Genomic DNA, 144,179 nt, shown 5'->3' with positions numbered 1-144,179 from the left:
ATTAATCTATTAACGCTTTAACTTTGACAGCCCTAATACATACATACATTTATATATATATATCCATCCATCCATTTTCTTGACCGCTTATTCCTCACAAGGGTCGCGGGGGCTGCTGGCGCCTATCTCAGCTGGCTCTGGGCAGTAGGCGGGGGACACCCTGGACTGGTTGCCAACCAATCGCAGGGCACACAGAGACAAACAACCATCCACACTCACACGCACACGCACACCTAGGGACAATTCGGAGCGCCCAATTAACCTGCCATGCATGTCTTTGGAATGTGGGAGGAGACCGGAGTACCCGGAGAAGACCCACACGGGCACGGGGAGAACATGCAAACTCCACCCAGGAAGGTCCGAGCCTGGACTCGAACCGGAGACTATATATATATATATATGTATATATATATATATATATATATATATATATATATATATATATATATATATATATATATATATATATATATATATATATATATTCTCTCCTCCTCCTTCCTCCGTTCGCTAAAAGCTAGTTCACGTGCATGTTTGTTTGATCACGTGGGCTCTGCACGCTCTATGCCGACGCTTCTGGCTCATCGAAAAGCAGGAGCGGATAATGGAACGGACTGCTTGTATATGAGTGCAAATATCGGAAATTTTTGGACATGGACAGAAAAATTCCGATACTGGTTTTATGGCTGATATCGGACACAGATCCGATATCAGTATCGGATCGGGACACCCCTACTGCTCAGGCCCTAATAATAATCCGAATGAAAAACTAGAGGGACCTCGCAGCGGAAGCTGCTCGGGCCCTAATAATAATTCGAACGAAAAACAATAGGGACCTCACAGCGGTCGCTGCTCGGGCCCTAATAATTTGAACGAAAAACAATAGGAACCTTGCAGCGATCGCTGCTCAGGCCCTAATAATTCGAACGAAAAACAATAGGGACCTTGCAGCGGTCACTGCTCGGGCCCAAATAATTCGAATGAAAAACAATAGGGCCCCGCAGCGGTCGCTGCTCAGGCCCTAATAAAAGAATGTTTGCTCGTATTTACATTGTTTTGAGAAGACTTACTCACACTGATCCAACAAAGTTAAGTAAAAAAATTAGGGCTGTCAAAGTTAAAGCGTTAATACATTAATTAATCATAGAAAATTGTCGCATTAACTCTTTGACCGCCATAAACGTTTAAAAACGTTCAGTATAATCCTAGGATAGGCCGCCATAGACGTTAATTGACGTCTACTATGTTTTTTTATGGAAACGGGTGGAGGAAAGCCTTGGGCAGCTGTGCTCCAAGTATCAAGCCGATCGGGTTACTATAATGAGTATTCCTGGCCACTAGATGGCTGTGATGAGTCTTTTGGACAAGATCGGGTAGGAGACATCAGTAGAAGGAGAGAGGCTGAGCTAGAGTGTTGAGGGGGAGAGAATGGCTAACTTGGCTAAGGGAGTCAAAAAGGCTACAGATGGTAATCAGCTCACGCTTGATCCTTATTTTCAAAGCTCAAAAGCATCGACCAGTGCTCAAGAGCACAGTGATGACGGGGTTAAGTCATAGTTGAAGCGGTGACGCGGCCGTTTCGACCACGTCCTAAGGCCCCACCGGCTAGCGATGCTAATAACGTCCTAAGGCCCCACCGGCTAGCGATGCTAATAACGTCCTAAGGCCCCACCGGCTAGCGATGCTAACACCGGAGAAAAGTGGTGCACAACCGAGCACGTCTGCACAGATGACGTTTCATCGGACGATCACGACTACTATGGGTCCGATGCAAGACAGTCTTGGACAGTCTTTCGTCCAAAGAACGTGAAGGTAAGCGCTAACATGCTAAGAGATTGCTAGTAAGATTACTTTACTAACTTTTCGGGCGATCTGCTAGCAGCGTGTGTAAATGTGCTGATATACACTAAAACATCTATTACCTATACAAACGTGAATGTATATTTTATAGATCGTGCTCACAGCAACGTCCGACCGCTGGTTCTATGACAAAGAAAGGTAAAAAAAAAAAAATGTTTTCAATACACCGCAACAATAAAAGGAAAGTCTTTCGGTAGTATTGTAATTGTATATGTTTCTTTCAGCTCCTACTCAAAGTGACCCTTCTCACAGTGAGCAGAACAAAGGTAAAAAGAAAAAAAAAAGATTCTCCACAGCACTAATAAAATATTTGATGGTAAACATCTTCTATAATTTACAGAATGTGCATTAACCAATACATCCAAGAAAAAAAGGTAAACATGCACACACACACACACACACACATTGCATCACAGTGCTCTAAAATAATATATGATATTGAAATGTATATTTGCAGATCCCAAAGATTCTGGCTGGCTTGAAGTTGATGAAGTTGGCTGGCAGCCAACCATCTTCCCCTTTTCTGCAAAACCAGGACCAAGGGATGCTGCAGCAGAGCTGAATTCCCACCTGCCAGCTGACATCATGGAGCTCTTCATCACGGATGAACTTCTCCAGCACATCGTTCATCATACCAACCTCTACGCAAATCAGTCCATGCAGAAGCAGACTGACAAAAACTGTGATGCAAATCCTGCTGCATCCCCCTAGCACGCACGGGATTACTCCACAATATACCACACAAAAAGAAAAATTGTGTCGTTGAAACATCCACACAATTGTAAATAGTAACACGTACACACACACCACACATGCGCAGTTGCGCACGTGTAAATAGTTTGCAAAGAGTTTTCCAAATTGTTTGTTCGGATTGCTACTGTTGCATGTAAATAAACTGTTATTTTGCAATCAAAAAACACTTTTTTTTTATTGTTGGGGTAGTGTTTTATAGAAGTTTAGGTGTTTGTAGAATCCCTCATGCAAAAAAAAAAGTGCCAAATTCACTAGAGTGCATGAAATAACATCGTTTAACAAAAAGCTTGATTTCTCCGTATTTTGGAAGAAAATAGAGGATTTGGGTGAAACGAAGCTGTTTTCTATTGTTGATTACTGAAGATCTGAATAAGGTAGAAACAAACTTTTTTTTTTAGATGAAAGATGACTTCAATCTTTCATTTGCTAGTATCCGTGTTTCCATAGTCCTAACACAACATTTTCTGTGGAGCTTGAAAGATCGGTAAAATTCTGTAAATCAGCTGGCAGTATGGGGTTACCTTTTCCGAAAATGGCTGGCAGTCAAAGAGTTAATCACATATTAACGCAGATTAATCAAGCTTTTTTTTTTTTTTTTACCGCACTTGAGCCTTGAACGTAACCGCAGATGGTTACATTGAATGCACGGCATTTCCTACGCATATTGTTCCAAAATGAGCGGGGTGACTCCAGTTGGTATGCTCGTGGTAAATTTCACTTAAAAAACACCCCGACGGGACTTTAGATGAAACAAAAGTCACACACATATACATATTCATTTTTTTGGGGGGGATACGGGTGTGTCGGAGTAGGGGAATTTTTTTTCCCTCTGCTCCGACTCACCTGCTCCCAATTTTAATGCACCACACGCACACACTTTTATATACACTGGGTGGGGCCACATTCACGGTGTAAGGGTAGAGCTCGCTTTGCTGGACCGCGGTTGACGGCTTCTTTCTTTGGCGGTGGTCCTTATGCATGCCAGATCCGTCGCACCAGCATCTACTGAAACTCAACAGAAGTACCCTCTCCCTCCCACAGCCCCTTGAATCAGATGGTGCTGGTGTCTGTGGTTCTCACTATGCTTTATCTATCCTTCCCTCCTTCCTCTCTTTAGTTTTTCCGCTGGTCAATTGAGATCTTAATTTATTAGAAGTATGAGGTTTCTGGGGTTGGCATAAGACTCTGGTTTTGTAACCACGCAGGAGGGGTCTTGTTGGTGCTGGACTTCACTTTGATGGATTGGATGTACTGGCTTCTATTGATCTCACTCTGCCTTATCGATCCTTCCCTCCTTCCTCTCTTTAGTTTTTCCTCTGGGCTCTTGAGATCTCGCTAAATTTGCTGGAATTTAGAGGCTTCCGGGGTTGGCGTAAGACTTTGATTTTGTAATCATGGGGAAGGCAGGAAGTGTTTGGTCGGTGCTGGATGTCACTTTGATTTACCTTTCTTTTCTCTTTATTTCTTTTTTTTTCTGACCTTTTCTCTGGTCTCCTGACCATTTAAATCTCACGACTCTGGCAAGATTCTGAAGTACCTGGTTAAGGCGAAGGGTAATGGGATATTTATAAGGTTTTAGGTGAATGAATGAGTATAAATTTATACGTATTTGCACGCACGCACGCACACGCACGCACGCAAACGCACGCACGCAAACACGCACGCACGCAAACGCACGCACGCAAACGCACGCAAACGCACGCAAACGCACGCACACATACACAAAAAAAAAAAAAAAAAAAAAGAGCAATGATGACAAGACGTTGAATCGGTAAGACTACCGAATGAACAATTCTGAGCTCTTAAAAAAATAAAAAATAAATAAATAAAAAAAAGATGACACAAAAGATGAAACAAAAGATGAAACAAAAGTCATTTGCATTTAATTAATTAATAATTGCTGAATTGCACCCAATTGATATGATGCTGTTATGTTTTGAGCAATACATGCATGCATGCACATGCAATTGCGTACATGCATTTAATCAATGTTTGCAAGGATATTCAGATAATAAAATGCGTTAATGTCAAAATATTACGGTATTTTGTATTTATTTTATATTACACGAATACGCAAGTAATTTAGCTGATTAATCGTGATTAATTAAAATTAAAAAGTGTAATTAATCAGATTAAAAATTTTAATTGTTTGACAGTACTATAAAAAATCAAATGTCTTTGTATGCTAATGAAAAGTATATTGTATTTAGGACACTAGCTGATATAGCAGCGCAACTATTGACGATATTATTACCTGGTTTATTACGACATGAGTACGTGCAGTCGAGATCACAAACGTGATCAACATTATTCTTCCCGGGTGCGGTGATGTGCAAAAATGTACAAGACCTTATCAGTTTGAAAACCAGAACAGCTTACCAGTAGCGTTCTATTTAACTGCAGCTGCTTGATGGAGTAGCTGATAATGGACAGACTTTGGTCACTGATTATAAATGCATTTATAATCCATATAAGGTGTGTCCTTGGTTACTTTGCATTGAACAATGCATATAGTATATACAGAATATATTCCTTATTCCCCCTTAAATAACTGCAATAAGTGCATGAGTGTTACTATGCTAAAGCACCCTGTGTCATCAGTATAAACAAAAACTCCAACTGTCAGTATGGGAGATGCACTAGTCAGGCCATGGATTTAGGGAACATTAAAAAAAAAATTAAAAAAATCCATCACAGTTCCAGACACTATTACTGTTTTCATGAATAAAAACGTGTCTGATCCTATAAATTTACCAGCCACATGAGGTACACCATTTAAATTAGATGCACTGATTTATTCATGTATTATTGTAGTTGTAGGGTGTAGATCTGCACTTATAGTGGTTGCCTACTTGACGATGATACAGAGGTATATCTAATAAAGTGACGAGTTGTTAAGAATGTGTTATCATTGAGAACATCCAGCCCAGAGCATCTTGCAAGTTTGTATTCAAGCTATTGATTCTGGACAAACCTGTTTGCGTTTTGTTTTGGTTTTTTGCAAGAAGGTTTTTATTTCTTTGTTTGTTTTTACTTCTGTTTTGATTAGGTCTGGGACGTCGGTGTGCACGCTCACGAGCTGAAATGTGCTTTCTGTTACAATAATGATACAGCATGAATGTAGCTACTTTCATAATGCATGGAACCGTGGATCTAATGTGGGAAACAATGTGTGTGAAGGACTCATTTTTCTGCAGTGAATACTGAATGGTCGTATAAAAATCGCGTTTCGAATCAGCTACCAACAAAATACAACTCCACATTATTTTTGACGTCGGGGTTTCAGGGGCGTGTGTCATTACAGTCTCCCGCTTGTATTTACGTATGCTGTTTCGCTGTTACTCACAGAATTCCGCGATGTAGAAGGAGACGACATAATTCTCTTCACACCAGTCGAGCGTCGATGTGGGCCGCCCCCAGTATCCCTGCCTGTCCAAAGAGGGAGCCATGATGGAAGCGGAGGAGGTTGTGTGACCACTAACGGATTGGCCGTCCCATCCCCGGCTTGCGTACGGCCGGTGGCAGCGAGAGGCGCCCTCCCATCCTCGCGAGAGATAGTGAGCGGGCCAGTGATATGATGTCACTCAAGTCCCACACTTTTTTTTGCCTGTGACACTTTCTCTCCACTGTTCTATGTCTTGGATAACCCTCTGGTGTCATTTTACGTGCAATACGTGTACTACGTCTCACGGGCGAGGGGCAGGGCCGGCCCTACATGATTTGGTACCCTAGGCGAAAATGTACATGGTAGCCCCCCCCCAATCCCATAAAAAAAACACACACACAAAAATTATAGATATATTATATTTAATAGCACACCACGCAATAAATACCTAATTCCACAAACAAATAAAAATAAGAAAAATAACAGAAGTACAATGCAATGCAACTTTTTATTGCAATTTTTGCAAAATGACAGTATTTAAAACCTCAAAATGTTTTCACTATGTACATTAATAATTGTGTAAGATACAAAAAATAGTAAATGTATCAATATACAAACGTCGATATATCGTAAAACTTTGGCAATAAGGTAATTCACAGATAATGTGAATAGTGTGCAAAAAAACTTCACTAAATAACTTAGGAACATAACGGCAAATACTTAAAATAGTGCACGCCGGGACCTCCTTGCAGCAAAGGCATCAATTGGTGCGTCAAAGGATACTGGATACTTCTTGATTGATGCTGATAAGTGCCAGTCTAGTTAGCCGTTCTTGTGACATGGTAGACCTTAAATAGTTTTTATTAGTTTAAGCTTGGAAAAGCATCTCTCAGCTGATGCTACAGTCACTGATATGGTAGCAGCCACTCTGAGTGCTACCCACATGTTGGGATAGATTTTTAGAAGTTTTTTCTGTTATGTGCCGTGAGGCAAAGCAAGGCCAGGACCCAGGATGCAGAGTGAGAGACAAAGTCCACAGTTTATTGTTCACAAAAGTATCAACAGAAAATCACCTTGCTCAGGGAAAAAGTTCTGGAAAACAAAGTAGCAACCAAAAATCACCTTGTTCAGGGATGAAGAAACACTAAAGCGCAAAGTAGCAACATAAAACACTAGGGACCAAAGTAGCAACAGAAAGAGCCGTCTTAATAGACCGGTAGAACGAGAAACAAAAAACCACTACAAGCCGGAGACCAGGGACTAGAACACAACAAGGGTGTGGCAGGAGGAGACAAGCAAACGTAGCAGGTATGGCAAGGGAATGTTCCGGCACAGAACCAAAGGAGGGGCTGGTTAAATAGGTTGTTGGCTCATCAGGCTGATGAGCCCCAGGTGCGGGAGCAGGCCTCTGCCTGCGAGGTTGGCGCCGCCTCCTGCCACACTCCGGAACTGCTTAGAGAGACAACAGAACCATCACAGTACCCCCCCCCCCTAAGGAACGCCACCCGGCGTTCGACCAGGCTTATCAGGGTTACGGGCATAGACCTCACGCAGCAGTTGCGGGTCCAAAATGAGGGCACGTGAGATCCAGGAGCGGTCCTCCGGGCCGTACCCCTCCCAGTCGACGAGATACTGGAACCCCCTGCCCCACCTGCGGACATCAAGGATGCGATTCACGGTGTATGCAGGGTGTCCATCAATGATCCGGGGAGGAGGCGGCGGTGGGGCGGGTGGCTGGAGGGGGCTATCCACGACCGGTTTCAGAAGGGACACGTGGAAAACGGGGTGGATCCTGAGGGATGACGGTTGCCGGAGTCGGACAGCATTCGGGTTGATGATCTTGTCAATGGGAAAAGGGCCAATGAAGCGTGGAGCCATTTTGCGGGAGTCCACTTGAAGGGGCAGGTCACGTGCGGAAAGCCAGACACGCTGTCCCACCTGGTAGTCGGGGGCTGGGGTTCTCCTCCGGTCAGCCAGACGTCGATTGCGCTCCGCTGTCCTGGACAGCGCTGCTCGAGCCTCCCTCCAGACTCGTCTGGCATGGCGGAAGTGGGCATGGATGGACGGGACGGCAACCTCGGACTCCTGGCTGGGAAACAGAGGGGGTTGGTAGCCCGAGGTCACCTTAAATGGGGACATGCCAGTGGCAGTGCTGATCAGTGTGTTATGCGCGTATTCCACCCATGGGAGGTGCGCGGACCAGGAGGCAGGAAGGCGTGAGGCTACGCAGCGCAGAGCTGTTTCCAGGTCTTGATTTGCACGCTCCGTCTGACCGTTGGTTTGGGGGTGGTAGCCGGAGGAGAGACTGGGAGAGATCCCCAGTGCCCGACAGAAAGCCTTCCAGACTTGAGAGGTGAATTGTGGACCCCTGTCCGACACGATGTCTGTGGGGATTCCGTGAAGCCTGAATACATGTTGGACCAATAGGTTAGCAGTTTCCAAGGCGGTGGGGAGTTTTGGGAGGGGGACATAATGAACCGACTTGGAGAATCTGTCGACGATGGTAAGGATTGTGTCATTGCCCTCGGATGGGGGAAGTCCCGTGACGAAATCCACCGCGATATGCGACCATGGCCGAGAGGGGATGGGCAAGGGGCGTAATAGGCCTGCCGGGGCTTGATGAGAAGGTTTATTGCGGGCGCAAACTGAGCATGACGCAACAAAAGCCCGAACATCGGCAGCCATGGTTGGCCACCAGAAGCGCTGTTGGATCAGGGAGAGTGTCCGGTGGATCCCAGGGTGGCAAGCGATTCTTGAGGTATGCCCCCAGAGGAGCACAGGAGTCCTGGCGGCAGGTGGCACGAACAGTCTCCCTGGAGGACATTCATTTGGAACTGGTTGGTTGTCAAGTGCCTCCTGAACTTTCTTCTCCACTCGCCACCGCATCGCCCCGACCACACACTCAGGGGAGAGGATCGTGCTTGAGTCCCTCTCTTCCTCTCCAGAGGCGAACTGCCGGGAGAGGGCGTCAGGTTTCAGGTTTCGGGAGCCGGGGCGGTAGGTGAGGGTGAAGTTGAAGCGTCCGAGGAAGAGAGCCCAACGAGCTTGACGAGAGTTCAATCGTTTGGCAGTGCGAAGATAGGACAAGTTCTTGTGGTCCGTCCAAACAATGAAGGGATGAGCTGCACCCTCCAGCCAATGCCGCCACTCTTGGAGGGCTAGGACCACTGCCAGGAGTTCGCGGTTGCCCACATCATAGTTGCGCTCCGCCGGGGAAAGCCGACGGGAGAAGTAAGCACAGGGGTGTAGTTTTTGGTCCGCAGGCAGGCGCTGAGAGAGGACGGCCCCCACTCCCGAATCTGACGCATCCACCTCTACCACAAACTGCTGCTCGGGATCTGGGTGGGCGAGAACAGGGGCATTAACAAAGAGTTCTTTCAGACGGTTAAAAGCACATTGAGCATCAGCAGACCACACGAAGCGAAGTTTGTTTGAGGTCAAATGCGTGAGAGGAGCAGCTATACTACTATAGTTTCGGATAAATCTCCTATAGAAGTTAGCGAACCCAAGGAAACGTAGCTGCTTCCGATTGGTAAGCAGAGGCCAATCTTTAACCGCTTCGATTTTAGAGGGATCGGCCCTGAGCCGCCCCTTTTCTATCACATAGCCCAGGAACTTAACAGTGGAAACATGAAATTCACATTTCTCAGCTTTAACATACAGTTTGTTTTCTAGTAACCTCCTCAGGACATCTCTTACGTGCCCCACATGCTCTTCATGTGATCGAGAAAAGATGAGAATATCGTCTAGATATGCAAAAACATTCTTATCTAGCAGGTCTCTGAGTACATCATTCACAAATGACTGGAATGTTGCTGGAGCGTTTGTGAGCCCAAAGGGCATGACCAAATACTCAAAATGTCCCAAATGGGTATTGAAGGCAGTTTTCCACTCGTCGCCGTCGCGTATCCTTACCAGGTGGTAGGCGTTTCGGAGGTCCAATTTGGTGAACACCATTGCATTGTGGAGAGGGCTGAATGCAGCGTCCAGGAGCGGCAGAGGGTACTTGTTCTTAACTGTGATGGTGTTTAAGCCAGTGTAGTCAATGCAAGGGCGCAGAGTTTTATCCTTCTTTTCCACAAAGAAAAACCCTGCGCCTAATGGAGATGAAGACGGTCTTATAAGTCCTGCAGCTAATGATTCGGTGATGTATTTTTCCATTGCTTCCCGTTCGGGTTTGGTTAAGTTGTATAGTCTGTGTGTTGGGAGTGGAGCCCCAGGGAGCAGTTCTATAACACAGTCATAGGGTCTATGTGGGGGAAGGGAGCACGCCAAGTCTTTTCTGAAAACTGCCTCTAAATCGTGGTATTCACTGGGGATGTTACTTAGGTCAATATCTTTTGAGTAGTGGGGAGAGTTAGGACCCCTGGCAGGTAGGGCTGACTTTAGACAGTGGGCATGGCAATAGTTGCTCCAGTTCCGAATCGTACCTGTGGACCAGTCTATGTAGGGGTTATGCAGCTTCAACCAGGGAATCCCTAGAATTGCGGTGTTGAGGGGGGAGGAAATCACATAGAACTCAATTACTTCATGATGGTTACTAGAGAGTGTCAGATTAATGGGTGTGGTTCTGTGTGTAACCCTTTCTAGAAGCCTCCCGTCGACTGCAAGAACTTTCTTGGGGGAGGTCAGTGGAGTCAGGGAAAGATTGTTGTTTTTAACATAGTCAATGTCTATGAAGTTGTCATCGGCTCCTGAGTCTATCAGCACCTGGACAGGTAACGAGCAAAGTGTCGTGTGAATCATACCTGGTACCTGTATTTGGGAGGACGAGGGGGAAGATATTCGGCTCACCAGTGCCTCCCTTCCTACTGGTGAGCCCCGGCTTTTGGCAACTCGGGGCAGCTTGCCAAGAAGTGGCACCCCTGGCCGCAGTACAGGCACAGTCGGCTCCTCATGCGTCGCTGTCGTTCGACAGGGGTGAGTCGAGCCCTGCCCAACTCCATGGGCTCGTCGCGAGGTGTCGTGCTGGAATGGAGTTCAGGAGCGGTGCTCGGAGATGAGGCGGTGGAGTTCCCCATGACGGTTGAGCTGGACGGTGAGAAAGTCGACGAGCGACGAGCCATGTCCATCTTCCTCTCCCGCCGTCTCTCCCTGAGCCGATTGTCTATCCGTGTTGCTAATGTAATAAGGTCATTTAGTGAGTTACATTCATCCCTTAAAGCCAACTCATCTTTTATCTCCCCAGCGAGCCCCTTTTGAAAAATTGTTTGTAGCTCAGAGTCCCCCCATCCGCTACTGGCTGCCAGAACCTGGAAAGTTAATGCATATTGAGAGACAGAGAGGCTACCTTGACGCAGATCCAGCAACTGGCCAACTGCTTCCTTGCCTCGCACCGGGTGATCAAAAATGCGTTTCATTTCTCCGGTAAACTGTTCATAATCATTTAGCACTGCCGATCCTTGTTCTGTGATTGCCAAGGCCCAAGCGGCCGCTTGTCCTGATAACAGACTCATAATGAAGGCGATTTTTGACTGGGCAGTAGCATAAGTACCGGGTTGCTGGTTAAACACTAATCTACATTGTAGCAAAAACTGAGCACATGTGCCTAAGTCTCCAGAATACCTAGCAGGAATCGGAATAAATGGCTCTCTGGGAGAAGACGGCTGGGAGGCTGGAGGGGTTGCCGCCGATGGAGGGGGCGAGCAACCAGAGGAGCTGGACGACGGCAGTTGGTGACTCATGGCTGCCATCTGCTTGTTCAGCTGGTCCACACTGGTGGTGAGTTGCTGTAGATGGTCCATCACTTGTTGCAGGGTTGATTGGTGTTGTCCAACAAGTGCTCCTTGTGCCGAAAGCGCACTCCTTAAGCGCTCTGACTCTGCTGGGTCCATTATGGCCGGAACATTCTGTTATGTGCCGTGAGGCAAAGCAAGGCCAGGACCCAGGATGCAGAGTGAGAGACAAAGTCCACAGTTTATTGTTCACAAAAGTATCAACAGAAAATCACCTTGCTCAGGGAAAAAGTTCTGGAAAACAAAGTAGCAACCAAAAATCACCTTGTTCAGGGATGAAGAAACACTAAAGCGCAAAGTAGCAACATAAAACACTAGGGACCAAAGTAGCAACAGAAAGAGCCGTCTTAATAGACCGGTAGAACGAGAAACAAAAAACCACTACAAGCCGGAGACCAGGGACTAGAACACAACAAGGGTGTGGCAGGAGGAGACAAGCAAACGTAGCAGGTATGGCAAGGGAATGTTCCGGCACAGAACCAAAGCAGGTGCTGGTTAAATAGGTTGTTGGCTCATCAGGCTGATGAGCCCCAGGTGCGGGAGCAGGCCTCTGCCTGCGAGGTTGGCGCCGCCTCCTGCCACACTCCGGAACTGCTTAGAGAGACAACAGAACCATCACATTTTCTCCTCTAGAAAAGTTAAAAGTTCCATGGTTGACATATTGGATTTTGGCCAGGTAGGAAATGACTGCATCTCTGCTAAGAGTGTTTTTTTTAATTTTATTTTATTTATTAGAGTACATATTGCACAAATAAGTAGACTCAGAGAAAAAGGCTTGTTAATTCCAGGCCAAGCAGACATGTTGCTACCCATAACAGTCATGGAGATCATAGAAAATACTAGATGTAGTCTTTTTTGTTGTGGGTTGCATTTTTTTTTTTTTTTTTTTGCATTAGTTAATTTGATTAAATTGAAGATTTTGTAATCTATGCATCCTATTACAACCTTACTTTCATGTTGTGAGTCAAGTGCGTATACTACAGAAAACATTTTGTCAATATTTTGGAAATTGTTGTTATGTTTATTGAGATATTGAACATCCATCCATCCATCCATCCATTTTCTTGACCGCTTATTCCTCACAAGGGTCGCGGGGAGATATTGAACAAAATCTTTAAATTTTTCAAAGGGGGTATACTCATATATGCTGAGCACTGTACATGATTCAGCAATAGCTGATATATCTGAAATAGTCACCTGGATCTAGAAGATCGAGCTTTGTGTCACTCAAAGTACTGCTGATTGGTGCTTGACTGGCTGTCGCTTCAGCTGTACATTAAACAAAATACATCACTTCAAATTATTTTGGTGTTAAAGCAGGGAAAACAAATCCATTTGCATTATGATAGAATACAATGTAAGAAATTATGGCTGTTTGTATTAAATGCACCATCCATGCACTTACATTCAGTAGCCTTTGGTGAAGATGACACTGAAGGATTGTTTACCACAGCTTCTGCAGGTGCTTGTTGTGGCTGCAAATATTTTCTCAGCGCATCTAGTTAAAAAAAAAATGCATTTACTATATAGATTTTTACATTAAACCAGCACATAATTCTTATTTTCAATAAATTAATAAATTAATGTGGTTATGTGAAACAATGACTTATGCAAATCCATTTGCAGGTATCTGGACTTACTGGCTGTTTTAGTTTAAACTCAGCAAGCGTTGCCCCACTCTTGTGTGCAAAGTAGCTACTAGCATGGATGTAATGGTGCAGTAAACAAGTTACAAGCAAGCTAAGAAGCTAACGCTATTTTCGTGTTTATTTTATAAACAATGATGATTGACCGACATACATACCTCTACCCTGGGCCCGTTTTTCCTCCTCCTCCTTTCGCCGCTTTCTTAGTGCAGCACCTGAAGGCTTGGACCTTTTCATTGTTGTCGATGTCAATGTATAAACAACACAAGTGTGCCAACCATCTATCTATCTTTCTAAAGTGCTGCCACTACACTCTGAGATGATATACGACCCCTCCCCCTACCTTTCATTGTAAGCGGCAGCAGCGGGTCTGATTCAGGACAGCAGGTCGTGAACTCACAGTCATTTATTTGAAATAGAAGTAATAAAAAAAAAAGGAACTTAATAAAATATATTTGCTATATAACATATTTTATGTTAGAAAACACGAAGGGGTGGGATGTGTGTGTGTGTGGGGATATTGTGTTTGGGTTTTTTAAATTTTATTTTTTTTCCTTTCTGCAATTTGGCGCCCCCTCCACAAGATGACGCCCTAGGCGACCGCCTAGCTCGCCTGTAGCCTCGGCCGGCCCTGGCGAGGGGGGCGCTATAAATACACACGCAAGCACGCGCACACCCCCACACACACGCATATATATATATATATATATATATATGTATATATATATATATATATATATATATATATATATATATATATATATATATATATATATTTGTATATATGTATATATATATATATATATATATATATATATATATATATGTATATATGTATATATATATATATATATATATATATATATATATATATGTATATATATATATATATATATATATATATATATATATATATATATGTATATATGTATATATATATATATATATATATATATATATATATATATATATATATATATATATATATATATATATATATCCATCCATCCATCCATCCATTTTCTTGACCACTTATTCCTCACAAGGGTCGTGGGGGTGCTGGCGCCTATCTCAGCTGGCTCTGGGCAGTAGGCGGGGGACACCCTGGACTGGTTGCCAGCCAATCGCAGGGCACACAGAGACGAACAACCATCCACACTCACACGCACACCAAGGGACAATTCGGAGCACCCAGTTCCTGCCATGCATGTCTTTGGAATGTGGGAGGAGACCGGAGTACCCGGAGAAGACCCACGCGGGCACGGGGAGAACATGCAAACTCCACCCAGGAAGGCCGGAGCCTGGACTCGAACCGGAGTCCTCAGAACTGGGAGGCGGACGTGCCTATATATATATATATATATATATATATATATATATATATATATATATATATATATATATATATATATATATATATATACATATATATATATATATATATATATGAATAAATGTATTCATTTTCATATATATATATATTTTTTTCATTTTTATATATATTGTCAGGCCTGTGCCTGTACTGTGGAGCCAACGGCCACTACATCGCTCACTGCCCTTCCCGGCCAAAAGGACTGACTCCAGTAATGGGGAACGTATTGGTGAGTCCCGTTATGAGTTCCCCTAATTCTAATCGTTTTATGCTTTCTGCTACCCTCTGCTGGGGTAGTCTGTCTTTGCCAGTGTCAGCCCTTGTAGACTCCGGAGCCGATGAGAACCTGATTGATCACCGCCTGGTAGAACAAATGACCAAAGACCTGCAAACCTTGACCACTCCTTTGGATGCCACAGCCCTAAATGGTGCACTGATCTCCCATGTCAGACAACAAACGGTACCAGTTGTACTAAAGCTCTCGAGTAACCACCAAGAGGCAATCAGTCTACACGTGTTTGACTCTCTCCAAGTTCCCATAGTGTTGGGCATGCCATGGCTCAAGCAGCACAACCCACATATTGACTGGACTGTGCCCAACATCATTTCCTGGAGCAATTATTGCCATAAGAATTGCTTACTGTCTGCTGTTGTGCCACCCAGTGGCCAAAACAAACAAGAACTGCCCGACCTGTCCTGCGTCCCTCCCGAGTACCATGACCTTGCCCGGGTCTTCAGCAAACACCATGCTTCTTCTCTGCCCCCTCACCGACCATACGACTGCGCTATCGACCTCCAGCCCGGAGCGCCACTTCCACGAAGCCGGCTTTACAACATCTCACGGCCGGAACGAGAAGCAGCAGATTCTTACATCAATGAATTACTGGCAGCAGGTATTATCCGGCCTTCCTCGTCACCAGTGGGAGCTGGTTTTTTCTTTGTGGACAAAAAGGACAAGACGCTCCGCCCTTGTGTTGACTATCGTGGTCTGAATGATATCACTATAAAGAACAAATATCCCCTACCCCTGATGGACTCCGCGTTCTCACCTCTTCATGGAGCCACCATTTTTACCAAGTTGGACTTGCGCCAGGCCTACCATCTTGTCCGAATCCGGCAGGGCGACGAATGGAAGACCGCATTCAACACACATAGGGGGCACTACGAATATCTGGTCATGCCTTTTGGCTTAATGAACGCCCCCGCTGTCTTCCAGGCCCTGGTCAACGATGTTTTGCGTGACATGATTGGGAAGTTCGTCTTTGTATATCTTGATGACATCTTGATTTTCTCAAGTTCGGACTCTGAACATAAAAGACATGTACGCCATGTACTCCAGAGACTCCTTGAAAACAAGCTTTTTGTGAAAGCTGAAAAGTGTGAGTTCCATGTAACCAAAACCACCTTTTTGGGCTATGTAATTGCTGAGGGACAGCTCCAAATGGACCCCGCCAAAACTACTGCAGTCACCAAATGGCCCAGACCCACGTCCAGGAAGGAGCTGCAACGCTTCCTTGGTTTTTCCAATTTCTATCGCCGATTCATCAAAGACTACAGTCGTGCCGCAGCTCCTCTTACCGCCCTTCAAGTGGTCTGAGGAGGCTGACCTGGCCTTTAGCAGGCTCAAACATATGTTCACCACTGCTCCCGTGCTTGTCCATCCAGATCCACAGAGGCAGTTCATAGTTGAGGTGGATGCCTCAGAGGTGGGGGTCGGAGCGGTTTTGTCCCAGCGGTCTCTGGAGGACGGTAAGGTCCACCCGTGTGCTTTCTACTCCCGCAGGCTCTCTCCGGCAGAGAGGAACTATGGGATCGGTGACCGGGAACTCCTGGCGGTGAAGGCGGCATTGGAGGAATGGAGGCACCTCCTGGAAGGGGCCGAGCAGCCATTTGTTGTTTGGACCGACCACAAAAATCTGGAGTACATCCGCTCAGCCAAGAGACTAAGCTCACGTCAAGCCAGGTGGGCCCTGTTCTTTGATCGGTTCACGTTCACCTTGTCTTACCGCCCAGGGTCCCAGAATACAAAGCCGGATGCCCTGTCCCGCCAGTTTGCAGCAGAGGGCACCAGATCAGATCCAGGCCCTATCCTGCCTCCCACCTGTTTCATTGGATCTGTCACGTTGGAAATCGAAGCGCTGGTGAGGAGGGCCCAGGTCGGACTGACTGTACCCCCCAGGGCTCCGCAGAACTGCCTGTTTGTCCCTGACCCTGTCCGCTCCCAGGTGCTAAAGTGGGCCCACTCCTCGCGACTGACCTGCCACCCGGGAATCCGCAGGACATTGGCCTTCCTCCGCCAACATTTTTGATGGCCCACGATGGAAGAGGACACCCGCTCGTTCGTCTTGGCATGCACGGTATGTGCCCAGAACAAAACTTCCTCCAAGCCCAGCTCTGGCCTGCTCCACCCGCTTCCTATTCCCAAACGCCCGTGGTCCCACATTGCCCTGGACTTTGTTACCAGACTTCCCCCGTCTAGAGGTAACACAGTAATTCTCACCATTGTTGACAGGTTTTCCAAAGCAGCCCATTTCTCGCTCTTCCCAAGCTCCCAACTGCCAAAGAAACCGCTGACCAGTTAGTCCAACATGTCTTTTGTCTACATGGCATCCCTTCAGACATTGTTTTGGACAGGGGGCCCCAGTTCACTTCACAGGTCTGGAGGGCCTTTTGTGCTGCATTAGGCATCGGCCTGAGCCTCTCGTCCGGTTACCATCCTCAAACTAATGGTCAATGTGAACGCACCAATCAGCAACTGGAGACAACCCTCCGCTGCATCACACAGTCCCATCCTGCTTCATGGAGCACTCAGCTCGCTTGGGTAGAGTACGGCCATAATTCCCTACCCAACGCCTCCTCAGGTATGTCCCCTTTTCAGTGTTCTCTGGGCTACCAACCACCACTGTTTCCCTCCCAGGTCAGTGACCTCTCCGTTCCATCTGTGCAAAGCCACATGCGCCTATGCTCCAGGGTCTGGAGGCAAGCCCGCTCCGCCCTACTCCGGTCCTCTACCAGAATGCAGGTACCTGCCAACCGTCGCCGCATTCCTGCTCCTACCTATGCCGTCGGCCAGAAGGTATGGCTCAGTACGAGAAACCTGCCGCTAAAGGCAGAATCCAAGAAGCTGTCCCCTCGTTTCATCGGCCCCTTTGAGATTGAGGCTGTGATCAACCCCTGTGCTGTGCGTCTCAAGATCCCGACCTCTCTTCGTGTACACCCCACTTTTCATGTCTCACAGATAAAATCTGTTTCATCTAGCCCTCTGTCCCCTGCTGTGCCGCCACCGCCCGCACCTCTCATGATTGATGGACATCCCGCCTACACCGTATGCTGCCTCCTTGACGTTCGCCGTCGCGGCCTCCAGTACTTGGTAGACTGGGAGGGTTACGGACCAGAAGAACGCAGCTGGATCCCTGCTCGCCAGGTCCTGTGCAAGTCGCTGATCCGCGACTTCCATCGTGCCCATCCTGGTCGCCTGGGCCGTGCTGCACCTGGTGGTGCTCGTAGGGGAGGGGGTACTGTCAGGCCTGCGGGCCCAGCCCGCTGAGTGTGTGTGTGTGTCTTCCAGGTGTGGTGCATTGGAGTCAAGCAGCAGGTGTGTCCAATTAGTCAGCAGCCTACTTAAGCCAGCCTCTGACTCCACCACACCGCCAGATCGTCACAACTCCTGAACGAGTTTGTACATCCAGCTAGACCTTGCAACTTGAAGTGAACTTTTGCTTACCTTTCCTGACTTGCATTTCCGTCCTCCTTTTCAGCCTGTCGTCTTGCCCGCAGACCCTGAACTTGACACACGCCTTGCCAACCAGAACCAGCCCCCAGCACCCCACGGACTGCAACCTCTTTTTGGCTGTCCACTATTGTAATAAAACTTTGCCAACTCATTCATTCTGTTTTTCTGCATTTGGGTCCCCACCCCGCACCGGAACCGTGACATATATATATATATATATATATGTATATATATATATATATATATATATATATATATATATATATATATATATATATATATATATATATATATATATTAGTGCTGTCAAACGATTCAAATTTTTAATCTGATTAATCACACTTAAATTTTGATTAATCACCTAAATTACTTGTGTATTCACTTAATATATAATACTACATAATATTTTGACATTAACACATTTTATTATCTGAATGTAATTTGCAAACATTGATTAAATGCATGTAAGCAATTGCATGCATGCTTGTATTGCTGAAAACGTAAAAGCATCATATCAATTGGGTGCAATTCAGCAATTATTAATTAATTAGACGCAAATTACTTTTGTTTTATCTACAGTCCCTAAGGGGTGTTTTTTTTTAAAGCGAGCACACCAACTGTGTTAGTATGGAGGACCAAAAGTGCCAACATTAAATAAATAAATACACCATTAAATAAAAGTGCCATTAATTAATTAAATATGTCATTAATTAATTAAATGTGTCATTAATTAATTTCCCTGTGATTATTTATTTATTTATGTATATATATATTTATTTATTTATTTATCTATTTAATTATTTCATGGTCGCTGTTTTGCGGTGTTTCGTGAATTTATTTTATCTGTCAAGCTCGCCCGTCAAAGTTAGTGGGCGGGTCCTAACACCTGAGGTCAATCTGCTCATCAAGTCAAGGCAAATCCATTTCAAAATAGTCAATTGATGCAGTGTTCGTGACTAGTAAACACAATTGATAGGCTGGGTGGCGCTTTTCACCTAAATAGCTGCGTTTCAATTAGACAGAGTTACGCTTTCATTAGGTGCTTTTTGAGACGTGCTGAAATGGAAGTTCTTCACAAAATTTTAATGGAAACACTTTTTTTTTTCTGCATTTCCTACTAGTCATGTGACTCCGCCCGGTCATGGAGAACAGGAAGTACAGGATCAGTGGCTCAGCGAGAAGCCACAACGGTGCAAAATACTCGATTGAACAACTGCTGCAAGTCCAACAACAAACATCACCAAAGCGATCAAAACATTGCAAAAAACAAACAAACAAAAAACCACACACACACAAAACAAAATTTGCATTTATGTATGCAAAACGTTACTAACAATAGTAGCAAATTTAAATTCAGCTCAACTTTATTTTGAGAGCACTTAAAAAAAAATCGCTGCAATGAAAACTGCTGTCGCCAACATGGAATACAAATCAAACATACGAAAACAATTAAAACATTAAATTAACAACATACAAACAGTAAACTCTATCACATTCCAAACGTGTGTACCTAAAAGCCAGCAGATGTCGCTGTTTGACTTGCTGCCCGCGCCACTGCTGTTTCCAGCAATAAAGACTTCTTAAATCTCCCTGCATCTATCTATAATAGTTTTTCGAATAGAATTTGAGATATATTTAAAATCCCTTAAATGTATCAAGTCTGAAACACGCAAACAATTTATTCTCGTGACGTTGCATGATGCGACCGCCTACATGAACTGCGAGATCTCGCGAGAGTTGAGGCGGGATATTACGAGAACTACGCCTCAGAAGCAAATTACTCTTCAATGGAAACGCCTACAAGGCAAAATTGTACTTTATCGAAATAAAAGAAATATCGCTTTTATTTTGATGTTGGTTTTGCACAACAAATAGCCTCGATCACTCTATATCAGCAAAAAATCTATCACCATAGCCGCCATGTTGACAACCACTTCAGGCCGAAGCAGTCGCTAAGACAAGATTTGAGTGAATCAGGCCTCAGCCCCGCCCACTAACTTTGACGGGCGAGCTTGACAGATAAAATAAATTCACGAAACACCGCAAAACAGCGATCATGAAATAATTAAATAGAGAAATAAATAAATGAATAAAAAAATAAATAGATAAATAAATACATAAATAATCACAGGGAAATTAATTAATTAATGACATATTTAATTAATTAATGACACTTTTATTTAATTATTTAATGGTGTATTTATTTATTTAATGTTGGCACTTTTGGTCCTCCATATAGCTGTATGTGCGGGCTATGTTAATACACACGACACGACTGAGACGGCTCTGTGGCAATGTGCTCGCGGCCATTTATTTTCACTCTTCACAGTTACTTCCCCAGGTCACAAGAGGGCGCTCAAGGTTAGCGCATTCAATGAATCACGACCACAACACCAACTGGAGTCACCCCGCTCATTTTGGAACAACAGGCGTAGGAAATGCCGTGAATTGACCTCCCAATCACGCCCCTCCAGGTCTCACTGTCATTGCCCACGTGAGCATTGAAGTTCCCCAGCAGGATGTAGGAGTCCCCAGGGGGAGCGCTCTCCAGCACACCCTCCAAGGACTCCAAAAAGGGTGGGTACTCTGAACTGCTGTTTGGTGCATATGCACAAACAACAGTCAGGACCCGTCCCCCCACCCGAAGGCGGAGGGAGGCTACCCTCTCGTCTACCGGGGTGAACCCCAACGTACAGGCCGGGGGGCAATAATTATGCCCACACCTGCTCTGCGCCTCTCACCGTGTGCAACTCCAGAGTGGAAGAGAATCCAACCCCTCTCGAGAGGATTGGTACCAGAGCCCAAGCCGTGTGTGGAGGAGAGTCCGACTATATCTAGTCGGAATTTCTCTGCCTCACACACCAGCTCGGGCTCCTTCCCTGCCTCATTTCTCAGTTTGTGGCTCCCTGTCAATATATACAACGAGCATGAGCAGCTAGGAGAACTGAGACGTGCCCGCAATTACGTCATCAAACTCAAATTGAACGACAGCCCAAAAACAAAACATAAACAGTAGTGATTCCGTGGTCATCATCGTGTCTCAGATTAAAAAAACCAAAAAAAAAAAGACGTCATACATTAACCAAAAATGAATGTGATGGCAAAAGAAAAACAAAAATAGTTAAAAACAAAAATTGTTGATAAAAAGGGAAGGGCACTTTTGGAAATATTTTTGTATATATTAAGTGGTTAAAATGTGTTTGATAGATTTATTGTTCCATAAGGTGGCTTCATATTTCTTTTGGCTGGACGGTAGGTTTCGTTCATGTCTTAAATTCATGTTTCTGAAATACTTCACACTGTGCACATATTCTGTTTAATTGTGTTGGTGTCTTTTTAAAGGTTAACTATTTATATTTCAAATTGAATTATCAGCCTTTTGTTTTCCTTATCCTTATTTTGAATAATAATAATAATAATAATAATAATAATAATAATAAAAACAATTATAACTGTCAATAATGACTAATACATATTTAAACTGATACATTTTTCAGTTATATCGCCCAGCCCTTTGTTGCTGTCTATTTAAATAATTGATTCAATATATAAAAATATAGAAGACATTTTTTTTTTAACACATTTGTAGATACTGTAAACATTTGTGGTGTTTTAAGATTAATGTATACAAGCAACAAATGTCACTATAAGTTTTGAATATTGAAAGGAATCGTATCGATTCAAAAATTGTATCGTTCCCAAACTTAATCAAACCGTATTGAACCGTTCTGTTCTGAAAGATAATCGTTTTTCATTCGAATCGCAACCTGTGTATCGAGATACGTATTGAATCGGCCTCATTTAAGAGATTCTCACCCCTTATATATATATATATATATATATATATATATATATATATATATATATATATATATATATATATATATATATATATATATATATATGGGAAGACCAAGTAGCTAAGAAACCAAAAAAGAATTATTAGCCAACACGACCATGTTCTAGTTCAGGAATTCTCTCTTATGCCTTCAGACAGACGTTATCATGTGGCCCCAAAGAAAAAACACATTTTCTTTCCCATTATTGAAATCAATAGTGTTTTGGTTTTTTTTTTTAAGTCAATGACTTATTAGTTTTCACCACTAGATGGTACTAAATATAACTGCCAGTTTAAGTACTGTAGAAACATCCTAGAGGGCTTCCATTCCCACCTCAGTAGTATTTCATGGTCTTACTGAAATTCCCATGAAAATTCCACACGCCCAAGGCTAAATTGCCACTACAAACACAGACAGAAACCTTGGATGAATAAGCAATGAGGACATGCATGCATCAAATATTTTCAATACCTTTTGGATATTTGTTCCTTTGTTAATAAAAAAAATTATTCAAGACAAACAACAGAAACTTTTCAAAAGTCAAATTGTATTTGGCAGGGATAGCTCATATCAAACCAATGCTGACCGAATTAAAGTGAATAATAGGGATGTAACAATCAGGGCTATATCGTGTTATCGTGATATTAAAACTGCCACAATATCGTCGTCATCATGTTCACAATATTTAAAAGAGACACATGTTTAAAAAAATTAGGTTGATTTCCATTTGTGCAGTTCTAACACCCTCTAGTGGCTAGTTTATTAGTGCAATTTAATTTTCATTAGGGATATTTTGGCCTTCTATGTTTAAAATCTATGCTTATTGTCAGATGAAGGGGAACCTAATTTGCTTGTGAAGCAAGTAAGTGCCTCAATATTATCAGAGATTGTAGGTCGTTTATATGCATTGCTGTTATATACAAAAGCACAATATTGTGCTTTTTTTTAGTATGATTTTTTTAATTTATTTTTTTAATATTGTGATCTTTTTTAAATATCTCCAACCGCCCCCACAATATCGTGATAATTATCGTATCGTCACCTTCATATCGTGATAATATCGTATCATGATGTTTGGCTATCGTTACATCCCTACGAGTGGTAAAAGGAAAGGCAGTCATCCTGGACACGGTTCATAGTTGGATAAAACTGACAATATTATTTATGACCACATCAGAAACCAAATTAGGCTGGCACGCTGACCCAGATTCATTCTATTCATCGAATTTGTCATTTTACAATATTACACCAAATAGTCTCCATAGATGCTCTGAATAAAGACATATTCCTATTCAGATGCTTGAGGAATGGTATCTGTGTGAGATAGGAATGAGCTTGCTTTAAATGCGATATTTGACTCATTGAGTCATTTTCAGCAGTAAAACGTTAACATTTTGTCCAGAATGAATTCGATAACTTCATTATTCTTCATGTACAATTAATATCTTAAAAAAAAAAAAAAAAAAAAAAAAAAAAAACATTTTCCACTTGCCGTTGACTGATGATGTTGATGACATCACCTGTGCTGAGAAATCGGTACCGACCAATCAGGGCTCACCTGTTTTCTGGGTTTGGTCAGCAAACTTAACCTTGATTGTTTGTTTTCCAGAAAATTTTGTTTGAAAGGTATTAATTGTCTGTGATTGGCTGGCAACCAGTCCAGGGGTGTCCCCGCCTACTGCACAGAGCCAGCTGAGATAGGCGCCAGCGACCCTTGTGAGGAATAAGCGGTCAAGAAAATGGATGGATGGTATTAATTGTTCATGAAACATAATGAAGTTATCAATGTAGTCATAGACAAAATATCTTCCTACTGTTAAAAAATGGCTCAATGAGTAAAGTATCCCTTTTAAACTAAAATTCTCTCTCTCTCTCGCACACGCACACAAATAAAGACAAGTCAATTTGTAGTTATAATTCATCTCTCATCTTTTCACCCTTTGGCCTGACCATCCTGCCAATAAACAGGATGGAGTCCGTCTTCTGGTCCTTCACCAAGAAGATGAAAGGATGGTCTACATAGAACAGTTTGGGGGACTTCAGCTTGTCAGAGCTATAGATGGTAGTGTCCATCTCATTTCCTTCCGTGGACAACTCAATGGTCGCTGCATGGTAGACAGTAGACAGGTAGAGGTCCTTTTTCCCAGAGATGTTGGACAGGTCCGCTTTGGATTTGTTCACTGCGTCTGTCAGGCCCAACTTTTCAAGATGTTTCTAAGGATGAATGGATTGATCATGCAGGATAACTGTGAAATATTTCAATGGAAGTTTTTTGGTTGACAATTACCTGCAATCCGTGGCTGACATCCATGCTGACTTTGGGCATAGACAAAGCAACTGCTGTTTGCTGGACCTTACTCAGCCAAGTCTCCAGTTGCTTCTTGTTCAAAATCTTCTCCACTCTGTCCAGACTTTCCACTTGATGCGGCATGATGAGCACCAGGCTAGACTTCTTATGAGCCAGTGCCATGCTCAGAATGGACAACTTGTTGGTTGTGTCATCATAGAAGTCATATAAACCTAATAAAGCAAATCAGTACAGTAGGCTATAAATATCCTCCATACGGCACATGGTTTTTGCTAAGAGTGTAATGGTATACGTGGGTGTATTAATACGTTTCGGTACGGCGTGTTCGGTTCGGCCCACTTGTTCCTCGTGTATTTTTCCCTCATTAAGTTTATGCGCCAGGGAGCTAAAGCTAGTAAGCAAGGATTCACACGGATGTTTTTGACTGGTGGGGGCAGCAATGCATTGTCTGCCGAAAATGAAAGTAGAAGAAGAAGAAAAAGACGAAGAAGATGATGTTATTGAGTGTCGCCGCCACTTGCCAGCTGTTAGCAGATAGGCACAGACGAGGAGACAGAACATCGCAGCACACAAATAGTATCCGCATGGCAAAAGCATATAAGCCGGAGCTCGAAGGCCCCTTCCATTTACTGCAGTCTCCTCTGTGGGAACATTTTGGCTTTCCAGTTAAAACTGCCGATGGTCAAAGATGCATGGATAAATCCAAACTTGTTTGCCGATATTGCTACACGGAGATCGGCGGCTATGTTGCAGGCAGCACGTCAAACATGCTAACACATTTAAAACAACATCACCCGACTGTGAATGTCTTATTGACAAGAGAGAAAAGTAGCTTAGTACAACCGAAGATAGCTACGGCATTTCAACAGCCTTTTGCTAAGAATTCAGATCGTGCTAAAGCAATAACACAGAATTGGTGCTTTTATAGCAACGGGATTACGGCCATACTCAGTTGTTGAATGCGCAGGCTTTAAATATTTGCTCAAAGTTCTGGAGCCCCGTTACAACATCCCTTCACGTCCACACTTTAGTCAAAAAGTTATACCCGCACTTTATGACAAAACTAAAGCAAATGTTGCCAACGAGCTGTCGAATGTGTCCGCTGTGTCACTCACCGCAGATGGATGGACATGGCGCGCGACTGAGAGCTATATAACTCTCATAATAAAGACGAGTGTGGTATATGGCAGTTGCTGCAAAGTGTTCCAAGATTTCAGTGCCTTAATAGTTTACACGGGATTATTATTATTATTTTTTAATTATTTTTAGTTTATTCATTAGAAGAACTATTAGTGTAATTTATTTGAATAACACCCAAATGGGTTGCCTTTATTTATTTTTGTACAATTTATTTGTATATCACCCAACTGGGTCGCTTTTATTTATTTTTGTATAATTTATTTGAATATCACCCAAATGGGTCACTTTTATTTAATTGTTTCTAAAAATGCACCGTTTACTTGTAAACAAATTTAAAAAAAAATAATTCAGTGTTTTTTTTTATACCCAAAATATACCGAACCGAAGACTCCAAAAACCCGAACCGAAATGTGATTTTATGTACCATTACACTCCTAGTTTTTGCCTCTTATTGGATAACATATACTTCAATCACAAGGTTTACCACTCATTGTATATCACCAATGGTATTTTGTATTGTATGTAGCTAACCGAGGTGGGCACGTCGGTCTCTCCGTTGGCCCCATCATTGACGGATGGCCATATTTTTGACGAGTGCCCATATTTTCGGTGAGTAAATTATGATGCGAAGCCTTGAAAAAATGCATAGACTGATAACGATCGCCTGTACTTGACCAGGATCGATGGACATAAACCTGCTTCTGTCATGTTTCAGTTTTGTTTGGGTTGGATTTTGTTTTATTTTGATGAGTGTGTTGGTTGTCTGGTGTTCTTGTGTTTTTCCCCAGTCTCGTTATTGTTAACCTTGTCCACCTGTGTGTGTCTTCCCTTCCGGGTGTGTGTTGCTGATTGGTTCCCCCGGCCTGCTATGTTTCCTGTTAGTGTCTCATTAGTGTTGGTATAAGGGAGTGGTGTTTCTTTCACGTGGGTGTGGGAGCATTGTATCTGTTGTGTAGTATATACCTTTTCTGGTCTTGTGTGCTCAGTTCAGTGTTGCCAGGAGTACGATAATTATCATATTTGTACGATAATTTGACCCTCTGTACGATGTACGATCAATAATCCCAAAAAATGGCAAATGTATAATTTGACCATTTTGGATTATGGCCGGTAAAACTGAAACTGCCACAGTTTTTTTTGCGAACCCTGAAGGTATCTGTTCTCATGTGACATAATACCAGCCAATCATGCTTTGCTGAGCATGAGAAATGAGAGACGTCCATGCATTGGTTGGCTGAATGGTAAGTGCCCGCCCCCAGGAGACGCTCCCAAACAGGAAATCGGGCAAGACTCAAATCACCTATCCAGTAATGTATACAAATCAGTGACGTTAACCCGCATCGAAGCCTTGAGTGCCTGTGAGCGGTGAGCGCTTTTCAACGAATCAGTGTATTTTGGTTATGACGGGTGTACGATAATTTCCATGAAAATTTGATAACTTTGAGTCTATAGTCCGATAATCCTATAAAGTATTTCCAACCTGGCAACGCTGGCTAAAATTAAATTGCTAGTTTATTCCATGTCTGGTCAAGTTACACTACGTCTGGTCAGGTTCACTACATCTGTCAAAGTCTTCACGCCACGCCAAGTCTGTCCAGGTCTGTCCTCGTCATGCCCAGTCTTATCACTTTCAAGCCAGCCAATAAAGTTATTGTCATTCCTGCCTTTCTCCCAGCCGTGTTTCTCCGCTTTTGGGTCCACCCATCACACCCCCATCATAACAGCTTCCGATGGTGTACAGTCCATGAATTCATTTGAGGCTTCACGTTATAAAGCAAATACTGAAAATTCGAAAGCACTCATTTTCTTTTATCTTTTTCATTTAACCTTTATTTAACCAGGAATAGTGCCATTGAGTTACAATACCTCTTCTCACAGGCAGCCCTGGCCAAGACAAGCAGCACATAGTAACATAACAGACGAGAGAAAACAAAACTCGTCAAAAGGTGGGCATCTGTCAGTGACGGGCCGACGTAAGTGCCCACCTCTGGCATTTTCTGCACTATGAATTTCTATTAATAAAGGAACGGAAAGCAAAACTGCTATTTAAAATCTGATTAATCAATAAATCCACAAAATAATCAACAGATTCATCACTTAATAAAATAATGGTTAGTTGCAACCAGGGCATAGGCCGACTAGGCGGTCGCCTAGGGCGCCATCTCGTGGAGAGGGCACCAAATTGCAGGGCGAAAAAAATCATATTTTTCCTCCTCAGGTTTTCTAAAATATGTAAATAGCTCTGCTATTATTCTTGTTATTGCATTTATATATTTAAATTTGCGTTTTATTGTGCTATTATAATATAGTTAATACTTTTATTTTGAAGGATACAGGAAAAGGTCTCTTAAACCAGTAGGAACTGACGTAATTTTTTATTTTTTATTTTTTTTAACTGACGTAAGTAACCGGCGTAACTGCAGTGTTAGTCGTGTAAACATTTTGGTGTTTTCTTGTAATGTTGTTCACCCCCTGGCATGTTATGTTTTGTTCCTGTTTGTTTCTTTGTAATTTCTAAATTTTGTTCTGTATAGACAATATTGTTTCTTTTTTTTTGGTATGTAAGCTGTAAGAGTGGCTATTGTAATTTTTTGTGTGTTGCAATAAAAAAGTGCAGAGAAGACTTATGCGCGCTTCAGAAAAATAGACAAAACTGAAGTTTACAACTAATTCAATGAACGATTCTTTAGCACCAGGCTGAGAAGGGAATGAGATTCGTAATGGAGTAATGGTTCATTGTAATGTTGCTATAATTCACGTTCACTGTGTAATTTACGGCAGAGTGAAACGTTATCGTTTTTGTCCACTGGAGTATGCTAACGGTCTTTGGTAAATATTTAGCAACGCTATTGCTAAAGATTTTTATTTTTTATTTTCTCTAGGAATTTGTATTTCTGTATGTTTTAGTTTTGTTTTAAGGTATTTACAAAAGCAAAGGGCAAGGTTAAAATGTTAATTTACAATGTCAATTATACTCTAAATTGTCTAGATTGCTATAAAACGTAGTAATTTAAAGCAGCTCTATGTAAGATTTAAAATTTAAAATCTCTACTGCCACCTGTGGCCGAAAACAAACTGCACGCTCGTACACGCTGCGCGCACTCGTACGTGCACGACCTCAATACTGAAGACTGGGCTCTTCATATCCAATTAAACTATGTTTTCAGAGGTAAGAAGTTTTATAATGTTATACAAAGCTGGCCACTTCACGGAATGAGACTCTCGATCCCCACTAAACAATTGATGTCCACGGGACGTGCAGATCATATTGCTTTAGTCGGTCGAAGTCCAGTCCTGTGCTGTACTCCAAAACGATGTGCAAATTACGTCAATTAATTGGACCTCATTCCGATGTTAATATGCAGTTACATATTGTAGTCACCCCGCTCGACGAGCGTCAACCTGATTCTAGTCATTATTAGTGTATGTCGCCCCCAGGCTAGCGTCATTGTGCATGAGCCGAAAGGTGGGCTGTCATTTATGGAAATTGACGATTGTGAAAAACATAGACCCATTCACTACTTAGTGTGATATGGCCGTGAATGTTATCGCCATTCAGTAGTACCGTTCACATTCCGTTAGCATAATGTAGCTACAATAGGCTGTTTTCACGGAGGAAAATAAGGCGACATTTAGCCTGATTGAAACGCCGCGGAATGGAACGTCTGTTCTTCATAAAGTCATTCTGTTCTACTACATTCAACTTTGCCGCCCCTTTCACGCTAAATGTTGCCGTCCACCTTACTTTCACCCCAATAGTTACGATCGAGAAGTGATCGATCTTGAGGTTACTACTATTTGAAAACAACACATTTTCTTCTAAATGTCAAGAAACTCGCTTCTTACCTTGAAGTAGTAAGAAAGCCCGCTGTGAATCACTTTTCTAATCCAAGTCCGATCTCAACTCTCTCCACCGCTGAAATGTCAAACCAATGTTCACTCTCGGTCTTGCCCGACGTCGGTCACTATCAAGTTTAGATTTTTTTTTTTTTCTTGGCACTTGACATTGTTTTCATTTTTTATTTTTTTTTAGGAGCCTTCCGCGGAGTAACAGCGGGTGTCTGGGGCAGCGAAAATCTGTACTAGTTCCGTCTTTGCACGACAGGAAACAACTGACGATGACGCGAATAACGTCACATCCCGCAGACAGAGGGCGGGAAATTCGAAGGATTCGGACCGGACGCTTCCTAAATAATATTGGCCAGAGGCTTGTAGGAGTACCCATTGTGAACAGCGAAGATGTTGATCTACTAATTAGAATACGTTTCAGTCATAAATGGTCAAATAAAAAGGCTACTGTTAAGATTTTTTTTGGGGAAATCCTACATAGAGTAGCTTTAAGGTAATTCATTTATAGTATATGGCTTAAATACGGTAAAAGGATACACAAAACATAGCGTTTGAGTTATTAATGGCTGTTTTTGTTAATTTGTATTGTATTGCTCTTAAGGTGTGTTCACATCAAGGAGGGTTTAATAAAAGTTGTGAACCATCAGTTGGAGAGACCACCTTTATTTCAAACGAGGATGCTACAAAACGTTATGCTTGATCCCAGTCACTACAAATATATGCATTATTTAATTTATTACTGCTAAATTGCATTACAAATACTCCTTTGCACAATCTTGAATGTTTTTGTTAAGTTCAATACGGATGCGCATTGGGAAAAGACGCAACTTTACTGGAAACGCACCAGACAAGATCGGTGTATTCTTTTCATATTAAGAGCTATTTAATTTTTAACATGAATTAACGTGTGAACTTCTACACATTTTTCTCACTCACTCATTCACACACGTAAGCTTCTGTGAGTGAGTGAGTGAGTGAGTGAGGAAAAAAATAATATTCCGCGAGTGCTTTCAAATTGCTGCGGGAGTGACGTCACGCAGCCAACAAGTTCGCCCGGCCCGTTTGCGACACGCCACCCCCGCTCTGCTATTGGCTGGAGGGGTGTAAACACTGTCTTTCAACAGAAACGTCCCGCTGTTTACAAAACAAACACAAAATGACAAAATATAGGCTAGGGGGGTGGGGGTTTAGGACAGAATCACCACCAAAGATTAACATAAACCCAGATGTGTAGACTGAGAGAATGTTAAAATGTGTACATCCTGTATTTAAAAAGATGCATTTTCCTGAGTGAAACCGGCATACTGGGCCTTTAAGTTAACATGATCATTTTGACACCCCTAATATATATTCATTTATTTATTTTTTAGCTGCTGGGGGTGACAATCTAGACTTTCGCCTAGGGCACCAAATCACCCTGGTTGCAACCCGAGTATTTGCCCTTCTCTTGTAAATAATGTTACAAAGATTTCAGAAAGTTCATACAATGAAGTGTAATTCTACACCACTAGGCAACCTACCTGTGCGGTGCATCATCTCTATCGAAACAGTGTAGCTATGTGGGAGCATGAATCCACGGTTGTCAACCATCTTGTGGTGGAATTGCTCATCCCAATGAGCTGTGGAAAAAAAAAAAAGAACAAAAACATGTGGTCCAAGACTATTTTTTATCAAAAGGATTCTCAGCTGTGCTTTTTCTGGTCACTTACCATTCAGCTAATTAGCCCTGGCCCTGGGTGACCCTACCATAAAGCTCATTGACTACATTGTTCCCAGGATCATACCCCAACCCTGCTACTACAAGAAGGCGACAACGGCTCAAGGAAGTTCTAATTTCACCCAGTCCATTATACAGTCACTTAAGGCTTGAAATAACTTGCTAATTTTTAAGAGCATTATTACCTGAAGCAAGGGCTTTATTAAAAAATAAAAATATGACAATACTACAAATAAATAATTGATCTATTTGGTTTATATTTCTTATATTCACTCATGTTCAGAGTAGCAAACTGTATTTTCTTGCCTAGAAACACCGGCGAATTTCAAAGAGGAATGTTAATTTCATTTTAAACATCTGAATGGGTTGTATGGTCGTTTAGCTAAGCTAAATTGAGAAAGAAAAAAAACAAGCACCACCGTTCAGTAATGTAATTTTGAGAACATTTGTTGAACAGATCTTAAAATCAAAACTCAGGAATCTATTGCGAAAGAAAGACAAATAACATTTCTTTAAAGAGGTTCTTCCGACTATCGGCAATTCAGTTCTGGCTATTATCAACAGCCTGTATTCTGGCGTAGTCCCCAAACAATTTAAACATGCTGTGGTGCAACCTCTCCTGAAGAAACCTGGTCTAGACCAATGTGTGCTGTCAAATTTTAGGCCCATTTCCAAACTGCCTTTTATCTCTAAAATTCTGGAGAAAGTGGTACACATGCAACTAAGCACCTTCTTGGAGGAAAATAACATCTTGGAGGTTTTCCAGTCAGGCTTTAAGAGGATGCATAACACAGAGTCAGCCCTGTTACGGTGTTTTTAATGACTCCTGGCAAATGACACTGGAGACTATTTATGTCTCATACTGTTAGACCTGACTGCAGCGTTTGATACTGTGGACCACAGTATTCTGTTGGCTCGTTTACAGCACCTGGTGGGCATTGGCGGCAGTGCTCTTGAGTGGTTTCGATCCTACTTGGCCGACAGAACATTCTGTGTTCGCCTTGGGTGCTCCGAGTCCCACACCGCCCCACTGTCATATGGTGTTCCGCAAGGATCTGTATTAGGCCCCATTCTATTCTCATTGTATCTACTGCCCTTGGGCTCCATCCTTAGATAACATGGAATTTCTTTTCATTGCTATGCGGATGACAGTCAGATCTATGTCCTGCTTAGTAAAAAGGACGCTTTCTCATTGAGGCCTCTTTTGTCCTGTCTGGAAGAAATCAAAGCCTGGATGGCTTTAAATTTCTTGAACTTCAATGAGAAGAAAACAGAAGTTATGTTCTTTGGTCCCAGTGGCTCTTCTCATCCTGCCGACTTGGGTCCTCTGGCACAATATCTGAAGCCACCAGCCTCAAACCTGGGTGTCAAGATGGACAGTGACTTTAAACTGAACCGGCAAATTGCCGCTGTTGTCAAATCCAGCTTTTTTCATCTTAGACAGCTGGCTAAGGTAAAAAATCTCCTATCTCAGCAGGACTTAGAAATGGTAATCCATGCCTTTGTTACATCTCGGCTGGATTATTGTAATGCACTTTATTTTGGGATCAGCCAGAATACTGCAGGGAAGCGTCTCCAGCTTGTCCAAAATGCTGCTGCTCGTCTCCTTACTGGTGCCCGTAAGAGGGAACACATATCCCCTATCCTGGCCTCTCTTCACTGGCTGCCCATGAAATTTAGAATCCATTTTAAGATTCTTCTATTTGTTTTCAAATCTCTCAATGGTCTTGCCCCACATTATCTCGCCGAGCTCTTGCACCCCTCCACACCTGCCCGGTGCCTCAGGTCAGCAGACCAGACACAATTGGAGGTACCAAGGGCTAAGCGGAGGCTTAGAGGAGATGGAGCCTTTGCTGTTGCCGGTCCCTCTCTTTGGAACGACCTACCACTAAATATTAGGCAGTCCCCCTCGTTATCCTCTTTTAAAAGACGTCTTAAAACACGACATTTGAACTTGGTCTTTGGTTTCTAAAGACAGTGACTCAATGTGTTTTCTAACAGCAATCCTCTTAATTGCTGAAAACAATTACCTCTGTTTTGTTTTCGTTTAGCTGAAGGAAATTTTGTTTCATCCAGTTGTAACACAATACGTTAATAGAACTACTGTGATTTGGGGACATTGATAAATACAGTTGTGTGTCATCTGCATAACTATGGTAGTCAACATCGGCACTCTGAAGCATTTGACCCAAAGGTAACATATACAGACTGAACAACCGGGGTCCAAGGATTGACCCTTGAGGGATCCCACATGTCATGGCCATTCGATCAGATTCAAAATTTCCAATGGTCTCAAAAGTAACTCCTCTCCTCCAAGTAGGACCTGAACGATTTTAGGACTGTTCCATTTAACCCCACCTAAGTTTCCAGCCTGTTCAACAGTATATTGTGATCAATCGTGTCAAATATGTGGTCCAATAAGACAAGCACCGATACCTTCCCTGCATCAGTGCTCAATCTTATATCATTTAGTACTTTAATCAGAGCTGTTTCTGTACTGTGATGAGGCCGGAAACCTAAGTGGAATTCATCAAAACTTGCCTTGACCACCGACTACCCGCACCGCCACGTTTCCTGCCGAGCAAATCTTTTTGGTGGTTTAGTTATGGGGGGAAAAAAAACTGTGATTCTCAGTTTTGCTATTCAATGTGTTTTGATGAAGTACAATGTGCAAATTTTGACTTGCAAACTTATTTTGAGTCGCGGATACTATGATTGCGATTGTACAGTCCCAAAGTCAGCTGAGACTTGCGACCCAAGTGACAAACTGTATGGAAAGACAGACGGATGATACTACAGTAATATTCATACTTACGTTTGAAAAACATAGCGTTGATTATCATTGCACCATCGGTCTGTTCCACATCCTTCATGACCTTGGGCACTTTTCCATCAGTAGACTTAACAGCCCATTCATTGATGGCATTAAGAGCAATTTTCTTATCTTTGAAGTTAATTTTTGATTGGTCACAATTGTAATGTTTTTTACTGCTCTTCACAAAGGCATCCACAAAGTTGACTTTACTGGGTCCATACAGACGGTTGCTTATCTTCCAGGTGACATTACGCGTCTTGGTGTCGCTCAGCTCAGTCAGGAGCTCGGCCAAGCCAGAATGCAGCTGCTCGTCTGTTAGCTTGGCTATATTCAGAACGGCTTTGACCTGAGAAGCAGTCGAGGCTTTCCCCCCAAGAACTACTAGACCCAGTGAAGAAGCCACCACCACAGGCGAAATGAGGATGTTTTCTATGTTCTTCTCCTTTGCCATGTCTTGGTAAAGACTGAATGCCAAGTTGGCGCTGCTGTCAGCCAGCGTGGTGGCGTGTTTGCTAAGGACTTTGTCAGCAGAAGCAGCCGTGGTAGCCGATACTGCAGTAACTAGTAAGGCCAGAGGTACCAGATTTAGCCACATGGTGCAGAGTCTATAAGTGAAAACCTGAGAGAAGACGTGAAGACAAAGTCACACAATGATGTCACAGTGCTACAGTTTAACAAAAGGCTAAATAGTCTGCATGAATGTTTTGTCTGTCTTTATTTGGAATGTTCTTTGGCCCCACGTTACTGCTGCCAAGTTAGTGACATTGTTTGGGGAGCAGTATCGTCTACTCAGCCCCCCCTTCAGGATATTATCAAAGGGTCTGTATCAGTATCACGTCATTTTAAGCCCTTCCACCGTTAACGATAGGCATATATATATATATGATTAAATCTTTTTACATCATAGAGATGTTATTTCTTATGAAAGAGCTAGTTTTCTTTAGCTTAAAAATTATATGATATTTCAAGGAAATTTGCGCTGGCAATATTTTTTGAAAATATGGGTAGTAATTACTGAACAATACTCAACAATATATACTCAACAAAAACAAACAACGCTTGTTTTTGCTCCCATTTTTTATGATGAACTCCAAGATCTAAAACTTATTCCACATACACAATATCACCATTTCTCTCAAATATTGTTCACAAACCGGTCTAAATCTGTGATAGTGAGCACTTCTCATTTGCAGAGATAATCCATCCCACCACACAGGTGTGCCATATCAAGATGCTGATTAGACACCATGATTAGTGCACAGGTAGATTGCCCACAATATAAGGCAACTCCGAATGGTGTACAGTAGGTAGGGTTTTTTGGGGGTTGTGGGTGTGTGTTGTTATCATTGGGGACGGGAGGTCCCCATTAATACCCCAAAAAAATAAAAAATAAAATACCTCTGCAACTTAGGATTGTTCTTTAGAATCAAAATTAAGAAGTGTATACTATTGCAATGACTCATGACATGAAGCAACGTGAATCTAATAACAGATCAAAATGAGAGTCTGTGCTGGCTCTTGTAGAGCCTTGTATTGTTTATTTTTGTTTCTATCTTTACAGAGCTGTTTTATTTTGCAAAGTAAAGTTTCGTTTATTGTGAAAGGAAAACCGGATGTTGTTAGGTTTAGGACTTCCTGTTTAGCGTCGTGTCAAGGAGCTACACAAACAGATTGCAGCCCCATGTCCTCAAGTCTCGAGACAAGCACAGCCTGTACGTGAAGTAAATATAAAAAGTTTGTCTGAATTGTGGCACCATTTTACATTATAAGGATTAGGTTTGAATTGAACAGATGCTAGAAACGTCTAAGCTATCTTAGTCTGTTTGGCATACAGCAAACAAGTGAGGCACAACTTTTCACTGTATTTTATTTTACAACAGCATGTATGCAAGTGTTTTTATGTTTGTTTTACAGTTTTACACCTTCTTGAGACATCCCCACAATGAATAAAGTTGCCACATTCATCAACCGATGTTTAAGTGAAGGAGTTATCTATCTGTCTAGCTATAGCAGGGGACATAGCAAGGGCAGAATAGAGTCTCTTTACAACACATGTTCTCCCCAATAATTAACAACGCAATAAAACAAAACTGCACCTTTCAGAGTGGGCTTTTATTGTGGGCAGTCTAAAGCCTAATTTATGCCTCCACGTTTGCTCTCGCGTCGATGAGCGCCGTCGATCACATGATCGACGCGAGCCATGAATTTTAAGTGCTGCGTCGCTCGTGGCCGGCCGACGTGCACACGTCGCCAATCCTTGGACGCACGTCGATGGCGGGGCGTCGCTCGCTTCTGATTGGTCCGTTCGATGGCGTTTTTTCTTTTTTTTCTCCCTCTCTCTCCCCGCCCCCCGCCCAGATAGTTTCCGTGAAGGCAACTGGCGGCGCAAATCGACTTCCTGCTCGGAGACGACGGCTGTGCATGTGGATATGTGCCTGGGACGAGAGACGGAAAACAACAATAACAAAAAAATAAAATAAAAAAATAAAATAAAAAACTGTGTTCGCTAAGCGCACGGCTGTTGTGTTTTGGCGAGTTTACGGCCGACACCGGTGCAAATTGGCAATAATTAATTGCCACGGTGATGAACTTACTCTCCCCCCGGCTTTGTTTCGTGTTTCTGAATTAAATTGAACTTCCTGAATCAGTCATAAAATGCAGAAGAATCGCCACTCTGTGGCGGCCCAGCCATAGCGACAGCGGGACTTGGTGTGAAACTCCAGCAGACACCGATGTGTATTATGATGTGTATTGCGCACAAGTCGGAAGGCAAACGCACGAGCGGAGCTCCAACGTGACGCCTCGACGCGAGCCTCTCGCAGAAGCATACTGAGGCCTTAAGGCTCACCTGTACATAACGATAGCGTCTCCTTAGCATCTTGATATGGCACACTTGAGGTGGGATGGATGATCTAAGCAAAGGAGAAATGTTCACTATCACAGACTAGACTGGTTTGTGAACAATATTTAAGAGAAATGGTGAAATTGTGTATGTGGAAGAAATTTTAGATCTTTGAGTTCATCTCATAAAAAAATGGGAGCAAAAACACAAGTGTTTATATTTTTGTTGAGTATATTTGTGATTAGTAGTTCGGAATAACAGCACTTTTATTGCAGCACAAAGAGACACCTTTTTTTCACACAACTGAAATGTAAACAAAGTGCAAAATATCGCTATCGCAATGGAATGAAATGAAAATAAAAACTGGCCACGTAGTGTTTGCCTTGCGATGTCTTATCTGTAACATAATTGCATAAAAAGCATATATTCGGGTATGTAATCGGGAATTGTGTGTAAGGCGTGAATTTTGGAACTGAAAATCTGGAAGAGCTCATGGCTTGAATTGCTGGAATATGTTGAAGCTGGAATGATGTGAATAGCATGAAAATGTGTAAGTAAATGGAAAATGTAGAACGTGGGAAATGTTCGGGTACGAAATTGGGAATTGTGGGTAAGGTGTGAATTTTGTAACTGAAAAGCTGGAATAGCTCATGGCATGAATTGCTGGAATATATTGAAGCTGGAATGATGTGAATTGGATGAATAATGTGGAAGTAAATGGAAAATGTAGAATGTGGGAATAATCGACAACGAAATCGGGAATTGTGAATTTTGGAACTGAAAATCTGGAAGAGCTCATGGCGTGAATTACTGGAATACAGTGATACCTCAGCTCACGAACATAATTGGTTCCCAGAAAGGGTTTGTAAGGCGAAAAGTTTGTCTTCCGAACATTTATTTCCCATAAGAAACCATTAAAATGAGAATAATCCGTTCCCAGGTCCCTATAAAACATAATTTTCTACTAAATAAGCCTTAAAACTACACAAAAATATACCTTATTTTATGTATAATAAATGTGCTATTGTATTGTAATTAAAGAAATAAACTGTACTGTATAATAAAGTCGTTTTATTTACCTTTGTGATGGTAGTTCTTAAGGATGGTGGCAATGGTAGACTTACTTCATTCGCGAGCGTTTCACCGCGTAGAGTGTTTATGGAATGGTTGCCGCTCATTCGCGCTTTCGTGCTCACCGGAGCGGAGGAGGCGTGTCCCTTGGTGAACAAGGAAGTGGAGCACTTTAGCGAGTCAACAAAAAGTGAGCACCGCCAACTACTTTCACCTCTTTCCTGGGACTAAACTGCAGTGGCACTATTTTCTCCTTTTTTGAGGTACGTGATAGCACTTTCGCTTTTTTTAGTGGCGCGAACTCCATTGACTACAATGAATGTAGTGACGTTGGAATGATGTGAATCGAATGAATAATGTGGAAGTAAATGTGAAATGTAGAATCTCCCATTAAGAATAATGGGGAAAAATCGGGTACGAAATCGGGAATTATGGGTAAGGCGTGAATTGTAGGAATAATAAAAATACAAGCGCGCGTCGAATTTTAGGAATACAGTGATACCTCGGCTGACGAACGCTTTAGCTCACGAACTTTTCGCCTCACGAACATTAAATTCGCGAGAATTTAGTCTCTGCTGACGAACTACTTTTCGGCGGACGAACCAAACCACGGGGTCGAACAGCACCACGGTGGCGGCCACGAGAAGCTGACGCACGCTCACGGCGTCCCAGTTCGTCACCCCCTTTCTTTTAGTGCGGACGCGGTTTGTGTTTGATAGACATTTTGAGTGTACTTTTGCTATTATGGGACCGAAAAAGACCCCACTACAGGCTAGTGTTAAGCCTAATGCTTACCAGCGAGGGACGGCGATTCGGCGGCGCGTTTGCATTGTAGTCAATGGAGTTCGCGCCACTCAAAAAAGCGAAAGTGCCATCACGTACCTCAAAAAAGGAGAAAATCGTGCCACGGCTGTTTAGTCCCAGGAAAGAGGTGAAAGTAGTTGGCGGTGCTCACTTTTTGTTGACTCGCTAAAGTGCTCCACTTCCTTGTTCACCAAGGGACACGCCTCCGCTCCGGTGAGCACGAAAGTGCGAATGAGCGACAACCGTTCCATAAACACTCTACGCGGTGAAACGCTCGCGAATGAAGTAAGTCTACCATTGCTACTATCCTTAAGAACTACCATCACAAAGTAAAATAAAACGACTATTATACAGTACAATTCATTTCTTTAATTACAATACAATAGCACATTTATTATACATAAAATAAGGTATATTTTTGTGTAGTTTTAAGGCTTATTTAGTAGAAAATTATGTTTTATAGGGACCTGGGAACGGATTATTCTCATTTTAATGGTTTCTTATGGGAAATAAATGTTCGGAAGAAGAACTTTTCGGCTTACACACACTCTCTGGGAACCAATTAAGTTCGTGAGCCGAGGTGTCACTGTAGTTTGAAATTGGAATGGCGAAAATCGGATGAATTATGTGGAAGTAGTTACACGTCAAAAAAGTGGGCGGAATAAGAATAAGAATAATAAGAATAAGAATAATAAGAATAAGAAAAGAATAATAAGAATAAGAAAAGAATAATAAGAATAAGAAAAGAATAATAAGAATAAGAATAATAAGAATAAGAATAAAAATAACAATAAAAATAAAAATAATAATAATAACAACAATAACAATAACAACAATAACAAGAAGAAGAAGAAGAAGAAGAAGAAGAAGAAGAAGAAGAAGAAGAAGAAGAAATAACATGTGTGAAGGCCACCAGCCTTCACACAACTAGAAAATGCCATTTCTGGAGAAATGGCGTGTGAAGGCTGGAGGGCTGAATGAATACCTGTGGAATGATTTGGAATATTGTTGAATGATGTTGAATGATATTGAATGGTGTTGAATGGAAAGTGTAGAATGTGGGAATAATCGGCTACGAAATCGGCAATTGTGAATTTTGGAACTAAAAAGCTGTAAGAGCTCATGTCGTGAGTTACTGGAACAGATTGACGTTGGAATGAAGTAAATCGGATGAAAAATGTGGAAGTAAATGGAAAGTGTAGAATGTGGGAATAATCGGCTACGAAAGGGGAAATTGTGAATTTTGGAACTGAAAAGCTGGAATGGCTCATAGCATGAATTACTGGAATGTACTGAAGTTGGAATGAAGTAAATAGGATGAATAATGTGGAAGTAAATGGAAAGTGTAGAATGTGGGAATAATCTGCTGTGAAATTGGAAATTGTGAATTTTGGAACTGAAAAGCTGGAATAGCTCATAGCATAAAATACTGGAATGTACTGAAGTTGGAATGAAGTAAATAGGATGAATGTGGAATTAAATAGAAAGTGTAGAATGTGGAATTAATCGGCTACGAAATCGGAAATTGTGAATTTTGGAACTGAAAAGCTGGAATAGCTCATAGCATGAATTACTGGAATGTACTAAAGTTGGAATGAAGTAAATCGTATGAATGTGGAATTAAATAGAAAGTGTAGAATGTGGCTATGGAATTGGAAATTGTGAATTTTGGAACTGAAAAGCTGGAATAGCTCATAGCATTAATAACTGGAATGTACTGAAGTTGGAATGAAGTAAATAGGATGAATAATGTGGAAGTAAATGGAAAGTGTAGAATGTGGGAATAATCTGCTGTGAAATTGGAAATTGTGAATTTTGGAACTGAAAAGCTGGAATAGCTCATAGCATGAAATACTGGAATGTACTGAAGTTGGAATGAAGTAAATAGGATGAATGTGGAATTAAATAGAAAGTGTAGAATGTGGAATTAATCGGCTACGAAATCGGAAATTGTGAATTTTGGAACTGAAAAGCTGGAATAGCTCATAGCATGAATTACTGGAATGTACTAAAGTTGGAATGAAGTAAATCGTATGAATGTGGAATTAAATAGAAAGTGTAGAATGTGGCTATGGAATTGGAAATTGTGAATTTTGGAACTGAAAAGCTGGAATAGCTCATAGCATTAATAACTGGAATGTACTGAAGTTGGAATGAAGTAAATCGGATGAATAATGTGGAATTAAATAGAAAGTGTAGAATGTGGGAATAATCGGCTTCGAAATCGGAAATTGTGAATTTTGGAACTGAAAAGCTGGATTAGCTCATAGCATGAAATACATGAAATACTGGAATGTACGGAAGTTGGAATGAAGAAAATCGGATGAATAATGTAGAAGTAAATAGAAAGTGTAGAATGTGGGAATAATCGGCTACGAAATCGGAAATTGTGAATTTTGGAACTGAAAAGCTGGAATAGCTCATAGCATGAATTACTGGAATGTACTGAAGTTGGAATGAAGTAAATCGGATGAATAATGTGGAAGTAAATAGAAAGTGTAGAATGTGGGAATAATCGGCTACGAAATTGGAAATTGTGAATTTTGGAACTGAAAAGCTGGAATAGCTCATAGCATGAATTACTTGAATGTACTTAAGTTGGAATGAAGTCAATCGGATGAATAACTTGGAAGTAAACGTGAAATGTAGAATCTCCCATTAAGAATAATGAAATCGGAAATTGTGATCATTGGACTGAAAAGCTGGAAGAGCTCATGGCCTGAATTACTGGAATAGATATTGAAGTTGGAATGAAGTAAATCGGATGAATGATGGAAAATGTACAATGTGGGAATAATCGGCTACGAAATCGGAAATTGTGATTTTTGGAACTGAAAAGCTGGAAGAGCTCATTGCATGAATTACTGGAATGTACTGAAGTTGGAATGAAGTAAATCGGGTGAATAATGTGGAAGTAAATAGAAAGTGAAGAATGTGGGAATAATCGGCTACGAAATCGGAAATTGTGAATTTTGGAACTGAAAAGCTGGAATAGCTCACAGCTTGAATTACTGGAATATATTTTAGTTGGAATGAAGTAAATCGGATGAATAATGTGGAAGTAAATGGAAAATGTATAATGCGGGACTAATCGGCTACGAAATCGAAAATTGTGAATTTTGGAACTGAAAATCAGGAATCGCTCATCGCATGAATTACTGGAATGTACTGAAGTTGGAATGAAGTGAATCTGATGAATAATGTGGAAGTAAATGTGAAATGTAGAATCTCCAAAATGTAGACTGTGGGAATAATCGGCTACGAAATCAAAAATTGTAAATTTTGGAACTGAAAAGCAGGAATCACTCAGAGCATGAAATACTGGAATGTACTGAAGTTGGAATGAAGTAAATCAAATGAATAATGCGGAAGTAAATGGAAAATGTATAATGTGGGAATAATCGGCTACGAAATCGGAAATGAATAATGTGGAAGTAAATGTGAAATGTAGAATCTCCCATTAAGAATAATGGGGAAAAATCGGGTACGAAATCGGGAATTGTAGGTAAGGCGTGAATCGTAGGAATAATAAAAATACAAGCGCGCGTCGCGTGAATTTTAGGAATAGTTTGAAATTGGAATGGCGAAAATCGGATGAATTATGTGGAAGTAGTTACACGTCAAAAAAGTGGGAAGAAGAAGAAGAAGAAGAAGAAGAAGAAGAAGAAAGAATGAATAACATGTGTGAAGGTCACCAGCCTTCACACAATAACAAACCTACATACCTATTTTACATCCATCCATCCATCCATCCATTTTCTTGACCGCTTATTCCTCACAAGGGTCGCGGGGGGCGGTATGGCTGGCGCCTATCTCAGCTGGCTCTGGGCAGCAGGCGGGGGACACCCTGGACTGGTTGCCAGCCAATCACAGGGCACACAGAGACGAACAACCATCCACACTCACAAGCACACCTAGGGAGAATTCGGAGCGCCCAATCAACCTGCCATGCACGTCTTTGGAATGTGGGAGGAGATCGTCGTACCTGGAGAAGACCACCTATTTTACAATATTACAAAAATAATTTTTCAATGAGAGCACTATATTGAGTTCATGATAAGCAATATGCAGGATATGGATAAATTGGGGGTGCTCTAAATTATGGTTGTTCGGCCTGCAAATGTAAGCTTTTCTTTGTGATATATTTCGAACATAATATCTGCTATATGGGTTAGGCATGTAATTCAAACATCTCTCAAGGCAAGACAGTATTCCATAACAGCCACGTCGGCAGCAGCTGGGCATATCTTAGCTAAAACCGTGGCCAAATTAGATTTGAGATGTTTACGTCTGCAACTTATCTGTCACGGCTATGAAGTGTGGTTGAGGACCCAAGTGCAGGAGGCGAACGAGCGGAGTCAGAGGTGCTCAAAAATCAAACAAAACAAAAGTGGCAAACAGGGTTTGGTAACTAAGAATAACAAAATACAGAAGGGGAAACCGGTACAAGGCAAGACTTAACAATGGCAGCAACGGACGTGTGGAAGCAAGAACAATGAACCAACAAGAACTGAAGCGAAAACCGATAACTAAGTACACACACTAATTGAGAATGATTAAACACAGCTGGGCAAGACACAAGTGGTAGAGGGTGCTGATTGGTTGACACATAAGGAAGGGCAGGCAAACACAGGTGGACATGACCAGGCTTAACAAGACTAGGGAAGACAAGGAAAGCAGAACATAAACATGACAAACTCAAAACTAGAACCCCAACAAAAACAAAGCAAAAGCCACCCCAAACAGAACCAAAACATAACGTTATCTGATTCAAAAATAATAATAATAATAATTGGCAGTGAATGCTAACGATTACAGCATTTTGCTGTGCCAGTGTGTGAATAATGTATCCATTGTGAAGCATCTTTGGGTGTCCAAAAAAAAACCTATATAAATCTGAGCATTATTATTATTATTATTATTATTATTATTAGTAGTAGTAGTAGTAGTATTTCTACAAGTGTTGGAGTTGTGACGTGGAAGAAATCAGTTTGAAATGGAAGCTACATGAGTCATATTTCTGTAAATGTACTTTCTATTTCATTACAAGTCAGTGGTATAATGACTGGTAACTACATCGCTGCCACAACACAATACTTCTCGACTTACAACAACGGCTAATCAAATTTCTAGAAAACCATTTAGAAAGTAATATGAAGAAAATATATGTGTGACATATTTGGAATTGTGTCAAACAGACTCAAATCTCAAAAGTTAGGATTATGTTGTGGCTGTGCATAATTTACTACAACTTTTTTTTTTTTTTTTTTTTTTTTGCCAATGCAGTCTAAATCTATAATGGCATCACTAGTGCATATCCTAAATCTGTGAAAAAATTGTGATCTTTTTTTCACATATCAGGAGTTGAACACTCCTTACAATGCTAGCCTCTATTTATACTTCTATCTTACCTTATTAGGTCCTTTCAGTAATTCCACCGCTTGGTCCCAAATCGGTTTCCAAATACAGCTCGGACTGTTTTAAACGGTGTATACTTTTCTGGTGCCTGCAGGCAGAGTTTTGTGAAAGAGTTGCCGGTTCCAGCTCAGTTTCAAGTGAACAAAAATCTCTGCACTGGAGTCGTATTACCAGCATGTCCCGCCCATGTATCCAAGGACAGGGGGAGAAAAGTCCTCTCGCTATCAGGTCCTAAAGCCTGAAGTTGCAGTACTTCAAGAGGAGTCAGACATCCTGTGACCGATATTCAAAGTCACCTCCTTGAGTCGACAAGTTTCAGTCTAGATTTGCCTGAGTTAAATCAAGAATGCAGGACATAAGAGTGGAAAGAAAGCAATCATTTTAAACCAGCTACGATCATTTCAAATGTGCTATATTTTCCAGCTGGGAATTGAACATTCTTGTTGCATATTTGCCATGTACAGACAACAACTCTCTCTGTCCTGACGTAATTTCTGCCCATCCCCCAACCAAAGGAGTTGTTATGGGTTTTTCAAGCAAGACATGGAGGAAGTAGAAGAAGCCACAACTATTCTTTTCATCATATTTGTACTCATTTGCACATTAGGCCTAGAGATAGAATGTATTTTAAATAGATAAGTGAAGTGAAGAGTACAAAAAACAGCAAGTTGTTTGTACTTCACGAATGCTTTGTTATTTAGAATGATGAGTTGAAACTTAAAAAGATGCATGCAAATTGTTAACGCAATTTTTGAAGTTTAGCCAACATTTAAAGCAGGGGTGTCAAACATACAGCCCGCGGGCCGGATCAGGTCCACAAATGGGTTTAATCCGGCCCGTGAGATGATTTTGTAAAGTAAAAAAAAAAAGAAAGAAAATGTAATATCTGACCAATTAAACAGCCGACCACAATCAAAGCATATAGATTTTTAATTTCACAAGCAGTCCTCAGATGAGTAATGACATTTGTTGGAAGTGTCGTCCTGGATGTCATTATTTTGCACACAACTTAAACTACAGTTTGTTTAATTAGGGCCCTATTGTTTTTGTAAAAAATATTATTATTATTATTATTGTTATTATTATTATTATTGTTATTTGGGCCCGAGCAGCGACCGCTGCGAGGTCTCTCTTGTTTTTGTAAGAATTATTATTATTCTTCCGCTTCTTCTTCTTCTTCTCCGTAAACGATCGCATTTTTGAGGGCCTAAACATTTACGAAAACTCAACAAACTTTGCAATCTCTTCGGGCCCGGCGTAAAATTTGATATTATGAAGTTGTCATAACAACGCGACTCTATAGCGCCCCCTAGCATAGAAAAATAAAAACCAAGCCCGGCACATTTGAACTAAATTGGCTGGCCCGTGTAGCACCCTGAGACGCACACAAAAAGTCAGTGGAAGCCATTTCCTAAAATGTACAGGAAGTGAGCTATGAATTTTTGAATGTCCAATTTTGGCTAATTTTGGCACATTCATTGTGGTCATGCTTTTTCCCCCTTTGCAAACATTTTTCATCCAGTTGACTTCAAACTTGCCATGTATCTCAAGGCCTGAGACAACAACTGGGCAAAAAATCTTGACTTTTTGAAATACTATATGACGGGGCATCAAATATTGCCTTTAAAATTTCATTTGTCCAGAAAGAAAAAATGCTTAATAAGTCCCATGGACAAGCTCCAAAAAATCTCAAACTTCTCGTGCAACTTAATAGTCACGGCCTGAAAACATCTATATGATAAAATTCAGTTATACATATTGCGCCACTTAGTGGTGACAATAAATATCATACTTTATGTTTTTAACTACTGTGCCTAGCTCTTTGAAGGGATCCAGTTGAAAATTGGTCAGAAAAGCCTTAAGATGTTGATCATGCCCCACACAGAATATTGTAACTTTTCGCCAAAGGCCGTGGCCGCTACGGTGCCGCAAAGTCTGAAGATTTTTCATGACAATTAAAGCTGCATTAACTTGACCGAGATGATCCTATCTTCTCAAAATTTCACACAATTGATAAGAGTCGAGCCCTTAACACATCTACGAACTTATATTTCATCCTACTGATAGCGCCACCTATTGGCAATTTTTTTTTCTTACGATTTTTCTTCAATGTTTTTCTCCAAACACGTTAACTGGACCTACCTCATATTTGCTCAGATGAGGGTTTCGGCCTTCATGATGTCACACGAAATTTGTGAGTTTTCGTGAAACGCTGTGGGCGTGGCTAAGGCTGTTCGCCAAGAAAACAACGCCAATTTTGAGGGCCAAAACATGCACAGAAACTCGTGAAACTTGGCGCACACATCTGGCCTGGCAAAATGAGCAATATTTTATCGTGGATTGTGCTTTTTACAAAAATGACTCAATAGCGCCCCCTACAAATTTTTAACTAAGCAGCCCCGGTTGTACGTTTAAGCAAGATCGCAAGAAGTTAAGCAAGAAGTTTAAGCAAGGTGTATGAGGGAGCCCAAGACCTACAAAAAAAGTCTCTTGGACCTATATGCTAAAATGAACAGGAAGTGAGCTACGAATTTTTGAATGTCCCATTTTTTTACGATTTTAGCACATTTACAGGGAGCATACTTTTGCCCACTTCTCCTACACGTTTCATCCGACTGACTTCAGACTTGACCTGGACCATGTCAAGACCTGAGCCAACTACAGGGGGAAAAAATCTTGACTTTTCGGAATACTATATGATGAGGGCGGGGCATCAAATTTTGTGTTTCGCAATGAAAAAGGATATGCTTAATAACTCCCCGGTGCATGCTCCAAAAAATCCCAAACTTGACATGTATATTTATAGTAAAGGCCTGAAGGTATCTCTATGACAATATTCAGTTATATATGCAGCGCCACCTAGCCCTTGAGGCGTGAAAAAAAAATACCTCACTTACGGTATTTTTACAAAAATTGTAAACACGTTTCGCAATGAAAAAGGATATGCTTAATAACTCCCCGGTGCATGCTCCAAAAAATCCCAAACTTGACAGGTATGTTTATAGTCAAGGCCTGAAAATATCTCTATGACAACATTCAGTTATATATGCAGCGCCACCTAGCCCTTGAGGCAAAACAAAAAAATACCCCACATACGGTATTTTGTACAAAAAATGTAAACTCATTCTAACTGTTATAATTTAGTCATTTATGAATATTCTTTTACTTTCCACCACTCAAAATGTTCACTGGCATCAGACTTATCCAAAGCTTGGATCTGCTGGTTTATGTCGGCGGTCACTTTGTCGAGTTGAAGTTTCAGGTCTTCCTTAATTATGGCTCGGAAATCAAACAGCTCTTTTTTCATGTCCATTTTTAAATCATCCATCTCCTTCGCCATGACTTCGCTAACCACCTTACGGAGAGAGCTAATGGTAGCAATGCCGAAAAGCAGAAGGCAAAAGAAGAGGTCCAGAAAGCTAAAGCTTGCAGCCTGACTGCTGACATGTGGACCTCTGTGAACATGGAGGCTTATCTTAGTGTGACGTGTCACTTTATTGCTGAGGACACTGTCAACACCATCCTGCTGGGAGTGGAACATTTTCCACAGAGCCACACAGCAGAGAACTTGGCCCAGGCAAAGACAAAAATTATGGCAGAATGGGGAATTAAGGAGAAGGTCAAATGCCTGGTCACAGATGATGCATCCACCATGATAGCCTGTGCACACACTTTGGGTGTAAGGCAAAGCATTTGTGTTGCACATTCCCTAAATTTGATTGTGTGAAAGTCATTTGACCAGGTCCCTATCTTGTCAGAGATAAGGGCAAAAACCAGAAAAATTGTGGCCTATTTCCAGACCTCCACAACAGCAAAAGAACGCCTTGGCCACATGCAAGAGTCGATGGGAAGACCAAAACACAAGTTGCTGATGGAGATAGAAACCCGCTGGACTAGCACACTGCTTATGCTCCAGCGTGTCTTTGAGCAGCGGGAAGCCATGGGGGCTGCCCTTACTTCTCTGTCGGTGGACCTTCCCCAACTCACTTCCAGTGACGTCAAAACTATAGAAGAAGTCATTAAAGTGCTTGGCCCATTCCACCAGGCAACTGTTGAGGTTTCAGAGGAGAAACGGGTGTCTGGGTCTAAAGTAATACCACTAATGAAAATGCTTCTACATGCAATGGATTGTGAAGCATTGAATGTGACGACAGAAACACCAAAAATGTTGGCAGACATTTTAAAGGTAAGTCTGAAGGATCATCTGTCCAAATTGGAGACTGCCAGTGTAATGACACTGGCAACACTGCTGGATCCACGTTTCAAAGTACTGGGATTCCACAGTGAATCAAGGGCAAATGAGGCTGTTAGAAGACTGAAAATGGAGTGCGCCAACATCATCTCTCTGCCAGCAATTGCTCCACAAAGGCTTCAAGTGAGGGAGGAAAATCCGGCGGCACAATCAGCATCTGGCTGAGGTAAGATTTTATATCTTTATATGTTTACTATAATACTATCATGAACTCTTTTCTTTCTTTTTTTTTTAGGTGGTGGAAACCTGTGTAGTCTATTTGACACTTCGGTGAATGAGAGATGAGGCGTGTCCAATGCAGAAGCAGAGACTATTGTGGAAGTACAACGGTACCTCACCCAAAAATACATTTCAAGGAATGAGGACCCACTGCTCTTTTGGAAGGACCACAAAACAACTTATCCACATCTGTACCAGTTGGTACTTCAGTTCCTTTGCACGCCTGCTTCCTCTGTCCCCTGCGAGAGGGTTTTCTCAAAGGCAGGGGAAATCATATCCAAAAAAAGGAATCGACTGAGCCCCAACACAGTCAAAATGATTTTATTCCTTAACAAAAATCAATAAAATACACCATTCCCTCGATCCAATGTGTGTCCCAGTTACACAAGCACATCAAGTAACTGAACATACAACTGACAAATATACGGACAATATTTAATGGACAAAACCTCCTTTATTTTGTGCACAGATTTACTGGTTTGTTGCCTGTTGAGAACAAAACATCTGCGTTACATCAAATGACCAGCAGATGTCAGCACTACTTAATGAGCTATTAAACGAGGCCTGGACTGATCAGCCTTTTGGCGAAGCAATTGGCCCAAAAGACTCAATACATTCACGGGGCTTCATCCCGCCATCACTAGAATAAACTTGACCAAACTAGAGATGAGACCAGACTAAGAGAAACTTTGATTACACATAGAGACATACACAGCACTAACTACCACACAAGGACAAAGCAAGGTATATTGCTACACAGCAACAGATACAGCATGCAATGTTCCCACACCCGCTGAAACAAACACCACTCCCTTATACCAACACTAATGAGACAATAACCAGACACACCTAAGAAACACAGCAGGCACAGGGCACTAATTAGGTCACACAAACTGGGAGGGGAGACACACACAGGTGGACAAGTATAACAGTGACGAGACTAGGGGAGACAAAATTTATCCGATCATTTTCAAACTTGGTGTGTTTCATCTTAAGATGTTTACGATGAAAAGTCATCTAAAGCTTTTTATTTGGTCGCATGCCATTGCCATAGTGATGCATTATTTGCCAAGATAAATTCTGTTGGGTTTTTTTTAAGTCTCAACATGTGTGAACATTCATGAAACTTTGCACATACATCAGACCTGTCATGAAAATGAATATTTTAGAGATTTCTTTTGCAATTTGCAATAAATGGCTTAATAGCGCTCTCTAGACATTTTTATGAAGCTATTCTGATTGTATTATTAAGCTAGATTTGTGAGAATTGGGACAGATACCTATCAGCCTAACCCCGGGTTTACACCGGATGCGGTTGCGGTGCGGTTGCGGTGCGTTCCGGCGACGCAAGCAATTAGATTCCATTCATTCGAATGGTGCAGTTTACACCGCTTGCGGGTGCGTTGCGTGTCGACTGCGTCTCAGCTGCGGCGTGCCGCAGCCCTTCCGCAAGGATAGCCTATTTTCTATTTTTGCCGGACGCCGCAGCGGTAGGCCTCCGGCAAATGGCAAGCTAGCACAAAACACATCGAGGGGGACAGGAAGACCGACGCAGTTTCAAAATAAATTTCCGGTTACCTTTCAAGATAAAACACTTGTCAGCTCCTATTTCGCAAGCATGCTAGCAAAACGTGATGTGGGCGTAGACGGGCCTGGAGTTAACGTGCGAGGTGCTCATTCACGGTTTAGACACCAGCGAACATGGATGAGGAGAGGTTTATATTGGAGGTAGAAAGCCACAAAATAATAAAAGTCCACCTCTCTTTCTGCTTCTCTGTTGAGCACAGACTTTCTGTGTGTTGGTCGTTGTTTTTAATGCCACATGATCGCGCGCGGTCACGCGAGACACGACGGGAAGTGGTCGGCGACGGAGCTGCCGGACCGCAGCTGTGCGGAGCCGGTGTGGATTGGCGAAAAAATTGACGCGTCCGGAGCACGCAGTCAAGCCGCACCGCACCGCAGCCGCACCGCACACGCAACCGGTGTAAACCCGGGGTAAGACCTACAAAAAAGTATTATGTAGTCATATGCTAAACCTAACAGGAAGTCTGCCATTTGATTTTATTTAGGGAATTATGCACCATCTTTGGCCTTTCGATGAAACTTTGCACACACAAGGCTTGGCAAAAACATTTTACACGGGCCTTGTCCTATTTGACAATACCCGAACGTGCCAGTGCAAGTACCCCAACGTGGTATGGGTTGCGAGGGCCCTTTATAGCTGCTCGCAGCTGTAGTTATTATTATTATTATCAAAAATTTGCATGTTTGTGAATGTGAGTGTGAATGGTGTCTCATGGTTGTTTGGCAATCAGTCTATGGTGTACCCCGCCTCTCACACAAAGTTCGCTGGGACAGGCTGCAGTTGACCTGTGACCCGAAAGAGGACAGGCGGTATGGAAAATGGATGGACAGTATTAAATTGCTTTCATTGCTACTTCTGACTTGTCGTTAAAATACTTAAGTCCCACTGGCAGCTAGGCTCTGCTAAGTGAAGTGACTGTCACTGGTGCCAGTGCAACCCATACGGAAAAGAACTACAAAAGTTTTGTAAAATTTGTATCTATTTTATATGAGACTTGTAAGTGTCGTATATGAGAGTGGAATCAGATATAAAATCCTTAGTAAAGTTGTACAATACGAAACATATATAGTTTGGCAATTTAGAAAAAAAATATATATGACAGCAATTCTACATATAATTACCTTAGTAGATCGCGTGTGTATTATCAAACTTAGTGGAACAACCATCTTGAACAAACAACTTGTATTGTAAGGGGCCAACATTCTGCGCAAGAATCGTCATCACGTGTGTGTGTGTGTGTGTGTGCGCGTGCGTGGGGTGGGGGTTCTGTCGGGGCTTGCTCGTACAGCGGCTGACTTGCGCCAAAAACTATTTGATGATAGGGGCCCTCAAGCGTGCCAATTTCAGAGGCAATGTCTGCATTAAGAATACCGCCCGCCCATTTAAAAATAAAAGTTGAAATACCTCTCCTTTTGTTCCGAAGTTTGCAAGCCACACTTGTATCAACTAGGAATCATAATTCTGACAAATAAGTTACTGGAATATTAATTTTTTTGACTTACGTTTCATAATTATTACATGGGTAATATGCATAAAATAAAAAAACCAGGCATATTAGTTTTAAATTACACCGTATTCAAAATGTAGTGGGGAATTGATAGAGAAAACAACTCGTTTACTCCAGTCTTTCAGTTGAATTTTAATTGTGTTGAAAATATGAGAATAGTACATTACAAATAGCAATACTGAATTTTTACAGTCCAACAAAACAATCACTGCCAGTGACATATTTGATTTACTGACAACATGCATTGCACAATATCTCACATAAGATTAAATGTAAATTCTACATTCACTCTGAAATAAATATTGTATTTACACTGGTAGTCATGTAGACACGTGTTTCCTATGTGACAACCTTGAGTGACACATTTAGATGACATTCATTCACTTACAGTAAAATGTGTTCAGTAGTTGACAAACAATCGAGCTGGACTGTGGACTGACGGATAACACGGGCTGAGGGCTGAGCAGATGTCACCAAAAAATAAAATATTGATGATGTCACTAACATGAATGAGGTGAACCTGTACCATGTATTAACAAATGAATGCAACGATGCAATGATTGTTTGAGATAATCGATATGTCACACAGAACTGGTATGTCACACAACACTGGTCTGAAATGTCTTTGGTATAGTGTCAACTTCATTAGCGTTTAAACATGCCCCATAATTGGTAAATAAACTTGTGAACCAGCAGCCAGCATAAAACACAACACATACATATACATCCATTTACGGTAACACAGTTGCACACACACAACACACACTCATTTGTCATAACACACATACTTAAATGGAGTACGGGAGTGAAGACTTTTTGTCCTGTCACTATGATGTGACATGAAATGTAGTTTTGACATGTCACGATGAGATTGCAAGACGTGGTTTTAACATAACATGTATTTTGTTTAGAGTTTGGTTTGAATTTTTATGTTTATTGTAAGGGAAATCGGTCCAATTAATTATTAAATCAATAATTGTTAATTATTAAATTAATAATCAATTGGCTCATTAATTGAAGGAGACTCAAACTTAATATTTAAATTAAGTTGAGCTTGCCTGCGGAGCACCACATCTCTTTTTGATAATTTTATCAGGATAACAGATGAGAACCTCGTTGAATCAGTCATTAAAATGAAGGTTGTGCCCTTACTACAATTTTGTGAGTTCTTTGTTCAGCTTAGAGGTCACTATAAATTGATGAAACACACACACAGTAAACCAGGTTTTGAGTTTTGTGCACGTTTATTCTCTAACCTAGGTGGGATAATCTACTTAGAATTTAAAGAGCAAAACTAACTAATATGATAGGAAATGAAACGAGAACTAAAATAATAAAAATAATCAAAGTGGAAGAAAAGAAGAAAAGAGAAACGGTCTTAACCAAGGTGATGGATTTCTTGAATCAACCAACATGGGACCCACAATCAACCTAGTTTGCACCAATTTGTACTAGGGCGAAGGCCTGCAAAGTTGCACTTACAGATGGGGTTGATCTGAGAAGCAGGACCCTGGATGGAGACTCGCCAAGCCCGTTTGAAGATAGAATGGAGAAGGTTCAGTTCAGGAGAGGGAGAGACAGGTCGTCCGGCTGGCCAACTGAGCGTCACGGGGTCAACCTGCTGGCTGGGAAGAGGCCCTCTTGGTTGAAGCCTCGGTGCTTGGGAAAAGCACCATCCGTTGAGCCTTTGCAGGGACTAAAAGCAGCGTGTTTCGCTGCGCCTGTCGCTACACGCGATGGCTTCTGTGCGTTGCCGTGTGCTGGAGGTTAAGCTAGCTGGGCTAGCCCTTTGTCTGGCAGCCGCGCCGATGGAGACCATGAAAGAGCCAAGAGGAGCAAAGGAGCAGCGAAGAAGCGGGAGCCAAAGAGCAGCGGAGAAGAGAGCGAGCAGCAAGCAGGGAGCGTGCTTTTAAATTTGGAGGGCGGCGGCCTCCACACCAGGGGGGCCGGGTGAGACCACAGTGGAAAGTTACCAGCTGAGGGAGGTTTTTGGTAGACTAATCAGATTGAATCTGGATCCCATGTGTGTTAAGATTCTAAGGTCAGAATTCAACCAATGCAACACGTACAATTGAATACCTCAAATGAAATGTTACCTAGCTTACACTGTTAAAACATGCATACACATGAAAGTTTAGTGGAGAATCTGCCACTGCAATGGAACATTTTCATGACATTTCATGGAGTCAACATTTCACAAATGGCAAACATAACATTTCATAATTCATTGTTCTGTTGCAAAATAAGAAAGTCAAGTTTCTAAGAAGGCTTTTACTGTTCTGATTTGTGTGTGTGTGCGCGTGCGCGTGTCAGTCAGAGCATGTGTGGCTCTTTGTGGGGGATGTTCTTGTGCTCCCCACCCCCCACAGTGGCATGTTCAGGCCACAGGAGCTCAATTCCTTTGGAACTGAGGTTGCAAAAAGTTACAACCGGCCGATAATCGTTACAGATCCTCCCTTTGGCGATGGAAACGTTCTTCGACAGAACGTTTCGGTCGGCACTTCTAGACGTGGCATCGGCAGGTGGACAGGTGAAGCACAACAATGCAGTTACCAGAGTACAAAGTTGGTGCAAACCCACCCCTCCCCTCCCTTTGCTAAAGCTAGACTCGGCAGTTGGCTATGATGTTATCTTTCCCTCTAGGTCTACACTACGTGTCGTGTATAGAGTGGAAGGGGAAAGTAACAGACGCAACAGGAGAAGAACACGAGAGTGAAAAATAGAAGTCCAATAGTTGTCTAGAGGCCTGTGTAGGAATGTCATGTCAATGTGACTGAAAGGGGGCACTTTCGGTTCTTACTATGACTTTGGATCTTTCTAGGGCAAAAGAAAGCTGTATTAAGGGAGCATGCAGGCCGAGAAGATGTTCTCACAACTGAGCTGTTGATGTATCAAACAGATTAGTGCAGCATGTCAAGTCTCAGTGCTCTGGTTGGGACACCGAGAAGAAACAAACTGTCTCGTGGTTAGTTTGGTTCAGCTTAGCGTGATGCTAGGCAGATTGAGGACTAGCGTAGTCCTTTTGGTTGTTTTGTCGGGAGACGGTAGATTGGTAATTTGTTTGCTACGCGTTGTTAGGCAAAAGGAATCTCGGTCGTGACTCGCGTGTTTTGCCATTTTCAAGTTAACGGTGTTTGGACTAACAGCGTTAGCAGTTAAGGTTCTTATTTTAAATAAGAAGCTAATAAAAGCAGTAGCTAAAAGCACATTTCTTACCAATCGCTTTAGTCGTTTGGGGAGTCTGCTGAAGTTCATTTGAGTCACTGTACACTTTCTAGGATGTTTGTTTATGCACATGGTGTCATAAGTATGAGTGCGGGTGTGCGAATGGGTGGAGCACAAATTTAATTGGCTATTCAATGGCGTTATGGCGGTTAGGTTTGGCCCTAGCCACTTTAAATATGTCGTTAGCGCATTCATACACAACAGCAGCAAAAATGTGTTAGCCATTAGGCGCCAGGGTGTCTGAAACCACTGTTTGGAAAGGGACCGTTTGGGTCCTGCATCAGTTGGAAAGGCAAATGCACCCATAGGTGCCTGATGGGTGGGAGCCAAAAGCTCCAAGTCATCTTGAGGATGAACCACAGGAAGAATCACAGGTGTATCTTGGACCTGCTGATGATGGTCAACAAAGATGGGCGAGGTTCGTCCCTCAATTGTAACCAAGGAAGTGAGGTCATGGAGGTTGGGCCTGATTGGCTGGTCCATTCCTGTTGTGATTACCTCCCTTTGACAGATATGTTTCATGTCATGGGCGTATGATGTCATGACCCCCCCTTCGGCTACGTGGAGCCACGAACGGCAGAGATGTGCGGTCCACGGAGGAGCAAGAAGAAAGCCCATGACAGGAAGCAAAAGGTGACCACCAAAAGCGAATGTCTTGGCATGAACAGGTGAGCCGTCGACAGGCGGACAAGGAAGGCACGCGGCGGCGGTGAGCCACACAATGAGCAAAAGCAAGAGTAGAACAATGGACTGCAAGTTCATTGAAATCAGATAAGTGTTGTTGAGCACAAAGGCTGACAACGTGTGGCCCAAAAGAAGTACTGCACGCGCGAAAGCGGGGGCAGTGAATGGCAGGGCAGTGGCGCGCACCATTGCAAGGGTGGGCTGGGTGGGTAACAACTTGCTCAGAAATAGGCACAACGCGCCAAGCAGATTGCAAAGAACAACCACTGTGTTGTTTGGGTTGTTTGATGACAATTTCAAGTGCGATTTCAAGTTCAAAGTCCGCGGTGAAGCTGAATGGTTTTCTTCATAAGTGAGGACAACAGTCTCAATTTGTGTCCTGCGTAGCTCAGAGGTGCAATCCAAGTCGCATTCCGGAAGGTGGCAGAGTTGTACACCCTGAGTGGGATGTTCAACTTGGCCGAGGGGAGAGCTGGTGTTGCGAAGGTGACCTCTTGAGGGCATCTCGGAGACAACAGGCATGGTCCCCCCTTGAGCTGGGTGAGAGTCCTGGTGTGAGTTTTGTACACTCAGAACAGGTTCACAAGAAGTCTCTGTTAGGCTTACCGCATAACAATTGGCAGTTTTGGTCAGCGGTGCTGCAGGCAGAGGCTGCCGCACCTGTGACCAGATTTTGCGTCGGTCGTAATCTATCAGGGGCTTGAAGCGGCCCAGCAGATCTTGACCAATGAGGAGCGGGACTGATTCCACAGCAGACACGTACACAGGAGGCGCTTTCACACCGCAGGAACTTATTCAGGAACTTCCCTATGTTCCGGGGGAGTTTGTCCAAAGTTTGCGTTCACACACAAAAGTAGTTCCGGGTCTGGGGGGGTCGAAACGGTACTACCTAAGTACCTAGGCAAGAGGAGGGTATTTCGGTGTACCCTGAACTACACAAGTGGGGGCGTGTTGTGAAGTGTGTCATGATTGGTTGACTGGACGAGGAGGTGTGTTTTGGATAGGTGAGTTTTTCGCGGTAAAGCCGCCATTTCTTTTTTACTTTTCACTGCTGAGAGCGCGACGATTTTCCCCCCCAAACGTTTTGGAAATGGAAGGATTTTAAAAAAACGATAGGTGGACGGACGAAGAAGTGCAGGCTCTCCTGAGCATTTACGGGGACGAGGAGACCCAACGACAATTTGAAAGTGCCACAAGAAACGATAAAGTCTATCAATTGATAACCGCGAAGCTAGAAGAGCTTAGCATTTTCCACACACAAAGGCAGGTAAGGGAAAAACTCAAGAAACTCAAACAGGACTATAAAAAACTCAAGGACCACAACAGCCGAAGCGGAAATGACCGCAAAATTAATAAATGGTACGAAAGACTGGACGTCATTCTCGGCCACCGGATGGGGTGTACAACCGGTAAAACAAAGGACTCTGCAATTGCAATGCTGGAAGTTATGTGCGAGGACAGAGTTACATTCCTGCAATTTTCTAGTGTGTATTGCCTAAAAAAGCTTCAAGTGCATGCCGCCATATTTGGCAATGTAGTGTGGCATATTCTGTTCTGTAACTATGAAAAATGAAAGTACATTAACGTGAGTGCCGTGTTTTACCCCTACCTAAATCATTGTACTGTACTCTTACTCATAGCACGAATCTGTTGAAACCGTTTAAGTCAGGGGTGGCAAACTGCGGTCCTCGAGGGCCGGTGTCCTGCAGGTTTTGCAGATTTCCCTACTCGAAGTGCAGCTGATTCCAATTAACAGGCTCGTTATCAGGTTTCTGCAGAGCTTGCTGATGAGCTGATCATGAATCAGCTGTGTTGAAGGGAAATATCCAAAACCAGCAGGACTGCGGCCCTCGAGGACCGGATCTCGCCACCCCTGGTTTAAGTCGACGCGTTAGGAAGGTACAAGCGAGGATGGTCCGTCCACAAGCAGAAACTGCGCCACTCGAACAGAGTTTCCTGCCCCTTTGTCAAGTTCCAATAAGTTCAAAGTCATGTAACTGGAAGCTCATCAAAAGTATTTACTGTCACTCATTGTACATTTACATCCCTATAGGTTAGCGGACACGGGACCGAGACCACCTATTTTTGGAATACCTGCACCAATTTGATGAAAAGAAGGGGGAGTCCACGAGTGCAACGTTCTTAGAAGAAATGCAGTTGCACAAGGAGGACCTTGAACTCAGACGCGAGCAGCACAAGGAGGAAGTTGACCTCAGAAGCGAGGAGCGCAAGGAAGATCAACACGTGGCACATGAGCTGGTTGAACAAAGGCACGACAGAGAGTTCCAAATGGGCTTCCTGGCAGTCCAAAACAGACTTGTGGACACAAATAAGCCAAATGCATAAGTAATAAATGCTTTTGTTTTCATATCACTTTTGTGGTTCTGTTTTTTTTTCCACACGAATAAAAACTTATGCTCAATGAATTCTTTTTAATGTTTTTATTTTTGACAAACAGTAATGCAAACATAATTACAGCGTCCCACCATTCAGAGGTTCTGATGTTCTTCCACTCCCTGCGCGGAACACACCCAGATTGGTAGAAGTGGCAAATCTGAAACAGAAACACAAAAAATTAATAAATGTTAATATCTACATTAATTACTTTTGTGCAACAGCCTTGTGATTTACATGACAGAATACCTTAAAATAGCGGAATATGCACCAATTTATGGCCCTATGATAAACCACTGGCTTGAGGTGGCAATCTGACACTTCCAAAATCAGCACTTTTCCCAAAATCCCGGCACCTTTGTTCTAACATTCGTGCATCGTCAAAGAAAGCAAGCCATTTCAACACTTTGGATCGGTCAATCATGTGTTTAACAGAAAAAAAAAAAAAAAAAAATGCGGACAGACTAACAATACGTCCAGGTCCAACGGTATTATGAAATACGCAGCGTACATGTAGCGTGAACAGCAACTCGCCATCAAGCCCTATTTTGCCGTGAATTGCACGAGAACTAGGCAGGAAACACCAGTTTCCAGCGATTGCCCTTTTCATGGCAGAAAGTACGACAACATATCCACAAACGACCGACGCGCGGGGACACACGCAAGTAGACGTGCAACTGAACGCGCCAGTCATACGTTGTGTTTAAGGCACTAATACACTCTGTAACTTCATTTTTTTTTTCGTGTTCTCCACCTTGCAAGGGGAGCTCCGTTACATGTTACAGCTTAATTCCGATGTGAAATAAATTTCGTATAATTGTGTTTAAACCTTACCAGTGCACGTCTTCGTGCTTGCAGGTTTGACTGTCTTTCCAAGTGAGCAAGTCCTGCCCATTTCTCATCTTGATGTGGTAATACGGCGGGTCCCAATGGTTCTCATCAACCTTTCCCGTGAAGTTCTAATTGCTGCAAACACAACTCTGTACAACATGACAAGGAAAACGAAAAGATTATATGCCTTGTATTATAACAAATGGCGATGGAGGATCAAAGGTCGCGTTTTTCAACGTCACACTGGTTGTTTGTCATTCAGTTTTACCGGTACCGCCACTTGCTGGACAGGCGGGGTAGTGCTGTTTTTTTTCCTCCCCTGACATACGTCATCAGTCTCATTTGAATAAACTACCCTGCCTGCTTTCATGCCGTGTGAACGCAAACTCGTGGGCCGCTCACAAGTTCTTCGGACCCGGAACTGACTCTACCATGAACTCAAAGTTCCTGGGCTTTTTGGTGTGAAAGCGCCTCCTAGGGTGGACCAATTTGTGTGGTCCAATCGTCCAGTGTAACGTTGCCATGGAGTCCAGATGGGTGTTAGTCAGTGCAAATGCACCGATCTCCAATGAGCAGTGGTTGACGCGGAGCGTCCGGCCACTGTTCTTCAGCATGGCTTGAAGTTGGTTGAAGAGCGTGTTGGACATTACTGTAATGTCAGCGCCAGGATCAACCAAAGCGTCATAGTCTAATGTTTGTTCAAGTGTCGTCCTCAAATAGAACTTACGCGATGCACCTTTAATCTTGAGGTTACCTAAGACCTGTTTGAATGGTTGATTCGACTCGGTAACAGGTGAACTGGCAGAAGGCAAAGAAGGTGCTGGATCCAGTTGGACTGAAAGAACGGTGTTGTCCGACACCTCTGGCTCATTGATGGCTGTCAGCTGACTGTCGTTGGACAATTTGCGCAGCCCATCAAGAACTTTTGTCCAGATGTTGCTGTCAATTGAGGAGTCACCTGACGTGGATGGGGGCTCCTGAGGACTATTTGTGCGGGGAGGTTTCTTTTTGCGAGGTTTTGTTTTCGCAAAGGGTTTCTCCCGTTCACAACCACGGCTGGAGCTATGACTCAACCGCGCAGGTGCACTGCGGCCGTACTGGTGCTTCTGATGAGAACCATTTTGAGGCCGTTGTGCAGGATTTGATGGGGAAGCGGCGATGTCATCGTCGCTTTGCTGTGATTCGGACTGTCGTTCGACCTCGTCTGAACCACCTGCAACATGGTAAACAGAGGATTCCACTGATTTAGCAGCGTTTTCGCGTAAAAACACAAAGGCCTTGGATGCAAGTTCACGTAGCTCTAGGTTACTTAGCGTGCGAGGACAAGTTGTCACGCCCAAGAGGCGGCTTGTGTTTGGGTGGAGGTTGTTCAGAAAGAGTGTTTTGAATTCTACCTGTTCTTCCATGTTGGGTTCGTTACGATGCCCAAAGTATGCCTTGCGCAGGCGACTATAATACAGGCTGGGTGATTCCTTTCGGCCTTGTTTTACTGACCAGGCAGCAAGAAAGCTCATTGCTGATACTGGGGCATCAAATTCACGAGACAATGCGTGACACAGTGCTCGATAATCATTCAAGATGTGGATCGGCTGGCGGTCGATCCAATCACTTACTTCTCGAGTTGACGTCAATTTCATGAGGTAAATCTTGTCTTCCGTTGTTGCCTGTGGGAATCTCCTCAAATGAAAATCAAGGTCTTTGAGGTACACAGAAGTGTTATCAGAGCAATCTTGTTTTGGCTGAAATTTCTGAATGTGCTTGGCAATCGTGTCTAACTCTTTTGTAGACATGCCTGGTTGCGCCACATGATGAGGTGAAGAAGCATCTGCTTGTTGAGCAGGAGAAGGAAGGTTGGCAGCAACTGGAGACGCACAAGAAGGCGTGGCGCCTAGCGGGGGTGCCAAAACAAGAAGTGTGCTTCTTGGTGGAAGCACAGAGACAGGTGAGCTTGCTCCTCTCAGTGACACTGCAGAGGGAGGGGGCCCCCGCGTGTGTTGAGCGGCACTTGGAGACGTGCTTGCCATGGAGCGAGTGGGAACCGGAAGTGGCACAGGTGGCTGAGAAGCAGGTCCAAGATTTGCAGCAGAAGTCTGCTGCACATCGGACAACGTGGCAGCGTCTGACAAAGGAACAGGTGCGTGCACCACAAGTGGATCAAAATGCAAAGGAGAGTTCACCTGAGACAGGTCCTGAACGGGGACCTCCAAAGCAGTGGTTTGGGACGGCGTCAATGGACACCTGGTGTTACCTTGTGGGACTTGCTGTAATTTCGGTTCAGCATGGGATGACTCGTCATCCCGGCCAGTGTTGAAGGATGGATGCTGCAATCGCCGGAGTTTTTCTTCCATTGCCATCAACTCAGATTTCAAACGAAACGTCTGCCTTTTTCCTTCAATGCGTTCATTTTTCAAAAGTCTAATCTTTTGAGTTAATTCCGCAATTTCATCATTCGCGAGAGCTAGCAAGTACTTGTCAAATTCACGCTCAGTTTGGAGATCAATCCAATGGGCTTCAATGTGCTGATTTGATAGTTCTGCAATGCATTCTTTTAGCTCACGAATTTCAGATGTGGCATTATGCCAATTTTGTTCATGCGTGCGGGCAGTTCGTGTACTCACTTTGAGTTCCTGTGTCAATTTTGTAACTTGGTTTCCCAAGTCCACGCGGTCAGATTCATGCAACCATGCTTCCAACTCGGTTAGCTTGCTGCTAACTTGGGCGTGAATTTGCTGTTCTGCTGTCAGAACGCTTTTCACTTGTTCAAGCTCATGGTCACTCAATTTCCACCGAGCCACTAAATTCACCATTAGTCGGCTGAGGATTTGTGCCATATCTTCGTGGGTTAACGACCCTTGTTGAGCGTCGCAAACGAGTTGCGCAATGTTGGTGTCAAGAATCTCTGCGCTAGCGCTGGCTGTCGCGTCGGCATAGCCTGGAATGAGATTGTTAGTCACGGTCGCAAGGGCATTTTCCAGAGCATCCATTGTTAAAAGTAGCGTTATGATATCAAAGATATGCGTAAGCTCACTTTACTCAATTTGGAAGGACTAATTGTTAGCCAATTAGACAATGCTGAAAATGCTTAAAGATGAGCTTTTTGGGCTCAATTAGTTGATTCAAAATATTTTACCAAAATTTATTAAGGCACAGATTAAAGGATGGTATCCAAATATGTTACCAATTATTTTAAATGGCAATGCATTAAATAATTGAAGACCCTCAACAAAGTATTGTGTTAAGCAATTTAGTCTGCTAAATTACTATTAACCACAGCATACATTTGAGGTTACAGGTTTTAGGAAACAAAAGTCTACTAAGGACAGTCACATTAAATTAAAATTACATTTAATTCAATAGAGGTTTCCAAAAGTGCCTAAAAATTGGGTAAACACTCTTAACACAACGAGAAAAGCTATACACTACTGGTTGAGTGTTGCTTTTAATTAAAACAAAATTAAGTACTTGAAAACGGTGGTTAATTATTTAAACAAACTCTTCAATCATGTCAATAATTAAAGTTATCAAGCGTTTTAATTTTGTTGGCAAAAGTTCCTCGGCTGCGGTACCGTGAATAGCCACAGGAGGACGCCGTCAGCGTTTAAAACGCAACGAGGCTCCTGTGTGTAGTATAGAGTCGTACTTTTGTTCGATCAATAAAGTTTTATGACTTTACCGCATAGACAAAACAACTCCGTCGCTCGTGAGTGACACAGAATGTGTCTTAAAACGAGCGTTTAAATACCTTGCACAAGTTTTAAAATCGTAGCACTTGGCAAGCAAAGTTGTTAGCAAGACGCCGCTAACGTAAACTTTGTCAATGAGTGGCACGTCACCGGAAGTTGCGCGTGCGTGTGTCGCCAGCTGTCAATCTGTCAAACACGTTAAATTCACTCCTTACGGATAATCGCGCGTGTTGTTATGCGCGGCACTGACGCCGAATTATCAAGAAGACACTAATAATTATAATTTAAATAAATCAAGGAGCGGAAATCACGGAAACGTTTTAATTCCCACGGGTTTATATCGCGATGCGAGTATCCTGTAAGGACTCGGTATGTTGTCACTCGTTGCGCGCGCGCGCGCCGTGTCGCGAGCACGGAAACACGGAAGTAGCTTGAATGGTGATGCTACTGAAATGTAAACAAAACAAGTAGAGCACGGCGCAGAACTCTTGCTATTGTTATGAAAACCATAAAGCCTCACTCGCAACCGATACGGTCGTTTAGCTCCCCTTGACGAACGATGGTTCGGTCGAATCGTTTTTTTGTTCCACCTCTACTGAAAACGTAACTTGTCTGACGTCACTCCCCCTGGCGAGAGGGCGGAGACGACCTCATCCCATAATGCTTCACGGACCAGTTGAGGATGGAAATAAATTATTTTTTTTACCACTTTTATGGTCCATAATGCACACTTTTTTTGTTGTGTTGTGTGCCTGTTGGTTAATAAAACTAGTAGTAAAAGTATCATCACTTTTGTTTTGAATGTGCAAACCATTCATGACCAGACCATGGCTGAATTCAGTGTGGTGATCAATGACTTCTGCCTCATCTTCGTAGTTAGCAGTAGTTGTTTGTGACTATTACAACAGTGAGATAGTTTGCCTTCTTCATGAAAATGTGGAGTAACGCATTGATTCTCTGGACAGTAACTTTAATCAGACTACTTTGTAGAATAAAGTAACGCATTAGACTATTAGTTACTTTAGAAAGCAACTTTTTTGATTAACGCGTAACGCGTTACCGGCAACACTGGTCATGAAGCTCTGTTGTTGGCAGTCAAAACACAAATATACGGCTAATTTGGGATAGCTGTTAGGATGAAGTTTTGTTGTTTTTTTTTATACTCATAAAGAAACCTTTGCATTTGTTTCACATACAGGCAGGGGATGGGAATCGAATTTATTTACACTAGCTGCTTCCCCTAAATCTTGGATGTTTGAAGTAGAGATTAAATTCGTGATAATTCTGTGATTATTATTTATTGGTCCTGGTTGTTTACTGTATGAGTCAGATTGAAACAGAAGGGGAATCTGAGTTGTAGGTGTACTTTTGCAATTACACTGACTAGATTTTTTCTTTTAGAGTGCGAGCAGACCAAGGGGTAGAAAATGTAGACATAGCGAGATGCATGTTTACTGTAAGAGGAGCAGGCCAGGGCAGTTTTATTGCTGGTAAAAGCGTACATAACCAGAGGAAAAAACTTTATATGAGTAAAAGTTCTTGGAGTTACTGTAGCTTTCATTAATGTATTTGATATTACAGATCCAGCAAGCTGAAGAGACACTACCCTTGGACCATCACGGTGAACACGGGATCGTTATACCTGACATCCACTGTCGTTTACCTGAGGAAAGATTTGTTGCTTTACGGCAAATCAATCCAAACAAGGAGTCCTTGAGTTTTGGTCGCGTCATTTATTTGCAGACTCTCAATGTTGCTTCTAGTGCTAGTGTCTCGCGGCCCAAAGGGTCATTTAAATTTATGTAAAAAATGAAAATAAATTCCTGTGTAAAACAGTTTGACTTTTATTTCATAAAAAAAAGCATGCATATGAACTAACAACCAGTCAATTATTCAGCATTTTATAGATTTTATACAGACATTTTTCTCAAGAAATGATTGGCCTGCCAACAAGAAATCAAGAAAGCTCAGAAAATGAACTGTTAAACTTAAAACAAACATTTTGGTAGGAACAGCCTGTAATTACTCAAAAAAAATGAAATGGATGTGATTTTTTTTTTTTTTTTGCCCTTTCAATTACACTGTGTCAAATCTGGCATCAAAGGTGATAGCAGTCAGTAGATGTGATTTAAAGGAATGGTAATCACTCATATGAGCAGTTGGAAATGTAATGGTGTTTGTGCAGGGGGTAACATAATGTGTGACCTGGCATTTGTACCTCACAATTGTGGTCAAAGTTTATTGATATTTTAAATTGCTCTCTGTCTGACATAAGCAGGTGCTTGTGGCCCTGCTCAGTTATCCACAGCATCACCTCATGAAGAGAGGTGACCAACCACCAACTTCATCTTCTGCATCTAAAAAGTAAAGAAAAGTGTGCTTGAATTAAGTACCAAACATGTAAAAAAAAAAAATTCTGACAAAGTTATGTTTGACACATGTTTTGAACATTATTGAAATAGGAAAACTACAATGAAACAATCACAGGAACTAAATGTATTTATATTACGTAATCTGTCATTTCCTCTGTATTTCAAACACCCAAGACATAATAAATGTAGCAGAGGCTACTTATTTCAATGACCAGAACTTCTCATAAGTGATTAATAATTAGCATTTTATTAATGTAATGATGTAATGTAATAAAATAATCATGAATAAGCATAATAACAGCTATCTCAGCAGGCCGTTTATTTGGGCCGTTTCTCGTACCAACAAAACATCACGATTCATGACTAGACTAACCAAAATCAAACGGTTACGTGGCCTGGATCCTAGTAGTAGCAGTGTCACCGCTTTGACGGTGCATGAGTTCCCCCTCTTTTTCAACCTGACTCGTACAGTAAACAACCAGGACCAATAAATAATAATCACAGAATTATCACGAATTTAATCCAAGATTTAGGGGAAGCAGCTAGTGTAAATAAATTCGATTCCCAGCCCTGCCTGTATGTGAAACAAATGCAAAGGTTTCTTTATGAGTATAAAAAAACAAAAAACAAAACTTCATCCTAACAGCTATCCCAAATTAGCCGTATATTTGTGTTTTGACTGCCAACAACATAGCTTCATGACTGACTCTGTATCGGACCATCAGTTACCCAGCTAGCTAACATGGCTAAGCAATGCTGAGTGAGTGATTACGTTAATTGTAATGGTTAGAACAAATCACCGGATAAACGATAGATCAAGGGTTGCTTTTAGATAAATGTCAGATAAACAAAACGGAAAACTAGAAGTGGGGGGGGGGTGTCATATTTACCTCGATGCTGGCGGCGACTGGACAAAATGAACCAGGAAATAGTCAGACGAACATTGTCACACCCCCATTCCTATCTGACCAATGAATGTTGTCGCAGCGGCTTCCAAGCTGACCAATGACAAGGCTTCTATCATCGGTTGAACGGAGGACCCCGCCCACACAACACAGAAAAAAATTCGCAACCAAAAAACAGGTTTCAATCAAAAAACAGATCCGCAACCAAAAAACAGATTCGCAACCAAAAAACAGATTCGCAAACAAAACGAAAAAAATACTTGCAAAAGATTTTATTAAAATACAAATCCATGTTTGAAATGGGTTTTTTTGTTTGCAAATTTTTATTTTATATAAAAACCCTTTTTTGTTTGATTAAAATTTATTTGAGGTTGCAAATCCCCTTTTTGTTTGATTGAATTTTTTTTTTGATTGCAAATCCCCTTTTTTTTTGATTGAAATTTTTTTTTGATTGCAAATTCCTTTTTTGTTTGATTGAAAATAAAGACACAAATTTCTCTCCATACAAAATGAGTGTGCCTTAGCTCAGACGAAGTTAAAACCCTGTTATTGGAATGTTATGAATTCTTGCGAGTTAAATTATCATGTATGTGGTCCTTCATCGAACACATACATGACAAATAATTTGTTTTATGAAACGTTAACTGTCAAAAGAGTTTCGATCGTTGACTATGAACACTGGATTAACGATACGCTCCTTTGGTTGTGGGAGAATTTGTTGAAAGTGCATTATAGTCACCCGATCCCAAATCATGATAATTTGTTTCAATTGAAACCTATGAGGGAAATGTTTTAGACTCAATTGATACCCACACCAGATGATTTGTTTTCAGTGCCACAAAAAGATTTTGATAATATTGATAAATGTGTGGTAGAGAGAATATATTTTGACCTAAATATAAAAGAATGGTCTGTTGGCAATTCGCCCAGATGCCCATTATATAAAGTGGACAAATTGATAGGAACAAAATGGGTGCATAATTGTTCAGGGTTACTTGTGAATAATACTGTAAAAGGTGTTTTGCAGGCTTGGAAAGAATTTCGCACTCGTGATCTCGCCAGGACCTGGTGGGGCTTTCAAAGCTGGGAAATGGAAAAAAAATGGGTTCTGCCTTGCCTTAATATGTCATCTAACTATTGGATTAAGTGTCAATATTTGGCCACAGTGTATTCTAAAGAACAAGATACTTATCCAGGTACGTCGCTGTGGTCACCATATTTATATTTTGGCCCCAGGCCTTGGATGATGAATTGCAATTCCGAAAAAACATCCTGTTTGATTCAGCTGGCCCGCGAAAATTGTGGATCAGTGCCAAATTGGGGTGAGTTTTGCAAAAATAAATATCCTTATGCAAATTTTAGTATTCCTGAAGGAGCCCTTTGGGACAAATCACCTAATACCAAAATATGGGAAAGACGAATGCAAGCTGACAAACAACCTTGTCTTAAATGGGTGAATGATTATGGGCTTACACAAACTGAATATCCAAAAATTATGCCTGATCGACCTGATGCTTTGCTGCAAATTGGGGAGGGACATGCATTTAGAAAGTTTGGATTGTTGGAACCATCAGATTCATAATGTGGGGGATAACTTGGGGATTTATTTCCATTATCCTGTGGTTTGACATTGTCGATCAATTAGTATTAATTATGTGGTTTATGAGTTATGCAGTTTTTTGTTTTTGTTTTGTTGTCGTTCCACCCCGGGGAGAGAGTGATGTCAACAGAGAGCCGATTCTCTCTGTTGCTTCACTGTCATCCAGAACTGAGAGGTCGCTTGAACCAGCCAGAATCCCTCATGATGTGTCTGTAACGATCCACCAATCTGGAAGAAGAGGGGTTCACCAACTGAACAGTACAGAAAACAATGATTAAAAAGTTTATTAAATAAATAGCCTGGGGGAAAAAAAGAGGCTACATTTGACCTGCTGTTGCTCATTTGTTCTGTTATGATTTTATTTTGAGTAGTAATTTTGGTTTTTGTTTTAGAACCCTACTCCACGATGTATCCTGTGTGGAACAATCCACGTGAAATATGCTTGGCTGGTGGGGGACGTGATGATGGGAAACTGCTGTTTCCCCCTCTCTTCCCACTCCAATTGGTTCTTCTGCGAGGGGCTCTATGTTAAAAACGAGAATGAAGTTGACATACGACGTGACTTGGCACAATCCGACTTCCATACGGTGGTCTCTGAGTCCTTCGGCACACTGCAGTCGGCCCGAGGAGAGCCTCGGCATCCTGAGGTATACATCGACAACCTCGGGACATGTCTGGGGTTCACCTACCCCCTGCTTCACGTTACATGGCTGCTCAAAGACGACACCCGTTGCATTACAACGCACCTTGATGATGGCACATGCCTGCTGATCTCGTCTCGGCGTTCACGCGCTGACTGGAATCCGTGGAGAGGTGGACCTCTCCCCTTGGCGCCTGCAGCCCGGCCAAGGGCTGTTCAACGGGATCCGCCGGTTGCGGTGGAACAGTTCGTTCCAAACGACCCTCACGATGGGGAGGTCACCCCTGCATCACCCGAACCAACTGCTGGGGAGCCTCCGACTGGGGGTACGGGTGCTGCTCCAACAGAATTGCTCGTATCCTCCCCTTCCCCTGAGACACTAAGTGGCTTAGGACTTCTCCCTGCGCCATCGCCCCTTCCGCTCGATGAGAATACCTCGGCGTCCGAGGTGTTGAGGCGCCTCTTTGACTCTGATCTCTGCGCCTCCGCCCCCCCCTCGCCTGGCGGCCCTGTCGGCTACCGCATTGATGGTCGCAGCGGGCTCTTGGTGCGTGTTTACGATCTCTCCGAGCTGGGAGAGGGGATCTCAGGGGCTGACCACAGCCCCATGGTGATTGATGACTCGGATCGCGCGATGAACTATTCATCTGGTGTTCAATGCGATGCCTAATGTCGGTACGGGACCTGTCTCTCGGCTTTTGTGTGTTCCCTATCTCATATCTCATGTGGGGGGTGACGGATAACACGGGCTGAGGGCTGAGCAGATGTCACCAAAAAATAAAATATTGATGATGTCACTAACATGAATGAGGTGAACCTGTACCATGTATTAACAAATGAATGCAACGATGCAATGATTGTTTGAGATAATCGATATGTCACACAGAACTGGTATGTCACACAACACTGGTCTGAAATGTCTTTGGTATAGTGTCAACTTCATTAGCGTTTAAACATGCCCCATAATTGGTAAATAAACTTGTGAACCAGCAGCCAGCATAAAACACAACACATACATATACATCCATTTACGGTAACACAGTTGCACACACACAACACACACTCATTTGTCATAACACACATACTTAAATGGAGTACGGGAGTGAAGACTTTTTGTCCTGTCACTATGATGTGACATGAAATGTAGTTTTGACATGTCACGATGAGATTGCAAGATGTGGTTTTAACAAAACATGTATTTTGTTTAGAGTTTGGTTTGAATTTTTATGTTTATATTAATCAGTATTGGTGTGGGGTATTATGAGTAAAAAGCTTTGAAGGGATTTTATTCACAAATGGGAAGTACAGGTTATTTTAAAATCATATATGTTTTGTCAGCATAAGAAATTAGACCTTGTCAACAAATGTGTTTTGCAAAACTGTTAAGGTCGCATTTTTAAGAGGAACTGAAAAGAGGAAGTAAGCACCAGACATTTAGAACTCCAGCAGTTCAAACTTTGGTACAGACTGACTGGAACACACTCATCTGTGCTTAGTCATGCTATGTTCAGCATCCCGAGGGTATAAATTGGCGGGGACAAAACGAAACGTGCGTGCAAAAAAGAGCGAGGCTCTCTCTCTGCCGAGAAGGGCATTTTTGGCTCTGTGCCCCATTTACCCCTACATGCTGAATGAGGAAGTAATTCTAACAATCAAAATAAGAGTAATTTGTGGTAGACACATTGTCTTGATTGGCTGTTAGAAGATAATAGTTCCCCTTGTTTTGATCAGTTTTATTAAATTAAACAGCCGGGATAGTAAATGGTAAACTTCCTCAATTATTTTCTTTGAGCTACTAGTTTAGCTCAAAGATAATTAGGCCCAGGTGGTTCATCACAGAATAGCTACCTGTCGTGACCACCCAGCAAAGGAATAATTCTTTTTCAAAGCTTTTGCCCTTCTTTTTGGTTTTTGATTTTTCTTTTCTTTTTATTTTTTCTTGTTTCTTCAATTGATGATCTGGAGTAAGAAGCAACAAATTGTGAGTACATGTGATTCTGTTCTGTTTGAATTTATGATGTGAATCATTATTTTTTGTCATTAATCAACATATATTCATTATTGCACAAATTTTGCTTTGCTATTGGTTTGAACACTGATCAAGTAATAAATCAAGAAAGACAAGAAGTAGTTTAGAGTTTTTATGTGTATGGTCACATTAATCATTGATTTCTTAAACCCAACCTTCACTTTCCTGCTTTAACACTTTTCTCTCACTATTTGAGTCATACTTAGAGATACCTTATTGAATAGATAATAGTTCCATCTACATGTCGGCTGCGTTCCCAAAAATTCCTGAAAGGTTATTTCGGCTTACATAAACAAATAAAACAAGCCCTTACGGTTCTAACAAGGACAGTAAAACATATTTAGGTCATTCTAAGTGCAACCGATCATAGGGAAAGGAGCCGCTGTAAAAAGAGTGTGATTAGATTTAAATCCTTAAATCATCAAAGGTTACTCTTTAAGGGTGTAGTCTAATGGAAGTCGGGGCTGACATTCTAAAACTAGGGCGGTGAGAACCTAAACGAATCCTTTTCGACGCCAGCTTGAAGCGCCCCCGTCACCTCCGTAAATCCCGTGTTACTACGGTTGGAGCCAAAGGGGGGCCTTAACCCTTTGTAACGGAGAGTTGGCCAGGTAAGCGAGATCAGACAGGACATTGAATATACATACATGGTCTAACTATTTTAGTTGCATGTATGGCCTTGTGAAAGCCTGTGGGAAAGTGTACAGTCGACATGTAGCTCAGGTGAGTTCGAATAAGAGAACCTCTGGCTAACGTTTGCACTGTACAATTACCATAGTTTCCTATTGCATATAAACACTGATCACCCATGTCAATAAAATGTGAAACTCTAAAAATACTGCCATCCTTCAAAAGCACTACAGAGTTGTTTCTTTTTTTTGTTTTACTGTAGGTATAGCCATGAACAACTTCACTGTTTACTCCAATTCTACTGTAATAACTCACCACAAAGTTTGTGGGAACGTCTCTCAGTGTGTGGAGAGCAGCTTGGTCACTGAGTGTTATTAGCCTTATGTTTGGTGAGCCAAGGGCAGTCACCTCAGTAAACCTCTTAAACTTCTTCACATGCTGCTTTGCATTTCTCATTTCATTACAAAAATCTGTTACCACTGCAGGTGCATTTGTCAGGGATTTCTTGGCTAATCGGGGTAAAGCGCGGGCTAATGCCACTCGTTTGCATATCTGTTGTGGTACAGCTTGACTACTCTTTACTTGTTTCAAGAGATAGCCATTGAAATCTTCAAACATAAAGGCTGAGTGAGCCCACAACGGACCCCAGTGCTCAACACTTTTGCTTAAATGCAGAAGTGAATGAATGTTGAATGTCATGTGCTCTATCCCGTAGAGTGACTGCACACCTCCAACAATGTACACTAATGCCTTATGTGCATGACTTATCAGTTCAGCATTTAACTTGCAGCCCAAAAGAATGTTTATACCCTCTACGAGTAAAGCCCAATGAGAATGAAACTTCTGTGGAAGTATCCCCTTCAGAACTGGCAAGCTATAGTACAAAAACCAGTTTTGCCATTCGTGGGCTTTCCAGAATTTGCGTTCTGTTATAGATCTTGGAACACTTGGAGGTTTAATAGACAATAAATGTCTGTCTATTTTTGCAGTTTGTGTACCAATACACCATGGCTCAGAAAGGCTCCTGGAATCCATCCATAAAGCCGCCATGTATCGGCACACACCAAGTAACACACAATGCATGTAGTCGGGTACCATCCCATTGATTACGTCAAACACTGGTAAATCTGCAAGAACAGATGGGCCCTTTATGCCCAATATTGTTTTCCCTTCTCTTTCAGCAATTTGTCCTATTTCTTTCGTGGTTCTGTAGTTTCTGTCACATGGCTTTTCATCTGTACATGGATAAACTCTTGTGCATCCTTTTCCTTTCCTTGTCTGCATTCCAGGGTGAAGACAGACTCCACAGCCATATTCACCATTAAATTGTTTAAAATTCTGTAGTAATGGCCTTGCTACTGCATCACATACACAGCAAATTGTGTGCACTTTCACATGTCTCAGTGACTGATCGCCTGGATGTTGCCACTCAAACCCAACTTGAGAAAGACTAGCACATTCTTCAACAAATGGTTTGAAGAAGCACGACATGTTTGGCTTTTTGATCCAAACCATAAAGCACATAAAAGTATATGCTTACCTCTAGTCTCAGGTGGTATCTCATTAACACAACACAGTATTGGCCAAATACTGAATTTAGAGGATTGAAAGACTGGTACGCCATCACAATTAAATGTAAGGGACAGGAAATCCCCATCACAGGTTGATTTTATGGACTCGTATAAAGTTCCATTACATATGTCCTTTATAACATGACTACTACTGTCATCAGTCGGAAAACACAGGTCATGTACACCCTGGTTCTCAAGAAGATCCCTCAGCTGATCTTTTAACGAAATAGTCATAAAGAAGGTTCCTTCCTGTAAACTGACCTTTACTGTTGTGAATGAGGCACATGATAAACATGTCAGTGTTTCTTCGACAGATTGAGAAGTGCCAATGTAATTATTACAAACTCTGCAGTAATGATGCCGTTGAAACTGATCTGCAATTCCAGCTAATGGTTTTTCCAAAAAATAGTGGCTTGTTGGAACGGCACTTGATCCAGCCGAATGTAACTGAAGCAGTTTCAGCAGGTCTTCAATCAACACTTCTGTAGTATTGTGTTTCAATGCAAAGGAGAGAATCAAAATGATACTTTGTTCTTCTGTCAGTCCATGGGAGTAGATATCCCGAGTTTCTTGAGAGACACTGTCCTAAAATTATTTTAAAAAGAAGCACCAATAAACCAATAAATAGAAGAAACCTTACAGCCTAACAAATCAGAAAATATTTGTTGCCATTTTTTTCCAAGGTTGTTATATCTGCCATTTTGGGCATTTAAAAATGGCTAGTTTTAAAAACGAATTTCTCAATATCTCGCCTCAAGGATGACCTAAGATCAAAATTTTAGTGGTCAAATCCACATTCTTAGGGGAAAGGAATCCAGTGAAGATAATTACATTGTAAATGAGACATATATGGGTCGATATTTTATTTTTTATTTTTTTTTATATATCTTTAATTTTTTTTTTTTCCATCTTAAATTTTTCATATCTTAAATGAGATTATTCCGGTAATCTGGATGTTTATACCTAAAAAAACTAAACTTATCAAAAACACTTTCTGATTTGTAGGCTGTAAGGTTTCCAAAAACATATAGTTTGACAAATCTTGAAGAAAATCACACAAACTTTTCTTTTTTTTTTTTTTAACATAGTGAAGCTGACTAGGAGTGCAGAAAATAATATCTTCATTTTGTCACAGTTTCTCTACTGCCAATTTAATTTAATTTCATGTCTATTTGCCTGACCTGTAGCATTGTAGAACATCCTGCTATTTGCTGTTGTATCTCCATAGCATCTTCATGTGTTTCCTGAGAAGGATATAATTAATCAACTCAATGAAAAGAAAACAAGAAAGGGTGAGTTTGTATAATATTGTAGTTTTGTCCCACCTGTGTCAGTGTGAGAAGTTCTGTTGTCTGCTCTTCTATTTGGCTACCATCATCACTTTCCTAAGTGAAACAGATTAACGACTGAAATAAATAACTGTAGTTTAACAGCACTCACCGATAATTCCATACATACAATTAAACAAATAATACAAAAATAAATACATAATAATACATAAATAAATACAATTCCATTTTCCGCAAGGTTACTCCTGGTCAATCCACCAAATAGACTGCAGTGTCCAATTAATTGCTTAAATATGAACCACTCTACTCCAGCATTTTAAAATTTCAAAATTGTCTTTAGTTTACTAAAGTTTTTTTTTGTTTGTTTGTTTGTTATTGTTCCTATTAAAGCATTTGGATGCAACAATATGTTAGAATCTAACATATTGTTGCAGGCCAGGCCAGGCCAATGCTGGTATGTCCATCTAACAGTTAGATGGACTTACCAGCATTGGCCTGGCATAAAAATGAAGTTGTTCCAAGGCTCTTTTATTCACTTTTTTTTTTTTTTTGTTTTTTTTTTTAACTCTTTGACTGCCAGCCATTTTCGGAAAAGGTAACCCCATACTGCCAGCTGATTTACAGAATTTTACCGATCTTTCAAGCTCCACAGAAATGTTGTGTTAGGACTATGGAAACGCTTACCAAATGAAAGATTGAAGTCTCATCTTTCATCTAAAAAAAAAAGTTTGTTTCTACCTTATTCAGATCTTCAGTAATCAACAATAGAAAACAGCTTTGTTTCACCCAAATCCTCTATTTTCTTCCAAAATACGGAGAAATCAAGCTTTTTGTGAAACGATGTTATTTCATGCACTCTAGTGAATTTGGCACTTTTTTTTTGCATGAGTGATTCTACAAACACCTAAACTTCTATAAAACACTACCCCAACAATAAAAAAAAGTGTTTTTTTTATTGCAAAATAACAGTTTATTTACATGATATATTACTACAATTCAGCAAACGTCAAAAACTGATTTATGGCCCCCTAGAACCAATCAGAGGCCGTTATTTTGAATTAAGCCCCGCCCCCAGCCAATCAGAAGCCGTTATTTTGAATTAAGCCCCGCCCACTTCCGCCTTCTTAACCAATCAGAAGCCGTTATTTTGAATTAAGCAAAATTGATTGATGACATTCCGCACCCCCAGCAAACATATGTTCTCGAGACACCCCTCCTCCCACCCCGCCTGTGAACATATGTTTCCGGTCACCCCAACACCCTCCCCATTGTATATGTGCTTCCGGTGATTCAAGATTGTGACAGGAAAGACCCCCCCACCACCACCAGCTTTGAAGTCGCGGAGGAAACGCTCTCCCCACTTTTGCAAGACCCCCATAAATCGTCAACCTCTTGTTAAAAAACTTTTTTTTTTCATGTTGCAGGAAGGATCCCGCCTTTTGAAGTCTTGCAGGAAGCGCGCCCCTGTATTCATGAAAATTTTCACACGAATACTGATAAAGCTCCCCCATACCCCCTTTGAAGTAGAACAGGGTACCAACCGGGGGGTCTCGTGGGAAGCGGCGACCCCCCTTATCACCACGGCCAAACTTCGCACCATGTTGGGCGGCAGGAAGCCCCCACCGCCGACGCTTCTATCCCTTATTCAAATTGTTGTGAATATTAAAAAATGTAATCTATTTGCTTCTTGTTTTTTAAATAAATAAAAGAAACTTACCGGTGTTTTAGGATATGAAGTTACGTTTCCTTCGATGGGTTTTTTCCTTTTTTAAAAAATAAAATAAAAGGGCTTCTGTTTCTAACCGAAGGAGATGGAGAGGGAAATACAGACGAAAAATAGATTATTCGTGCGTATAGGACGGCTATTTAACCCATTTCAGAACCGCAGCCTCCCTTTTTCCTAGACTAAAAACTTGTGTGTGACTATGTAAAAAGCTAAACGGAGGATGGCGGAGAGGTGTGACTCCCTCACGCTGCGGTAAACGGCGCCATCTAAAGGTCAAAGGAAGTTACTGTATATGGTCAAGGGAGGGAGGCTGGGAGGAGCTACTCAAAGCCCCTTCCATAAAATCCACGTTTTCGGTATAATACGTCATCAGTTCACCCCACCTTGGATTTACTAAGAAGTTTGTCTTTTGAGTCTCTGAAAAAAAAACGGCGTTCAAGATGGTGAAAGGTAATGATCTTTTTATTCTTATTATTATTGTTTTAATTGTATAGATGATATAAAACTATATTTCTATTATATTTCGTATTTTGCAGATACTGTTACAACGACCACGGAGGTTTATGATGCTTGTGAGTTTACTAAATTTTAATTATCCGTAATATTCTTCTTAATTTTAATATAGGAAAATGTTTTCTAAGGTCCTCAGCAATTCAACTTTAGCGATGAGGATTTTACAAAGGAGGATTATGGTAAGAATCTACGTTTAGTCTAAAACATTAGTAGTATATTTAATTTAACGTATATTTTGTTTTTATTTCTAGATTCTATAAGAGCCACAGAAATTTCAGCACTCCCAAAACAGCTAGAATCGTTTCCTATACTCTGGAGAAATCCAACGGCAGAGGTCACTGTTTTGGCTGACGAGGACTCACGGCCGGTCGCGGGCGGAAGAGACGAAGAAGAAACGAGAGCTGTCTCCGGAGGCGAAGGAAACTTCAACGTGCAGAAGGCTGTTCCTATTTCCCTCGTTTCTGGCCGAGCCAGGATAAATATTAGCAGATACGTGACAACGAGCGGTAAGCGGTTGATCTTTATTATTAAAGAGAATTATATAATAAGATAAAGCGCCTTCGTTTATTGTTAACGTAGAAATATGGTACGGCGCGACGGGTGATGTTTTGAAATACTACAATACCCATAATGCTTAACGACCAGATTGTTTTGTTTTACTTTTTTAAAGTTTTTAAGGTAAAAGTAATCTATTTATATTGATAAAATGAATATACGATTATACAGATAGTGAAGGGGTCTCCGCCGAGGACGCCGGACAAGCCGTTGACTCGACGGTGGAAGCCCCGCGGTACATCCCGAGCGTGGCCGGTGAATCCGACTCTGACACATCGGCGCGAGGAAGAAGAAGGAGACGGCGACCGAATCCAACCGGACGGAGCTGCCGAACAGGATGCAGGTTTCATGAGGAAGATTGTGTTCGCGAGCGCATAGAAGCGGTTAAGCGGATTACGTGTTTAGAAACGACTATGCGTATTTTACAATCTATTATCAATAATTCGTAGTTTGATGTTTTTTATTTTAAAACCTTACAATGGAACGCTATCACTTGCCTGAGACGTGTAATATACCGACTGAATTGGAAGAAATTGTAAATCAGATAAATGATCCGTTTGCGTCTATAAGACAAATTGATGATTTCGAAGACTTCTTCAGCCCTCTCGATGCGGCGCTAGCAAGACTTAACCGAGCAAATTCAAACGGAGGTGAAAATCAAGAAGTACGAGCACATGTTATTTCAGATAACGATGTAGCTAGTATATCTAATGAAATATCGCTCCCAACCGTTTTGGCATTTGGTGATGGATTAGGATTAGACGATTCAAATGAAATACAACCTGCTGCTGCGCATTACATAAGCGAACCGGCTCAATCCAAGCAGCAGGTGGCACACACAGACGAAACACAACAACAACCCATAGGTGTTTTGCTACAACCACCAAATGAAACACAACAGCATATACATGATTTGCCGCATTCAAATGAAATACAGCCTGCTGCGCATTACATAAGCGAACCGGCTCAATCCAACCAGCAGGTGGCACACACAGATGAAACACAACAACAACAACACAGATGTTTTTCTACAACCACCAAATGAAACACAACAGCATATACATGATTTGCCGCATTCAAATGAAATACAGCCTGCTGCGCATTACATAAGCGAACCGGCTCAATCCAACCAGCAGGTGGCACACAAGGATGAAACACAACAACAACACATAGGTGTTTTTCTACAACCAAATGTGCCACATTCAAATGAAACACAACAGCATATACATGATTTGCCACTTTCAAATGAAACACAACAACAGCAATCACCTACGCTATGCATAGGCGATAATCAGGCAATAGATGCAGATGTACAGGAGGGTGCGGGAGGTATTAGAACGAGGAGACCCGTTTTTAATAATACCGAATTTCGTAAACGTATATATACACGTGCGTCCGACGAGCCCCTCGATTTTGCGACTGTTTATACAAATATAGGAGATAATGTAAACGAGCTAATTGACGAGGTAACTAGATCAACACGTCCTGGTGATATCGTACAAGTAGAATTAATTAACGGTGATAGGAGTGCTAACTGTTATCTACGTCTTACCGACGATCCAAATATTCTAACCGAAGAGGTTAATAATTTATTAGAACATATAGCTCAATCTAACATAGAGATTTTAGCTAGCGATGAGATTCAAATGGTAGTACAGGTTGTCCCGGATATGCGTGGAGGAGGGGGTGTCAGGCGCAAGCTACAGTTAACTACAAACGAAGAAATTTTGAGAAAGAAACGAAATTGTTTGTATATGACCTACAATGAAAATAACAAACTATGTTTTGCACTAGCATTAGCCTACTTGCTAGACGGGTCGTTAACGGCGGCTCAGGCAGCGCAGAGAGCAGAGCATCTACAAAAATGCGTAGGGCTAAGCTGTCAAACACCCGTCAGTCTGAGAGACGTGCATAGATTCGAGACCTACATCAAACGAAAAATCGTAATTCTATACAGAAACGACGATTGTAGGCCCATGTCTTTTTTTGAAACGCAATATCCCAAATCAGAGGATACTCTGTTTTTGTTATTGCTGAACGAACATTATTATGGCATAAAAAGGATCGAACGTTTTGTCGGACAGAGTTACTTCTGCCGACACTGCTACAAGGGGCATTCAAACTGGCGACTTCATAATTGTGAGGGGCTTTGCGCGATCTGTCTTAACCCCTTATGTAAACAACAGCTGCAAAAATCGTTATTTGTCACGATTGTAATAGATCGTGTCTAAACGATGAATGCTATGCTAAACATAAAGAAAGCGATCGGGGAAACGAGAGTAATTGCGACCTCTGGAAAAAATGTCGCAAATGCGGTCTATTGTACTACAAATCAAAACACGCGTGCGTGCAACCCCGATGTGTTGTGTGTAGACAGGTGCTGCCGCAAGGGGATGACACGATGTTTAATCCTCATCGTTGTTACATGCAACCCCTAAAAAATGAACAGGTATGTAAACAAATAATCTACTGATTTTGAAACTTACGTGGAGGCGGACGGTAACCATAAAGCATATCTGGTATGCGCAAAATTAAACGACCTTGAAAAAGAATGGTTAGGGCGTGATTGTGTGCAACATTTCATCGAATACTTCAGAAATCCACGTTTTAAAGGTGCAACCTTCATAGCCCATAATGCACGAGCTTTTGATTCATACATCTTAATTAACAAGATGATCTGCATGGGGGTTAAACCCGAAATTATTATGCAGGGCAGCAAAATCATCTGTTTCACAGATACCGACTATAATATGAGATATATCGATTCGATATCTTTTCTTACAATGGCTCTGAGTAAATTCCCGAAATCGTTAGGTTTCGATGATCAGGTAAAGGGTTATTTTCCACACGCATTTAGCTCGTTTAAAAATCTGGACTATATAGGTCCATACCCCGAATCAAAATTTTATGGTGTGGAACGCATGACGTCCTCGCAGCGCACTGAATTTTTTAATTGGTATGAAAAAGTGCGCGGTGGGACCTTTAATTTTACAGAGCAGGCGTTGATGTATTGTAAAAACGACGTTAACATTTTAGCGACAGGGTGTGAGAAATTCAGGTAGGAATTTTTAAACAGCACAGGATTAGACCCGTTTAAAGCCGTGACGATCGCATCAGCGTGCATGAAAGTTTTTCGCAGTAAATTCTTAATTCCTAACACGCTAGCAATTACCCCGACCGATAATTATAGACGACAGTTCAAAGCATTCTCTCACGACTCCATTCAATACTTGATGTGGATAATGCACAGTCAAAATATTGATATCACACACGCGCTCAATAGAGGTGAGAAGAAGATCGGTCGATATTTTGTAGATGGGTATGCGAATGTAAACGGCGAACAATGGGTATTCGAATATCTGGGATGTTTTTATCACGGATGTATCGAATGTTTCGACCCAAACCAAATTTGTCCTATGACTAAAAGACCTTTCCAAGAAAAATTTGACGCTACTGAAAAGAGATTGCGTGAGCTAACTCTTAATCATGGCGTTAAACTTTTTGTCATGAGAGAGCATGTCTGGCAGCGAATGAAACAGACTGAACGAGAGTGAGAGAGTTTCTGTGCGAATCAAAATTCCCTGAACCTCTCAACCCTCGTAACGCTCTTTTCGGAGGTAGAACAAATGCTTTTGTTTTACGGTACACAGCTGCCCCTGATGAACGTGTATTGTACGTTGATGTCACATCTCTGTATCCTTTTGTCAACAGCACCTGTCAATACCCTCTGGGGCACCCCGTTATCATTCACAGACTTTGGTGACCTCAGAAAGTATTTTGGTTTCATCAAAGCCTCTGTCATACCACCGAGAAGGTTGTATTTTCCTGTACTTCCTCATAAAACAGCTAGAGGTAAACTTGTGTTTACGCTTTGCAAAACATGCGCAGAACTTAATAACCAAGATAGCGCATGTACTCATGATGAGAAAGAAAGAGAGTTGGCGGGTGTATGGACGACGCCCGAGTTCATCAAAGCTCTAGATCTAGGCTACACCGTCTCACAAGTTGATGAAGTGTGGCATTTTAATGACTCGAGTAATGATGTTTTCAAAGAATACATGAATACCTTTCTCAAAGGAAAGCAGGAATCTTCGGGGTACCCCTCACACGTCACAGATGACACTGGGAGAGAGAAATACATCTCCGACTACTTGAAGCACCAGGGTATTCAACTCGACGCCTGTAAGATAGCGCCAAACGACAAAGACAGGTTTCAAAGCTATGCATGAATTCGACATGAGGCAAACTAGGACAGCGTGAAAATTTAAATCAAACAGAAATTGTAAAAAATCCGGATCGTTTTTTCAACCTGCTGTTCTCAGGGACGTACGAGGTGAAATTTTTTCACTTCCTTAGCGATGATGATTCTATGGTACAGTACAAATACAACGAACGCACTCAAACACCCTCCTCACCGACGTCTAACATCTTCATTGCTTGCCTGACGACCGCCTACGCGCGTTTAATAATGTATGGGTATTTGGAACAACTGCAGACTAGAGTGCTGTATACAGATACAGACAGTTTGATCTATACTGTAAAACAGGGGGAAAGCACTCTCCCATTAGGCGATCTATTAGGTGATCTCACAGATGAACTAGATAATGACACCATCCAAGAATTTGTCTCCGCAGGTCCGAAAAGCTACGCTTATCAGACCAGAAGCAAGGGGAAAATGGTGATGAAGGCGAAAGGCATCACCCAGACGCATGACACCTGTCAAATCATCAATTTTGACAGCGTCAAGGAGCTGGTTGTCGGATACGTCGACAGCATGGGGGCGCGGCCAGGGATGATTCAAACCCCTCAATTCAACATTGTCCGAAATAAGAAGGGGTTTCATTTAAAAAACACTTCATTTATGAAAAAGTTTAAGGTGGTTTATGACAAGCGTCGGTTGCTTCCAGGCAGTCGTAGCGTTCCATTTGGTTTTTGATGAGCTTGTGTTTTTGTTTGTGACTGTGTTTGTGGTGGGGAAAAAAAATAAATAAAAAATAAATAAATAAATAATAATAATAATAATAAAAAAAGAATCCGAACCACATTGATTTCGATACTAGATTAGAAATCCCTTTTTCATGTTTGATTGCAGGCCCTAGCGGGTGCGGGCAAACTTTTTTTGTGAAAAGTGTTTTGGAAAATTGTGAGCATGTTATGAAATCATCTCCTGAGAATATCGTTTGGATTTATAATTCTTACCAGGAAATGTATGGTGAACTTGAAAAAAAAACTGAATAAAAAGATAAAGTTTGTAAAAGGTCTTCCGGAATGCTTTGAGGACGAATCTCTCTTTCCAGCCCATCTTTCGCACCTGATCATCTTGGATGACGTCATCTTCGAGGCGAGTGATCACCCGGAAGTGGTAAACATCTTTACCCAATACAGACACCACCGGAAAATGAGCGTCATGTTACTCACTCAAAACATTTTCCATCAGGGGAAATATAGCAGAACAATCAGTTTAAACAGTAATTACTAGGGGTGTGAATTGCCTAGTACCTGACGATTCGATTCGTATCACGATTCACAGGTCACGATTCGATTCGATACCGATTAATCCCGATACGAATGGTCACGATTCGATACCGATTAATCCCGATACGAATTTATAAGTCGATTGTTGCGATTTTTTTCCATTCAAATTTAGAAAATACTATCAGTAAATTTGTACATGTACACTGTAAGATTTGTATGAATATATTTATCTAAAACTTGAGGCTTATAACCGTGAGCCACTGTACACAAACAGTTTGCAATCTGTTTCACATTTGAACAGCATTAAAATAAAAATATTAAGGCTTAATGTGCCGTTCATATAACATTCTTCCATGCTCAAGGTGTGAATGCTAAAAAAAAAAAAAAAAAAAAAAAAAAAAAAAAAAAAAAAAAAAAAAATCGATTCTGCCGATTATTGAATCGATTCGAGAATCGCGCGATGTAGTATCGCGATATATCGCCGAATCGATTTTTTTTTAACACCCCTAGTAATTACATTATACTGTTTAAAAACCCTCGCGATAAATTACAGGCGAGTGTTTTGGCTAATCAAATCTACCCCACACGCAAAAAGTACTTTTTGGAATGTTATGAGGACGCCACGAAAAACGCTCACGGGTATTTATTGGTAGATCTTACGCCGGCGTCTCCAGATCAATTTAGATTGAGAACCGGTGTGTTACACGGGGAGTGGCCTGCAGTATATTTACCCAAAAGCTCGTAAGATGTCAAAACTTAAAAAAAAAAAACGCCCCGCTTCTTAAATTATTGTTTCGTGCCCTCCCTCGCAAACGTAAACAAATTCTCAAACAAGCCCCCAACGACCTAGTGAAAGCGCTCTGTGAGATTGCTTTAAATCTCTTAAAAGGGCATATACCTCTAAACCCGTCTCAATATAAGAAGCTGAAGAGGAGAAAGAAGTTTATTCGGATATTAGCCGATAAAAAAAACAGTCTTAAAAAGAAGCGTGTGACTTTAGTTTAAAAAGGAGGCTTCATACTCCCTCTACTGGCCGCTTTTGCACCTGTCCTAGGCAGCCTCGTTACCGGTCTAGTAAACAAATAAAACATGAGTCCGAAAACAGCTCAGAAAATGTTTTTAGTTTCCCCGCACCAACTGGAACGTATAAGCAAACCCACCCCCAATATCCGTGAAACAGCTGAGAATGATCTGGACGTCAGGATGAAGGAGTTATTAGAAGATCGTTCTATAAATCAATATGAAAAGCTAAGGAGATATCAAACTCTAGTGCAACGGTATTTAGGACTGCTTAAACAAAGAGATCGTGAGTTGGTTCCGGTCACTTTGACTCTCCCGAATCAAAGCTTTTGAACGGGAAGGAGGGACGCAAAAGAAGACGGGGTAGATGAGGAGGGGGGTGTCAAGATGGATGCGGATGTATGGGGTGATATATTACAAACTATTCCGTTACGTCATCGTAAAAACGCCGAATATGTTTTAAGTAAAATATCGTCTCGTGAAGAAAAGGTATGGAACCAACGGGGAGAGTTTATCTTTAACGGTAGAGCTTTAGAGGGTCCCATATGACCGATTTACTCAAACATCTCACGGTAAACGGAAAGAAGATCAACGAGCGAGGGCCGTTGGGGTGGACGGAATTCTTACACCTATTGTCAGAACTTAACATACCAGAGACTATAGTTTCTAATCCTTATGCTAGAGAACGGCTAAGACTGTTAAAAAATGATTCTATTTCTTTTTTTTTTTTTTTTTTTTCTTTTTTTTTTCTAAGAGCTCAGAATTGTTCATTCGGTAGTCTTACCGATTCAACGTCTTGTCATCATTGCTCTTTTTTTTTTCTTTTTTTTTTTTTGTGTGTGTGTATGTGTGCGTGCGTTTGCGTGCGTTTGCGTGCATGCGTTTGCGTGCGTGCGTGCGTTTGCGTGTGTGCGTTTGCGTGCGTGCGTGTGCGTGCGTGCAAATACGTATAAATTTATACTCATTCATTCACCTAAAACCTTATAAATATCCCATTACCCTTCGCCTTAACCAGGTACTTCAGAATCTTGCCAGAGTCGTGAGATTTAAATGGTCAGGAGACCAGAGAAAAGGTCAGAAAAAAAAGAAATAAAGAGAAAAGAAAGGTAAATCAAAGTGACATCCAGCACCGACCAAACACTTCCTGCCTTCCCCATGGTTACAAAATCAAAGTCTTACGCCAACCCCGGAAGCCTCTAAATTCCAGCAAATTTAGCGAGATCTCAAGAGCCCAGAGGAAAAACTAAAGAGAGGAAGGAGGGAAGGATCGATAAGGCAGAGTGAGATCAATAGAAGCCAGTACATCCAATCCATCAAAGTGAAGTCCAGCACCAACAAGACCCCTCCTGCGTGGTTACAAAACCAGAGTCTTATGCCAACCCCAGAAACCTCATACTTCTAATAAATTAAGATCTCAAGTGACCAGAGGAAAAACTAAAGAGAGGAAGGAGGGAAGGATAGATAAAGCAAAGTGAGAACCACAGACACCAGCACCAACTGATTCAAGGGGCTGTGGGAGGGAGAGGGTACTTCTGTTGAGTTTCAGTAGATGCTGGTGCGACGGATCTGGCATGCATAAGGACCACCACCAAAGAAAGAAGCCGTCAACCGCGGTCCAGCAAAGTGAGCACCCCCCCCCCCCCCGGAATCCCCAGGCCGCGGCAGCACCAAGGCCACCCCCAAGCCACCCGAGCGGACACCGGTCGGCGAGCCGACCCAGACACCCGGAACACCCCCGCCCCAGCCCCGGCCCACACCCCCGAGCCCAAGGCCGCAGAACGAGGCCCAGCGGGCCCCCACAGCGCCCCACCGGTCCCCAGCCCCCATCCCCCCACGACCCCCCCGCACCCCACCCAAACCCGCCATCCACCACGACCCAGGCCCCACCACCCCCGACCCCCAAACCCCCGAACACACCCCGACCCCCAGCACCCAACCCCCCACCCACCCATACCTCCACCCCCCCCCCAAACAAGCCGCCCCCCCCCCGACGGCCGCCACCCCCCCCGCGAACCCGGCCCCCCGCGAGAACCCCCCACCCCCCCCCCCCCCGGAAACCGGCACCGGGCAGCAGCGCAGAGAGGGAAGATGTGCCCACCCCACCTCCAGCCGCGCGAGATTTGCACAGCGGCGGGAGGGGGGAAGCAGAGGAGGAAGCACCAGGGGAGAAGGCGGAACACCAGAACACCGAGCCCGGTGGGGAGAGGCCCCGGTCGTCACGCCAGAGTACTAGTGACACCTAACCCTGTTACTGAGTCCGCCAGCTCGCCGACTGGCGAGCTCTACCCTTACACCGTGAATGTGGCCCCACCCAGTGTATATACAAGTGTGTGCGTGTGGTGCATTAAAATTGGGAGAAGGTGAGTCGGAGCAGAGGGAAAAAATTTCCCCTACTCCGACACACCCGTATCCCCCCCAAAAAAATGAATATGTATATGTGTGGTGCATTAAAAAAGGGAATGGAGGGACAAAGTGGTGGGGCAGGGACACAAATGGGGGGGACCACAGCGCTGCCAGGCACTGCAGTCCATCCCCTCTGATGGCTCCCCGCCCCAACTCACCCCTCCCCTTGGACGTGAGGTGCATTAAAATTGGAGGGGAGTTGAAGGGTGAAGACGGTGTTTCCACCCTTCCCCACCCCACCAAGAAATGTGTTGTGTGCCCTATGTGTATATTTACAAAGTGTATAGTGCAAGCTAGTGAAGTGAGTAAGAGGAGCGACCAGCGGGGCCTCACCCAACCCGGCGGGTGTAGGTGGCACGCCCGCCCCCCAGCACCCCCACCCCCACCCGCCCCCCACCTCATCCACCCGGCACCACAATGGGCGGACAGCCAGCGCAGCAGGGCTACCGGACAGCCCACCGGCCACCGGAGCCCGCCCGGGGCGCCAGGAGTTATACCGGAGTGGGGCAGGCCCCAAACCCTCGCCCGGCCCCCGGAGCCCGACGCCCGGGCCGGGGAGGGAGCCCCAGGCCCAGGGAGAGGGAGGGGGAGGGGCCGCAGGGCAGACAGGGAAGGGGGGGGGGAGAAGACGACAAGAAGGCGAAAGGGCGGCTGCAGGGCAGGAGGCGGGGGGGGGGGGGAGGAGGAGGAGGGAGGGCGACAAGGGAAAAGGGACCGGGAGGCAGAGGAGGATGGGCGGGAGGAGGCGAGGAGGGAGAGGCGACGGGGGGGAGGAAGGGGGAGGGGAGAGGGAACCACGGGGCACACCGGAGGCCCACCCACCCCGAACCGCGCCGCCGGGCACGGAGCAGCGGACCGCGCCGGGACGGCACCGCCCCGGGCACCAGGGGAAGCACCCCAACACCGCACCCCACAGGGGGCCCAGGGAGCGGCCAAGACGCAACCGCCACCGAGCAGACAACGGGGGGGGGGGGGCAGAACCACCCCCGCCCGACCACAGGGGACAGCGTCAAGAAAATTGACTAATTAGCATGCAGTAACACCAAGTGCTGATGCTTAGTGCCCACTAGAAATAGATCTTAAGGAGTTATTGAGTATAGTGTCGTATAGTGTGGTATGCTCGAGCCCACTAGCAGCAACTAGGTTCCTGACTATATAAAAATAAAAACAATCAGATACAAAATACCAAATACAGGAGCAGCGAAAACAGAAGTTGTAACGATGTGGTGGCTCTCGTTAACAGGCAGATTCTATTTCTAAGCAAAGTGACGATGACGTAATATCCGGCGGTAAAAAGAAGCGAAAGAGGAAGCAGAAAATCATTAAATGGGAGGATTATTAATTTTTCCCCCTAACGTCAAGAGAAGAAGAATAAACACACGCTCACATCTCTGTATCTTTTTTATGTGAATTTTATTGAATAAAATATTTGAAAAAGACATCATGAACATTCGCATTTTTTTTTTTAATATATCCACCAACATGAGATTTGTCCTCCACACATCGTCTTGGGATACATCCTTCCTTTTTCCACGAATGTTGCTACCATAACATCATTCTTAACTACATCGTCGTAATAACGGGTTAAAACCTCACGGTAAGATTCACCGCATCCTCGGGCTGATAAATAATAAACACAGTGCTGACCGCATACCGTCGAGAATTCGTGTTGTAATTGTCGTTCGTGGTGGAATATCCGGTCGGAATGTTTTTTTAAGAAGCAGTTTATACTCTTAGGATAAAAATAAAAATCAGGTGGGAATCCGAAAGAATCGAAAAACGTAGCCGTCCCGTCGTCCTCTAACGTCAACGCCAGCCAATGCTCCCCCGGAAGGTGGCGAGGGTGTGTATTGACGATATAGTAGGAGGGGATAGGGGGCGCTAATATGTCAGTCAACTCATCTTCAGCGAAGACGCCTTGGAATCTTTCCCCCTGAATTTGTCTCATTAGACGCTCCAAATCACGGCCGTTCATCTTTTAATAATAGTCGATCAAAACTTCTCTTTTTGAATTAATTTCTATAATGCTGTCATAAGCGGCATAAACGATAAGGGTGGCGGTGTGGGGGAGAGGATTTCTAAATCTCATATCTAGTCTTACGACGCCGTTGGAAACGGGGCACAACGCCTCAGTATCGGCGCTGGGGCTTAGATTAAAAGCAAAAAGCGCGTAGCCATTTTGGAAGTCCTGTAAGTCTAAAAACAGGGGCAAATCTTTCAGATACCTCCCGGTAGCTTCAAATAAATTATGAAACTCCCGAACAGAATTCCCCGTAGTAAAAAGTGGTTGAAAAGGTTTATTTGGGATTTGAGTGCCTTCTCTCGATAGTGCTAAATATTCAATATCGTGATGGGCGAAATTAAAGGGGTTTAAATCTCTTCTCCCCACAAATGCATTATGGTTAACGAGAGCCAGGACTACGCTTTTTGGCATAGTTCCTAGAAAGAGGTTGTCTTGGTGACATATCCTTGAATTTTGAGGGATAGAATAAGTTTTTATGTTAACTCTCGTAACCGGATATAGGGCATTCCCCTTATTGAGAGCCGAGGCGTGGCCGAGCGCTATAGCGGGGGACACGGTTACTTTTTTGATAAAGAGCGATGCACCTATAATTTTTAAGTGAGTATCACTGTCAGGTGCACTCATCAGACAGAAATCATCGCTGGCTCTTGTCAGCTTCAACCTTAAATCCACGTTATTCAAAAGGTGTCTCTCGCAGAAAAATATATCCGTGTGAATCGGGCCGATGAGATCAAATTCTTTTGAATTCTCCATTATACGAGCTCGTTTGACAAAGCCTTCGTTTACCGCGTCCCCTTCCGAGGTTAACGAGTCCATAACACCTCTCGTATCTTTAAAAAACATCCCCGCCGTAAATTGACTTTTCAGCGTATCCCCGGAGAAGTTTAATAACGTTTCTATTATAGCTCTATAGGGATGTGAGGCGCTAGATTGAGATATTAAACGGTCTCCGAGGGTGACGTCAACCTGGCTAAAAATAGTATTTAGAGGGAAATTAATTATACTGACGCGTTCGTTAGGGGCGATGTTAGAGCCGTCCCGCCGGGTTATTTTTAAGCGCAGGTGCAATAGCGTATCCGATAAGCAAGATACTTTGACCCGTCCCCAGGTATAAAAAATTCGATCGGGGATTGGTCGCCGAGCGCCGAGAGGGGTAATATCTCAATGTATTGACTCTGTTCTATTGAGAGTTGCGTCATAGGAGGGGAAAATAGATCTAATTCGGACATGGTGCATTCTTGCGACTTGTGATGTAAGAGGGCCATTTTTCTTTAAGAGAAAATATCCACGCTGTTTCTCCTACGCTTTCTTTTTCGAACTGATTTTCTTTTAGTACTGCGCTGACGTTTTTTATGCGTCTTCACCCGACGCCCCACAGGCCTAGACGCAGGACGTCGCGCCAGTACGAATAGGCCCGAACCACCTTGGCCTTGTTTAACGTCTCTTTTCTGACTCATTCTTTCCATAACACGTCCTGCAACATCGGTGGCTATATTTTTAGCCGCCGACTGTAAGTGCGGTCTGGCCACGTTCAAACCTCTTTTGACTAAGGGAGCTACGAAACGAAATAATTTTGCAAAAATAGATCCTAATCCGCGGCCATATTGAATCGGCGCTCCTTGAAATCCAGGAATACCGCTTCCGGTCTGATTTTCATAATAATGTACGAAGCGGTAGGGGTCCGGATGTGACGTCATAATAACCATGATCTATCTAGGTCTAAAGTGTAACGTTAAAATGACCTTCCCAAACCGGAAACCAACGGGTTGATTTTGATCCGTCTTAATGTGTATCGCTATATCTTCGATGTGCTTTTTACTAACTGGATGATAATAAGCGGGGTTAAAATTTTTATAAATAATCTCTCCGTAGCGACCTAAAACAGGGACTGCTCTCAATAGCGGAGGGGATGCGTCACCAACCGCCTGGTGACGAATTACATCCGTATATAGATAAAGATAATACTGTCCTGCCTTTATATCCGCCGGGTGCGGCGCATCAGTCCAGTCTAAATCAATAGTAAACCATTCCCCACCGTTCATACCGAGTATATAAGCTAATGGACCCACGAAGCGAATCTTATAGCTGCCTTCCCCCGCGAAGAAAAAAAATGTTCTTTTCATGGAGTTGAAATTTAATAAAATGAAAGGGCCTATTTTTTCTCTTAAAGCGCCCTCTACCGCCTGTCGCACCTTATCGAGGTTATCATACTCGCCGGGTTTAATGTCTAAAACGTATTGGGATGACGTCTTTGTATTCATTAAGAAAAACGATGTGTGTTCTTCAGGGATGTTCACCCAGCTGCGTGGGTAAGAAATCTCGGTTAGAGCCACCTCCCATTCTCCCATAACCAGATCTAAATGACGCGCCAGATTAACTCTATACTGCGCAATTGTATTATCCTTAAACATATCCATGCTTGAATTTGACGGGAGAGTTACGTAGAACCCTCCTTCGTTAATGGGATCCATATTAACGTATGATTTAGGATGTATATTTCCGTTGATTTTAAATATCCACCACCTGTGATGCGTGTACCCAGCTGTAAAACTTGGCCGGCCAGCCCTTCCAACGAATTAGATATTGAGTCCGTCCGTTAACCTTACGTCTTTTAATAATTTTTTCTATATGAAAAGCATGATCTTTAGAAATATCGACCTTTTGCAATTCTTCCTCATAAAATGACCCTCCTATTTCCTCGCCGTCGTAATCTACTAGTTTGTAGACAGGGGGCGCTCGAGGAATACATTCGGTAATTGTGAAATATTCATCGGTGAAGCTCTGTTCATATTTCTTATCGAAAACCCCTCTTAATTTTGATATCCGTACAATATCTCCTTTTTTAAAATTCATTTTAATCTTTCCGCCTACCCGGATGTTTCCGTATAAATTAAAAAATGCTTTTCGAGTCGTTTCAGCGTTAACTTCATTCGGCTTCATTTTAATACTGGAATGAAAGCTTGCATTATAGCTCCTTAGAAGGTCTTGCAATACATCTATATATCTGCGGGTATTTTTTGCCGTAAAATAACGCCACATTCTGGTTTTCAAAGTCCGATTGAACCTTTCCACCACCTGGGCTTTTGTGTCGCTGTGCGTTGCAAAGTGTGTAATTCGAAGCTTTTTCATCAATCTGCCGAAACGGTTATTAAAAAATTATTTTCCTTTATCCGTCTGTAATTTCTTAGGAACGCCGCTCTCTGCAAAAACTGATTCGAAGGCCTCCGTCACCCTCGCCGCTGATTTATCTTTCAAAACGCGCGTACGCTCGTTTTGAAAAAATATCAATAACGGTCAATAGATATTTATTATTGTCGTTGTAGGAGGCCAAGGCCTGCATGTCACACAGGTCGGCCTGGAATTGTCTCAGAGGCCCCGTAATAAATACTCTGTTTCTAGGGAAATTAATACGGGCGGGTTTATGTAACGAATACGTATCTTGTTGAGATAAATATTCTTTCACGTTATCACGTTTTATTTTTTTATTCAAAGCCTCTTGAAGGCCTCTATGGAGGCGATCTACACCCCCGTAACTGGATGGCTGTTTGGGATCAAAGTATAGCTCTTTCAAACGTCTACCCTCCTTCATCCTCATCTCTTAATGGTTAATAAAGGTTGTGTCTATAATTTTTATACACCTTTGATTTAAAATTAACTCTTTTTAAATGTTTTTATTAGGTAGTGAAATAAAAATGTCTATATGGTTTAAATTAAATTGCATCGTTATATTTCAATGCAATATTTACCGTGTGTGTGTGTGTGTGTGTGTGTGTGTGTGTGTTATAAATAAGGATTACGCTCACTTTTTTTTTTTTTAATCGATGGGTAATAAAAAACACAAGTATACATAATTCTAAAAACTAAGAAAAAGTAAAAACACAAAACATACATTTTCAAAAAGTGAGTATACATGATTTTTATTTTTATTTTTAAATCATTGGGTAATAACAAAACACAAGTATACATAATTCTAAAAACTAAGAAAAAGTAAAAACACAAAACATACATTTTCAAAAAGTGAGTATACATGATTTTTATTTTTATTTTTAAATCAGTGGGTAATAACAAAACACAAGTATACATAATTCTAAAAACTAAGAAAAAGTAAAAACACAAAACATACATTTTCAAAAAGTGAGTATACATGATTTATTTATTTATTTTTAAATCAGTGGGTAATAACAAAACACAAGTATACATAATTCTAAAAACTATAAAAGTAAAAACAAAACATGGTACTAAAAAAACCCTAAGAAAAGCAAATACATTTTTCAACCTTATGAGGGGAGAAAAAAAACTTATGGATTAACATGGTAAAGCACTCTGAACAAGATACGGGGGTGAACTTTGCGTTCGATAAAGCTTTTAAATTGTTTCATTTCAATCACCATATTACGAGGAATGTTATTATCTTCACAGTATCGTACACAGTCTATGAATAGAGCAGTGAGGGTAATCAATTGACCGGCTTTGACGGGATCACCTCTCCACTCACATGTAGCATATTCTATAGTATCTGTAATATTGTGGTGACTTATTTCAACAACGCGTTTTACATACTCCCCCCAGGGGTGACCAAACAAGGTGGGGGCCAATGTCCTGACTTTATCAATTAATAAAATCAGGCGTTTGACACGTTTGCAATCATCATCAACATCACCATCAACAGCATCATCATCATCATCATCGTCATCACGTTTCTGTATGGTTTTCTCCACAATTTCTATCCAATTATCCATTCCATAGTAATAATTGATTTGCATTTTTCTTAGAAAATTACCCATCGCGATCGTACAACCCTCGGATTATGTCAGGAATTGCAAATGGCAGAAAGCCGTCCCACGTACTGGCAAGAACGGTAGTTATTCTGTCTAAAATCAGCCGTTCATGCGCGTAGTCGTGCAGCACAGATTCGACGATGCGTCTCACGTCTGCGTCTGAGGATGGATGATTGGTAATCGTTACAACCCTGCGGATTGTCGACCTGAAATGCCCGTTACATAATTCCTCGACAATAGCATCGAAATTCTGCCCAAAATAATACGGGCGTCTGGGTGCATAAAAACAGGTGTGCTTATTTCGACATATGTATGAATAAAAACATCCGTCACACGTTTTTCTACTATATTTGAGGATAGCGATCGTCAGCATATAGCTAACAGCCTGTTTAATACATTGATAGCGTGCGTTATTCACCCACATGAAAGGAGAAAGTGTCCACTCCAGACAGGTGGCTCGCTCGTTGCTTGGTGGCGGAGGGGGCGGGGGGATGGCGTTCGCCGGTAATCCTAGGAGCAAAACATTAGGTGATGACGCCCCGTTGGAAGGTCCGTATGCAGATACTTCCGCAGTATCGGGGGAGGCCGTACCGTTTGAGAGTGCCCACGCAGTTACCGCCGGTGAACGAGGAGAGGGTGATTCGGTCGGAAAATTCCACACGGGTCGCTTCGGCGTCTCGATGGATGACGAAGATTCGCTCGATAGACCCCACGCTGGAATTCGGCGTGCTTCCGGCGAACTGTTCTCATCACACCCCGTGTCATTTATGGGGGAAAGTGTCTGCGTAAACGGAAGAAGATTCTCTTTTCCAGGCGACCCGCTGACGTCATCGTTCGCCCAAACGCTGCAACAGGCGACGGGCTCCTCCTCCTCCTCCTTCATCGGTTGTAACGAAGTCAGACCTCCGTAACAATCTGCCGACGTCGACGGACGGTCATCCCCACCGCTCGGTTCGTCCTTGTGCACTACCTCCATCGTAACATGGTATGGTCCTGCTGTGCGGACGACGTGGTAAAGCCCGGTTGTGTGGAGATCCGACGACACGTCCATCGCGCCTCCCCCTCCTCGCTGTACGGGTCCTTCGAGAAAGGTGACGTCCGCCTCGTTTTCTTCGACGTCAGAGCATTTGGGGGTTGAGGAAATTAGAATCGGTGGGTCGAAGCAGGAACGCGTACCTTCGTTGTATGGAGGGAATAGCAGCGGGGGAGTTGGCGCCGGTGCCGGCGATCTTCCTTTTCGTTCAGCGGTGGGGCGCATGGTCGGAGGCATTTCTTGCTGCGAGTCAGTCGATTGTAGATGGATGATACCCCGTCGGGGGGTACGTGCTATTTTTATGCTTGTAGGGGCGGAAAAAAGTAGGAGGGGTGTGAGGAGGGGGTATGGGGGGTAGAGGGAGGGGGGGTGTCGCCGGATGAAGCTTAATCAAATTTCAGGGTTTTTCTCACCCCTATGAAATTCAACCACAATCTGCTATTAGAATACAAAGTAGAAATTCTCTCAGACTCGCTCAGCATTTCGCACCATGGTACACTCACAATTTGGTAAAAAACACCACATTCCGTGTTGAATGATTCCAACGTAAAATACATATGCTCCGGCTCCCTACATCCCCCTGTGGTTTTTGGACAATCTTCTTCTCCTTTGACATGCTCGATCTTTACTCGAAAGTACCATCGTCCGTTTGGTGCTGTTCTGCTAATCCATGTAAAACATAGAATCTCACCATTCTGACCGGGCTGATCCTTTGATATCGTGGTGTACTCCTTAAAGTTTCTGGGGATGAGTTCGACGATGATTCCCCAGTCGTTTGAGTTTCGAGTTCCAAAACCAGTTGCCGGGGTCGTCTTGATACCGTCGTATTCCATAAAAATGCACAGTTCACCCATCTCGTACAAAAAACGGTATCCCCAGAATGCTCCGTTTAGAGGCCACTTCTTTTCCAAAACCCCTTCAGCAGGTTTTTGAACACGGCGTAAAAACATTCTCTGTTTGCGAGGCGTCCTCAGCGGGTTCAACACCTGCATTAAAACGCTAGTCTCGGCGATTACACGATGGTTTGTCTGTGACATTTTTGTTTCAGCTGTCCCGGCTCAAATGAAAAAGAAAATTGAATCTCCCCCTCTAGTCAGTCTAAAACACACCCCCTGCCTTTAAATCCATCCCACCCTAATACCACGTGGTATTTAATCTAAAAAAAAAAAAGAAAAAGTACAATCGTCGTCCATTTATTTTTATTTATTTTTGATGAAGAAAAACCCTTGACCATATACAGTAACATCCTTTGACCTTTAGATGGCGCCGTTTACCGCAGCGTGAGGGAGTCACACCTCTCCGCCATCCTCCGTTTAGCTTTTTACATAGTCACACACAAGTTTTTAGTCTAGGAAAAAGGGAGGCTGCGGTTCTGAAATGGGTTAAATAGCCGTCCTATACGCACGAATAATCTATTTTTCGTCTGTATTTCCCTCTCCATCTCCTTCGGTTAGAAACAGACGCCCTTTTATTTTATTTTTAAAAAAAAGAAAAAACCCATCGAAGGAGACGTAACTTCATATCCTTTTTTTTTTTTTTTTTTTTTTTTTTTTTTTTTTTTTTTTTCTTTTTTTTTTGAAGAGCTCAGAATTGTTCATTCGGTAGTCTTACCGATTCAACGTCTTGTCATCATTGCTCTTTTTTTTTTTTTTTTTTTTTTTTTTTTTTTTTTGTGTGTGTATGTGTGCGTGCGTTTGCGTGCGTTTGCGTGTGTGCGTTTGCGTGCGTTTGCGTGCGTGCGTGTGCGTGCGTGCAAATACGTATAAATTTATACTCATTCATTCACCTAAAACCTTATAAATATCCCATTACCCTTCGCCTTAACCAGGTACTTCAGAATCTTGCCAGAGTCGTGAGATTTAAATGGTCAGGAGACCAGAGAAAAGGTCAGAGAAAAAAAAGAAATAAAGAGAAAAGAAAGGTAAATCAAAGTGACATCCAGCACCGACCAAACACTTCCTGCCTTCCCCATGATTACAAAATCAAAGTCTTACGCCAACCCCGGAAGCCTCTAAATTCCAGCAAATTTAGCGAGATCTCAAGAGCCCAGAGGAAAAACTAAAGAGAGGAAGGAGGGAAGGATCGATAAGGCAGAGTGAGATCAATAGAAGCCAGTACATCCAATCCATCAAAGTGAAGTCCAGCACCAACAAGACCCCTCCTGCGTGGTTACAAAACCGGAGTCTTATGCCAACCCCAGAAACCTCATACTTCTAATAAATTAAGATCTCAAGTGACCAGAGGAAAAACTAAAGAGAGGAAGGAGGGAAGGATAGATAAAGCAAAGTGAGAACCACAGACACCAGCACCAACTGATTCAAGGGGCTGTGGGAGGGAGAGGGTACTTCTGTTGAGTTTCAGTAGATGCTGGTGCGACGGATCTGGCATGCATAAGGACCACCACCAAAGAAAGAAGCCGTCAACCGCGGTCCAGCAAAGCGAGCACCCCCCCCCCCCCCCCCCCCCGGAATCCCCAGGCCGCGGCAGCACCAAGGCCACCCCCCAAGCCACCCGAGCGGACACCGGTCGGCGAGCCGACCCAGACACCCGGAACACCCCCGCCCCAGCCCCGGCCCACACCCCCGAGCCCAAGGCCGCAGAACGAGGCCCAGCGGGCCCCCACAGCGCCCCACCGGTCCCCAGCCCCCATCCCCCCACGACCCCCCCGCACCCCACCCAAACCCGCCATCCACCACGACCCAGGCCCCACCACCCCCGACCCCCAAACCCCCGAACACACCCCGACCCCCAGCACCCAACCCCCCACCCACCCATACCTCCACCCCCCCCCAAACAAGCCGCCCCCCCCCCCGACGGCCGCCACCCCCACCCGCGAACCCGGCCCCCCGCGAGAACCCCCCCCCCCCCGGAAACCGGCACCGGGCAGCAGCGCAGAGAGGGAAGATGTGCCCACCCCACCTCCAGCCGCGCGAGATTTGCACAGCGGCGGGAGGGGGGAAGCAGAGGAGGAAGCACCAGGGGAGAAGGCGGAACACCAGAACACCGAGCCCGGTGGGGAGAGGCCCCGGTCGTCACGCCAGAGTATTAGTGACACCTAACCCTGTTACTGAGTCCGCCAGCTCATAAACGTAACTTCATATCCTAAAACACCGGTAAGTTTCTTTTATTTATTTAAAAAACAAGAAGCAAATAGATTACATTTTTTAATATTCACAACAATTTGAATAAGGGATAGAAGCGTCGGCGGTGGGGGCTTCCTGCCGCCCAACATGGTGCGAAGTTTGGCCGTGGTGATAAGGGGGGTCGCCGCTTCACACGAGACCCCCCGGTTGGTACCCTGTTCTACTTCAAAGGGGGTATGGGGGAGCTTTATCAGTATTCGTGTGAAAATTTTCATGAATACAGGGGCGCGCTTCCTGCAAGACTTCAAAAGGCGGGATCCTTCCTGCAACATGAAAAAAAAAAAGTTTTTTAACAAGAGGTTGACGATTTATGGGGGTCTTGCAAAAGTGGGGAGAGCGTTTCCTCCGCGACTTCAAAGCTGGTGGTGGTGGGGGGTCTTTCCTGTCACAATCTTGAATCACCGGAAGCACATATACAATGGGGAGGGTGTTGGGGTGACCGGAAACATATGTTCACAGGCGGGGTGGGAGGAGGGGTGTCTCGAGAACATATGTTTGCTGGGGGTGCGGAATGTCATCAATCAATTTTGACAGGAGCTGGCTTCCGGCTTCTGATTGGCTAGGGTTGTGAGGGGGAAAGGGAGGGGGGACCGGAAAACATATGTTTGCTGTGGGGTGCGGAATGTCATCAATCAATTTTGACAGGAGCCGTCTTCCGGCTTCTGATTGGCTAGGGCTGTGAGGGGGAAGGGAGGGGGGACCGGAAAACATATGTTTGCTGGGGGGTGCGGAATGTCATCAATCAATTTTGACAGGAGCCGTCTTCCGGCTTCTGATTGGCTAGGGTTGTGGTGAGGGGGGCGGGGGTTAATTCAAAATAACGGGTTCTGATTGGTTGGGGGGCGGGGTACCTGTCAAATTTTGACGGGTGGTCCCTCCGCTTCTGATTGGTTAGGGGGAGGTGCTTAATTCAAAATAACGGCTTCTGATTGGTTAAGAAGGCGGAAGTGGGCGGGGCTTAATTCAAAATAACGGCTTCTGATTGGCTGGGGGCGGGGCTTAATTCAAAATAACGGCCTCTGATTGGTTCTAGGGGGCCATAAATAAGTTTTTGACGTTTGCTGAATTGTAGTAATATATTACATGCAACAGTAGCAATCCGAACAAACAATTTGGAAAACTCTTTGCAAACTATTTACACGTGCGCAACAGTTTTTGTCAGTCTGCTTCTGCATGGACTGATTTGCGTAGAGGTTGGTATGATGAACGATGTGCTGGAGAAGTTCATCCGTGATGAAGAGCTCCAGGATGTCAGCTGGCAGGTGGGAATTCAGCTCTGCTGCAGCATCCCTTGGTCCTGGTTTTGCAGCAAAGGGGAAGATGGTTGGCTGCCAGCCAACTTCATCAACTTTAAGCCAGCCAGAATCTTTGGGATCTGCAAATATACATGTCAATATCATATATTATTTTAGAGCACTGTGATGCAATGTGTGTGTGTGTGTGTGTGCATGTTTACCTTTTTTTCTTGGATGTATTGGTTGATTCACATTCAGTAAATTATAGAAGATGTTTACCATCAAATATTTTATTAGTGCTGTGGAGAATCTTTTTTTTTTCTTTTTTCCTTTGTTCTGCTCACTGTGAGAAGGGTCACTTTGAGTAGGAGCTGAAAGAAACATATACAATTACAATACTATCGAAAGACTTTCCTTTTATTGTTGCGGTGTATTGAAAACGTTTTTTTTTTTTTACCTTTCTTTGTCGTAGAACCAGCGGTCGGACGTTGCTGTGAGCACGATCTATAAAATATACATTCACGTTTGTATAGGTAATAGATGTTTTAGTGTATATCAGCACATTTACACACGCTGCTAGCAGATCGCCCGAAAAGTTAGTAAAGTAATCTTACTAGCAATCTCTTAGCATGTTAGCACTTACCTTCACGTTCTTTGGAGGACGAAAGACTGTCCAAGACTGTCTTGCATCGGACCCATAGTAGTCGTCATCGTCCGATGAAACGTCATCTGTCCAGACGTGCTCGGTTGTGCACACATTTCTCCGGTGTTAGCATCGCTAGCCGGTGGGGACTTAGGACGTTATTAGCATCGCTAGCCGGTGGGGCCTTAGGACGTAGTCGAAACGGCCGCATCACCGCTTCAACTATGACTTAACCCCGTCATCACTGTGCTCTTGAGCACTGGTCGATGCTTTTGAGCTTTGAAAATAAGGATCAAGCGTGAGCTGATTGCCATCTGTAGCCTTTTTGACACTCTAAGCCAAGTTAGCCATTCGCTCCCCCTCAACACTCTAGCTCAGCCTCTCTTCTTCTACTGTTGTCTCCTACCCGATCTTGTCCAAAAGACTCATCACAGCCATCTAGTGGCCAGGAATACTCATTATAGTAACCCGATCGGCTTGATACTTGGAGCACAGCTGCCCAAGGCTTTCCTCCACCCGTTTCCATAAAAAAACATAGTAGACGTCAATAAACGTCTATGGCGGCCTATCCTAGGATTATACTGAACGTTTTTAAACGTTTATGGCGGTCAAAGAGTTAAATACACTAGATTGCTAATGTAAGCCATTGGACATGTGTTGCCATCCACCACAATCATTATGGATGTTCATAGTAACATAAGATATATAAAATGGTTTCCCAACGCTTACTGTTTGTTATTTAGAACCTTACATTAACTTTTACTATGTTAGTTGATGAGACAGAAGTGGGGAAAAAAACAGGTTGCACATACATGTTGTGTTGTGTGCTTTTCAATGTCAGTCAAAGTTGTCTCGATTTTCCTGATAAAACAATGCACAGAAAATCTTAAGTTCAGCACTATAGAATAAACTTTGCAGTAGGAGGCATACATCATAGTCATACCTTTTTTTCCATCTTGTTAAAGTTCGTTGTGGAATCATCGTTTTCTGACATTGTCTTTCTTTCAGTTTTGGCATAGCTGTCAACTGAAGGTTTCTCCAAAATCCCCTAAAACAAATTAATTAAGAATAAATCTTATCGGCCTTAAGCACGGGTGCAGTGTGAAATCGTGACGCAAATAAAAAAAAACAAAAAACGTCAATAATATAAAAACTATCCATCAGATAAAGTTAATTACAAAATATAATATGACAATAAACAAGCAATAAAACGGTTACATATTATGTATCTTTGCACAATTTACCTTATATTCGATCACTTCTGCTAATGCTTGACGGTTGAAGAGCTTCACTGAACCGGATGTAGTTCCCTCACTTCAGCGGTCTTACTTGAAACGGGTGCGTACAAACGTTTCCTAGTTAAATACATGTTTCATCTTCATTGCGTGTACAAACACAAGATTATAAGAACAACTGTATTGCAACAATTACAGACATTAGAAAACAATTTCTTTTTCTAAAAACAATAAATAAATAATAATAATAATAATTGACTCAATTGACTCAACCGTCCTCATGATTTTTTCCTCCCTCCGGAAGATCTTGCAAAGTGACACACCACGAACGAATGGTTTTCATTCAAAAAAAGCGGCAATCTTGCAGCTGGCAGAAGCTCGACATATTAGCGGTAAGTAAATTGGTATACAGGAGTTTATATTTTAGACTGTTAAATTTTGATATGTATCAGATTTTATTGTTAAATCAACAAAAATAAAAACTTAAGAAAAAATTCCAGCTAACGTCAACGGTAGCTGTTTAACGGCGGCCGTATAACTAACGTTCGTGGTAAGCTAATAAATCCTTCAGCTTTGGCCGAATGTTCAAAAATACACATCCAAATGACGAAGAAATGTTGATTAGGTTTTGTAGATATATATATTTTTTATTAATTTAAGAAACGAAGTGGATATTTTGCAATGAGAACTACAAGTACACGTTCTGCACCAGTGTCTTGTTTAGGCTATATTAAATTTAATTACCAGAACCTTCACACTTTGTCTCATGAAGATTAACGGTGAGATTTTTTTATATTCTCTCATTAACAAACATCAAACACAATTTAATATTGTGAATTTGTAATTATTAGTAGGCTATGTTAATTAATGTTGAAAAATGCTTTTTAGCTGCCTGTAATTATATATCCACGATGTATGGTCATATACAATGAGAAGTTACAGTGAATATTTACTTCATAAAATATAGCATTTTTTGCTGTGTATATAACATATTTTTTCCCAGAAAAGCTTATGATTAACATTTATTTACATGGGTATTTTGGCCATTAATTGATTGCCAAGCAAAGTAATGATTTAATGTATTTGATGAACAGATGGAGAGGAAGTTTGCTGTGGTGCGGTGGAATGAAGGGGAAGATGCTGGTAAACTCAGTGAAATAAAAACAGAGACCATAAGGGGATATGATGACTCTAAAACCTAACTCTAAAGCCACCTACTCGGCTTTCATCGAATGGCGCCATGGGAAGAAACAACGAGGAGGGTGGCCTCACTACAGAGGCACTGTCATTTTTGTTTGTGGTAAGTTTGTGTTGCCATGATTTAAAGTCAACATTGTCCTCACTACAGTTCAGTACTTGTTGTGCACCTTGTATGATGATTATGTAAGGTAAAAGGTGGAACTTTCTAATGGAAGTGCATTTTTTTTTTCATTAAAATTCCATTACAAAATGCTGAAACATTGTCAACTCTCAGCTGAAATGTTACATTAACCATCACAAATAGACACTTAATTTAGCTTTCAGTGAATGTATGAGCAACATTAAAATACAATGAAATTAAACCTAAACTCTTAACCATGGCAGTCTACATCAGTGCTTACATATTTTCTTATCAATGACCCCTGAGCTGACATAAATTATACCATTGCTTTTAGATGTTCTATTGTGACATTGTGATGTTCAGTATGTGTTCCCAGTTGTGACTACCATACACAGTACATTGTATGAAGTTTATGAACCCATGACCAAAATAACATACCGGTATTCTTCCAAGTATTAACACTGATTTTCATCTGCGGTTCCCCCTATTTGCAACTGTCTTCAGTCACAATGTGGCTTGGTGTCATAAAAAGTAGTAACTATTACTAGCTGCTTTAGTATATGTTTGTTTGATTGTTTTCTGCCTATATTCTTTAGTTAATCGTTTTGAGGCAACCCGTAAACTCAACTCACTACTAAAGGAAGATGAACCTGCACCGCTGACCAAGAGGGTATCAGTCCCCCCCAAAAAATATCAGGATGATTCAGATGGCTCGACGGACACTGAGATGCAGAGTCAGGCTCAGCCAATGCAAGTCAAGGTAGCACTGGCATCAATGAACTTTTTTTGCTATTTTATGTTGAGCATATTTCTCTGTGATATAATGTAACAGGCGGTGAGGGCGAAAATATTAATACAAATAAAATTATTTGAAACTCTACAATGGGGTAGATGTCACGGACCTCTGGGTTTCACACATCAGTGCTGTTTATGGCTACTGCTGGCCGCGGTCCAATACTTGCACCTCTACCCCTGCGCCTTCTAACCACACGCCCCTGCAGATGGGCGGGACCGCGCAAGGCGTCTCACCGCTCTGAACTGTTTTGGACAACTGAGACAGACACACTACACACTCGCACCCATCGATGACAAGCACAGGGACGTGGCCCCACAAGTCACAAACAGCAACCGGAAATAGTGCTGACGTGTGAAACACGGAAGTCGGAAGTCCTTCCTCCTCCGTGGCATATACCCCATTATGCAAGTTTCTTTTGGACGAAACACATTAATTAAATTACCGGGAGTTGTTTTAAAATAAAATGTAAAAAATATATACATTTAAAAAATCAAAATATGTAAGTGTTAGTTTTTTTTTTGTTTTTTTTTGTTTTTTTAACAATTGTGCCGCTTTTGGAGTGTAGTAATTTAAATTATAATTGAGCACTACTAAGTGGCTGTTCATTGCTAGCTATTAACAAATTATTAGTATTATTACTGAATCTGTTATCTGTACAGATCAACTGCTAAATTCCACCATTAACAGAGGCTTTATTTTTTCTGTGAATTATTCTGCTTCACACCTAGAAGTCAATGGCTCTCACAAGTAAAGACCCTGCAGAAGACTTTCTGAAGATGTACGGATGTTCACAGCCTTCTCCTACTAAAAGTCCAACAAATGTGGGCGGATTCAAAAAAAGGATCAGAGACTTGGAAGAAGAAAACGCTAAATTGAAGGATTTGGTTGTTCAAGGTATTCCTTCATGTCACTATTTAAATTGTCAGATCTTTTATGTCTACATCATTTAAAGCTGTAATGAACTGTATGACAGGATCCTTGGCAATCTTTGAGGAATGATCATTACCAATGTTTTGTTGTGGTTGTACTGTGTTTAGATGTGCCAGAACTTCTGCGCACCATGAAAGAGCTAATTGATGTGGCTGCACCTAAGAGATCCAGGGTGGAGGTTACCACACCTTCACAGCCCAAACAAAGTTATGTACAGTCCAAGGCCAGTTCTTCATATGACAGTTCACTGCAGTCCACATCTGCCATGTCCAGTGTCAAACCCAAACCCACGTCTGACATTCCGCCATGGGTTGACTCTAAGTCTTCTACGGTAATTGTTTCTTAGAGAATTAATTCAGTGGGTAGATCGCAATAACTTGCAACGAGTATGACTTTTCTGATCTCCTTTTATTTCCAGTTTTATGGGTACATATTTGAATCCCAAATGTTCATCATGTGTGCTTTACAGGTGGAGATCTATCCTGGGACTGGAGTAATGATCGAGAAACTGGCATGGGCCTATGCTCTCAATGCAAATTCAGCCACAATCTTTGTGAGGCATCTGCTCACTGCAGTCTTCCCTATTGAGACACTGTTGGTGAGCAATCTCCGAGGAGGCAAACGAGGTGGAGATGCTTGTAACCCCTTGACAAGATAAAATTGGATGCCATTTACAGTACGTTTTCTACTTTTCATGTTTTGTGTTTTACCTGTAGACCCGTGCTTTTATTAAATTTATTTACCTCAGGCAAGGAACTTAAATGAAGGAAGAGTCATTAAATGCATCATACCAATTTTTTATGATAGCAGATTCTAAAGCAACAATAACTTTTCAACCAAGATGACTGCTTTACGGCATACGTGACATCCCCCCCCCTTTTCCCGATTCGTTACATACATGGAAGTCGATTTGAATTTCAACGCAGAAAAGACAAAACAATTCTTTATTGTAAACAACATGTTTAAAGAACATGTTTTTGTTTATTTTATTATATATTTTTCCCCTTTCGGAAACAATATTGCAGGTTACATCGATCTCCTCATATCATTTGCAACATTGACATCCGAAAGAAGGACTGACGGGTAGAAGCCTATGGTTAGTGCCCTATACTTTACAGTAGTGGTTCTCAACCGCGGTCCTTGAGTACCCGTATCCAGCCTGTTTTCCATGTCTTCCACAAGCAACACAGGTGTTTCGAATGATCAGCTTATCAGCAAGCTCTGCGTGAAGGCTGATAATGATCCTCAGCTGTGCTGGTTGTGGAGACGTGCAAAACAATATATTTGTCCTTTTTGTTAACTTCTCCATGCATATCTTTTATATACAAAATGTGAGATATGAATATGTAATGATACAGTACCGTACTTTGTATTGACTTGTGACTTTTGTTGGCGGGGATATATTTTTATAGGTGCAACGCTTGAGAAGTGGCCTGGACCCAGGTCTCCAGCATTGGTAGCACGATCAATGCGAAGATTACCGAACTCCGTGCCAAAAGTAAACTTAGTCTTGCATCTTCTTAAATGTAAAATTTATATGGTGAGTTCCAAATAGTTATCACATGGTTCTGGTTCAACACAAAAACAGTGAATCTACTGCTGTTATGTTACAAATTGTTTGAAGATAGCTGTTCACTGCTGTTAATAAAGTTTGTTAAAATAATTATTTGCCTAACAGTCATGTTTTCCTTATTACTGATATTGAAAGACTGCATCATTCATGTAACTGGTGATATGGTAAATGGTAGAAATTTGTTGTTGCTGGCATATCTTTACTTTATAGTTTTCAACATGTTTTTGACTGTAAAAACTTAATTCAAAACTTCTGTTGGTTTTATTTATATTATTTTTACACACAGTACAGGCCAGAAGTTTGGACGCACTTTCTTATACAATGCATTTGCTTTATTCTCATGAATGGTTGGTTCCTTTGTAGATTCTCACTTGAAGGCATCAAAACTATGTATGAACTGATGTGGAGTTATGTACTGAACAAAAAAAGGTAAAATACCAGAAAAAATGTTTTATAATATATTATACATTTGTAACAATAGCCATCCTTTGCTCTGGTTACTTTTTTTTTTTTTTTTTTTTTTTTTTACTACTTTTGGCATTCTTACATCTGAGAACTCTTAAAGACTGTTTGGAAAACCCTTTCAGGTGTGACTGACTACATTTTGAAGCTCAACAAGAGAATGCCAAGAATGTTCAAAAAAAATAATCAGAGAAAGGGGTGGCTATTTATTTATGTACTGTATTTATTGTATTATTTTCAGATTTTTTTGGTAAGTACATAACTCCAAATGTGTTCAATAGTTGTCATCATAGTTTTGATGGCTTCATTGAGAATCTACAATATACGTAGTCATGAAAATGAGGTATTGAATGAGAAGGTGTGTCTCAACTTTTGGCCCATACTGTTCCCATATATGTTTTTGGCTAATCTTGTATATATTGACATACAAAAAAACCTATATGAAACATATAGATAACGTATAGTTTCCCTTCAAATGAGATATATTTTATATGCAGAAAACATATACATAGTTTCCCTTTAAATGAGATATATTTTTTATACAGAAAACATATACATAAAGTGTAGTTTCCCTTCAAAACAGATATATTTTATATACATAAAACATATATAATGGTACACATTCATATATGAAAAGTACATGTTTTTATGTCGGACATATGATGAATAAACTGTGAAGCTTACATGAAACATATATGGAAAGCATATTTTGCCATAGTCATTCCTTATATTTCACGTACATATTTTTTATATGTTTCATACTTAATACTTAGAAATATGTGTATGAAAAGAATGCGAAAGTGGCCACTTTCAGGAGTAAATCATATATAATCCTTTAAGCACAACACACTTGTTTTTTATAAGTTTTATCTATGTCTTTTCCGCATGGGAATGTTTGGGATTAAAGGGATCTGACGTAATTATCCAAAGCTAAGGGTTAATCTCTGACTGCTGGTCTTGGAATAGATCTCTTGAAAGACCTGACTCAACTACTCTACTTGTTTGGCATGTGTTGTTTCCATGTAACGTAGGTTGAGTTTCCAAATGTAAAAAAAAGGCCGAGCCTTTTACCGTGGTATCGAAATGGGATCGAGAATCGTGGAATTTAAGTGGTATTGGCATCGACTACTACATTTCTGGTATCGTGATATCCCTATAAGGCCCACAATTCTTGGGAACAGCACTCTACCCACAACCCCCAACTTGTGAAGTTTATTGTTATTCCTTTAAACATCCCATTCTCCACACTTAACTTGGACCACTGTCAAAACATTCAATTTGAAAGAAATTTAAATTTAAATGGAACCTCGGCTGTCATGACATTCGCTCTATATTATTTATTTGGTTGTTACTAACATAACTATGAGATTCATTTTTCACAAATCATTTCCAGCGTGTTGAAGACGTGCATGTTAGCCTAATAGTTTCATCATGTTAAAAAACAAACAGCAGTTGCTCTTACCAGAAGGCTAAATGTAAATAAATAAAAAAAATGCTGTAGATCTATTATTATTAATATTTATTTATTATTATGACTAATGCAGGCAATTCCTGATGAAAGTGAGGCAGTCAATCAAAAAAGGATATGCCTGGGCCCAGCAGCCACAGTTAAAAAAACGACTGCATGAGGAACGAGGAACAGACAGAATGAAGACCAAAGAAACAGTGACAGAAAAAGAACAGACAGGAGGTGGCAGTGAGGGAGAAGAAGTTGCCGTGATGACATATACAAAGCCAAATCAACCTGACTCCAAAGTTTTGGGGAAAAAAAAATCCTCAAAGGACGGGCACTGACATTTCAAAATGGATGGTGCGAGAAGTATCCCTGGCTGCACGTTAATATCGGTACTGATGGCGTTATATGTTTTCACTGCGTGTGTGGGCGTGTGTGTGTGTGTGTGTGTGTGTGGGGGGGGGGGGGGGGGCACTTTCTGTCACTGTTCAAGCCACTTTATATTATATTAAATTTGTCTCGGGACAACTTCGCTCATAAAAGGATGGAAAAGTAACGTAGCTACAATACACCCCCCCACCCCACCATCACCACCACTCCTATGTGAGCCAGAAAGCTCCTCCCACACACGGAGGAGCAGATTACATGCGAATGAGAGAGGTACAGTTGTGTCTGTCTCCAGAGCAACAGCTATTTTACAAAAGATTTTAACACTTAATGCTGCCTTTCCTTTTGCCGGGTTCCACCTCTTTTGTGTTTTGGTAACATATGTGTGACAGTTGACTGATGAGAGCAACTTCAAATGTACTTTGAATGAGCGACGTCATGTCAACACCGGAGTGGAAAACGGTTTATTCAAGACATTTTGACATTTTCAAGTCATCCTGTATTGAGGTAAGGTAACTGTAGTCTCACTTTGGGTTATCTCCTATCATATCAGTGACAGACACTTTTCAATTGTTTTGCATGTCATAATTTAAGTGGCATTTATTTCCTTAGGCTCTGTTCTTTCTGAGCTATGAGATTTAACTGCATCAGACCACAACATTGACAGTATTACAAAAACATGACCTACAGTGAGGTGTTTAATGAACGGCTGAATTTGTCAGTGAGTTAAACAGACCTCTAGTTAAGAGGTTAAATCCATGCTGGCATAAAGCTCTAAATCAGGGGTGTCAAACACATTTTAGTTCAGGGGCCGCATGGAGGAAAATATATGACTAAGTGGGCTGAATCTGTATAAAACAATTGCCGTCAATTATATGCAGATTTTTGTGATTTTTGGGTCAGCCCTAAATTACGGAGCTCAACTGTAATCTATTGTTTAAAAAAATAACACAAATGCAAATGAAACGCGACAACACTTTGCCTGTATGAGTTCCCAACGTGTTAAATCTACCTGTTTTGCATATATATAGTTCCCAGAATGCATTGTGTGGCACAGTTAATGAAGTTATAATCCTTGTCATATGAATTGAATTGAATTTGTGTCGTATTTAATAGGGGTGTGCTCAAAAAATCGATACAGCAATATATCGTTGCGGGCCTCATGACAATACACGTATCGATACGCAGGCGTCAGAATCGATATTGCTCGTTAACTTTAAATAGGTAGTTAACGTTTGCCTTTGCAGCTTGCATTGTACCTAAAAAATAAAAACCAGCAGCGTCTTTGAAGTTAATTGCTTTCAATTAATGTAAAAATCGGTCACTGGTGATTAGACACTGTGTCTTGCTAAGAAAAATGAAAGCAGAGGAAGAATATCAACATTTATTTACTTTTGCTGGAATTTAGAGGCTTCCGGGGTTGGCGTAAGACTTTGATTTTGTAATCATGGGGAAGGCAGGAAGTGTTTGGTCGGTGCTGGATGTCACTTTGATTTACCTTTCTTTTCTCTTTATTTCTTTTTTTTTCTGACCTTTTCTCTGGTCTCCTGACCATTTAAATCTCACGACTCTGGCAAGATTCTGAAGTACCTGGTTAAGGCGAAGGGTAATGGGATATTTATAAGGTTTTAGGTGAATGAATGAGTATAAATTTATACGTATTTGCACGCACGCACACGCACGCACGCAAACGCACGCAAACGCACACACGCAAACGCACGCACGCACGCAAACGCACGCACGCAAACGCACGCACACATACACACACAAAAAAAAAAAAAAAAAAAAAAAAAAGAGCAATGATGACAAGACGTTGAATCGGTAAGACTACCGAATGAACAATTCTGAGCTCTTCAAAAAAAAAAAAAAAAATAAAAAAAAAAAAATAAAAAAAAAAATAAAAACATTTATTTACTTATAAACTTAACATGGCACATTTCTTAATGTACCAATTTTCGTATATTTTGTTGAAAAACGAAATAGAATGTGTTACATCAAAAAAATGCAGTTTTTATTTCCCCAAATATTTCAAATAAGCACATTTTAGAGCTGTCATTTTAATACTTTGATATTTTTGCTCATATCGGCTCATGCCTATTAATAAATTTTCCCGGTGTGTCTGTGAAAACTGCTCCTTGCTCTGCAGTGCGTGCACATTTAGACCAGGCATGCCACAAGGTGGTAAACCAGAAGAGCTGCTATATACTTTTGCCAATCAGCATAACAAACATATCCTTAAGGTATAGATATGACTGTTATTATAAAATGCAAGAAAATTAATGTAATATATCGGAATACATATCGCCTTGAAGATCAAGTATTGGGATACATATGTATCGCGATACGTATTGTATCTGACCCCTGTATCGTGATCAGTGTTGCCGGTAACCGTGATCAGTGTTGCCGGTGCTGGTACGTAACGCGTTACTTTATTCTACAAAGTAGTCTGATTAAAGTTACTGTCAAGAGATTCAATGCGTTACTCCACATTTTCATGAAGAAGGCAAAATATCTCACTGTTGTAACAGTCACAAACAACTGCCGCTAACTACAAAGATGAGGCGGAAGTCATTGATCACCACACTGAATTCAGCCATGGTCTGGTCATGAATGGTTTGCACATTCAAAACAAAAGTGATGATACTTTTACTACTAGTTTTATTAACCAACAGGCACACAACGCAACAAAAAAAAGTGTACATTATGGACCATAAAAGTGGTAAAAAAAATAATTTATTTCCATCCTCAACTGGTCCGTGAAGCATTATGGGATGAGGTCGTCTCCGCGCTCTCGCCAGGGGGAGTGACGTCAGACAAGTCACGTTTTCAGTAGGCGAGTGAGGCTTTATGGTTTTCATAACAATAGCAAGAGTTCTGCGCCGTGCTCTTCTTGTTTTGTTTACATTTCAGTAGCATCACCATCTAAGCTACTTCCGTGTTTACAGAAAGCTAGCAAAGTAGCGCTCAGAGACACTTCATTCCACGGATGTTGTAAACATAATGCAAAGACGTTACGCACCTTTTTTGGGGGGGAGCCTACCGTCAACGCCGTGCTCGCGACACGGCGCGCGCGCGCACAACGAGTGACAACATGCAAATACAGACAGTTAGCAGAAGCCGGTGCCGTACATCTCGGTATTTCCCATTGCTATCGAGTCCTCTCGGTGCACTTGTATGTCCCGGGCCGGCGTTGGTACTGCGCGCGAGCCAAAAAGAATAACTCCCACGACGATCCAATGCATGGATTCAAACGACACAGGTATGTCCCACAGCCAACACACCAGCTATGCTAAAAGCACACTGCAAGTATCTCATTTCTCAGTTTGTGGCTCCCTGTCAATGTCTACAACTAGCATGAGCAGCAGATAGGAGAACTGAGACGTGCCCGCGATTACGTCATCAAACTCAAAATGAACGACAGCCCAAAAAACAAAATATAAACAGTAGTGATTCTGTGGTCATCATCGTGTCTCAGATTAAAAAAACAAAAAATATGTCATACATTAACCAAAAATGAATGTGATGGCAAAAGAAAAACAAAAATTGTTAAAAACAAAAATTGTTGATTAAAAAGGGAAATGAACTTTTGGAAATATTTTTGCATATATTAAGTGGTTAAAATGTGTTTGATAGAATTATTGTTCCATAAGGTGGCTTCATAATTCTTTTGGCTGGACGGTAGGTTTATTTCATGTCTTAAATTTATGTTTCTGAAATACTTCACAATGTGCACATATTCTGTTTAATTGTGTTGGTGTCTGTCTAAAGGTTAAATATTTATATTTAACATTAAATTATCAACCTTTTGTTTTCCTGATCCTTATTTTGAAGAGAAAAAACAAACAAACCAAAAAACAATTATAACTGTCAATAACTACCAATAAATATTTAAACTGATACATGTGTACACACTGGAATAGCGGAACAAACAAACAATAGAGGCATTAAGGGGATTTTCATTTTCAACCTGGATAGATTTTTATTTTTTTGTTTTATAAAAAGTATTTACGTTACAAGAAGTCAAGAGAGACTGCCTATTTTGTTTTTCATAAAAAAACAACAACTTTATTTTCATGTTAAAAATGCACTTTCAATAAAGTATTTGGAACTCCGTTTCTACTGCATTATTTTTATGTTGATGGTGTTATCGGCAGCTGCTGAAAGTAACTAAAAAAGTAACTTTTAATCTAATTTAGTTACTTTTAAAATCAAGTAATCAGTCACGCAATTTAGTTACTTTTAAAACCAAGTAATCAGTAAAGTAACTAGGTTACTTTTTCAAGGTAACTGTGGCAACACTGATCGTGATACGTATCGTATCGTGAGGTTGGCGGCAACACCCAGCCGTAGTATTTAACACGTTTATTTTGGTCTATGATTTAAAAAAAAAAAGAAAAAAAAAAGTGTTGGTTGTGAAATTACAAATTTATATATTTTGATTGTGGCTTGCTGATTAATTGCAATTGTATGCATTGCATACAAGGCACCAGTGCCTTGTATGCAATGCATACAATTGCATGTATATTGTATATTGGGGAATATTAAAAGATCTAGCCCAAGGACAAGGTATAAAAGTTATTACGCAGAGTCAAGTACATCGATACTTGCGTAAAGACACACTAGAAAGTACTAAAGCAACTAATGTGAGATGGGGAAGGTGGGAAGATATCCTGCTTGACCCTGATTTAGAGATAGGACCAGCAAAATCCATATCTAAAAAACAGGCGAAAACTGTAAATAGTGAGGAGAAACCATATGAATGGATTCTATACACAGATGGATCCAAAAAGGGTGAAGACCAGCATGCCCACTGGGGCTTCATCCTGAAACACAATGGTAAAGAGATATGCCGCAGGAAAGGTCAGACTCCTGGCAGTGCCCAAGCAGGAGAGGCTACAGCGGTGTGAGAAGGATTATTGGAGGCCATAAGATTACACGTGAGTCGAGTAAGACTTATAACCGATAGTCACTATTGCGCTCAGGCGCTCAAAGAAGATTTATCCATTTGGGAAGAAAATGGGTTTGAAGGGGCAAGGAGTAAAGAAATTGCTCATGCTGAGTTATGGAAGAAAATAGCCGAGTTAAGGTTAAATATGACTATCGATGTTGTTCACCAGAAAGCCCACGCTAAAGAGGGGGCTCACTGGAGAGGAAATGATGAAATAGATAAATACGTCCAAGAGAGAAGATTGGTAATTGTAGGAGCAGAAAAATGGGACAATACCCCCAAAGGAGGAAAAGTGGTCCCAAATGAGTTTGTGTGTGAGGTTACTAAGGCCGTACATGAAGCGCTAGGCCATGGAGGTGCCTTGCCCACAAAGAGAGAGCTGGAGAAACTGGAACTTTGGATCCGAGAAAAGAAAATCCGTTCAGTTATACGAAATTGCGATTTGTGTAATAAGTATAATGCAGGACGCCGAGGGCAACGAGTGGACGGATTGACGATTAAAAGCACTGTTCCATGGGCATCAGTTTGCATGGACGTAGCAGGCCCCATGGGAGTAAACGGCACTAAAGGTGAGAAGTATCTTGTTGTGCTTGTTGATTCGATGTCAGGACATTTTGGATTAAAAGCGGTGCGTAGTGCGAATGCTAATAGCGTACTAAGAACACTGGAAGAGGGTTGTATGTGGTTAGGCATACCGAGAGAGTTAAGAACTGACAATGGAACTCATTTCAAAAACGCTACAATAGACAGGTGGTGTCAAAAGTGGGGAATAATAAGAACTTACTCTCCGCCTTACACCCCTCAAGCTAATGGCGTGGCTTAACGAACCATTGGCCTAGTTAAAAGTTGGCTCGGGAAAAATGCTAATGGAAAAGAATGGAGTGAAAAATTGGTGGAGTTGGTCAAGGACCTGAATGGGAGGAGCAGAGTAGATAGACCTTCCCCTTCAGAGGAGTTAAACCAGCGCCCCTTTGTCGCTCCTGAGGTAGGACGAATGCAAAGTACAGAAAACACTCAGAAGGGAAAGTGCCCATTTCAGGTAGGACAGAGAGTGTGGATAAAATCTCATGGTCCATCTGATAGCCAGGCAGTAAAAGCAAAGTATGACCAATCTGACATTATTGAAGAAGTTTTAGATAGAAATACAGTGCGATTGAAAAACAAGGGGCTCCAAGGGGTAGAGCAGCTGAAACCAATGCCAGTTAATTCAGCCTAAAGCTAAGGAGTAAGACAAATAATTGAAAGATGGAACAAGCCACTCCGCCCTTTGTCAAGCTCGTTATGGTGAAAGGAGCTGTCATCGTGCGGAGGACTGAAAAGGAAATAATGGTTGGTAGGGCATTTAATCTTTGGATAAATGCAATAAGAGGATATATTGTTAATAGAGTAGAAGATTTTAGTTGGCAACCGGCTATCTTGACCTGCATAATTTGTAGTGGAAGCGAGGAGTCGAGGAGCCAGTGGAATGTGGAACAGATATCCGACGAAGGCTGGTTGGACGAGCTTAAGCCGGATTTGAGCGAGGTAGGCACGGCTAAGATACTTGAAATACAGGTATGTGGGTATTGTAGAATAAAGAGCCTACCTAGAATAAAAGTGCATGCTCAGTGGGATTTAGCTCCGCAAGAGAATACGGATGCACAGTATTGTAAATGTATGTGGGATGGAGAGAAGGTATTGTATTGTCAACATTGTTGGATGAGAATGGGAAGAGGTTCACTAATAAGAGCTCGGGAGGCCGAAGGGTGGCAGCTAACTAGAGCAGAAACCCCGATAAAGTCGCTGAGTTCCGATTTGCTGACCTATTGGCCTATGGAGATAAACGAGAGGACGTGCGACCCGAGATTTCAGGCGCTGCTTTACAACAACTGGCCGCCAGAAGGAGGTGAGTATCGCCCGGCTCCGCTTATTGTTGGCTCGGAGGCGACGCCAACTCTAATATATGTTGAACCTAAGTGTGTAGTTGAACCAAGGGTACCCTGGGCCACAATAATCAATGGTGTGTTAGCCCGAGGGGATATTCCGATGGAAACATTACCTGACGTCCCACAAGGAAGGGTAATAAATATTAGTAGTATGTGTAGTAGTAATGTGTTAATGTATGCTATATTGGATAAAATGGAATATAAGGCTAAAACAGCAGTAGTAAGGGTGAGTCCAGTGGTGTCGCCTCAACAGGATACGAGGTCTGTCCCAGGATACTGGATAAAAGTAAAAATAATGAAGGCCAACCCCCAAGAAAAGGAGGAGGAGCTAATGAGATGTTAAAACGCAACAGTCCTTAAAGGACAAGACCAAAAGAAGAAAGCATGAAACGGAGCTACGAGATGGAGGAAGAGCAAGGTTGTAGGAAGCTAGTAATGCCAGGAAAACTTTGTTCAGCCAAGGCAAGGGGACGTCTCGAGCGGCAAGGGTGGAATCCGCCTGGATACGGAACCCCGATGTCTGACATACCTCGACCTGCGACTCTAAACTTGCCTCACCCCCTGACTCTAGAGGTAGGAGAAGGGACGCATGTCTACTACAATGGAGGAACAATTACACGCCAACTGAAGCGCAAAAAGTCAGAGAACTGTTATGAGACTCCAGTGAATGAAGACCCACCGGACACAGTTGATGAACAAGCTAAAGCTATTAACCGCCAGCGACAAAATTGGAGGTATGGAAAGGTTTTGATAACTATCAAACTTTGTTTCATGGTAATATTTTTGATATATTATTTGATGAGACAAAAATCTAGCATCGCTGGCACAGCCCCGATTAATCCCCTCGACCTGGTAGAAATACGACATGGCACCACTAAAGTAACCAACCAGACGTGTTGGAAGGTGGAGGTGAAGCATGTTTGTGAGGAATGGAGAAGGAAGAAGGGAGCCTGTGGTGCCGGAGAGGAAAAACCCTGTGAGGTAGGATGGGGAAGGGAGAAGATAGCAGTAATAAATTCCTATCTTCGCACCTTCAACAGCACATATTATAGTGAAACCCTAGAGGTTTTGAGAAGGAGTACTACATATCCTGCGAAATCAAAAAGCAAGTGTGCACATCCAATGATTCTACGAGTTGATAACACAACAAGCGACTTCACAGTCAATATTACCTTGTTATGTCTGGAGAAGCAAGAACAAAGAATCATCAGAAAGAACTGGGTCCAGATCGGGAAGGAGGAACCTGCTTGGTACTTCAACGAATATTGTGCAAGACTGCCAGATGCAACAGGTGGATATTGGTTGAAGACAGGCCATGACGCCTCTGACTTCACCTACCCGGCGGCCCCAAGAAATGACACTTGTACTGAATTTCGCCCGGCATGGGAACCATGTTGGAACTGTATAACCTTTCGGTGCGAGGAGCCAGGGACCAACGGGACCACTGATTACCTGCCAGGTACTCCTACTCCATCATCAGGTAGGTCACCTAAATTTCTTAAGCTACGTGTGTTTGCAAAACTTGAAAAGCCTGTACCAATACCACAGAAGAAATTAGTAATAACGCGACGGCCAGGATGCAAGTTAATGTTAGAAAAGGCCCAGTCGTATAATAATAGTCATTGTGATTGGAATATGATGAAATATTGTTTTGAGCCCTATCATATGTTTTGTTATGCGGATGAGGGTAATAGAATTACACTCTCCGATATAGGGCTTAGGGGTGATGTAAATTTAATCCTGAGTCCCTTTATTAGATTATATGCCGGAAATGCATTAGATCAAAAGAAAATAGAAGTGAAACATGAAGTATGGCTGAATGATTCCTTTCCATGGATATGGAAAAGAGGTACATTTATATTGAAATCAACCTTTAATAAAACTTTGGGAATAAATGTGTTAAAAGTAGTATGGGCACGGATGTGGGCTCAACGTATTCCTACACCGGATGATTTACATAATGTCCCAAAAGGTGACTTTGATAAAATTGACCAATGTGTAGCATTAAGAATGTATAACAGATTGCATAGGAAGGAGTGGATAAGTGGAATTTCACCGCGATGCCCCTAGGTGGAGACAGCAACGCCACCTTTGACTCATTGTATATATGACGGGAAAAGGGTTGAACACAAACCTAACGATTAAAGGAGTGCTACAAGCATGGAAAGAAGGACACACGAGAGATGAAAGTAAGACATGGTGGGGGCTCAATAAAGATAAGATGGTTCAGGATGTGATACCTTGCTTAGGAGAGTCGGAGAATTATTGGGTTAAATATCAATATATGGCGACGGTGTATTCTAAAGAGAACAATATTTGGCCTGACGTTGAAAGACCAGCCTTATACGCTAATCCAAGACCATGGGAAATGTTGTGTAAGGGGGGAGAGTCCGTGAAAAATTTTAATGAATGCACAATTGTATTAGCACGTATACCCTGTTATAAAGTCTCCCGATTTCAGAATTTTTGTAATGTACGTTATCGCGATGAGGATTATGCCAACTATGAGGGGGCAGTATGGATCAAGGATAATAGTAATCAATGGATCCGGAGTCAAGCTGCAGGTAGAGAATATTGTACGCGATGGGACAAAGATCATGACTTATCCAAAATGGTAGGATTAAGAATGATCCCCAAGCCTCCTGACTCTATTATGCAGATCTTAGAAGGTCACGCATTTAGGAAGACCCTTTGTAAGGGGGATATAGTTACAGGGTTTGATTGGTTGGGATTTAATAAGATTTATGGCCCTGGCACATGCCACGAACCTGCTGAAAGATGGCTGCATTGTGGACACAGTGACGAATATGATCATAAGGGGGAACATGTATGTACTTGGTATGAGAGGATAGGATTGGCGATAAAAGGTGTAGTAAAAACTGTGGCCACTACAGCCGTGGAAGTTGTAGAAGATGTAGCGGAGACGGCGGTTACTGGGATAAGTACAGGGCTGTATGGCTTATTATATGATGTAGGAGTATGGTTCCTGCTAGTTTCAGGAATTGTCCTGTCAGCAGTTATAGCTGTTGCAGTTATCAAAAGAGGGACCTTGGCATTATCTACCCACCAAAATTATAAAGAGAAAACCTCACCAAATAAGGTTAAAGCTCAGTTATTGGCCAACGAGCTGCAGAAAAAATGGGGGGGCCGACTAAGGGGAAATTATTGAGAAGTGAGGATGGGCTTCAGAAAAGGGCGGGATCGACCCAATTATAAATAAGACGCCCTAGCCCTGACTTCCTCACTTCTCACTGAAATCTTTTGGCGGAACAGTAACCAACAACTAACCATGGCTTATAATGCTTTGGGTAAAGGTATCATTGGAAGACCAGGCGCCCTTCAAAACGTGAGTAATGAAGTGGAATATTGGATAAATTTTATAATATGGCTTTTTTATTGTTGTGTCGGATATAGCGAACAACTAAATTAATAGTGTGGGGAATAATTTTAATTCTCCTTTGGTTATGTCTGGTCGACCACTTGGTTTTAGTAATTTGGGTTTTTATCTATGTTTTTTTTTTTTTTTACTCTCCCGCCAAGAGGTTCCGCTACTCGGAAGAGCGACCACACCCTCGCTCTCCCGTAGTAGAGGTGTTCCGCATTGATGGAGTAGATGCGGATGGAAACTTAGACCAAGATCAGAATGTATATATTGGGAGCCGCAATATTTTAGGTTTCCCCCAGGTCTAAGAATTGTCGAATTTTGGATGTGTGTTTAACAGGATAAGCCGCGGTGTGTCTTCTGTGGAAGTGATCTCCTCACGTCCGCTTGGGTGGTGGGGGACGCTTTCTATGGACACTGCTGCTATCCTTTGCCCGCAGAGGATGAGAGTAGAGAAATGTGGCTCATACCAGACGGGTTTTTTCTAAATTTCGTCAGTGATCTCTTCATTGATATCCAGTGTGGTTCCTGGGTATGACCTGGCTTTGCTGACCTCGCGGGCTCAAGTAAGTTGGAAGGTTTGGTTAAAAGTTGCTTGAAAGAGATACGTTATTATTTTAACGTTAAGGGTGAATTTATCGGGAGAACTTTCCCTTTAATGCGCATGATATGGCGCCTGCCTGACGGTACTCGGCGCTTGACATTCAACACCTTGGCTGGCTTCTGTGTAGCCGCCACTCCTTTGAGACAGGTCGGATCCAATCGGGATGAGTGGCCCTACGAGCCTGTAACGCCCTCCTCGCCCTTCCTGGACCGGGTTGACGAGCCTGGGGAACCCAGTGCCGCCCGACAGGATGCTCCAGTCGGTAAGGTTATGCCACTGTTGAGATCACCCTCCCCCACGGTTTCATCGACCACTGATGACTCGGAGGGTGTGCCAGGCGAGGATGGGGGGGGGACGGGGTCATCTCCCTCCCTGATGATAAGTGAGCTTGGCCTGTGGTCTCCTCTTGCTGATCCTCCGTCAGACTCCTTGCCTTCTGAATCCTCTGTGTCTCCGTTGCTGGATGACACAAGGGGGTTGAATGCAAGTGACTGGTTGGAGCTGGGGGCTTTTGCGGTTGATCAGTTTGGACACCATTGATCTCTAGGAGGGGGTGTTGAATTGAGTGGATTGAGTAGGGTCAGATGAAACGCCATATCATGTAAAATGAGATAACAAATTAATGGGCTAGACTCAATTCTTAGTTAGAGACCAATTGGTGTCTGTAGGACCGATAAATCATTCTTTGGCCTCTGGGTGTAGTTCCTCAAAGTAACCACCAGATGCCGCCAAACCTGTACAACTAAGCCACCCACTCAACAAACGGACATACATTCCTTATAAGGCCAGAAGTGTAGATAAATAGATAAATGATATCCTGAATTAAGTAATAATACACACAACACAATCTATTTTCGACAATTGTTAGCCTGATTTATGGAGCAATGTTTACAGCACATTGAGCCCAACTATGAAGTATTGCTGTCTTTTCTTTTCTTTTCTTTTCTTTTATTTACAAGTGATACTGTCTTTTATCGCTGATAATATTGCTGTAACTACATTGAAAAGATTACCTGTATGTATTGTTTGATTTAACAATGATATATACAAGATGTGAAACAAGAACTAGAATTAACCTGTTAAGTTCCCTGAGAGAATTTGGGATTAACATGTCATGTATATACATGTTATTCATGCTTGCTTAATTAATATATCTATGATGTTATTTATTTTAACGTTTATCATTGTCGAATAGAGCCATGACCTTTGACATATTTTCATTCAACGTTGTGTGTTCATGACTCATGTGTAAAGTATGTATGACTCATATTTTCATTCAACGTTGTGTATCCATGACTCAATTGTAAAGAATTCATGACTCATCTGTGGAAAATTACTGAGAATGAGTCTCAACAAGTGCGCATTGATATGAGGAGATGCGGAAGGACACTTACCGGAAGAAATCAGTGATATGACCCAAGGTGATAAAAAGTCGTCACCAGCTGGGATCGACGCCCTTTTTTTCCCTGCGATGTGGTCTGGATGGAGTGTATTTCTGAAGATGGATTTACTGCTGTTGGATTTTAAGATTTTTTTACGAAGGAACTTGGATTCTTTAGCCGTGAATGGAATATTCTTCACTGATTGGGTAAAGTACAAAACTTTTATCAATAATGATGTATAATAGGAAGATATGAATGACTAATCGCGAGTTAGGGTGGGGGCCATTTAATACACTCTCATATCTTTAAATTATTTTTAGCCAAAAACATCTTATTGTGAATCAGGTCTTAAGCTTTTCCGAGAAATGATCAATCTTAGAAAGCTTTTGTAAAAGGTTATATTATTCTTGATCTCCTGTTTTTATTTTATTTTATTTTGATTTATTTAAGGTTTTATCATTAAATGTGATTTTTATGATTAATATTGGTTGTCTTATTATTGTCAATAAAATTGTTTAAAAGACAATGTTTGTATCAATCATTTTATTGTTTTGTCTCTATTTTATTTGGTTTTATTTTATTTATTTTTGGACGTTTTATAAGTCCGAGGTCATTTTATAAGACCAAATAAAATGATTGAAAAACTAATCGTGATTTAATTAGTTTGTTTGGTTTGTTTTAACTTTTATTTTATTTATTTTTGGACGTTTTATAAGTCCGAGGTCATTTTATAAGACCAAATAAAATGATTGAACAACTAATTGTGATTTAATTAGTTTATTGGTTTGTTTTAAGTTTTATTTTATTTTTTTTGGACAGTTTTATAAGTCCGAGGTCATTTTATAAGACCAAATAAAATGATTGAAAAACCAGTTGTGAATTAATTATTTTATTTGTTTCTTTTTAATTTTTATTTTATTTTTTTGTTGGACATTTTATAAGTCCAAGGTCATTTTATAAGACCTTATTATTTGTCTTTGATTTTATTTTTATTTTTGGACGTTCTATAAGTCCAAGGTCGTTTTATAAGACCTTATTATTTGTCTTTGATGTTATTTTATTCTTTTTGGACATTTTATAAGTCCGCATCAATATTATTTTTTCCCCTCTTTGAGGAGGACACGACGGCAACGGACGTTTGGAAAAAGGTAAGTGCACTCGAATAACATCTAATGAGTGTCTCCATCTGTATTAATAAAGTCAAATATTCCAGCTTGATATGTAACAAGTCCGTATGATCCTAACAAGGATTATTAAATTACTAGGTCAATAACAAATGCAAACAACTTAGAAAAGTGGAGCTGCCAATTTAAGTGAGGTGTTCAGATTATCATTCCTGGGCTCTGTGTGTGTGGTTAGTTACTCACTCAGGATTGATAGGTGGATGAAAACGGATTGGCCTCATGATAAGAAGACAGTGAACAAACCTAGGTGAATCCACTTTGATATATCGGCTTATCTAATTCCCGTCTCCTCACGCTGACGCCTTAGAGCTGGTGAGGAAAAAGGGGAATTTCTAACCCTTTAATTGGAGAGTCGATCAGGACATATTTCCCGATTTAAGTCCTGCGGGTAAGCGGAAGTTGACACACTTTAAAGGGAATTAAGTGCAGAATTCAAATACAGTGGTACCTCTACTTATGAATGTCTCTTCATACAAAATGTTCACGTTACAAAACGCCTCAACAGGAAAATATTACCTCTTGTTACGAAATAAATTTCAATATATGAAAGGTAAAAATAGAGTTCTGAACGCGCATCTTTCTGGCATCACATTGAATAAGAGGAAGCTCTACCGTATGTATCTATAAGCGTACATAATAGCTGATAATAGATTGGTGTCTATGCATCTTTCTGGCATCGCATTGGCTAAGAGGAACCTCTACCGTATGTATCTATGTGCATAGATAATAGATAGATAATAGATCAGTGTCCAGCGTCCTTGTCATTCATCCCTCGGGCCATGAGGTGTTCCGAGTTTTTCGTAAATGTATTAACTAACGGCCGACGAATTTGTGCAAAAATTCAAACAACTTGTGATTGATGAAGGCACAGTAAGTTTTTAATTGTGACCAGACGGGCCTTTTTTGGAAAAAAGATGCCTCGCCATACTTGAAGTTTCCATGAAGTTTCGGAATTTGTTGAAAAGAATCACCCAGAAAAAGTGTTCACCAGTCAGGCGATCGCTCACTAAGATGATGTTTGGCTTGGACATTTTCAAAGAATTGTTTAAAAAAAAAAATAAATGAAAAAAAGCCTTGGATCAGTTCGTTTCAAAACACCAGGCAAAAAAACACTTCTGAGAGAGAACATGAACCAAAGACGGCAACAGTTAAAATGGTAAATGACCATCATTTTTATTCTTTATTCTTTGTTTCTTACTCACAACTCTCATTTATTGTTGTTATTATTATTATTATTATTATATTATTATTTATTAAAATTTAAATAGAACATGTTTTTGTTACATGTTTTGATTCATTTTCATGCTTTATAAAACATTTATGTATGAATTTTGGGAGGCTTGGAACGGATTAGGGCATTTACATGGAAAATGCGTCTCTACTTTCAAAATTTTCTACTTAAGAACTTTCTTCCAGAACCAATTAATTTCGTAAGTAGAGGTACCACTGTATATCAATATCTGTGGACCCTTTTGACATATGTTTTTGACCTGCCCTGCCAATCCCCCCCGAGCCCCTCAGCATTTCTCAGCGTAATTGCTAACAGATAGATAGCAAGGTCAAAAAGGAGCAGGCTCATGGGGTAGGCTTGCCTGGTCCCCCTATTTTATTTTTCAATATATTTATTGTTTTTTTTGTTTCATAATGCAGAACACAAACCCAGATAGAACAGAACATCATAGCACTACACACATCCACACACGCATTCTTCCCAAACCTGCAGATCCGTACCAAAATCACCCATGCCTGCACACATGCATATGCATATATGCGAACATGGCGTGCATATTTGCAAAATTTTCTGACACTGTGTGTCCTTTCAGCTGCCAGCCACATCCACCTGCCTGACCAGGCCAAGAGAAAAAAAACAAAGACCTGCCATGCACAAAACCCCATCGTGACAGTTTGGGGTACATTTATCCATCCTCGTTACATTTAGTATAAGTCGGTCGGTAAAACATAAACTACATCATCCATTATTTACACAAATACTGTAGCTTTTTGTTTCCGGTAACCAGTTCACTAATTGTATAGTAAAACATATTTTCTGCCTTAAAGACTTTGTCCTTAAATTATTATTACGAGGTATGTTTTTTCCCCTTTGTTAACATGGACAGAACTCACTATCTTAAACGTGTCATCCAAAGCATTCCAAATTCTAACTCCGGGAACAGAAACACATCTCCTCTTAGTATTTGTTCTTACTTTTACTTACAAATACAAAAATTAAAAAATATACTTCCCTCTCATATTCAAAAATATTGGGGGAAAGAAATAATTGGATACTCAAAAAGAAGGTTGTTATACATCTGTCTAATTATTAAAGTTCAACAACACCTCATATTTTCCATATCAGCAATTCTGTTGTATTCATTCAGCGGCGTTATGTTGTTTTTCCAGCCGCTGCTTGTTGCAGACAGTTCTTGTTAGAGTAAAATATCTAATATATAAATAAGTCTGCCCTGTAATTGGTTGGCAACCACTTCAGGGTGTACCCCACCTACTGCCCAAAGCCAGCTGAGATAGGCTCCAGCACCCCAGCAACCCTTGATGGATGGATGGATAGATGGATGGATATCTCAAGTCACTGTCAAGTCACATGGTCAGGCTGCACCTGTCCAAAAATCGTGTGACCATTGACAAATGAACTTCTGTCGGGCCCTGGCACCCGCCACTCCCGGTACGAAAAAAAAAAAAATCTACCGATTTTCCACAACCCAAAGTTGGCCTGCCTCCAATGCTAAAAAAACATCCTCAAGGAAACACTACATATGTCCACAATTTTTTAAATTAATAATTCGTCGCCTTCAAAAATCCCATGATACGTTATTGTCACCGCCTTCTTTCACAGTTAATTAATGGATCAACAATTGGTTCTGATGCTTTATATTTTCTTACGTTTCCTAAATATGTTTTCCAACAGAACTCATGGTCTAAATTTTAGCACAAGAACTCAGTTCCATAGATCTTTTCAATTGCAACTCCATTTAAACAATTTTTTATAGGTAATTAACTTGTCAAATCCAAAACGCGCCGATTTTGTTTCCTCCCCAAGTAACGGAAGTCTGTTTTCGTCAAATCTTTTATCAAAACCATTCTCTACTGTTAAGGTTAAGAGTGAAGTTGCCAATATGTGCAGTCAGCAGTAATCACTAGCTTTTGAATCCCTGGCACTTTTTTGATAAATAACTGTGGTCACGCCAGGGTTACGGTTGAGTTCATGACCTGTTAAGTTGGGTTCACGACCGTCCGTGAGCTCAAGTGTCTGTTTTGTACTGATATAACCATCATAAAACCATCATCTAATTTCAACTAGTTTTAGGCTATGTGAAGTCAATCTTTAATCCTTTAGGTGATGTCTGGACCTACGTGATGTCGTTCTTTAGTCCTTTATTTGCTACAACCAATCAGATCGATTCACTGTCTGTAGGTGCAGTCTGAGAATTGTGTGTGTTTTGCCGGATGATTGCTTTCTGTCCCTCTGTGAAACTCTTTGTTTCTCCTCTAGTCAAGTTTGTTCTACGCCTCTCAATATGAATAAATAGTTAAAATCTTGTTTGTGGCTGCACTTTGGGATCCAACCTCCAGCACATGACAACTTCTTTATATTGGTGGCTTTTTTTTTTCAATTAGCTAATCACACAAAGCTCAGTAGTTATTGTTTTACTCTAGTATGAAATTAAATTTCATACCATACCCCATTTTTATGCCTTTATTTCTTTCATGTAATTCTACCAGACATAACCCATGATGTGCCCCACACAGACGTTTTTATCCCCAACAAACAATGGCGGAGCCAGAGGGGGGGCCGGGGCGGCACATGCCCCTGCTCAAATGTGATTGGACCCAGCAGACGCCAAATGATTGACATTTCACGACACCGGCGCAGTGACCTCGCACGCCTGGCCGATGCAGCCTGCCAGCATTTTTTTTAAATCAGACACCTACTAATTGTTATTCCCCTCCTGAACAATGGCTGGCGCTACTTACGACAAAGCATTATAATCCACCTAACTAGGAGTCTGGAGAAGGAGAATCACCTGTTAAGAGAAGCAGTCTCCTGAGTACCGTTGTCGGTACCATATGTGTTCGGCCTGCCAGATCCATTCGGGGGCCTTCGCGTCTGGTAGGCGCTTGCAGATGACGTAGTATAGCAAGCGAGCAGTGTCAAATGTGTTCACGTAGGTTTGGTTTCCTTATTTTGCTGTTCAGGTATCACAATACATCACAAAAAAAGTCGTAATGATTATAGGAACACATTAGCACGTCAACTGACAATATTTCGTCCCATCGCAGTAAATTAATTTGAGTAAATATTTTTTTTACGTTTTGTATTTATGTGCTATTTTACCTCCATTCTTTTATATTTATTTTAGCTAATGTATTTTTTCAATCGATTTCATTATTTATTCAATCTTAAAGTATTCTGCTTTTATACTTAGGTTTATTTACGTTTTTGCAATCTCAGCCCATACATTTTGTTATTTAAATGACATCTTTAATATTTTCTTGCCAATGTCTCCTCAGAGGTGACACTGCGCTACGAGTTGTGGAGGGTCGTGTGTATTGCAGAAAATAATTACTATAATGATGATAATGAAATGATGCAATTATTTTCTGAGATGTGACATTTCCTCATCAATATGTTCTGTACTCAGCCTCAGGTTCTTAGGTAACTACGAATTTATTTGTAACCTGCATGTGTGTGCATGTGTGTCTCATGGACTATTGATAAAAATATTAATCAAAGGTAATGGCCTACTACCGTAAAGTCAAAAGATTTATTATAACCTAATACTTAAACTCATAAGTTAACTTATCAACTACAGTAGCACATTTTACTTTTTCTTTAAAGATGTCAAATGCATTAACAAATCAGTGAATGGCACATGAATGAATGAATGCACAACTTTTCTTTATATGTTCAGAATTTTCTTCTTTTATCCACAAAACAACAACAACAAACAAGTCTGAAAGGGTTTCACAGCAAACCTTTAATCCTAGACAAGGGAAGACCAGAGATCAATACATTAGAATAACCATGGTGAGATGTAATTGATTGATGCTGATTGATGATGATTGATGAATGATTTTGACGCATTACGAATCCTTGCCTTTCGGGTCACCGAACACTTTGATCCAGTAGTGCGGCTGTGATAAGTCCCATTAAATAAATAATAATAAATTTCTTCCTAAAAAGCGTCCATGTTTCACCTCCTCCGAATTGTGCTTTCCCTCCAACGACTGTAAAGTTGCCTCACCAATCACAATCGTCGACATCTCAGCCAATCCTGTTGCGTAACGTCATCTGTAGGCGAAGGACCCCCGAATGGATCTGGCAGGCCGAACACATGGTACCGACACCGTCACATCAAGAATGCACGTTGGCATTTGGCAACTTGGCTATATCATGTTGGTTTGCCTGTGAGATGTGAGTGACTTGTCGGCTCTCAGTCAGGCCGGAGCCGGAAGGCTGGCCGCAGCGTCACCTGTTCCAACACCTGTTGGTAGGCTGATGCACCAGGTCCCCTTTTGCGTTGTGAGTTGGAAGAAAATGCGAGTCAGAACAAAGAATAGGCGGGAATCCAAAGTCAAGCTGAACAAAAAGCGGCTTTATTGGCAAAAGCACACTGAGACCATTCAATTTGCGCAAATGGAAGAAATCTGACAATTTCAGGAAATGCAACAGTTTATAAAGCTTCATCCATGGTACAACCTCTTTTCCTGATTGGCTATCAAACCTGCCTGCCCACTTCACGCTTAGATCTTATTGGCAAGGGAAAGCCTCGGCCAAACCCACTTACTATGAGATGCAGTTTACTGAATGCTAATAGTATCTGCTTTTGACCACTAGGGGGTAGTGCGAGCTTAGTTTTGTGACTTCTACTGGTATCCAATTGTTATAAAGTGGCCCGCAGATTATACGTCTCCCCCCCATTCTTGAGACCAGAAGTAGTAACAGGTTTTTACTGGTATCAAAAGAACTTATTCGTACATAAAAAATAAGGCGACCTATCATTTACATTGTATGATCTAATAATTTTTGCTAAAACTAACCTTTTGCAGACACCAAAGTAATGAGGCCCTTGTCCTAAGCATCAGGCTGTCATCTGACAGTTTGTAAAATAATGAGATCCTTGTTCTGAGCTTCTCCTATGACTGTCAACTGACAGTCATAAAGTAATTAAGATTCTTGCTCTGACCTTTTTTCCGTCATGATTGTGAACTTTTCAGGATATCACTTGTTCGTAAGCCCTTAAGCGTGAAGGAGCAGTTTTTCAACAGTTGACCACAGTGAACATGTGATTTCTGGTATTTTCAGCTGGTACCTTAAAGTTACAAAATTAAGTAAAATCATTAGTAACATAAATGATTAATTGGTAACAAATACATGATTCCCTTTGTGACAAGTCAGGATACACACTGGCATTTAATTTCCTTAAGCTATTTAAGCACAAGTAGCAATCATAAAGTTGTTTAGCATGAAAAGGATTTCGCTTGAACATTTGGCCTAGAATAGGTCAATAGTTCAAGAGACAGCACCAAAAATCAGATCCCACATTCCCCCCTTCATGATGTGAATACATCATGAACAAAGTAGACAAAGATGACATGGAGCACAGCTTAGTTGTTCATGAAATCACAACACAGACACCAGCATACAAATTCTGAGTTATTGGCACCGCTAACACCAATCATACAGCGTAAATAACTACACACCGCGACACTTGCAATCCTCCACATTAACTCCAGTGTTACGAGTAAAACTCTGCAAGTGACCAATATTGAACCCGAACAGATCGAGTGTGCACTCTTCGGAGGGGGCAGGCACCTCCTAGAGCGCGGGGGAACTTGGAAGCGGCTCGGTATGAGCCTTCACACCGTGGGACTGGCCACATGTCAACCTGCGTAAGAGCAGGGGGAAGGCCTGGATGGGTTCAATGGTGGCTCCCCTGGCGGCATCGGTTGGAGTATGTTGTAACTCCCCCTTCCAGCCAGCTCATCACTCAGGCGCGGCCACCAGTTCCCGGGAGTCTCCCCCATCTCCTTCTTCCTGCTTAGGTGAGGGGCATATAAAGGAGAAACACATCTGCCACCGCCACTTCCCTTTTTCCTGCTGCGCCACGCAATATTGGTCAATTTTTTGGAGATATCTAGTCATAAGTAGACGTCTATCACTCATGGTGTCCGCAACTAGCTTTCTCCGTGTAGAAAACAAAGTATATCCATTTAGCTTAATTGTTATCACTTCTATCAGGGCCCTAGTATTCAAAGTCTTATATTGGTCCTGGCTGAAAACGTCGTACTCGAAATAAACAGGGAATATATCAGTGAAAATTACCATTCCCCCCTTTAAAACATAAACATGTTTTAACCATTTCCAGGGGTAAATAACAACCTCCCTAACCACAACATGAAGGGGGAACGAGCCTATATAGTGATAGGGAGTAAATACTACTTTATTACTCTGGGCACATCGGGTAGTAGAGCGACAAAAAGGGATGGGGCCGAGGGGTAAATCATTCAATATGTCCTGTAGACCAAATTTAGGTTTTTTATTTATTTTATGAGTCATCAGTTAAGATATTTATCTGCCATAACTTCATAGACAGAGTCGCAAGGGAAAGAGGAAGTGGCATTAGGCAAATGCATGTTGGCGTCGTGAGAATCAACCACTACTGGAAAGTGGGTTACAGCATCAATAGATCTCCTAACTAGCACTTTGATCAGGGGCAATATACAACAGGCGGTAATTAACACTAGCAAGAGGAGCAGGCCCAGTGCAGAGGCAATGACGGACAAAACTTTCCCGAAAGACATACTTGCAAACCATTTGGCGAGTGTGTCCAGCCACCCAGTTTTGGTGTTCCAATTTGAATTATGGACATGCTCGTCTTGTAGCGTAACCAATTGTTGTAAGACTAATGTAAGGTTTCCTTTCTCGCCAGTATGCATAGGAATTTCCACACAACATTCTTCACCAATCATTGAACAGATTCCATTATCAACGGCTAACATAGTGTCCAACACAAGTCTATTTTGCAAGGTCATTAGAGTGGTAGCATGGAGCTGCTCATGAATATTCTCTAAAGCCATTACTGTCCAGTTAATAAAACGTTGTTGATTATACCACAAGTAATTAACCCATCTACTGTTACGAGCAATATATTGTGAATTAATAATTGGACCAATGTGCGGAATCCAGCCAGTGCCTTGGCCGGACCGGATCCAATCTTCAGAAATAGCAGAATGCTCAGCCGGGACCCCTATTGGCTGTTGGTCCCATGAAATATAGACAGAATCGGGCTCAGTGAGTGCGGTTGGACGCAAAATAGACCTCTTCCCAGCCTTTTTAGTAATAGCCAACACTGCCAACTGCCCAGTCACCATAACAGGTGCACACAACCCCCGCCAGCGGGCGGGAATTACAGCCTTAACTTGATCATCATTATCGCACAGCCAAAAGACGTCAGCGAGTGGGGTACTGGGAGCATCACCTGCAATAACAGGGATGACTCTGTGGGTTCCAGAAGTGCCATTAACAGCATGGACCAGGTCACCTCCATTCTGGAGGACCTGCGCACATTGCAGTGGGGACAGGGCAGTTGTGTTAATTAAATGTATGACTGACCAAAACCTGCGACCACCCGGGATGACACTAGTTAGGGTGTGGGTTCTTTGTAGATGTCCATCCATTGAACGGTTAGCTGCCTTTATCCACATTTTTTTATATTTAAGCCCAAAAGCAACACAGACCGGGTGCACAATATTTCGGTCTATACGCGACATAGGTGGGACAGCTAAAGACATATTTTTAGACAAAACCCGCGGGCAATGGTACTTATCTGTGACCCATCCAGGGTAAATACCTGATGCTAACCATAGCGCACAAGTCGTAAAACATAATCCAGCACCACAATCATTTTCCCTTAATTCCGGCAGGGGCCGCACAGTGGGCAAGCGCTTACGATTATAACATGTTATACAAGGGCGTTTGCTTATTTGTCGGGCTGAATAGACCATCCATTGATAAAATAGACTACTATCCTGTCCCAAGATTTTAACAGAATGATCATTATTAGCAATTTCATTATAATTAGGCAAATTAACAGCGCGCCGGGAGCGAGTGTGTGCCACGCGCATCAGTGTAAAAGCTTCATTTACAGTCATAGTAACGCCTGTATAACCAGTAGTCGGGAGACAGTGGGTGACATTGCACATGAGTGTGACTGAACCATAAACGTAACATTGTCTAGTCAGTGCCTCCATTGCAAATTTGTCATGAGTCGGTCCTACAGTCAGAGTATAACGGCTAGAGGGAGTATTTACGTATGTCAGATCTATGTCAGAGTCATTGTCCCAGGCTCCCTGTGCCGCAACAACAAGTCCTGCAGCCAGGGCACATTGGTGAAGACGCACTTCCCTATCCTCCATACTCTGCACTAAGCTAAAGGTGAAATACGTCAGGGGCGGCAGGGCAAGCAGCCAGATCAGCAAGGTCAGGCTGATATTCCTGCAGTTCACGGAGGAGGTCAAGGTCAATGGTCGAGAAAGGGACACAGTCACTCCGACTCGGCTCAGCCTGGTCTGGATCCGCCTGACCGGTCTGGGCGGAGGACGGGCCGGCTCCTCCATCGTCAACTGATCCGGCCCCAATGTCTCCTCCAACTGATGCATCTCCACCCATTCCTGTGGTGGGGGGTGGGAGAGCTGCACTCCCCCCCCCCCTCGGGGGAAACATCACCTGTGACATCACCCGGACTAGGCTGCTCATTGTCAGATGATGCCAACTCGCTTGCGCAGCTAGGACTCAGAGGCGGAGGTAGCGAGACACTACTAGGTGATGAAGAGTCGCCCCCTTGTGCTAGCCTTTGGGATCGTCTAGGGGCGCGCTGCACAGAGGGTTCTCTAGCTGCCGCGGGCGTCCGAGACCTGGCTTCTCCCTGCGGGGTGGCGTGGTCACCCCTGGCCAGGCCTGGTTGCGTTTCAGCAGGCCCTTCAGGCCGCGGTGCAGGACAGCAGTGGTTTAGGTGGAACCAGACTGATTTACCTTGGACTTTGACAGAAGTCGGAGTTGACAAGATGACCTTGAAAGGACCTTCACGTCGAGCCTCGTTCCACCTGCGCTTGAACGTCTTCACGTACACCCAATCACCGGGCACCACACGCTGCAGGTCAGGCTGGATTTCAGCCTGTCGGTCCTCTGCGGTCTCAATTACCTGTCGAGAGATAGCCTTGTGTATTTGGGTTAAATGGTGCAGGTAGGAGGTCAATTCCATTTCACACTGTTCTAATGGAGGCCCTTCATACGGGCCCCTCAAAAAGGGCACAGGCATGCGACGGCCAGTTAGCATTTCATGCGGGGTTAAATGGGTCGTGCGGTTAGATTGTGATCTCATTGACATGAGAGCTAGCGGCAAGGCATCCATCCAATTCAACTTACCATTACTGCTTGCTCTAATTTTGGCTAATTTGGCTTTCAAGGTACCATTAGCACGTTCGACCACACCTTGAGACTGGGGGTGGTAGACACATCCAAATTTTTGTTTTATCCCAAGCATTTTCATGCTAATTTTCACAATGTTGGCAACAAATGCTGGACCATTATCCGAGCTGATCAGGTCAGGGATGCCAAATCTGGGGAACACCTCCCTGCACAAGAATTTAGCAGCAGAACTGGCATCAGGACCCTTCGTGGGGGCAGCCTCAATCCACCTACTAAACCTGTCAATTACCACCAGAACATATCTGTAGCCTCTCACCCGTTCAATCATGTCAATGTGGTCCATCATAAGATGCCGAAACGGTCCTTCTGGTATAGGTATGTGGCCCAGTGGTGCTGAAAAGGATTTCCTCACATTGTGCTGTGCGCACACAATGCACTCGTGTAAAGTCCGATCCACCATAGCTGCCAAGAAAGGGGTCCACCAAACCGCTTTTAGCTTGCGCAACACTTCACCCCGATGACAATGATCTTGGCCATGGGCAGCCAAAATTGCTGTTTTCACCAATGACAGGGGCAACACAAAATGTCCGTCCGGGCTGCGCCACAAGTTTCTCTGATGGCCATCTGTCAAACACTTGGAAGCGCCTCTCTTCTTCCAAACACTCTTTTCATACACCGATGCCGCATCCTGGGTCTCAATTAAGGAGACTAATGTAGTCAAAGGCTCACAGTCACCCGCAACCAGCAGGGGGGCCATAGCCCCCACCGATGCAACCTCCCTGGCCACCTCATCTGCATAGTTATTCCCCTTGGCAACCAAAGAGTCATTCTTTTGGTGGCTAGCACATTTGATGATAGCCAAAGCCGATGGCAGCATCATGGCTTCCAAAAGGGAGGCCAGCGCTTCTGCATGAACAACTGGAGTACCATCAGCTCGCTTAAAGCCTCGTTGCTGCCAAATTTTTCCATTAATATGACACACACCATAAGCATATGCAGAATCTGTGTATGCATTAAGGCGCTTGTCTCGCGCCAATTGACATGCAGCTGTCAATGCCATCAGCTCAGCAAGCTGGGCTGAACAAGGCTGCGGAACCTTTTTCGCCTGCACTTTAGATAATGAACCATCCAAGTGCAATTGGACAACTGCATAACCCGCATGGTTACCTGTTACATCTTTAAAGCATGACCCATCAACAAAATATGTGAGATCCGCCTCGATAGGTTGATTATGAAGGTCATCACGAGGTTTCAAAAATTCCTCTGTTGATTGAATACACTCATGCGTTACATCTGATTCTGGGACCATCATACGAGTAGCTGGATTAACTGTATTACATCTTTGTATCGTTAACTCAGGTGCTGACAAAATTACTTCGTATCCGGTACGCCGGGCTTGAGTCAGCACAAAACGCGGACTTGTAAGCAACGCATGCAATTGATGCGAGGTGAAAAGGGACACAGGGTGGCCCATAGTTATGGCTGCTGCCTTTTGAAACGCAAAGACGGCCGATGCTAATCCTTGGTAGCATGGAGGCAACCCTAACTCAACATTGTCCAATTTAGAACTATAGTAAGCAATCGGCTACTTCCCAGTTGGAGTATCCTGCATCAAGACAGCACATGCATGCCCAGATTTTTCTGCAACATACAAGAGGAATGGCTTTGAGTAATCAGGGTTTCCCAAAGCAGGTGCTTCCTGGAGGTCACGTTTTAGCATTGAGAATCCTTGAAGGGCTTTTTCATTCCACTCCAAGTTAGCTGAGCCATTGTTCTGTCCGGCCGCGCGGATCATTTCACGCAGAGGGGCCGCTTTTATGGCATAGTCACAGATCCAGGCTCTGCTATATCCTGTCATTCCCAAAAAAGTTAGCATTTGACTCACTGTTTTTGGCTGTGAGGCTTTAGCAATCGCCTCTAGGTGAGTAGCAGATATTTTTCGCAAGTTGCCACATAGCCTCCTCCCCAAGTAGTCTACCTCCTTTTGACAGAATTGCAACTTATCTCTGCTAACTTTGTGCCCTCCCTTTTCAAGTGCTAAGAGGACAGTCAATGAATCACGCTCGCAATATTCTTTTGTCGGACTGGCAACCAAAATGTCATCCATATACTGGATGACAGTGCTGCTCACGTCCAGGTGACCTAAATCCTCTGACAGGACCCTGTTAAAGATTGTGGGGCTGTCAACATAGCCCTGTGGTAGGCGTGTATAGGTATACTGCTGCCCTTCATACTTGAATGCAAATAAATATTGTGATGCTGGGTGTACTGGAACGCTGAAAAATGCTGAACACAAATCAATCAGTGTATACCAGAGTGATTCAGGTGGGATGTTGGAAAGCAAGATGTGGGGGTCCGGCACCACGGGAGTCTCAGCATCCACTATGGCATTAATAGGTCGTAAATCATGCACAAGTCTGTAATCAGGTGAGCGTGGCTTAGGACCCGGGAAAATTGGTGTGTTACATGGGCTCTGTGTTTTGACCAGGACCCCTGCTGCTATCAATCCTTCAATAGTGGGCTTTATCCCTATGGCTTCTTGTGGCTTCAGGGGATACTGGCTTTTATTGGGCAGTGTCACGTTTGGTTTTAATTTGATTACAACTGGCTGTGCTGACTTAACAAAGCCTATATCTGTCTTATGTTGTGACCACAATCGCGAGTGTATCTGGCCAAGCAGGCTTTCATGTTCTGCTGACAGTGAGGCTTGCACAAAAGCTGGCCTGTGCACCAATGTGGTCACAGCGCGGCCTTCACTGACAGCAAAAAAAGAAATTTTGATAAATTGTTTATCGGGTGAAATATGGACGCGCGGATTATCGGTGTCTTTCCATGCAATAATTTGTAATGCTGCTTTTACCATTGGGCCAAGCTCCCATGATTTGTGTCCCTTTTCAACAAACAGTGTCATGTGTGGTGCTGAATTTGGCACTTGAAACCATATGGCTGCTCTTAATGGAAGTGTAATTGCTGCGGCTGCCCCTTGGGGGCCTACATAAATGTTGACTATGTGCACATAGAAGCAATTATTGTCCATAATTTCCTTCCAGCAAATCTCATAGTCTTTGTGGTTTTGCAATTCGTCAAAGAAGAGTGTACAGTGTTCAGGCATTGATGGCTTGCTTGCATGGGGCAGTATTTTTTGTATCCATTCAGTCCATAATTTCCAATCCGACAGGAGTGGTGCAGTCTTCGCGAGCAACAGAGAGTATACAGTGGCATAATGCTGCTTTTCTCGTGGGGCCTGAAGTGGCATCAGGGTGGTGGCTGGTCGCGAGTCTTTTGGCGGCAGCTCGACCCAGATGCCATCTGGTGTGCACATGATGTTGGCATTTAGTGCACAGAGAATGTCTCGTCCAAGTAGGTTGATAGGCGTTTGGTCAGAGATGAGGAGCGGCGCCACTACCTTTCTTCCTGATACCAACATTGGGATTGGTTGAGTGAGGGGGATGAGCTGGGTTTTCCCAGAGAAACCTATTGTCTTTATCGATGAGCCAGACAGGGGGAGTTTTAATCCAGAGCTCCCCACGCAGGAATAAGTAGCCCCTGTATCCACCATGAAGTCATGCTCTGATCCTTCAATGACAACAGGGACAGTGGGCTCATCTTGTGGTTGCGTTGTTACTGCTGGCGCCATGATGATTTCTCCCCCAGGCTTCTCTGGGCCTCCCTATTGTGGCCCTCTCAGATCTATCCAGGGATTGGTGGGACAGTCGCGCTTGAGGTGGCCTGGCTCGCCGCAGCCCCAGCATTCGTTTCCCTGGGGGCGGTTCTGGGATGAAGTGCCCCGGGGTGCTGGTCCTCGTTGAGCCGCATTGCGCCTGGGGTCAGCAAATGAGGTCGGTGGTCCCCCATGGTGGCCTGCTGGAACACTCTGCGGGCCCGCATTTCCACGACCAGGTGTCCGCCGGCTTCCATGGCTGTGAGTCTCCCTTGTGGGCAGGCTTCTTCCATCCCTTGACTCATTATAGTGCACGTGGATTTCAGTTGGCACTGAAGGATGCATGGGAAGGCTCAGGGTCTGCGGCACATTAGGCTGAGTCAGCAGGGGTCCTCCCAGTGGGAGGATTGGCAAGACAGCAGCTGGCACAGGTGCAGGTGCTTGTGTTGTGAAGGCAGTCGCCTGGGGCATGGGGGCCGTTACTTGGGGCACCTGGGGGCAGGAGGCCACATTTTGGGCCACAGTTGGAGCCGGAGGCTCAGGGGTCGGGGGAACTCCCACCGTTACTAGAGGAGCTTGAGTCTTGACCTTGTCCTTCTTTTGTCTCAGCTCAGTCAGCTGCAAGTGGGTGAGCTTGGCGTTCATCTGACGATGTGCCTCTTCTTCTTTTTGTTTTTCCTTCCGCAGGGCCTCCACATGGTGCACCAGGTGCTCTTGGAATAGAGGCCAGTCCATTTTCATGAGTCCCACCACATTGTCCAGCCGGTCTTGAACCTCATCAGGCATTGATTTTTTCACCATGACCTTGAACAGGCTTTCAGTGGTGCTGTTGCAATTCCAGGCACTGCCTGTCTCCTCTCTCCACTTCCGCTGGAAAGAGTGAAGGAACTTAATGGGGCATTCATCTTCTTTCAATGTCTCGCCCTCCAGTTTGGCTGGGTCCATTTTTTCTGGATAATATTGTCGCAGCTGCCTCCAGACATCGCCACGGTGTCCATTAAAGCCAACATGATCAGCCTGGTTCCCCATCAGCAGCACATCCAGTCCAGCTCTCTCCAGGATGTCTTCCGCTGCATGTTTTCCAACCAGGTGCATCAACAGCGCTTTGATGTCTCCCAAGGCAAGCGTGACTCCGGCTGTGCTTTCTTCCAGGGCAGTGATCCACTTGTTAGCCCCGTTCGTTAAATCAGGCAGCCTGTCAGCTAGACCTATCATGTCGCAGAAGGACCAAGGCACATAGTGGCGCTTTCCATAGCTTCTGGTGACCAGTGGGCACTGGGAGACGCTGGCACCGCGAGGGCCTCCCTGCTCGCTGCTTGGGTGGTATGCTCTTCCGCTGCGCAGTGTTCCGCCAGGCCCATGTGGCCCGGCTGCATTCCTGCCAGGAAATGATGATCTTGGAGTGTTCTCATAGTCCGCCCCTTGCAGCGGCCTTTCAGTGCTCCACTGGCTGGTGTAGTGGGGAGGATCAAATGTCTCAGGGATGTCCACCAGAGCCTCCTGGTTGGGCGTGGGAGCGGTGTAGGAAGCGGGCGGTGGGCTCTGGCGTGGATGCTGGCCTCCTTCTGGAGTGGGCACAGGGTGCAGGTTCAACTCCCGTCTTGCCGTCAAGGGAGTCTGGGGGCTTAGAATTGGGGGTGTCGGGTCGGCAGCGCATTCTGACAGCTGGATCAGGGATGATTTTGGGCACCTGCTTTCACCCCCTTCGTACCGCTTCTCCATCTCAGCCAGTGAAAGGAGCCCTTTGCTGGGGCCTCCCTCATTTGCATGTGTAATGTGCCCTTGATCTCTAAGGCACTCTGCTAGCATTATGTCTCTGTATTGCTTTCTGTTGTCTCTCGTTTCTTGAGTTGTCATTTCCATGAAGTCCAATGAGTCATCCGTGAACTTCTTCTTTTTTGACCACAAGGGCAAGGCATCAACTCCTACTTTTCGAATTACTTCACGGAGGGTACTTAGTTTTTCTTCCAGTCCCTCTTCATCAATCATGGGTGTGCGTGCGCGCGTATTCGGACCAGGTGTATGTGTGAATAAACTTGATCGAGCGGTGGGGTTGTGGGCTAATGTGTCTATACTATTCTCTCTGGCTCTAATGCGTGTGAGTGTGTGTGCTTCAGCAGCGCGTCCGTGCGCAAAGGTCAAAGGAGTGCGCGCGCGCGCGTGTGAGCTCGCTTGGATCAACTGTGTGTGCGCATGCATGCATGTCTGTACCTAACATGTCTCCTAGTGAACTAGGACTACAAGTGGATGTTGGCAGGCTCGAAAAATCGCCCGCCCCAGCACTTGCATCAAAAACCACCCCCCCACATGCTCTGCCTGCTTTAGGCTGTGTTCTAAATGACACCTCAAAAGTGCCTGTAACTTCCCCGTTTAGACTTCTATTTTGGTCCCCTCTTACCACGTACTGACCAGACTGCCCCCCCCCCCCCCCCCCCCTTTCCACACGTATATGGTGGTGGTGGATTATCTTGCAATGCTGGAGCAGTGGGCAGGCACAGTGGCCCCTCAGCTTTACTTTTTTGAATTTGAGGATGAGACGGCCCTTCTTCCCTTAGCGGGAGCTGCGATGCTCCAAATGCCCGCTTTCTGCCCTCCTCCCTAAAAAATCGAAGCACTTCCCGTTCTCTGGCCCGCTTTCCTTGCCTGCTTGCGCTAAAGTCTTTTGCTTTATAATGTTTGATATTTTGCTCAATTTCATCGCAACAGGCAGCCATAAAGGTCCCTTCTTTTGGCCATCTCAATTGGCCAGAGGTTCTTTTGTGCCACTTTGCCATACATTGTCGAATTTGTTGCTCAAAATCAGGTTTTTGCATGATTACAAATGCCATTGGGCTAGATGTCCCAACTCCCTTTGAGTGTCGAACACCCATGACGCCTTGCGTAACCTCACCTGATTGTGAATTCAGACTTGCCGGTTCGTTGTCCGCGCTTACTTTTATCAAGACAATTATCTTGCCCGCGGTAATAGCAGTTTTTAGTTTTGTTCGGGGGTGAAAAGTTAGCCTTAGCTGCTCCTCGCCGTCACAGTCAATTTCTTTAGTTAATTGCCCAAATTTACCCACCTCCCAATGCACTTTTCGGGGAACCACTGAAATACAGAGCTTTGGATCTTCTGAAATTTTGTTTTCTCCCACAAGAGGCAAATGGTTGGGGATTCCCAAGAAAGGTTTTAGAGGGACAACTGCTTGATCTTGAAAATTTCTGCAGAGATAGTCCAACAGTGGAGCTAGCTTGGTTGCTGTCCAAATTTCCCTAAGTTGCAAATCCCAGTCAATACCAGGAAAATCTTTCTTAATACAATCAAGATTACAGAAATCTGTTATTTTCCACAGTTTATGATTTATCAATAGCTCACTTTGCCACTGCTCTTTTCCGTTTTTGTCACGAAAGGTACGCTCAAGCCAGAAATGGGTTCTTATTCCCTGCACTTCGGGCTCGCCAATATCAGGAATATTTAATTTTGGCACATTTTCCTGTACGATTATGTTCTCCATCCACTATTAGTTCATATCACTCACCTTACTTTTATTTATACTACTTTACTATTTCCTTTCTTTATTTATTCGTTTAATTGTTTTATTATTATTGCTATCGTTATTATTCTTATTATTATTGCCGACAACAAAAAGGCACTTTATTTATTTATTTTTTATTATTATTTTTTTTTAAACCCACTCTCCTTCCTTTCTATCCCTCCCACTGCAGGCTTAACAATTTTATTTCTTATTTTTTCATGCAGTTTACAATGCAATCCACAGAATAATTCACAATGCGATTCACAAATCTTTCCAACACTATTTTCCACTATCTCACAATCCTTCCCTAATTACTTATTTAACATCAGCTTTTCGGAAAACCTTCCTTTGTCTTTCGCCAACCTGGCTAGCACACAGGCGTCAACCACTAACCTTCTAACGCCACTAGACAACACTACGCAATCTTCTTCCAGTTAACAACTTTTTCTTGATTATCCCTTCTGGACTCTTAAAAAACAACATTCAGTTATGCTTTTCCTGCTAGCAATCCACTTTTATCCACAAGTCCGCCGTCTGCCGCACAATTTGCCTGTCACAGACCAAAAGACATTACAACCATAGTTCCTCTTGAACTAAGCTTATAGACAGAAACACAGTGATCTTAATGACCCAAAACCTTCCTGGCTGGGGACACTGCAATCACTTGGCTCAATACAATTTCTTTAGCCTACTCCGAGGCTCTTGAACACACACACACACACAAAAAATAAGGTCTTCCTTGACCTAGAAACCCACCCGAATTTTCACACACTTAGCACAATGCTTCTCGGCCTGCCCTGAGGCCGAAAAATAGGGTCACCTTAACCCAAGCAGGTGCTCAGTTACCAGTCAAATTCACATCACAATGAGTCCATCTCGGACTTACAACAACGTCCCCTTGGACGACCCTTCTTGGGATTTTAGAACAATAATACTGTGGCTCACCTTAGAGCAGAAGCCTAACCTTTAGGCTTTTACAACAAAAAATAATCCGTCCTGGATTTGCAGCTCACTTAGAGCAGAAGCCCAACCTTTAGGCTTTTACAACAAAAAAATAATCCGTCCTGGATTTGCAGCTCACTTAGAGCAGAAACCTAACCTTTAGGCTTTTACAACAAAAAATAATCCGTCCTGGATTTGCAGCTCACTTAGAGCAGAAACCTAACCTTTAGGCTTTTACAACAAAAAATAATCCGTCCTGGATTTCCCCTTCTTGGGGCACACACAGCTGCAGCTCACCTTGAGCAAAAAACACTTTCTACTTAATACTTTGGCCGTTTTTCACACAACAAGACAAACATACAACATGCACGTGGTCAGGTTGACTTGGACTCCTACAATTTACAATTTACTTTTGACTAAATTCGAAATAGACCTGGGCATATGTCAGACAGCTAGACACGCCGTGATCAGGCAGTAAGTTTCCAGACTTCAATAATTGAGCAGAATAAAAGGTCTGCTTACCTTAATTTTTGTAGGCCTTGTCTGGAAGTAACGCACCGATTTGGCGTGACACGCTGTCCGTTTTTCCCAAGAACTTTGTCCAAATCCGGTTGTCACGGCAACAAAATGTCGGCTCTCAGTCAGGCCGGAGCCGGAAGGCTGGCCGCAGCGTCACCTGTTCCAACACCTGTTGGTAGGCTGATGCACCAGGTCCCCTTTTGCGTTGTGAGTTGGAAGAAAATGCGAGTCAGAACAAAGAATAGGCGGGAATCCAAAGTCAAGCTGAACAAAAAGCGGCTTTATTGGCAAAAGCACACTGAGACCATTCAATTTGCGCAAATGGAAGAAATCTGACAATTTCAGGAAATGCAACAGTTTATAAAGCTTCATCCATGGTACAACCTCTTTTCCTGATTGGCTATCAAACCTGCCTGCCCACTTCACGCTTAGATCTTATTGGCAAGGGAAAGCCTCGGCCAAACCCACTTACTATGAGATGCAGTTTACTGAATGCTAATAGTATCTGCTTTTGACCACTAGGGGGTAGTGCGAGCTTAGTTTTGTGACTTCTACTGGTGTCCAATTGTTATAAAGTGGCCCGCAGATTATACGTCTCCCCCCCATTCTTGAGACCAGAAGTAGTAACAGGTTTTTACTGGTATCAAAAGAACTTATTCGTACATAAAAAATAAGGCGACCTATCATTTACATTGTATGATCTAATAATTTTGCTAAAACTAACCTTTTGCAGACACCAAAGTAATGAGGCCCTTGTCCTAAGCATCAGGCTGTCATCTGACAGTTTGTAAAATAATGAGATCCTTGTTCTGAGCTTCTCCTATGACTGTCAACTGACAGTCATAAAGTAATTAAGATTCTTGCTCTGACCTTTTTTCCGTCATGGTTGTGAACTTTTCAGGATATCACTTGTTCGTTAGCCCTTAAGCGTGAAGGAGCAGTTTTTCAACAGTTGACCACAGTGAACATGTGATTTCTGGTATTTTCAGCTGGCACCTTAAAGTTACAAAATTAAGTAAAATCATTAGTAACATAAATGATTAATTGGTAACAAATACATGATTCCCTTTGTGACAAGTCAGGATACACACTGGCATTTAATTTCCTTAAGCTATTTAAGCACAAGTAGCAATCATAAAGTTGTTTAGCATGAAAAGGATTTCGCTTGAACATTTGGCCTAGAATAGGTCAATAGTTCAAGAGACAGCACCAAAAATCAGATCCCACAGACTGTTTAAAATAACTTTTATGTTCAGATAGATTGTTCTGGACGAACATCAATAAGCAAAGTAGTTTTGCACAAGCTAAAAATAAATGCATTGTTGTTATGCAATACAATAGCACCCTCCAATGGTTGAAAGTTCAAACAGACACTAAGTGACGTTTGCGTTTACAGGACTGTCTCAGAAAATTTGAATATTGTGATAAAGTCCTTTATTTTCTGTAATGCAATTAAAAAAACAAAAATGTCATACAGTCTGGATTCACTTGGAAACACTTGCAGGTGTTTCGAGTTAATTAGACGATTCAAGTGATTAGTTGAATAGCCTAATAGTATACTTTTTCATGATTGTTATGCCCCAATAACGAGCGGACGACGGCTTGTGCTCACTGAACTTTTATTGTCTCATTTTAACAACTCCCTTGGGCCCGGTCGCCGTGACGTCACCACCCCGTGACCATAAACAATGGCTTAAAGCCATACACCACATTTACCCCCCCCCCCCCTTTCAAAGAAGTGCAAACCAATCGCAAATAACATAACATTAACAAAGACTTAAACGTAAATGGCCTGACTGGATGAACTGGGTAGACTACCAGTTCACCCGCATAACCTTGTGGAATATTCTGCCACGTGACAGGCTATGCACTAAACTTCAGTGGCCCTGAACTTTTAAACATAGTCCTGGAGGTACAGAGGTCTCCGGCGGACCCGGGCCGGGCGTGGCTCAAAACGCACGGGTCCAACTGGTGCATTCAGCTCAGGTGGGTCTGCTACTGGGGCCCCCGGGTGTGCAGAGGAAAAGTCCCAGTCCACATCCACCTGATCCGGTTCAGCTGCAGCCTTCCCGTCAGGGGCCGGTGGTGAAGCAACTCGTCTAAGACGGCTGGCGTGCCACCGTGAGCCATCAGTCAGACGGAATGTGGCTGGTCCCAGCTGCTCTGTGATCTGCTGAGGCTCCGACCAAAACGAAAGCAATTTGTGTGGTCGGCTGGGTCTACGGATCCGGACCCAATCTGAAACTGCGAGTGCGGGGCGTCTCACCCGACGCACCCTGTCGTAGCGCTGTTTCATGCGACGCTGCTGCTCTGCCACTCTGTCACTTGGAGGTGTTGCCACTCCTGGAGTGGGTTGTTGAGGAGGCCGTAGACGATCCAAAGTAAGTTGGAGTTCCCGACCCAGCATGAGGAGTGCTGGGGAGCAACCTGTGGTGGCATGAGGCGTCGCTCTGTAGTGCAGCAGGGTGTTCTGCAGTGCTGCTAAAAATGGAAAATGATCAGCAAGGTGTGCTCTGAGTCCATTCTTAAGGGTCTGGTTAAACCTCTCTACGCCCCCGTTGGCTTGTGGGTGATACAGGGCAGTCCTGACATGTTTGATCCCCCTCCTCTCCGCGAAGGAGGCGAAATCCGCTGAGATGAACTGAGGCCCGTTGTCGGTAGTGATGGTGTCGGGCACACCCCAGCGGGCGAAGAGAGAAGAGAGGAAGTCAGTGACGACCTGGGTGGTTACAGACCCAACAGGATGCACTTCCGGCCATTTGGAGTGCAGGTCATAGGCCACCAGGAGGAACCGTTGATGCTGGGGAACGCCGTGCAGGTCCCCACAGATGTCCACCTGGATGTGGGACCACGGAGCAGCTGGCCACGGGAGGGGCTGCAAAGGCGGTGGCGGTGTCATGCCTGTCTTGCCACTGGTGAGGCAGGCCACACAATCCTTCACCATGGTCTCGATGTCCCTGTCGATACCCGGCCACCAAACCAAACCCCTGCAGCGCTGTTTCACTCTCACGACTCCCAGGTGACCCTCGTGGACCATGGCCAGGATGCGCCCCCGCAGAGCACCGGGAATCACTGCACACAGTCCCCTCGCTATACAGACGTCACCCCAACAGGAAAGGTCACTTCTGACCCGGTGGTAGGCAGCCAGCTCCTCCGGCACCTTAGCTGGCCATCCCTCCTGGATGAAGGTACGAAGCTGGGAGAACAATGGGTCCTGCGCAGACGCTGTCTGGAGATCCCGCAGAGATACAGCAGCCTGGAGGGGTTCGTGCAGCATGAGGACCAGCTCCGACTCAGAGTGGTCGTCGACAGGATCAGGCGAGGAGCTGGGTGTGGCCCTAGAGAGCATGTCAGCCACCACGTTGTCCCTGCCTGGTGTGAAAATCGTCTTGAAGTTATAAGCCTGCAATCTCTCCGACCACCGGTACAAACGGAGCGGCTTGTGCCCCGAACCAGTTGTGGCAAGGAGGGCCGTGAGGGCCTGGTGATCCGTGCGAAGCGTGGAACGTCGACCTTATAGGTACATGTGCCACCGTTCACACGCCAAGACACAAGCCAGGGCCTCCCTTTCCCCCACGGAGTACTTCTGCTCAGTCGGGGTGAGTGACCTCGAAGCAAACGCCACAGGGCGTTCAGTCCCACCCTGGAGCTGGGACAGGACGGCGCCGACGGCGGTGTTAGAAGCGTCGCAGGTCACAAACGTGGGGCTCTGCAGGTCGAAATGGGCCAGCACCGGTGGGGAGGTGAGTTGTGCCTTCAGCCGGCGGACCGCAGCTGAGCACTCAGGCGTCCAGGACCAGGGCGCGTCCTGTTTGAGGAGAGCACGCAACGGGGCAGTGGTCTCCGAATAACGAGGCAGAAACCGCAGGTAGAACGCTGTCATCCCGAGGAAGGATGACAACTGGGCGGGACAGGAGGGCTCATGCAGGCACAGAACAGCGTCAACGTTGGAATGGAGCGGGCTCAAGCCGTCTGCGGTCAGGCGGAAACCCACAAACTCAATGACTGAAGAAGCAAAAATGCACTTGTCCCCATTAAGTGTGAGGTTGTGGCGAGCGAGCACGTCAAGTACCATGGCGAGGCGGACATTGTGCAGCTCAGATGTCGCTCCATGCACCACGATGTCATCCAGGTACACGACTACCCCCGGGATGCCAGCGAAGATGGTGGACACAATCTTTTGGAAACAGCTGGGAGCGGAGCTAAGTCCAAAAGGCATGCGAGTGTACCTGAAAACCCCTATGTGGGTCACAAAAGCAGTGAGGTTGCGGCTCTCGAGGTGGAGAGGAACCTGCAGGTAGCCCTGTCGGAGGTCAAGCTTGGAGAAGACCGTAGACCCGTGAAACTTGGCCGAAAGCTCCTCCGTGGTGGGTAATGGGTACTTGTCGGGGATCACTGCCTCGTTCACCCGCCTGAGGTCGAGGCAGGGCCGCAGGCCACCCGTTCTTTTCTTTGCTACGACCAGATTGGAGATCCAAGGTGAAGCGTCCACCCGCTCGATGATGCCTGCATGGAGGAGTTTGTGCAGTTCAACGGTGACATCATCACGCAGGGCCAGGGGCAGCCGCCGCAGAGGTTGGATGACTGGGGTCACAGCTGGATCCACAAGTGGCTGGTGATCAAAGCTACTGAGGCAGCCAAGCCCCGTGAACAGGGATGGCCAGCGGTGTAACCATGGCGTGGCCACCGTCAGTATGGTGGCACCCAGGTTATCAGTGATGGAGAAGCCCAGGGCGCAGAACAGGTCGAAACCGAGGAGGTTGACACCCTGCCGAGACACCTGGAAGGTAAACCTTGGGAGGACCGTAGAGCCATAACGCACAGCGAAGGTGGCAGTGCCCACCATGCCAATCTTAGCGTGCCCGTAGCCGTAAAGAACTTCCGCTCCAGCTTCAATCGACATCCTAGGGAAAAGTCGGCGCACTGTGGACTCGTTCAGAATGGATCTCGAAGCCGCCGTGTCTAGTAGTAGCGAAAGTTCAACACCGTCTAGTTCCACCGTGCACCACTTAAATGGTTTGGCACCGGAGCCAACTGAATGTATGGTCGTTGTAGACGAACTAGGCCGGGGGGACGCAGAGGACGGCGCAGAACGGCACACCCGGGAAAAGTGGTTCAACCTACCGCAGCGTTGGCACCGCTGCCCCGTGGCCGGGCAGCCGGGTGCTCGTGTAGGGTGAGATGGCGACCCGCAGTTCCCACAATGCTGCCGGGGTGTAGCGGCCCGGCGTCCCGCGACGTTCACCTCGAGCTCGTCGGGGGG

General features: G+C 42.8%; 3 protein-coding genes and 4 long non-coding RNA genes across 15 annotated transcripts in view; 1 reads left to right on the top strand and 6 right to left on the bottom strand.

Annotated features, from left to right (window-relative positions):
• acer3 (alkaline ceramidase 3) overlaps positions 1 to 6,256 on the bottom strand; it is a 106,731-nt gene extending 100,475 nt beyond the window's left edge. For 5 of the 7 annotated variants that reach the window (XM_077504165.1, XM_077504168.1, XM_077504166.1 and 2 more), the window contains exon 1: positions 5,960 to 6,256. Coding sequence is in view for 3 of the 7 variants with exons in the window: in XM_077504161.1 (XP_077360287.1) it covers positions 5,960 to 6,062 (103 nt within the window). In the remaining 4 variants the exon portion in view is untranslated. The remainder of the gene's footprint in view (positions 1 to 5,959) is intronic. The other 2 variants (XM_077504162.1, XM_077504163.1) reach the window with 1 other exon arrangement.
• LOC144005809 (uncharacterized) lies at positions 1,204 to 2,779 on the top strand. The gene is made up of 5 exons (XR_013279660.1): positions 1,204 to 1,812; positions 1,952 to 1,998; positions 2,085 to 2,126; positions 2,201 to 2,234; positions 2,318 to 2,779. It is a non-coding gene; the product is annotated as an uncharacterized LOC144005809 (long non-coding RNA).
• Positions 6,257 to 23,775: 17,519 nt separating the features above from the next.
• serpinh1a (serpin peptidase inhibitor, clade H (heat shock protein 47), member 1a) lies at positions 23,776 to 44,424 on the bottom strand. Of its 3 annotated transcripts, XM_077505639.1 has the most exons (6): positions 44,281 to 44,424; positions 38,074 to 38,211; positions 34,153 to 34,771; positions 31,141 to 31,239; positions 24,611 to 24,843; positions 23,776 to 24,537 (listed from the first exon to the last, which is right to left on the bottom strand). In XM_077505639.1, the coding sequence occupies exons 2-6, from the start codon at positions 38,170 to 38,172 to the stop codon at positions 24,235 to 24,237; spliced, it is 1,353 nt and encodes a 450-aa protein (XP_077361765.1). In that variant the 5' UTR covers positions 38,173 to 38,211; positions 44,281 to 44,424; the 3' UTR covers positions 23,776 to 24,234. The 3 variants fall into 3 exon arrangements, with proteins under 3 accessions (XP_077361765.1, XP_077361766.1, XP_077361767.1); XM_077505640.1 differs by lacking the exon at positions 38,074 to 38,211; XM_077505641.1 differs by lacking the exons at positions 38,074 to 38,211; positions 44,281 to 44,424 and adding an exon at positions 43,158 to 43,166.
• Positions 44,425 to 57,654: 13,230 nt separating this feature from the next.
• On the bottom strand, positions 57,655 to 62,013 carry LOC144006779 (uncharacterized). Its single transcript, XM_077505815.1, has 2 exons — positions 58,988 to 62,013; positions 57,655 to 58,313 (listed from the first exon to the last, which is right to left on the bottom strand). The coding sequence occupies exon 1, from the start codon at positions 61,966 to 61,968 to the stop codon at positions 59,383 to 59,385; it is 2,586 nt and encodes an 861-aa protein (XP_077361941.1). The 5' UTR covers positions 61,969 to 62,013; the 3' UTR covers positions 57,655 to 58,313; positions 58,988 to 59,382.
• Positions 62,014 to 64,493: 2,480 nt separating this feature from the next.
• LOC144006468 (uncharacterized) lies at positions 64,494 to 65,653 on the bottom strand. The gene is made up of 2 exons (XR_013279837.1): positions 65,413 to 65,653; positions 64,494 to 65,024 (listed from the first exon to the last, which is right to left on the bottom strand). It is a non-coding gene; the product is annotated as an uncharacterized LOC144006468 (long non-coding RNA).
• A 7,925-nt stretch (positions 65,654 to 73,578) lies between these two features.
• On the bottom strand, positions 73,579 to 99,554 carry LOC144005835 (uncharacterized). The gene is made up of 5 exons (XR_013279670.1): positions 99,495 to 99,554; positions 99,194 to 99,298; positions 99,063 to 99,111; positions 73,740 to 73,799; positions 73,579 to 73,658 (listed from the first exon to the last, which is right to left on the bottom strand). It is a non-coding gene; the product is annotated as an uncharacterized LOC144005835 (long non-coding RNA).
• Positions 97,837 to 98,790, bottom strand: LOC144006784 (uncharacterized). The gene is made up of 3 exons (XR_013279944.1): positions 98,251 to 98,790; positions 98,065 to 98,111; positions 97,837 to 97,978 (listed from the first exon to the last, which is right to left on the bottom strand). It is a non-coding gene; the product is annotated as an uncharacterized LOC144006784 (long non-coding RNA).
• Positions 99,555 to 144,179: the final 44,625 nt, after the last annotated feature.

The sequence above is a fragment of the Festucalex cinctus genome, chromosome 18 (assembly GCF_051991245.1).
Source record: "Festucalex cinctus isolate MCC-2025b chromosome 18, RoL_Fcin_1.0, whole genome shotgun sequence".
NCBI lineage: Eukaryota > Metazoa > Chordata > Actinopteri > Syngnathiformes > Syngnathidae > Festucalex > Festucalex cinctus.
This window is presented reverse-complemented; position numbering and strand designations above follow the sequence as displayed.

Bases quoted from the DNA above. Each gene is read 5' to 3' on its own strand.
- serpinh1a (XM_077505639.1), bottom strand. From the start codon at position 38,172: ATGAGCGGCAACCATTCCATAAACACTCTACGCGGTGAAACGCTCGCG. The intron at 24,844-31,140 runs GTAGGTTGCCTA...TTGCTTTATTAG, and splicing joins AGAGATGATGCACCGCACAG to GTTTATATGACTTCTATGAT. The intron at 24,538-24,610 runs GTAATTGTCAAC...ATTCATCCTTAG, and splicing joins ATGTCAGCCACGGATTGCAG to AAACATCTTGAAAAGTTGGG.
- LOC144006779 (XM_077505815.1), bottom strand. From the start codon at position 61,968: ATGGATGCTCTGGAAAATGCCCTTGCGACCGTGACTAACAATCTCATT.